Source organism: Ailuropoda melanoleuca, chromosome 19, assembly GCF_002007445.2.
Source record: "Ailuropoda melanoleuca isolate Jingjing chromosome 19, ASM200744v2, whole genome shotgun sequence".
NCBI lineage: Eukaryota > Metazoa > Chordata > Mammalia > Carnivora > Ursidae > Ailuropoda > Ailuropoda melanoleuca.
The window spans coordinates 22,710,361-22,854,539 of record NC_048236.1 but is presented as its reverse complement, the minus strand read 5'-3'; the positions used below and the strand labels follow the sequence as shown (position 1 = coordinate 22,854,539).

Here is a 144,179-nt window from a genome sequence, read left to right as displayed (position 1 = left end):
TGAGGTTTACACAGGGGAAGGGGTGCAGAGGCCAGTGAAGATAACATGGTTTGTGCATCTTCTTTCTGCCCAAATGCCATTGATTAAGTGCTGCCATGTTCTACTATTACTAATATTTTTTGCAATCTTGTAATTGTAGACCACTAGCTTTTTAGGACTGAGATGGAACTTAAAGAAGTCATCAAGTCTGTCCTCATTTTCTGGGCTCGGCAGCATTCCAGGAGGTAAGAACCATCTTTTCTTATTGGCAAACCTCAATTCATAGCTACATGAACTAGGGGAGGAATTGCCATAGCAAACCCTTTGCCAAAACCCACACCAGTAAATAATCCGACTTTCCCTATCATCTTGGTTTGTGTGCATATTTGCCTGATTTTTGGTTGTGATTACCCATTATTTTTCTAGTTTTGATGAATTTTCAGAAGTTTGCTGGAAATCCACATGGTAAGTAATGTTTTAATTTTTTCGGAAAGATCTATACAATTTGCCCTTGAGAGGCCTGGATCTTATACTCTAGTCATTTGAATGCCAGGGCCAGACCAACTAGCTAAACAATTTTTTAAAAGATTTTTTATTTATTTATTAGACAGAGCTAGAGACAGCCAGCGAGAGAGGGAACACAAGCAGGGGGAGTGGGAGAGGAAGAAGCAGGCTCATAGCGGAGGAGCCTGATGTGGGGCTTGATCCCATAACACCAGGATCACACCCTGAGCCAAAGGCAGATGTTTAACCACTGTGCCACCCAGGCGCCCCAAAACTATTAACTCTATCCTAGAAATCTGTATAAATAAGGATTGTGAAAAGAAAAAGAGTGAACAATATAGGAGTGTTAGGTCTTGTAATAGAAATGTAGAAATGTTAGGTCTTGTAATAAAAAACTATGACTTCAGATCAGGCTGTTTGAAAATGCTTAAGAGGATGATTTTCTTTTAGGAGTCAATAATGGGTAAAAGAGGAAGATACCTTGAATTATCTCTTTGACGATATCCATTATTAATAAGAAAGAAGTGGAGGGGTGCCTGGGTGTCCCCGTTGGTTAAGCGTCTACCTTCGGCTCAGGTCATGATCTCGAGGTCCTGGAATCAAGCCCCACATTGGGCTCCCTGCTCAGCAGGGAGCCTGTTTGTCCCTCTCCCTCTGCCTGCTGCTCCCCCTGCTTGTACTCTCTCACTCCTTCCCTCTCTCTATCTCTGTGTCAAATAAAGAAATAAAATCTTAAAAGAAAAATAAGAAAGAAGTGGAAATTTAGGAAAGGACCCACAAGTATCAACAGAGAAATTATGAAAGAATCCAGGAGAGGTAGTTGTCTCCGAAGCCAGAGTAAAAAGCAGGAAGTTCATAGAAACATTCTGAAGCTGGAAAGTAAAGAACAGAATAACCAGATGTGAGGGAGAAGATTCCTAGTGACCTTGGATTCTTATCCAAAGGATGGGGCCATTAGAGTCATTGTCACTTGGTGACAGAAGAGGGCAGCAGAGAGCTGCCAGTGTGGCCTGGTTCGCCCAACATCAATTTGGGAGATGAGAGTACAAGGGAAAAGCTAGGAGGATAAGAAAGCCCCTCAGTGAGTGTTACAGAAGTGCCAGGTAGGCTGATTAAGTGGTGAAAACCTGCAGAGGAAATCCCAGCATGATTCTCTAGCCCTGGAATGCTTTTCCTTAAAGGACCCTTCAAATACGCACTTTAGCGTGGCTGGGCAATGAATGGCTCAGCTCCTAGGAGAGACACCAAACTATAGTACTTTATTCAGAGCTTACTACTCACATTTAGCCACATTAAAGGTGCAATACTAGTAGTGATGTTAATAGTAATGAATGAGCCTCTGCTTCTCTATCAGTTGCTTTGTGAATGTCACCAAGTTTCCATATAGCCTCCTCTCATCACTTGATATTAGCTCTGGGTGTCACACTTGACATTGATTTATGCATGACTTCCATCTCCCTAACCTCAACATAATTTCAGAATCAAGTCAATTGAAGTACTTTAAAAAGAATCTCTCCATTGATTCTGGCCAATGCCTTTGTCACACTTGTTCCTGGGAAGTGTGGTGGGCAAGACGACCACTGGGAGCAAGGTCAAGTTCAAGGTAGTGAGCTGAGGTAGGGAAGAGCAGGTTAGTACTATTGTCCTAGAAAGACAGCGTTTCATCTCTTTATTTATTTATTTTTTATTAAGTGTACCACTTGTTAACTAGATAGATTAACTATTTCATTTTGTTTGCCACAAATGGGCAGGTCTGGCTGGAGGTCCTGTTGACTGTAACCAGAAGGCCGCTGGAGGTCCTATACATGGTGGTTGCTTGTTGATGGATTAGGTGTTTATTATTGTCTACTGTAGTGGTATGTTTGAGACAGCTTGTACTGACTCCTAAGAGTCAATTGTTAGCATCTCCATTACATCACATTTGTAGCTTAAAATTGCCATGAAGGAAATATTTACATCACTGAAACTGGAAAATCCTATAAATGAGTCTCCACCCTTCCTGCTCTGAATGCTGGCTGTTAAACATTTACCAGCACACCCCTGACTAGCCAGACACAATGCTAGGACCTAATTTTGGTATGCACAGAGATGGTAGGATTACCTGTCTTCACTACTTTCTTTATTGTTAGAATCTCCAAAGATATTCAGTATTATAGACTACTGAAGTAAAAGATTACCGTTTTTCCACCTACCCTCTGACTTTATAGTCATGAGTGGTTTTTCTTCTGAATTTCTAGTGCTGGTATGAGTCCAAATGGTTTGGATCAGGTTATAGAGCTGGCTGTGTGGCATACACCAAACAAACGTACACTAGCAGATGAGAAATGCAGTGTTGACTTTACCGTCAGTTAACTTGGGTGAGACAAATACCCTCCCCAAACCTGAGTTTCTTGGTTTGTAAAATAAAGGGGCTTGGTCTAGCAAACTCTGATTGCTCTAACATTCTGGATTACAAATCTAATTTTCTTTTGGAATGTCATGTATCTATATACAAAGGTAATTAGGCATCATCTCTAAATAAATTACCCCACACCTCTATTTGTACTAAACCACTTCTTGTTCCTTAAAACAAGCTGTGTCAAGTCTCTGGGCCTTTGCACTTAATGCTCCCTTTTATGTATTATCTTGCCTTCCCCTCTGTCCACCTGACAAAATCCTGCCCCTCTTTGAAGGGTCAGCTTATGTGTGACCACCACTATAAAGCCTCTAGGACTCTTTCAGCACCCTTTAGTGTCCTTCTCTCCCACTGGCACATCTGGAGGCTACATGGTAAGGAATCTGGCTATAAATATGGGCACTCCAGAGTCTCTTTTTTTTTTTTTTAAAGATTTTATTTATTTATTTGACACAGAGAGAGAGACAGCCAGCGAGAGAGGGAACACAAGCAGGGGGAGTGGGAGAGGAAGAAGCAGGCTCCCAGCGGAAGAGCCTGATGTGGGGCTCAATCCCAGAACACCGGGATCATGCCCTGAGCCGAAGGCAGACGCTTAACGACTGAGCCACTCAGGCGCCCCTCCAGAGTCTCTTTTTACTGGTTCCATCTTCTGTTTATCTTCTTGAATTCATTTGTTCCATACAGCTTGGCTGAGCTTTGCAATCTGCTACTGCTTGATTTTTACATCTTTGCCCACCATTCCCCTCTGAACTTGATGTGTTAGAGGATCTCTTTGAACATTACTTTCATTCTCCTCTTGTTCTTGATGCCTAAGGGCCATTTCTCTTACCCCACTCTCATACCTTGTTTCAGTTCCTGAAATACTAGGCCTGCTCAAGACCCAATTCCCCACCTGCATAAGAGGTGTGTTCTGATGAGAGCTTAGAAATACTTTAAGGATGATGGGGCGCCTGAGTGGCGCAGTCGTTAAGCGTCTGCCTTCGGCTCAGGGAGTGATCCCAGCGTTCTGGGATCGAGCCCCACATCAGGCTTCTCTGCTGGGAGCCTGCTTCTTCCTCTCCCACTGCCCCTGCTTGTGTTCCCTCTGTTGCTGGCTGTCTCTGTCAAATAAAGAAATAAAATCTTAAAAAAAAAAAGAAATACTTTAAGGATGAAACTGTTCTTTCACTTATGAGTCCTCTGTGTCCATATCATGTTTGGATCATAAAAGTGCTCAAGGAATGCTCATTGAGTGAATGAATAAATGAATGAATAGGATGAGGGGAACTAACCCAACAGAAGATCTGAGTTAGGGCCACTAGTGAAATGCAGGCTTGATCTCACTTCTTGTATGCTGGTCATTTGGTTTGGATTTTGCTCTATAGATTGGTGATTCTCAACCTATTTTTAGGGTTTCCCATAGGATATGAGAAAACTGGATATTTTTTACCAGCAAAATAATATATAGCATAAAAAATGTTTGCACAGAATTTCAATGCTCTCAAAAATCCCCTTGAAGTCCATCCCTGAATGCCAGGTAAATAATCTCTCTACTATACACCATACTGCAAGTTTCAATTCTGAGAATGACATGATAAAAATAGTGCTTTTAGAAGGCATCTAGGATAGACTGGAAGGCTGGGAAATCTGAAGACCTAGAGGATCTGGATATAAGGCGATGAAGGGCTGAAAGAGATTATGATACACTGTGGGCTGATACAAGAGATATTGGAAAGGAAGATAGAGGCTTTGATTACCAGTTGTATGAAGGAACCAACAGATAATTATTCTGTGCTTTTAAAATAGGATCCTTGAAGAAGTTAAAGACTGATCTCTTGAAGGCAAGACATGATAATCATCACTTTAGTTTAGAGAATGATACTGGCACATGTGAAATAAATTAATATTTCCAAATCTATTGACTCATTTCTTGGGAACAGTAAATTTGCATGTCCAATTATCTACTGATCTGGTCATTATTGGTTTAGGAATTTAGTGGGAGAGAGCACAAAGAGGAGGGAGGAGTATTTTACAACTTACCAAAAGTTTAGAACTGGCACCTTTCCCTCCCTTCCTCTACTCCGCCCTTCCAGTCTCTCTCTGTCTTTTTTTTTTTAAAGATTTTATTTATTTATTTGACAGAGAGAAAGACAGCCAGTGAGAGAGGGAACACAAGCAGGGGGAGTGGGAGAGGAAGAAGCAGGCTCCTAGGGGAGGAACCCAATGCGGGGCTCGATCCCAGGACTCCAGGATCACGCCCTGAGCCTAAGGCAGACATGTAATGACTGAGGCACCCAGGCGCCCCTTCCAGTCTCTTTCATATGAAGCATATCACACTTTTCTGTAAATTATGTTTTTCCAACTTTTTTTCAAGTGAAATATACCTTTTCCTTCTGTTTGGTACTCAATTCAAACAAAATACCTTCCTATAAAACCTGTTCTTAATTCTGTTGGGTTTCCAGTCAGTTCAGGTTGGTAAACTCATACCTCAGAAATTCCCAGTTCTAATTTAGGATATTGCTAGTGTGCAAGGAGCATGAGTAACTCTGCCCAGAAATGCATTAAAAGCACATAAGATTTAGAAGATATCAGGCTTAGTATACCTTAAGAATAGGTATTAAGTGTGGTCTGTGGGGATAAAGCTGAATAAATTTAAGTATGTGAGAGAAGTTAATACAAGCTCACGTCATTTGGAAATTCCCTTGATTATACCTCTTTCAGAAGATAGGCAAAAGTGGTCCGTTTTGCTCTTATTAGATTTTCTGCAACTTTTAATAATTTTTTCGTCTAATTTCTTTGTTTTCTCCTTTTCTCTTTTCTTTGAGCAAACACTCCTTTCCAGATTTATTTCTTCACTTGTGTTTTTAATCGTGGTCTTTCATTTCTCTTCATGAAAACTGGCCCATCTATGATATTCTCTCTTCTTTACATTGCCAATTTCTTACTTTATTGGCTCCTTCTCACCAGTGTACAAACAAGCTCAAGTAGGTTTGCTGTCATTTCATGCACTTATTCTCTCTTTCTCCTTCATTCTTTGGTCAGAGCCAGTGCAGCCTACTCTTTTTGCCTTACCTTCCAGTGTATCTTTGCATTAAATAGGCTGCATGATAGATTATGACGTGGTAAAAAAAAAAAAAAAATCCTGGACTCTCAGTGGCTTAGTAAAACAGAGATATATATCCCTTTACATCACAATCTGATGCAGGCTGGGCAGGCCACTTTTCCCTTCACTGCAACTCAGAGATCCAGGCAACATCTAGCTCAACAGTGCCATCCATGTTAGACTTGAATCCTTTGTTTTCAGCCACCCAGCCAAGAAGAGAATATACATATAGAAGATACCCTTGGGAGGTTAAGATGGCGGAGGAGTAGGGGACACCTTTTTCAGCCGGTCCCCTGAGTTGAGCTGGATAGGTACCAGACCCCAGCGCTGAGTATCTAGGTACGAAGCGGGGAGCCGTGAAACCGCGCACAGATATCCGAAGCTAAACAGAAGGGGGAGGGAGCCGCAGTGTCAGGGCGCCGGGAAGCGGTAGCCACCTGCAAGGGGGAGCGGACAGACCGCGGACCCGCACCCTTGAGACAGCAGGCTGAGAAGGGAGCTCCGGGAGCGCACGCGGGACGGCTGGCGGTTGGCGGGCCACCTGCACGGGGGAGCAGGCGGACTCGCGGACAGCACCCGCGAGACAACAGACTTAGAACGCGAGCTCCAGGAGCGCGCGCGCAGGGCGGCTGGCGGGCCACCTGCACCGGGGAGCGGGCGGACCGCGGACCCGCACTCTGGAAACGGCAGACTGAGTCCGTGAGCCGGGAGCGTGCACCACCAAGCATCTCACGGAGCTCCGGAGCTCCGGTGTGCTCACTGGATCGAGGCTGAGACCGGGAGCTCCGGGAGCGTCCGCGGGGCGGCTGGCGGCTGGAGGGCCACCTGCACGGGGGAGCAGGCGGACTCGCGGTCAGCACCCGTGAGACACCAGACTGAGACGGGGAGCTCCGGGAGCCCGCGCGGGGCGGCTGGCGGCTGGCGGGGTTGGAAACACAAAGGACAGAGACGTGCCGGCCCTGGAAGTGAGGGCTGGGACGCCGGGTGTGGGGCGCACAGCCCGGGATGCTGCAGGGTTGAGCAGCACCAACAGAAACAGAGTTAAAGTGGCCAGAACATCAGTGGAGAACGATCCGCGATCCCTCTGTTCTGAGACAGAGGCTGAATTTCAGCCGCTGCTGCTCTCTCAGAAGAGGCATAGCAAACCGCCAGGGAAAGCCGCCAGAGAACAAAAGCCCGGAAATACCGGCTCACAGGGTGCCCATCCCCATCCCCCCTCGCAAGGGACACAGAGACTCTACCCAAACAGGGTTTTCTGAGTACCGGCAGGCAGGCCCCTCCCCCAGAAGGCAGGCTGAAAAATCAAGAAGCCCACAACCCGGAGCGCCTGAGTGGCGCAGTCACCAAGCACCTGTCTTCGGATTAGGGTGTGTTTACAACGTTCCGGAAAGGAGTCCCTCATCGGGCTTCTCCACCGGGAACCTGCTTCTTCCTCTCCCACTCCTCTGCTTGGGTTCCCTTTCTTGCTGACTGTCTCTCTCTCTCTCAAATAAATAAATAAACTCTTTAAGGAAGAAGCCCACATCCCTAAGATCTCTATAAAACAAGGGCGCACGGCCTGGGTCCCAGTCAACACTTGGGCTCTGGACAACCCTGCAATCTCTCTTCATCAGAATGACGAGAAGGAGAAGTCCCCCCCAGCAAAGAAAAGATAATGAGTCTGTGGCCTCTGCCACAGAATTGGCCTCGGCCACAGAATTAATACATATGGATGTATCCCAATTATCAGAAATGGAATTCAGAGCAACAATGGTCAAGATGATGAGTAAACTTGAAAAAAGCATCAGAGAAAGCGTTGCTGAGAATATAGAATCCCTAAGGGCAGAAATGAGAGCGAATCTGACAGAAATTAAAAATTCTATGGGCCAAATACAGTCAAAACTAGAGGCTCTGACGGCCAGGGTCACCGAGGCAGAGGAACGCGTTAGCGAATTGGAGGATGGGTTAGTAGAAGAAAAAACGAAAATAGAAGCTGGTCTTAAAAAAATCCACGCCCACGAATGTAGATTACGGGAGATTACTGACTCTATGAAACGATCCAATGTCAGAATCATCGGCATCCCTGAAGGGGTGGAGAAAAACAGAGGTCTAGAAGAGATATTTGAACAAATTGTAGCTGAAAACTTCCCTAATCTAGCAAGGGAAACAAGCATTCGTGTCCAAGAGGCAGAGAGGACCCCATCCAAGCTCAACCAGGACAAACCTACGCCACGGCATGTCATAGTGCAATTCGCAAATATTAGATCCAAGGATACAGTATTGAAAGCGGCCAGGGCAAAGAAATTTCTCACGTACCAAGGCAAAGGTATCAGGATTACGTCAGACCTGTCTACAGAGACCTGGAATGAGAGAAAGGCTTGGGGGGGCATTTTTAAAGCTCTTTCAGAGAAAAACATGCAGCCAAGGATCCTTTATCCAGCAAAGCTGTCATTCAGAATTGATGGAGAAATAAAGACGTTCCAAAATCGCCAATCATTAACCAATTTCGTAACCACGAAACCAGCCCTACAGGAGATATTAAGGGGGGCTCTATAAAGGTAAAAAGGCCCCAAGAGTGATACAGAGCAGCAAGTCACAACCGATACAAAGACTTTAAAGAGAAATGGCATCATTAAAATCATATCTGTCAATAATCTCTATCAATCTAAATGGCTTAAACTCTCCCATAAAACGCCACAGGGTTGCAGATTGGATAAAAAGACATGACCCATCCATTTGCTGTCTACAAGAGACTCATTTTGAACCCAAAGATGCATTCAGACTTAGAGTAAGGGGATGGAGTACCATCTTCCACGCAAATGGACCTCAAAAGAAAGCTGGAGTAGCAATTCTCATATCAGATAGACTGGATTTTAAACTAGAGGCCATAGAGAGAGATACAGAAGGGCACTATATTATTCTTAAAGGAAGTATTCAACAAGTGGATATGACAATTATTAATATATATGCCCCCAACAGGGGAGCAGCAAGATACACAAGCCAACTCTTAACCAAAATAAAGAGACATATAGATAAGAACACAGTAATAGTAGGGGACCTCAACACCCCACTATCAGAAATAGACAGAACACCCTGGCAAAAACTAAGCAAAGAATCAAAGGCTTTGAATGCCATACTCGACGAGTTGGACCTCATAGATATATATAGAACACTACACCCCAGAACCAAAGAATACTCATTCTATTCAAATGCCCATGGAACATTCTCAAGAATAGATCATGCTCTGGGACACAAAACAGGTCTCAGCCAATACCAAAAGATTGAAATTATCCCCTGCATATTCTCAGACCACAACGCTCTGAAATTGGAACTCAACCACAAGGAAAAACCTGGAAGAAACTCAAACACTTGGAGGCTAAGAACCATCCTGCTCAAGAATGACTCGATAAACCAGGAAATCAAAAAACAAATTAAACAATTTATGGAGACCAACGAGAATGAATACACAACGGTCCAAAACCTATGGGATACTGCAAAGGCAGTCCTAAGGGGGAAATACATAGCCATCCAAGCCTCACTCAAAAGAATAGAAAAATCTAAAATGCAGTTTCTATATTCTCACCTCAAGAAACTGGAACAGCAACAGAGGGACAGGCCTAACCCACTGACAAGGAAGGAGTTGACCAAGATTAGAGCAGAAATCAATGAATTAGAGACCAGAACCACAGTAGAGCAGATCAACAGGACTAGAAGCTGGTTCTTTGAGAGAATCCATAAAATTGATAGACCACTGGCAAAACTTGTCCAAAAACAAAGAGAAAGGACTGAGATTATTAAAATTATGACTGAAAAGGGAGAGGTCACGACCAGCACCATTGAAATTGCAAGGATTATTAGAAACTTTTATCAACAGCTATATGCCAAAAAACTAAACAATCTGGAAGAGATGGAGGCCTTCCTGGAAACCTATAAACTACCAAGACTGAAACAGGAAGAAATAGATTTCTTAAATAGGCCAATTAACTATGAAGAAATTGAGTCAGTGATAAACAACCTTCCAAATAATAAAACTCCAGGCCCAGACGGTTTTCCTGGGGAATTCTACCAAACATTCAAAGAAGAAATAATACCTATTCTCCTAAAGCTATTTCAAAAAATAGAAACAGAAGGAAAGCTACCAAACTCATTCTATGAGGCTAATATTACCTTGATCCCCAAACCAGGCAAAGACCCCCTCAAAAAGGAGAATTACAGACCGATTTCTCTAATGAATATGGATGCCAAAATCCTCAACAAGATCCTTGCTAATAGAATCCAACAGTACATTAAAAGGATTATCCATCATGACCAAGTGGGATTCATACCTGGGATGCAAGCATGGTTCAACACTCGCAAATCAATCAATGTGATACATCATATCAACAAGAAAAGACTCAAGAACCATATGATCCTCTCAATTGATGCAGAAAAAGCATTTGACAAAATACAGCATCCTTTCCTGATTAAAACCCTTCAGAGTGTAGGAATAGAGGGTACATTTCTCAATCTCATAAAAGCCATCTATGAAAAGCCTACTGCAAGCATTATTCTCAATGGGGAAAAGCTGGAAGCCTTTCCCTTAAGATCAGGAACACGACAAGGATGCCCACTCTCGCCACTATTATTCAACATAGTACTAGAAGTCCTTGCAACAGCAATCAGAAGACAAAAAGGGATCAAAGGTATCCAAATCGGCAAAGAAGAAGTCAAACTGTCTCTCTTTGCAGATGACATGATACTCTATATGGAAAACCCAAAGGAATCCACTCCCAAACTATTAGAAGTTATAGAACAATTCAGTAAGGTGGCAGGATACAAAATCAATGCCCAGAAATCAGTTGCATTTCTATACACGAATAACGAGACTGAAGAAAGAGAAATTAGGGAATCCATCCCATTTACAATAACACCAAAAACCATGCGTTACCTTGGAATTAACTTAACCAGAGACGTAAAGGACCTATATGCTAGAAACTATAGATCACTTTTGAAAGATATTGAGGAAGACATAAAAAGATGGAAAAATATTCCATGCTCATGGATTGGAAGAATTAACATAGTTAAAATGTCCATACTACCCAGAGCAATCTACACTTTCAATGCTATCCCGATCAAAATACCGAGGACATTTTTCAAAGAACTGGAACAAATAGTCCTTAAATTTGTATGGAACCAGAAAAGGCCCCGAATCTCCAAGGAACTGTTGAAAAGGAAAAACAAAGCTGGGGGCATCACAATGCCGGATTTCGAGCTGTACTACAAAGCTGTGATCACAAAGACAGCATGGTACTGGCACAAAAACAGACACATCGACCAATGGAACAGAATAGAGAACCCAGAAATGGACCCTCGGCTCTTTGGGCAACTAATCTTTGATAAAGCAGGAAAAAACATCCGGTGGAAAAAAGACAGTCTCTTCAATAAATGGTGCTGGGAAAATTGGACAGCTACATGCAAAAGAATGAAACTTGACCACTCTCTCACACCATACACAAAAATAAACTCCAAATGGATGAAAGACCTCAATGTGAGACAGGAATCCATCAAAATTCTAGAGGAGAACATAGGCAACAACTTCTATGACATCGGCCAGAGCAACCTTTTTCACGACACATCTCCAAAGGCAAGAGAAATAAAAGATAAAATGAACTTATGGGACTTTATCAGGATAAAGAGCTTCTGCACAGCCAAGGAAACAGTCAAAAAAACTAAGAGACAGCCCACGGAATGGGAGAATATATTTGCAAAGGACACCACAGATAAAGGACTGGTATCCAAGATCTACAAAGAACTTCTCAAACTCAATACACGAGAAACAAATAAACAAATCATAAAATGGGCAGAAGATATGAACAGACACTTTTCCAATGAAGACATACAAATGGCTAACAGACACATGAAAAAATGTTCAAAATCATTAGCCATCAGGGAAATTCAAATCAAAACCACACTGAGATACCACCTTACGCCAGTTAGAATGGCAAAGATAGACAAGGCAAGAAACAACAATTGTTGGAGAGGATGTGGAGAAAGGGGATCCCTCCTACATTGTTGGTGGGAATGCAAGTTGGTACAGCCACTCTGGAAAACAGTGTGGAGGTCCCTTAAAAAGTTAAAAATTGAACTACCCTATGACCCAGCCATTGCACTACTGGGTGTTTACCCCAAAGATACAGACGTAGTAAAGAGAAGGGCCATATGCACCCCAATGTTCATAGCTGCATTGTCCACAATAGCCAAATCATGGAAGGAGCCGAGATGCCCTTCAACAGATGACTGGATTAAGAAGCTGTGGTCCATATATACAATGGAATATTACTCAGCTATCAGAAAGAACGAATTCTCAACATTTGCTGCAACATGGACGGCACTGGAGGAGATAATGCTAAGTGAAATAAGTCAAGCAGAGAAAGACAATTATCATATGATTTCTCTCATCTATGGAACATAAGAACTAGGAGGATCGGTAGGGGAAGAAAGGGATAAAGAAAAGGGGGGTAATCAGAAGGGGGAATGAAACATGAGAGACTATGGACTATGAGAAACAAACTGAAGACTTCAGAGGGGAGGGGGTGGGGGAATGGGATAGACTGGTGATGGGTAGTAAGGAGGGCACGTATTGCATGGTGCACTGGGTGTTATACGCAACTAATGAAGCATCAAACTTTACATCGGAATCTGGGGATGTACTGTATGGTGATTAACACAATATAATAAAATAAAATTAAAAAAAAAAAAGAAGATACCCTTGATTTTAACTGCCCAGACCAGAAGAGACACCTCATTCCCTTTATGTTCCACTTTGAGATGGGTCGTATTACCCCAACTTGATGCATGAAGGGCAGGAAATGTTGAGGAACACACAGATATTCAATGACCACTAATGGTCTTGGCCCCATCCCCATCTCCTCAGTATCATGTTTCTGTTCTCACCTCTCTGAAGGAGTGTAAGAGCAGATTTTGACCTTGACATACTGCATGTCCTTTAGGCTGTACTGGCCAGTGCTCTGGAAGGCAAGGTTATAAACACTAAATTGAATATAAAATTTGAAAATTTAAAGTAGCCTAGACTGGACTAGATTTTTTAAAGATTCAGAGCGATTTGGAAGCTATAGGGTCTGCCTGAGATTCTGTTAAGGGTCAGGTAAAGGAGATTTGACCAAGTATATTTGAAAGAAGTGATTGGGAAAAAATTAAATGTGTAATGTTTGCAACTTATTGGGTTCAAGACTGTTCAATATTAAATCTGTACTTAGGTGAGAAAATAATATCATTAGATGTAAAGAAAACTATGTGACAATTTGTTGTTAAATGTAAGCTACGTGAAGAAACCAAACGCCAATAATGCTATTCTTTTTCTTTGAATAAACTTAAACAATGCCTTTACCTCAGTTTAGATAACAGAAAAGGGAACTTAATCACATTTTAAATTAAATTTAAGGATAAATCTTCTAAAAATAATTGAATTTTGGTGAATGCCTTTCTTCTAAGAGTGCTGTGAAACTCTCGTAATTAGATTAATGTGTTTAATTCCTCTAGAGTATTGCAGTAAGTGTGAATCAGCCCTAATAATAAGTACATCACATCTAAAAAAAGAAAATGCCCTTTAATGTCCTTGCAGTGTCCTCTTGAGTGGAGTTTTCAAATTCTCATACACGTTTTTAACTTCTGGGGACTTTAGTGTGAATTATGATTCAAAGAAAGAATTTAATTAATAATGTATGTCCATGGATAGGTAAAAAGAATTCTTCCTTTATGGAAAAAAATACTTTAGGTATGAAGAACATGTCTCAGAATTGTTCAGAGGGTTGGAACATAGTTGATATGTCATCTCAACTTTTCTATTTCTTAAGCCATCCCACTGTAATTTGAAATCTGCTTTGTTTTTAAAGACCAGTAGGGAAAAAGATTCCAGCATTGCACAGTGTAAATCATCCTTCCAGTCACAACTGAATGTGTGTATTATTGATTTTACTGAACATTCTTTATTATATATTTCTTAAAGCCAAGCCTATTGCATTCTTACATTTTTTCTTCCTTATTACTTATTTGTATGAATTGTTTATACATCAATAATTTTAAGTCCATTTTCCCTGACAGGAGACACAGTCTTTATTTGTTATGAAATAGCAAATTGTTGGGATCCAAAATAATGTTGGGATTGAAAAGGTATTTATCATATGATTTTATTTTTTATTTTTTTAAGATTCAATTTATTTATTTGACAGAGAGAGAGAGAGCACAAGTAGGGGGAGCAGGAGAGGGAGAAGCTGGCTCCCCAATGATCAGGGAGCCCAATTTGGGGTTCAATTTGGGGCTCAATCCCAGGACCCGTGACCTGAGCTGAAGACAGATGCTTAACCAACTGAACCACCTAAGAGCCCCTATGATATGATTTTAAAATTGGAGGGCCTGACTGGGACATCTATGGTACCACTTAATTGTACAGAGTCCAAAGACCTCTGTAAATTCACTTGATTAGTGACAGAGCTGGACTGAACTGATTTTCAAGTTAGTGCTTTGTACTTTATGTAACAATTTCTTCATTGTGTATAACTCTTTACATAGAGTGGATGGAAAGATTGATTTAGGATCTCAGCAAGCAAGATTAATAGCAATAAGTAAAAAGCACTATGGACAAATTGCTTAGAGGAGATAGACAATATAAAATCCAAGTTTGAGCACCCAAATACACAAAACAATTAATAACAAACATAAAGGAACTAACTTATAATAACATAATAATAGTAGTCCACATCAATGGACATCTAAATAGAAAATAAACAAGGAAACAACAGCTTTGAATGACACACTGGGCCAGATGGACTTAACAAATATATTTGAAATATTCCATCCTAAAACAGAATACACATTATTTTCAAGTGTACATGGAACATTCTCCAGAATAGATCACATATTAGATCACAAAACAGACCTCAACAAAAACCTTCAACAAAAGATTGAAATCATACCATGCACCTTTTCTGACTGCTATGAAACTAGAAGTCAACCGCAAGAAAAAAATTGGAAAGACGACAAGTACTTTGAAGTTAAACAACATGCTACTAAACAATGAATGGCTCAACCAGGAAATCAAAGAAGAAACTAAAAAATACATGGAAATAAATGAAGATGAAAATACAATGGTCCAGAACCTTTGGGATGCAGCAAAAGGGGAAGTATATAGCAATACAGGTCTACCTCAAGAAGCAAGAAAAATCTCAAATAAACAACCTAAACTTATACCTAAACCTCTAGCCAGACTTATCAAAAAGAAAAGAGAAAGGACCCCCCCCCAAATGAAATAACAAATGAGGGAGGAGAAATAACAACCAGCACCAGAGAAATACAAACAATTATAAGAAATATTATGAAATACTATATGCCAACAAATTAGACAACCTGCAAGAAATGGAAACATTCCTAGAAACATAAACTATCAAAACTGAAACAGGAAGAGATAGAAAACTTGAACAGACTGATAATCTGCAAGGAAATTGATTTAGTAATCAAAAAACTCCCAACAAATAGAAATCCAAGGCCAGATGGCTTCATAGGCAAATTCTACCAAACATTTAGAGAAGAGTTAATACCTATTCTTCTCAAACTATTCCAAAAGATAGAAAAGGAAGAAAACTTCCAGATTCATTCTATGAGGCCAACATTACCCTGATACCAAAACTAGATAAAGACTCCACTAAAAAAAGAGAACTACAGGCCAATATTCCTGATGAACACGGATGCACAAATTCTCATTAAATACTAGCAAACCAAATCCAACAATACATTAAGGGAATCATTCACTATGATCAAGTGAGATTTATTCCTGGGTTGCCAGGATGGCTCAATATCTGCAAATCAATCAGCGTGATACCTCACATTATTAAAGGAAAGGATAAGAACCATATGATCATTTCAGTAGATGCAGAAAAATCACTGGACAAAGTACAACCTCCATTCATGATAAAAACCCTCAACAAAGTTGGTTTAGAGGGAACATTCCATAACATAATAAAGACCATATATGAAAAACCCACAGCTAATATCATCCTTATTGGGGAAAAACTGAAAGCTTTTCCTCTATGGTCAGGAATAAGACAGGGATGTCCACTCTCACCACTGTTATTTAACACAGTACTGGCAGTTCTAGTCTTAGCAATCAGAGAACACAAAGAAATAAAAGGCATCCAAATCAGCAAGAAAGAAGTCAAACTATCACCATTTGCAGATGACATGATACTCTATATAGAAAACCCAGAAAGCTCCACCAGAAAACAGCTAGAACTGATAAACTCAGCAAAGTCGCAGGATAACAAAGTCAATGTACAGAAATCTGCTGCATTTCTATACACCAATAATGAAGCAACAGAAAGAGACAGTAAGGAATCAATCTCATTTAAAATTGCACCAAAAATAATAAGATACCTAGGAATAAACCTAACCCAAGAAGCGAAAGACCTGTACTCCGAAAACTTAAAAAAAAAAAATTGAAAATGACACAAAGAAATGGAAGGACAGTTCATGCTCATGGATTGGAAGAACCAATATTGTTAAAATGTCTATATTACCCAAAGCAGTCTACACATTTTATGCCATCCTTACCAAAATACTAACAGCATTTTTCACAGAGCTAAAACAAACAATCCTAAAATTTGTATGGAACCACAAAAAAAATCCCAAATAGCCAAAGCAACCTTTAAAAAGAAAGGCAAATTTGGAAGCATCACAACTCCAGATGTCAAGTTATATTATAAAGTTGTAATGATCAAAACAGTGTAGTATTGGAACAAAAATAGACACAGAAATCAACGGGACAGAATAGAAAACTCAGAAATGAACCCACCATTATATGGTCAATTAATCTTTGACAAAGCAGGAAAAAGACCAAAGATGGTCTTTTCAACAAAGTCATCCTTTGAAGTAATTGCTGAATTTTATATATATTTCTAAATGTCATCAGAAGAGCCACATTTTAGTACCCATGAGTTTTTGATATTGTCTTAAAGGATCTTTTCACTGAAGTACTTGTTAATTGTATCACTTTAAAGTTGACAATTGATCAATGAGACATCTTACAAATTGAGAGTGGATATTGATTAATCTGTCCATTGATGTCTTTCACTGATTGCTCATTCAACCTACAGTTTGTTCAATTCTGAAGTTTAAGAGATATCTGAGGGTATCATTCAAAGGAATTATGGGCCTTTTTTCCTTGCTTTGGTTTTACTCATTTTAAATTATAAAATACTACATTAATGTATTATATAAAATTTCAATTAAATAGCAGTTATAGAACAAAAACTGAAATTCTTCCTTAATAATTGTGTCAGTCTGCTCAGGCTGCCATAACAAAATTCCACAGACTGGGTGGCTTCCACAAGGATAAATTTATTTTCTCACAGTTCTAGAAGCTGGAAATCTGAGATCAGGGCACTGGCATGGCCAGTTTAGATGACAACTATCTTCCTGGCTTGCAGATGGCAGCCTTTCACTGTGTGCTTACATGGTAGACAGAGAGAGCCAGTTTCCTGGTGTCTCTTCTTATGAAAGCACTAATCCCATCATGAGGTCACCACCATCGTGAACTCACCTAAATCTACCTCCAAATGCCCCATCTCCACATACTACCACACTGGGATTCAGGGCTTCAACATATGAATTTTGGGAGGACACAGTTCAGTCCACAGCAGTGATACTGATGAACGTCAGTGTAGTGCTTGCTAATTTAAATAATGCATATTATGTGCCAATGTGTCTCCCAAGCAATGCTTGCACGCATATTTACTTTTTACGCATAAGGAAACTGAAGTATCCAAGAAAACACACAGCTAATAAATGGCAGAGCCACGACCTGAATCAGGGAGTTTGAACACAAAGTCCATACCCGTAAATAATACTCTATAAAAGCTTCTCTAAACCCTCACTTTTTCCATTGAACCCCTCCTCAGAGATAACACTGCCAGCAAGTGGTGTGAATTCTTCTAAACCAATTTACAGGCCATTTGGGCTCTGTTTTTTTCCTTGAATTCATTAGGAGAGTGTTGTTATAGCATGTGGTATAAAGAATAGGATATGCTAAAGCTTTCGGACTGTTCGTCTCCCTGCACCCCCCCCTACCCCCACTTGCCCACCCACCCCCACTTGCCTACCAGTCCTTCAGATTTCATTGAAGTGCTCCCTAATCATGGAAGCCTCCCTGATTTCTTACCCCTTTTATTCTAACAAGGAAGAAAATGGACCCAAAGGGGTAAACTGATTCGTGAGAGGCTGCCTAGCTATTTGGTTTCAGACTAGGACTAGAATTCCTACTTCCCGATTTAGCTGATCCCTCTCTTTCAGCACACCACTTTAATTTTCTGGAACTCGAACTCACCATTTACAACTCAAGGGAGAAATTCACAGGAGTACTACAGTCTTGTGATTTGGCTAATTTTGGACAGGTACATTTTAGATCTTAAATCTGTAAACTGACTCTTCCAAAAAGCAGCACCAAAATAAAAGAGAGCATTCTAACTTTCATCACAAGGCACAAAACAAATTTTTGAAATTACTTCTGTGAAAGACAAGATTATTTAAGATAATCTTTTGATTATAAGTAACATGAGGGCATGGAGGCATTATTAGTATACTACTAGAAAAGCAGAGAGGATCAAATTCTTATAATAACCTAATCATGTAAGGGAATATATATTAGTTGCCTATGGTTACCAATAAACCATCACTCAACAGCTTAAAGTGGCATAAATGCATTATTTCTCAGTTAAGTTAGTCAGAAGTTCAGTAGGCTCAGCTGGTTTCTTTGCTATGGGTCCTGCAAGGCTGAAATCAAGGTGTTGGCCAACCTAGGATTTTTACCTGGAGGCTCTAAGGCAGAATCCACTTCCAGTCTCATTCAGGTTGTTGGCAAAATTCAGTTCCATGTGGTTACAGTACTGAGGTCTTATTTCCTTGCTGTTTGTTAACTAGGGTTGTTCTCTGCTTGTAGAGGCTGGCTGCATTCCCTGGCCTGTGGCCTCCTTTCTCCATCTTTAAAGCCAACAACAGTGGGTTCAGTCCTCTCATACTTGTCTCTCTGACTTCTCTTCTTGTCTCATCTTTCTTGCTTCTTTCCTCTTATATCTCTCTGATTAACTCTTCTGATTTCTTCTACTTTTAAGCGCTCAAGTAATTATATTAGGTCCACTTGAATAATCTAGGACAATATCATTATTTTAATATCCATAACCATTATCACATTGATGCAGTGATTATGCCTTCCTTTTTGCTATAAAGTAACACGGTTCTGGAAACTAGGGCATGAAAATCTTTGGGAGTTCATTATTCTGCTTACCATAGTCCACCTTTTGGCTCTCAAAGATTCCTGTCCATTTTACATAACAAAATACATTCAGCACATTCTAAGGTGACCAAAGATCTCATCCCACTACAGTATTAATTTAATTTCAAAATTTCATCAACTCTGAAATTCCAGATTTAATCACCCAATCCATCTAAATCAGATATGAGTGAAACCCTGGGTATAATTCTTCTTGGAGCACAATTCCTCTCCATCTTTGGCCTTGTGAAACTAAAGAAACAAGGGAGGGGCAGTGGGAGAGGGAGAAACAGACTCCCCACTGAGCAGGGAGCCCCACTCGGGGCTCAATCCTAGGACCCTGGGATCATGACCTTCATCAAAGGCAGTGCTTACCCAACTGAGCTACCCAGGCACCCCTATATAGGTCTTTCTAAGATAATCTCATCTCTAGGGCTTCTGATGATATGGCTGAAGGGATCTATCATACCTTTAGTCTCTTCAAATAGCACTGTCTGCAACTGAGTATTCTGACTTTTTGAACTTCCTAAGGTATTAGAAAAAGGTTTTACAGACACACCTGGCCTTTTCTCTATAACGTCTTCCAGCCAAGCAGATCTCTTCAAAGCCAACAATGTGGGTCAAAACCTTCTCAGGTGTTGAATCTCTCTGATCTTCCCTTCTGCTCCATCTCTCTTCTTTTGTCTTCTGCTGCATCTCTCTGACTGACTCCAGCTGGAGAAATTTCTCTACTTTTAATTGCTCCACTGATTGGACTGGGTGTACCTCCAAATTCAGGATAATCTCCCCATTTTTGAGATTCATAACCTGAATCACATTTTCAGTCTCTTTTGCCATGTAACATAACACATTCATAGGTTCTGGGGATCAGCATGTGAAAATCCTTGGAGAACCATTATTCTGCCTATCATAGAAAATAATCTCAAAAATCTATCAGTGCATGGGTAAGAACAAGAAAGGGGGTGTAAACTGAAGGGAAAATAGCTCCTGGGAGCTAAAGGAAATTGGAAAGCATTCTGTGGTTTATGGCCTTCAGGTTTCGGAATAACTACATAGCTGGTGACTGGGAGTACTGAGCAACTGCTCAGCAGCCTGACAGACCCAGAAGGACTTCTCTGGCTTGAGCCAGGGAGGTAAACTTAGGCAAGGAAGCTCAAGGAGGAAAAGAATTGCCTTGATCTTTAATGATCATGAACGAGTTTGACAGAGTTAGAGTAGAGAGATACAGTAGTTTCATAGACCAACACAGAACTATAGCTTGTGTTAAGTAAGTGTTTTAATTTAGTTCTGCAGTGGTAAGAGTCCTAGCATGCTTGCCTCATATTGCAGATATTATTATGAGTGTCAGAGTAAAGATCAAACATCAAATAATAATATCAAATCCCAGCAACTATTTAGTTGGAGAACTCCTGTTAGGGTGTCTGGTAGACCTTTACCCGGTTAGACCACAGAGCCATCATAATATATAACAGCATGGGAATACTATATTTATTTTTTTCTTTGGAATTATTAATTTGGATCACATTGAGTCACACTCCCTTTAACCTGACAGTTTGTTAAGAATAACAGATAACAACAAGTAAATTGCATTAAGATAGGCAATGGTACTTAAAAAGAGACTTCTGAATCCTGGAAGAGTGTGCAGGAATCTATTTAAGGACTCTGCCATTTCCATCTGCTGTAATTTAAATTACATCACCAACGTGATGTTTAAACTGTCTTGTACTAGAAAATTAATCAAAGAAACTCATTCATTTCAGTTTGCTTTTCTGCGGTGTTGGCTCACAAGTACAGAAATATGATGAGAAACCATATTTAGCTTAGCACTTTAATCAAGGTTACAAGGCTCTCTTAAGTATATGTAGTGACTTCACTGTGTTAACACACCTTTCCCTGCCCTAATGGCTTGCTTTCTAAATGGGATTCTTTCCAAATCCCCTCTATAGGGGGAAATAAAAGCAATTTAGAATTTGGAACAAGCCAGTATCAAGTAGTTCACATGGCATGTTTCATCAGAAAGCTAAATCTTAAATGAAAATTTTATTCCAATTATCAAGAATTTGGACTTAAGCCACAGTAATAACTAAAAGGTTTCTATTTTTTCTTTTCTTTTTCTTTTTTAAAGATTTTATTTATTTATTTGACAGAGAAAGAGACAGCCAGTGAGAGAGGGAACACAGCAGGGGGAGTGGGAGAGGAAGAAGCAGGCTCCCAGCAGAGAAGCCTGCTGTGGGGCTCGATCCCAGGACTCTGGGATCACGCCCTGAGCCGAAGGCATATTTTTTTCTTTTCTTCTTTGTTTTTGGTGGTGAAATAAAGACTGTGGTCTGGTAGTGAAGTACGCACCCCCACTCTGTGTATTGGCCATTTTTCTCATTTATGCGTTCCTTAAAGATGTAGTACTTGATGCTTGGATGTGCTGGTACTTCTTGGAGGATTTCATTTGAACTCCACCCAAGAGCACTACTTAGTCCTATGTTGAAGTGACTTTTCTTAATTATGCCATGATTACTTGGAGCAGTGTGGAATAAAGGGTTTGTCTTTTGGCTTACCTAGATTTATGGCTATTTAATTGTATTCCTTCTTATCATTCCCATAGGGCGGTGTACTTAGATTTCCTATTCTATGTCACAAATAGTCTGGGTTGCACATCCAGTTTTACTCCACAGTGAATGAAATTTAGGCTCAGGATTTACAGAGGTTTAAGAATCATGACCACTGTTTAGAATTTTGTTGGTGTCGAACAGTCTCACCTGGTGTCATCTGCCTGTAGCAGGCGCCTCTCCAGCTGTCCCTTAGTTACCTTAGGTTCACAGCTCACACTGTGTGATGGTAGGATCCAGAGACAACTTGAGAGAATGAGAAGGTGATGATAGATTTTTAAAGTTATTTGTGAAATGATGTGAGAAATGATCTTTTTTTCATACATGCCCCCAGTCCCCAGTCCCAACACCCAAATCTCCAATGATTCTACTAATCACATGAATGGTGGAAATCAATGAGTGGTTTGTATTTTCTGTCTAAATTGATGCCTAGTGAGTGCAAGAATCCAAGAGTAGAGGAGACTTCAAGAATGTAATCACCCTCAAATCAGCAAAGTCCTAGGAAGGGCTTTAGAACTGCACAGACCAGGGCAATTTTATCTAGAACTCAAGGAATAGGGAGACCCCCAGTTACTATCTATATTATGCATGTTAATTAACACAATAAGGTGTTTAAATATTATTTATTTATTTTATTTTTAAGAAATATTTATTTATTTATTTATTTACTTACAGGAGAAAGAGAGGCACCCCATGTGTTCAAATATTATTATCAAAACCTTTATCATGGATGTTGGTGTTAGTTGAAAGTTCAGATCAATAGAAGCATTCTTCCAAGTTTGATCTTTGCCCTCCTGATAGACAGGTCCAGATGCTATACATCCAGTATGGGGGACTTAGAAAAATTACATTTGGGTCATCTTCTCTAAATCTAATTCTGGCCATTTCTTTCTTTCCTACTCTTACTCCAATTTGTAGTTTGAAATTACACGAAGCCAAATGACCTTCTCTGACAGAGGTGGACTACTCATTAAGGGGAGGCTGCCGGTTGGACAGCCATGGTGGAGTACAAGTACATACAAGTACACGTTGCCATGTCTTTGAAATCATATGGGCAATTTCCCCAGCTGCGGTCAACATAGACCAAATATTTCAGGAAATCTGCAATCCCAACACTGAAGGTGTGTTGTCTCTTCAGAATCTGTAAGCACACATCTGGGAGCAAAGGGTCTGCTACATGTTTGTTTTTGGGCAACTGTGCAGTGAAAGTAGTTTTAAATATAAAAGGGGTTCTGAGTTTAATTTCTCACTGAAAGGAAAGCTTTTTGCTTCTTGTCCTGACCTACTTAAACTCCACCAAAGAGACATTGCTTTCCTTGTCTGCTGTTGAGATGCCAGAAAAATGATGAGATGAGCACACCAGGTCCATTTATAAAATAAAAGTGTTTTAAGCCACAACTAGCAGCATTCCAATTCAGATTTTTCCAGACTTCATGTCTTTCTGTAATATTTGAAGAAACATTTTTATAATGTGTTAAAAATTTCTCAAACTCTTAAGTTTTAGATGTTTTATCATTTGGTACTGTATTTAAGATATAAATAGAGAGGGAGTTAATACATATGTGGGAGTTATTGGCTTATTTGAATACCACTTTAAGAAATCTTTTGAGATGTGTAAAGTTGTGGCTATAAATATGTTGTTTTTAGAGCTTGGTATGTCATTGATGGGGTCTGCATATCTTGGAATAATTTGAAACAAGATTTCCTGCAGTGATATATTTATCCTACCTAACTTTCCTGTGCTACCAGGTACTGAAAATAAAGAAAGAGTAATACATACTAAGAAAGGCACGGTGAATACATATGAAAACGAAAAAAACTTTTTTTTTAATTAATGAGGCTACAACTGAGAGAAAGGAAAAGTTGACAGAATCTGTTGATGAACCTCACATATTTTTTGAATCTTTGTGGAATCACTGGATTTATAGTCTTAAATTTCGCTGGTGAACAAATTTGGATTGGCTCACCCAGTATAAATCATTATAACCTATTTCCCATGATTTACAAAAATTTCTCATGTTAAAATATTACTTCAATGATAATTTAACAAAGCATCTAATATGTATTGAGTGCTCCCACATGATAGGCGTGTGCTAAACCCTTTAATTTATCATTTTTTTGCCAGAGAGAGAGCATGTGTGAGCAGGGGCGGGAACGGGGAAGGGGAAGAGGGAGAGAGAGAATCTTAAATAGGTTCCATGGCCAGCATGGAGGCTGACCTGGGCTCATCAATCTCACAACCCTGAGATCATGACCTGAGCTGAAATCAAGAGTTGTACTTAATTGCCTGAGCCATGCAGGCGACCCATTACATCATTTCTTTTAATCCTCAAAACAATCCTATGCAGTAGTAGTATTAACCTTATTTGCAGAAGAAATTATACAGGTTCTGTGAGGTTAAGTAACTTGCCTATAAGGCTCATCAGTTATGGAAATGAGGTATAATAATAATTGCTAAAATTTATATAGCTAGTAGTATAACATATTTAATCTTATTTAATGAACCCAACAATGCAGAAGAGAAGAGTGACAGAGGAAAAAGTCGGGAAGCCAGAGTTTGAAACTTGACAGTTTGACTCCAACTCTGAGTATAACCATGAGTATAATTTACAAAGGTGTGCTGTCAGTAGCCACTAGCCACAATTAATTCAAATTTAAATTAAACTTTTTTTTTTAAAGTTTGGTTTTTTAGTCACATTAGCTACATTAAAGTGCTCACTAGCTAATGACTACCATATTGGACAGCACGGATTATAGTATACTTCCATCATTGCAGAAAGTTCTATTGAACAGTGCTACTGACAGACTCTGTCAGTACATAACATAACATAAACTCTGTTAATGTTTTCCTGGTGAAGTTTTAATAAAATAATACAGACTCCAGGAAGAGATCTGGGAAACACTTAAATTTTATTACCAGTGCTAAACTAATCATCATTTGGGGTGGACTAATTTTACTGATGGCTACTAATTAATTTTATTTTTATTCTTCTTGTCATAAATTCCATGGGGGAAAAATTTCTGATCTTGTCCCTAAAACTTGGAAATTTTGGATCCTTATTTTAGAAATGTGACTCCCCTTTCATGGATTGCATAACTCCTAATCATTTTCCATTTGGGAATATTAAGTTGGCAAAAATAATTTCAAGGAGATAAGAGGTGCAAGACAGTATTAAAAAAAATCCACTCTAAAAACTGATACTTCCAATAAATAAATTTACAGGTGTGGTTTTTTTTTTTGGCCAAGAGGAATAATTACTGTTTAAATGAACCATCACATTCTGTTTAGTCATTTGAAACATATCTTGCCTTTTCTGAATGGCATATGTTGCTCTAGTTTAATGCCATTTCAAGAATAAAATAATCAAGAAGAAATATTCTTATTTAGAATGACTATCTTTGGGGGTACCTGAGTTGCGCAGTCATTAGGCGTCTGCTTTCGGCTCAGGGCATGATCCTGGCGTTCCGGGATCGAGTCCCACATCAGGCTCCTCCGCTGGGAGCCTGCTTTTTCCTCTCCCACTTCCCCTGCTTGTGTTCCCTCTCTCGGCTGGCTGTCTATCTCTGTCAAATAAATAAATAAAAAATCTTAAAAAAAAAAAAAGAATGACTATCTTTGTATTTTTATATATATCTAAGATGGGTTCTTCTCTGCATTTCTTGTCTTTAAAATTATTAAAGAAAAGGAGAAATACAACTTACTGCCTACATACTGACATTCTGGGTACCTGTTGGATTCATTCCAATTTATGAAGGTTCTGAATAATAATTTCAGAATTGATTGGATGCATTTCAGATGGAGATCTGTTTCTATGGCAACATATTGGGTTTACAGACAGAAAGACTATTGTAAACAGCATTAACCACAATTGCATATGCACAGTATGACTCCACTCCTTCTCTAGAAAATTCATTAAAGGAAAAATAAAGGCTAGAGCAGGCAAACCTAATCCCAATTGCCTGTAATGATTATCTAGTCACCACCAGTCACCAGTCTTAGAAATAGTCAATTTCACAGCTAAAATGTGCTCTCTGAGGGGAGGGGGTTCCTTACTAGGCCAGTACCAGAGTGCCAGGAAAAGCTAGGTAAGGAAGTCTACTGGTAGGTTATCTGTGGGAGCATCTTGCCAGAAAGCATGAGCTAAACACATGTGTGAGAGGTGAACCTAAGATCTGGGGCTGGGAGTGAATAGCTCAGGCAGGGGAGCAAAAACAGACCGAGGAGGAGTAGACTCAATATGGAAAAACCACGGGAGCAAAAGAGAAAAAAATGGGACAATTTGGGACTGGGGTGATGCGTATAGAATTTCTGAGGAAGATGGTGCTGTGCTGTCCTAAGCTGCAATTGGAGATTTTAAAGAACGAACCATGAGCTAGGTCTCAGTATGGAATTTTCTGGCCTGGTCAGTGTTGAGAGATAATTCTCCATGGGTCTCTTAAGTTTCTGTACATCTTATAAGTGGAGGACACTGATTGACTTTATTCCAGATTACCTTTTCAAGGACGCTGGTATAGTGAACAGCCTTGGATGACTGAGATAATGTCTCTATCTGGAGCAAGGTCAAGTTTGTTTTTTCTTCAGTATAATAAATATGTCTCCCTCCAGGGTATAATCTGACTAGGCTTACTGCCCATTATAAAAGATTTGGGTTTCCAAAGCTTTCTGGCATCATGCCCCACTACCCAGCCTTCTTCACGTCACCCTGTAGTAACTGGGGCTCAGGGAACGAGCACAAATGTTGATACTGTCGGTATAGCTATGAATAGTAAACTATCCTTTGTTTCTGACCCAGGAGTTTTGTGTCTTTTGTCAGCATCTATGAATCTATGGTAGCCTATCCTGGTAGCTTGCAATTAGGGTAACATTTTAGACCTTCACAGGTCTCAACAGTTAGTATGGTTTGGAAATGATTTTCATCTCTCTTAGCTGAACCCTGAAGTAGTATGCAAGATACTATTGTCCCTAAAGTGCCAGCAAACAGGCTGCAGCTTCCCCATGTCCTCTTAACTGTGGGGAAAGTAGGGGGGTAAATAGAGCCGTTGAAAATTGTACTAGGTTTCTGGTATCTCTTGCTGCCTGTTTCCCAATGTCTTTGGCATAAAGGCTGGAGAGATATAATCTGTAATTATACATATGTGTTGGCTTGCACTGGGTTTAGAATTCAGCAATAGTGCCTAGGTTAAGATTTTTTAATCATGTTCGTATACTTATGCAGAAGCACTATATAATTACTTTGTCATTTTGTTAAGATGTATTAATTTTGATCATCATTGACCTCTATTATCTCACATGGCTACCAACACCTACTTTGAACTGGGTTTGGGTTTTTCCACTCTTCATTAGTTTTGGCTGCTGTGAACTGCTATTCAATATATATTATATGGTTTGCCTTAGTGTGACCTTGTGTTTGATGAGCTCCTCCCAGGAGGTTGTCATGACACAGCTAATATTCAGGATATGGATAAGATATTTGTGTGACCACTGATAAAGATTAGAATTTTAATTTTAAGGTCAAAACTCTCTAAGTGACAGGAAAGAAACATTATTAGATTCTACATTATTTCCTGTTTTGTACTTTTGCAGAGGATCAAAAATTAATGTGACTCACAGTTTGCTGCTAGCAGATACAAGATGCTTTTGAGAATCTTTCAGCCTTGGTTTTGACTTGTTTTGCCATTGGTAGGAATTCGGAAACACTTGATCCAGGATTCTTCTAGATCATCACCTTCTCTACCTCACTCCGTTATAGCTTCACACAATGTCTACATTTCTGGAAAAAAAAAAAACCCAACAAGATATGTGTAAAAGCTTCAACAAAATGGAAACTGTAAAAGCCAACTTCCCCACTCAACAGCTACCTTAAGTTTTATTTTCTGTTCTCTTCACATTCAGGCTCCTGTGTAACAATGTGACCTTTTTAAAAATACACGAATTAGTAGTTTTAATTTGCAATTTCATTCACACTACAGAAATATGGGAATTCTAAAGGCATTGGCAATTAACTTGTCCATTTGTGCTCAATTTTGGCTTGCTAATGTATAATGATTGGCGTAGAAAAGAGCATAGGTAAATAGGAAACATGACCTATAATTTATAATTACACATATATGTTGGCTTGTACTGAATTTGTATTTAGAAACAGTGTCTAGCTTTTAACCCTTTGAGTTGAATCTTTGTGCAAAAGAAGTATTTAATTATTTTAGAGGTTTTTCTCTTTTCATGGTCAATTTGTATCACATTTCAGAGAGTCCATCTGTTCTTCATAAGTTCTGGGAATATAGTGAAGCTTTCATGTTATTTTTTCCCCATTGGTAATGAAGCAGAATATAACCAAAGAAAGAAGACATCTACATATTTATTAGCCAAATAAAAAATACAATATAACCACTAAGATTTCAGCTCACAGGTATTACAATCATAAAATTTGGTTTGCTTTTATTTCAGGTTATTCTTCTCCACTTTTTCCTTCTGAAAGTACAGATTAAGCAGTTACAACAATTTCTAAAAGTCTGGCAACACTATGAGATTATACTAAATCCATATAGTTACCTAATTTAAAATAAAAGGAACTTTTGCTCTTGTTCTTGATTCTCTTATGTTTCTCATCAGCTGGTGGAAGAGTTCCAGCCCTGATTCTTCATGCCCTCAAATATGAGTTTAAGACGCCACAAGAGTGTGTCTTAGTCAGCTTGGACTGCTATAACAAATTACCACGGACTGGGTGCCTTATAAACAACAGAAATCTATTTCTCTGGGAAGTCCAAGATCAAGCAGTGGGTAGATTCAGTGTCTGGTGAGGAGTAGATTCCTGGTTCACAGAAGATCTTTTGTTTGCTGTGTCCTCACATGGTGGGCGAGACAAGATAGCTCCCAGGGTCCTTTTTTATAAGGATATTAATCCTAGCTATGGGCTCCATGTGGCCTCATGATTTAATCACCCCCGAAAGGACCAACCTCCTAATATCATCACACTGGGGATTAGGATTTCAACATATGAATTTTGGGAGGGACACAAACATTCAGTCCATAGCAGAGTCCAACTAATTTACACATAAAGTTCAAAGGAAGTCATTTTTGCTACCAGGGAATATTGTATATCTCTTAGAAAATATCTAATCCAGAGAGACTAAATGACACCCATTTTGCTTTATGATGGCCGGTAGGTAAAAGCTGCCAGAAATACTTGAGTCCATTTTTGATAGAATATAACATTTGGTGGTCTCTCATTTCCATGCCAACATAAGGACTATACAGGTTTTCCTCAGAAAAAGACCTTTACAGAAAGCCCTGAAATGTGCCATGACTAGATCTTCTCTGAGAAAAAGACATCTTTTTTTTCAAAGATTTTATTTATTTATTTATTTATTTATTTATTTATTTATTTATTTATTTTTCAGAGAGAGAGAGAGCACGCGTACAAGCAGGGGGAGCAGCAGGCAGAGCAGGCAGAGGGAGAAGCAGGCTCCCCACTGAGCAAGGAGCCCTATTTGGCACTCGATCCCAGGACACTGAGATCATGACCTGAGCCGAAGGAAGACATTTAACCAACTGAGCCACCCAGGCATTCCTGAGAAAAAATCTTAAACATGGTAGGAAATGATACCCTAAAGACATTTTAGTAAACTTTTCCAGAAGATTTCCATACTGTTTGGTAAGCCACAATATTAGAGACTTTGGATATAACTGAGATCCTGACAATTTTAGGATGGTTTTTGATTCTGCCACTTGTAAATCTGGTTGTTTTACCACATTTAAGAGTATTAAACATTTTTTTAAGTTATTGAACAACTTTAAGATGATGTGAAGTAAGAGCACACATTTAAAAAAATCAGTTAAAGGTCAACATCAAAAAGCTGCTTCTCTGCTATTCTGCTGAGAAATTCACATGGGGACCCTGCCATTAACTGTCACACATCGTCAAGACTCACTCTCATTAACACTGATAGACATCAACTCCTTTTCNCATCAAAAAGCTGCTTCTCTGCTATTCTGCTGAGAAATTCACATGGGGACCCTGCCATTAACTGTCACACATTGTCAAGACTCACTCTCATTAACACTGATAGACATCAACTCCTTTTCTTTTTTTTTTTTTTTAATTTAATTTTATTATATTGTGTTAATCACCATACAGTACATCCCCAGATTCCGATGCAAAGTTTGATGCTTCATTAGTTGCGTATAACACCCAGTGCACCATGCAATACGTGCCCTCCCTACTACCCATCACCAGGCTATCCCCTTCCCCCACCCCCTCCCCTCTGAAGTCCTCAGTTTGCCTCTCACAGTCCATAGTCTCTCATGTTTCATTCCCCCCTCTGATTACCCCCCTTTTCTTTATCCCTTTCTTCCCCTACCGATCCTCCTAGTTCTTATGTTCCATAGATGAGAGAAATCATATGATAATTGTCTTTCTCTGCTTGACTTATTTCACTTAGCATTATCTCCTCCAGTGCCGTCCATGTTGCAGCAAATGTTGAGAATTCGTTCTTTCTGATAGCTGAGTAATATTCCATTGTATATATGGACCACAGCTTCTTAATCCAGTCATCTACATCAACTCCTTTTCTTCTATGTGTAGGTACTAGAAGGAAATCTCCTTTGGTATGCACTTTTCCTAAGATCCAGTGTAAGGGGCAGATAACAGGACTGACACATAGGGAGAAATTACAAGTATACAAGAGTGTCAAGTAAAAAGCAGCAGACATGAATTTCTTGAAGAATATTCTTGCAATTATGTTCGTCCAAGAATATGTGCTGATTTAACTCAGATTTAAATATATGCTGAGAACAAATCTGCATAGTTAAGAATTGAATTATAAATCAACAATTTCTTGCCTGTTTTGGACAGTTCTTAAATAGTAATCATAATCTTATTTTTCTTTGTAAGCATATAGGATAAATCAAAATATAAAAATTTAAGCAACAAATCATATTTACACTACATATTATTTCTCTGAGGATAAATAATTAGGAACAAAATATTTCATACATATAAATAGAAAATTCTTTTTGCCTAAGGCAATAAGTATTTTATTTGAATACTTGGGAGGATATTATAAAGAATCTTATGAATTTGACTTCGGGCAATTTGTAATCCATCAATTAGCTTCTGGTTGTCTTATTTATGCTCTATATTTTATTGCATTCATATAGATTCTGATACTTTGTTATTTCCATTCTCCCTCTATATTTTATTACTTGGTTTTCCTTTAGCTCTTATAAAATCTCCTCTCTGTAGGTCTTCTTAAAATTTATTATGGGTGATGGATTTCAGAATGCAAGAAGCAGACAATGAAACAGACTGAGCATAAGCTTTGAAGTCAGACAGAAGTAGGCCTGAATCTCAGCTCTACCACTTACTGCCAGTGTGGGCTTGGGAAGGGCACTTAATTTATCAGAGCCTCAATCTTTATATTATGATATTAGGACAATGACAATTACCTTCCACAATTGTTGGGAGGATTCCAGATAACATGTGTAAAGCATGGTGGTAGCTCTTATGCGGTGGCTCATGGTATCACTCTGGTCCTCTTCGGCATGTGCTGATTAGCATTATCAGGAAAGACCTGGTTTGAAGGATGTGTCCAATAGCTCAAAGACTACCCCAGACTGGATTCTGATTTTGGTTGTTTTTAGAGTAACCATCCATCCCAGTTTGCTTGGTACTGGGGTAGGTGAGTGGTTCCCAGGACACCAGACTTTTAGTGCTAAAACTGGGAAAGTCCTGGGCAACTGGGAACTGTTGGTCACCCAACATAGATATTTGTTTAGGTATAAGTGAAGATGCCATGTGAATTCTTTGCAAAGACGACTTTGTGTGTATGTGTGTGTGACATGAACCTAAGCCTAGAGGCTTTATAAATAAGACAAAGAGCCACTCAAACTGAGTGTCATGAAAATTGTGTTTCGCTGCCCTCTGTCTATTGAAGGAAAGAAGTCCATGCACCTTGAGGAAAGGCTCTCCATCTAGCAGCCTAACCTTAGGACAAAACCAACTAGGAATGAAACGTAGCACACACAAGGCCAAGCAATTGAGTGACAACCACCGGTGCAGTTAGCTCATAATTTAAACTTTGAAGCACGAATTTATCTCAATGCCCTCTAACTTTGGGGTACAATTCTTCAGTTTTCACTAGTTACTGAAGAAGGAAATGCTTTGTTATTTTATTTTTTGACATATATTTTGACATATAATTTTTATTGAAGTATAATTAACATACGATATTATAACATATGATATTATATTAGTTTCAGGTGTACAGTATATCGATTCAACAATTCTACACATTATTCAGTGCTCACCATGATAAGTGTAGTCACCATACAACATTATTACAGTATAATTGACTATATTTGTCAGAATTATTCCACTGAGGTGGAGGCTACCGTCAACCACCTGGTCAGCATGCCAGCATACGTCCTACACCTACCTCTCTCTGGGCTTCTATTTCCACACCAACCCTGTGGCTCTGGAGGGTGTGGGCCATTTCTTCCTGGAGTGAGCGGAGAAGCGTGAGGGTCCTGAGTGTATCCTGAAGATGCAAAACCAGCCCAGTAACCACTCCCGCTTCCAGCCTGGGCAGAAGCCATGCCAAAATGGGTGGGGTAAAATCCTGGATGCTATAGCACTGCCATGGCTCTGGAGAATAACATGGAACCAGGCCCTTTTGGATCTGCATGCCCTGGGTTCTGCCCCCACAGAGACTATCTCTGTGGATTCCTGGAGAACCACTTCCTGGATGAGGAGGTGAAACTTATCAAGAAATGGTGACCACCTGACTCACCTTCACAGGCTGCCTGGCCCCCAGGCTGGGCTGGGCGTGTCTCTCTCTAAAAGGCTCACCCTCAAGCATGACTAGGAACCTCTGGAGCCCAGAGGCCTTTGAGGGACCCCTCTGGCATCCCCCTGGTGCCAGGGCTCCTGCCTGAACCTCCCCCCACATCCACTAGGCATCTTTTTAACCACCCTGGAGCCCTCTTCCAAGCTGTGGACCAAATAGAAACAATAAAGCTTTTTGCAAGAAAAAAATGGTTTTGTTATTTTAAGTATGAACATATGACACTTGGACACCTGAACGTTTATCTGTTACATAATTGGAAACTAAGAATTCAAGCAAAGAATGACTTTCTGTATCCCAAAGCTCCCCATTTATCTTGGTGTTCAAGGCCAGAATTATACAATCTCTCTGTGATTTTTTTTTTAAGTGCTATATCTTATCCTAGAGACTTTTGACAGAATATGCTTCTTTTGCTTTCTTGGCTCAGAGTCTTTTTAACACCTAAAGATAATTTTTCTTCCCAAACAACTTTTCTGTCTCATTAACAAGTTTAGCGATGTCACATGCAGCTGGTATAAAGATAACTAGGTCAGGTTTCTTGATTAGTCCTTTGAGCATCCCTTAAGTGCTATTTTGTTTAATATTTGTGTGCATTTTTGTAGGAAAAGAAGAGATAATTTGGTGAATAGCTTTAACTCTATTTTAACCTCAGACACAATCTTAATTTTAATTAAAAAGAAACTAGATCTAGACTGCTTTGCAAGATCCAATGAGGATATATATATGTTCAAATTTTAAATTTTGAGGTTTTGGACTGGCTCTCTACCAGTGATTCTCAACCTGGCTACACTTTAGAATCACTGGGGTTGGGGTAGAGGGTGGGTGGGGTGTAGGGAGGAATTTAAGAAATATCAATGCTTAGGTGGGCATCCATCCCAGATCAATTAAATCTAAATCTCTGTGGGTAGGTCCAAACATTTGAATTTTTATTTTTTAAATTATTTATTTATTATTTATTTATTTTTAAATATTTTATTTATTTGAGAGAGAGAGCATGAGAGAGAGCACAAGTGGGGAGGGGGGAGAGGGGCAGCGGGAGAGGGAGAAGCAGACTCTTGGCTAATCAGGGAGCCCGACACAGGGCTCGATTCAAGGACCCTGAGATCATGACCTGAGCCAAAGGCAGACGCTTAACCAACTGAGCCACCCAGGCGTCCCTAAACTTTTGAATTTTTAAAAAGATCCCCAAGCAATTCTAAATGCTGTAACAACTATAACGTCTCTTATGGAAAAAAAAAAACATTCAGGGGACAAATAGTTACAGAATATCAGGTGCTATATGACAGCTTTAACGTAATCATATTGAGAGTAGAAACTACATTCTATTTTAAGGGGTTCTCTTTTCACTCCCCTCCTGAGACTCCTCTCACCTGCACATCTAGGGAGAAGTGTAAAGTAGGTGCACACTTAGAATATCTACCTCTTTTGTGAGCATGCTAAGTGTAGGTCCACACAAGGGCCTATGTACAGAGACAAGAAAGATGCTTATCCTTCTTCCTCCCAAATCACTGTCTTCTTTCCCCTGGACAAAGCCCTGTTGGACCTGCATTGAAACTTGGGAAGGAGTGCTTCTCACGAATGGAAACTGAGAATTTAGGCTTCCATCCTTGAATTTTTATTGTAGTGAGGAAACTAACGCGAATGGTTCTTTGCAAGAATAAAGAGAAACATGAACTTCAGGGGCGGGTTTGCTAAGAGGAAAGGAGGGAGAAATGCATATCAAAATTTAGAAAAAACAGCCATTTGTGCTTTCTCCTCCCCTAAATAAACAACAGCGACAACAACTCTAAAAACCAATAATTTGAAGGAAAGCTACATTATTTTAAGTGGAAAAGACTGCACTTTAATTTATAAAAGTCATCTTATGAAAATAACAAGGAAAAAATGATTGTATGCTCAAATTATTACTTGGATATCCAGGTCTTACAATAGGGGAAGAGCTGTGAATTCCCAACACAGGACAACTGAGAGCCAACAACAGAATAAATTTGTCACCTGGTTGGCCCCAGAAGTTTCCCTGTTTTCTAAGGTCTGTAAATGGTGGTAGGAAGTGGAATAATGGAAGGGGACAGAAGGGAAGGAAAAAGAATTAAAGGCAGGTCCTAAAAGTACTTAAGGCAATAATAAAGGGTAGCTAGTATAGGCAAAGCTAAATTTGGGGGCAATATTAACAAGTGTCTGGGTTTGGCTGGGATAGGGAGAAAAGGAAAATAAGGCATCGTTCTTACTCTCAGGAAGCTAACTCTCTTATTGGAAAGTTTATTTTTACATAGAAGAAATAAAGAATAATTTAGACAAAATAAATCACCAAAGTGATTGCATATTTTTATATTGTTTAGTTTTCCGATTATAAAAGTGATAATGTCTATTGTAGAGAAGTTAGGAGTTAAAGAAAAGTGTAGAAAGGAAAATAATGATCACCCTAAGTTCTGAGCTCTTCCTGTTCTGAGTTTTGGTATCATCTTTTCTTCCTTCTTGTCTTCAGCTTCTCTCTCTCTCTGCACTGGCTCCTTTCTCTCAGCCCATCAATGTGGTCAGCTCTCCCCCATCTCAGCATCCTCATCACTACGGTGGGGATAATTGCACCTGCCACTGATGGTTGCCGTGTGATTAAATGAGGCAATCCAGGTAAATGCTTGGAACAGTACGCACCATGTAGTAAACACCATACAATTGTTATCTTTCAATTATATTAAAACAAACAAGAAAACTTTTTGCTAGACCCTGTTCTCCTCTCACCACTGTCTTAGCTTTTCCCATCCTTTGGCTCCCTGACCTCTGCTGACATTATTCTCTTCTCTCCTCACTATGATTAGGTTTCTGCCAAGGCCTCGCAGAAATGTTAACCTGCCCTCGGTTTCTTACCAGAGTGTTTTTCCAGCTCGGCTGAAATCTCTGTGGTCACCTCCACTTCTTCCCAGTGTCCATCTGCCTTATAGCGCTAGTCAATCTGATGCCAGATCTGATCCTTTTCACCTTTTCTGGAAATGAAAACCCAGTCTTTGAAAACAGATTTTAAGCTCTGACATCTATCAAACCTCATCCTTGAGCATCTAGCCCTAAGCCTTTCAGTCTATCTACCCACCCAGACCTAATTTATTCCCAGTAAGCATGTTTATCATCATCTGCCTTGTATTGATGTTGTTGCATGTCTGTCCTTCTGGCTGGACAGGTGACATTGACCACTGTGTTTACTTTTGTATCTCAACAGCCTGTTTCATGGACGTTTGCCAAATTGTGTTGAGGTCCTGGTGGGTACTTCCTAAGGCATTTACTATTTACTAACCTGTGTTTTAATTATTAAGGTGTATCTCTTCTTTGCTATATTTTAAAGTCCTTGTGAGGTGGGAATCTGGCTTCTTCAGTTGTATTTACTCTACAGTGTTCAAAATTGTGTCCTGCATATAAGAGGTACTCCCTAAATATTTCTGAAACAATAATTACCTTTGCAGAATACTTTACACTTTACAAAGCTCTTCCACATGGATCAGCTCATTGAGTACCCTGGTGAGCCTCCAAGGGAAGTCCCCATTTGGCAGAAGATGAATGAAAGGACACACATTGGTGGAACAAGCAAGGGCTCAAGTTAAAGTCTTCTGATTTTAGATGTTTCTGCTTTCTCTGCTATACTCTCCTGTCTGTGAAACTGAATGTAACAACATTTCATGCAAATAGCTTTTCCTGAGTGATCAGAATGGAGAACATCTGGCTGGAGATATAGGCGAGTTCTGTGGAAGAGGTGGGGCTTGCTTGAGAAGGGCTTGGAAGTGTGCCTTGGAAGAACATGCAGTATAATAGGCAGAGAGAAGGTGAATAATGTTTTGGAAGATACAGTACATGAAAAGTTTTGTATTAAAACTAGTTTCAATGTTTCATATTTGAAAAAAACTTAGGTTGCAGAAAGCATTTATTGTTAAAGGAAACACATGAATTGCAGCTAAAATTACAGTTGAATTTATAACTCTGGACCCAGCAATAGGAATGACTGTGGTGGGCTCTGTAGGCAGCACAGCAAAACCCTGAGGCTTTTTATAATCTTTCGATTTCTTAAAAAAGTCTTTTTATGGTTATTTACAGTCTAACGTAGGTCAACTAACTTGGTAGGGTTTTTTTCTTCTTAAATAACTGCTTACAGTAACACACCAAGGGTCTGTCATTTAGCCTTTGGATATAACATTGAAGTTATTTATTTCTTTCCTTCTGTGTTTATAGTGTGTATTTATGAACAACTTTATTATGGTACAAATCTGTAGCCAAATGACATTTCCCAATATTGCACCGAGAGGCAGATATCTACTGGTTACTCTGGTGATTCTAGTAATAACATTTTACACGTTCTTCTGGCTTTCAAGAGTGTCCTGTCAGATAACAAAGCTTAAAAGAACATCTACAGTGATGAAAGCCTTGTGGGGTTGCAATTTTTCTACGTCCGGTTCCGAAACCAACCCTATGTAGCAAGTTATGCTTGGTGAGGCCAATAATTCTAGGTCATTTATTCTTTTATTGCTTCTTTACTATTTTGTTCTACTTGACTGAATAGGTTTTAGGAAATACACCGCGGGCATGCTGATTTCCATTCGAGTTGCTCCAGCTACACTCCACATTTTTCCTTCTCTCCCTTTTGAGCTCCACTTGAGAGCTCATTTCACCATTCAGAACAACTTCAATTTCAAATCTTTTCCCTGCACACAACACATCTCCCGTTCTTGGCTCTGTGCCTTCATTCTTGCAGCCTGAAGTCGTCACTTAGTATGTACCCAGGATTCTTTTGGACCTTTGTTTTTTAAAAGTAATATACATTTTATTTACTGATCAGGTTTCCCCCAAGGAAAGGAAAGTACTGCTAACTGCTTATGGCATTGACCCTTCCTAGCACCCGACTTTATTTTTATTTTTTTTAAAGATTTTATTTATTTGACAGAGAGAGACAGCGACAGAGGGAACACAAGCAAAGGGAGTGTGAGAGGGAGAAGCAGGTTTCCCGCCAAGCAGGGAGCCTGATGTGGGGCTCAGTCTCAGAATCCTGGGATCATGACCTGAGCTGAGAGCAGACACTTAACTACTGAATCACCCAGGTGACCCTAGCACCCGACTTCAAGCGTTTAGTAGCCTGTTGCTAGTATTAATGGAAAAAAAAAGAATTGTAATTTTTGTGGTAGAAAATAACCTGTGTTTTAGTATAGACATCTTGCCTCTTTTACTCTTGCAGCTCGCATCAGGGTACCTGGTGTTCCTTATGTTTTGACAGTAACCCTAAACTGAGAATCCTTTGCAGACAACAAAAAGGTTCTCCTAGAACTGTGCCACTCTCCAATTGAAACTCTTATTTCTATGTTTCCCATAAAAATGGATTGCTGATTTGTTTTTCAGTGGAAGAAGGAATACCTCTGGAAATGGAAACTTTATTATGTGATAGGCAGCTTAATAGAAGACAGTTATTAACATTGTTAGACTCATTTCTTTATTTACCAAAGGCAGTTTAATGATACTAATTTTTTCAACCTCTGGGTTAACAATGGCACACAAATAATATTTCCAAAAAGTTAAGTTGCGCCTTTAACATAATTAAATACACTCCATGCATTATCATGCCTCTGAGGTTTTGCTCTCATTATTCCAACTGCCTTGTAACCTGTTCTGCATTTCTCTTCCTGTAAAATATGATTCATTTCTCAAGGTCAAGGTAAAATGTCACTTCCTCTGTGAAATGCTTTTGAATCCTTCTGAACAGAATCAGTTATTTTTGCCTTTCTGTCTCCAAAACACTTATGATTCTACTTATTTTCTTTTGGGGGTCCTTTTAGGTCAAAGTGCTTCACAGTTTTGGGGTGTGTGTGTGTGAGTCCTTCTTCCTTAGAGGCAGATGGGTGTTATTTGGCTCTGAGAGTTTCCTTAGTATCCAGCATCGCGCTTTTATGTTTTTTTAAGATTTTATTTATTTGACACAGAGAAAGAGACAGCGAGAGAGGGAACACAAGCAGGGGCAGAGGGAGAGGGAGAAGCAGGCTTCCCGCTGAGCAGGAAGCTGATATAGGGCTTCATGACCTGAGCCAAAGGCAGACACTTAATGACTGAGCCACCCAGGTGCCCCAGCATTGTGCTTTTATATGGTGTTGGTTGAAGTTTTGACTGCTAAGGACTATACAAAATGATGACTAGTGGTAATAAAGGAAGTGTGGGTGAGATTATAAATAGTTAAGGTCCCTAACCTGGGAGAATTGAAAATTTTGGACAAGTTTTGGTATGTATAGAACCACAGAAAAATATAGAAGAGACCTTTACTACTACTTTTTGTAACTTTTAGCAAAGCACCGGTAAGGAAAACATTTGCATGCAGCTCAGTCAATTAGGGCACTAAGTTGGTGACCAGCACAATGGGCAAATTTTTATCAATTTTTGAAGAAGTACTTCACCTTGGAAGTTTATGAAGAAAAGAAAATAATTGTAAAGGACTAGATGCACAGTGAAATGGAAAATGAACTTAAGCACATTGTGTCGTGTGTGTGCATGTGTGTGTACTGGGAAACAAATTATAGGAAGAACATTGGCTTTGGTGGCAGATAAACCCAAGGTTAGTTTTGGCCTGCCATCTGGAGCTTCCCTTAGCAAGTTACCTAACATTTTTGAGCCTCACTTATCTTACCTGTAAAAGGGCAATTATAATGAGTTGTGTAGATTAAATGGGATAACTTCTTTTTTAAGTATGAAGCACAGTTCCTGGCATAGTAGAGGTATTCCTTCTCCTGTTTTCTTCTACATTGTAGTTCTAGAAAAATATTGGAAGCCCTGGGGAAACCCTTGGCCAAGACAGACTGGGATAACATCAGCAGTTCTAATCCTGAGCCTCTGTCACCATCTGATACCGCCTGCCCACTTCTTCATCCCTGCTGGTCCACCCTGTACTGACCACTGCCTAGAAACTGATTGTGCTAATGCTAGGGCCCTTTCAGCTTGTAAGGGCTCTAAGTTCAGTCCTCAAGAACAAAGCCTCTTTATCACCTGTCCCCATGTCAGTGGCTATTGCTATTCCGGGCATTAATCATGGTTTCAGGGATATTTGAAATGCAGGAAAGGCAGGAGGCAGGACTTCTCTGTGGTTGCCCTTTGGTGCCTCTGGAATGTCTGTGCATGCCTGTGCTGCTTTGTGGTTAGTCAGTTGGTTGTGAGTTTACAGTTCCAAGTGGCTTTGGGTGAGAAAAAGAATGTCTTTCAAAAACCATGAGCTGCTAGAAGAATCTCTCCCAGTTACTCAGATGTTTCTTTCTCCATAGTTGTTTTCTCTTTCGAGGTTACAGCAGTTAGAATTAAAAGTTGTAATACTGGCTTCAAGCCAAAGTTCTTACACCTGGGCTTTGCTATTTATTTTGTATATATTATATGATTCCATTAAATTTTGTGAAAGAAAATGTGTAAGTACTTCAAGTGATGTGCATTTATGAAAGTTGTAAATCTGTGTATGACCACAACTTGTGCATAGGAAAGAAACATCTTAATGAATCGTTGAACATTATATCAAAAACTAATGGTGTACTATATGTTGGTTAATTGAATTTAAATAAAAAAAGAAGAGAAAAGAAACATCCTAAAATGTTAATAGTAGATTGTCTCATTGAGTGTTTTTTCTTCTTTTTTCTATTTACATGCTTTCTGCTTCTCTATAATGTTTACATATTACTTCTAAAGCAAAAAAAAAAAAAAACCAAATATATATTATAGAATGTTACATATAATTGTTTTTTCATTTTAGAAGTCATATATATATGTAGTGCTCAGTTATATATAATGAGAGAGAAGGCATTATTGATACTGAGGTGAGCTTAAAGGGCTTATTAAGGGAAGCTCTGTAAGAAGAAGAATCATAAAAGTGTAGCAGAGAACAAAAGATGTGAGTATGGAAGGGAGGAGAGGGCTTTTGACTGATTTACTTTGATATCTATAGGTAGGTTTTTCCAGTAGTTAAATATTATCTAGGAGTTTTTAACCTCAATATAGTCACATCCTTCTCTCCTAAGGAGATCTAAATAAGCCACCATTAACTGTAGCAGAGTGGAGTTGAGGGGGAAAATTAAGTAGAGGAGAGTAAGTTATAATAACAATTGCAGCTAAAACTTATTGAGTTACAGGCACTATTCTAAGCTCTAGTTTAGTCCTTATAAAATATACCAAAAAGTGGGTATTTTAATTATTCATATTTACAGATGACCAAACCAAGTCACAGGGAGATTAGTTACTTCTCCGGGGTCTCCTAGCTAGAAAGTGGTGGTGCTGATTTGAACCTAAGTAGTCACACTCGTAACCTTGGAGATGGCCCTGTTTAGTTATAACAGTTATAACAACAAACAGCCTGCAAAGATATAGCATAGAAGCAGCAGTTTCAAAAACTCCCGAGCTATACAGGAGAATTATTTACTAATCTCAGAGCATGTCTTAAAGGGGAAGGCTTCAGAGAGGAACTTCTCCAGCAACAAAGTAGCTGGCAGGCACCATTTCTCTCCCTGGCCCCCAGCATAAACACATGGCCACCTGCAAGAACCAGGGAGGTGCCAACATTCATTACCTAACTTGCTTACAGCAAACCCCGCCTCCTGTGCTTTGGTAGATTGGCCCTTCCCAGTCATGTCTGCCTCAGTCCCAGTGCTGCAGGTCTCCCTCCCAGAAAACTGGGGCAAACCTTGCCAACGCTGTGTCTCCCAACCTGTGTGTTTTGTGGGGTCTCGGTCCCAGTGGTGGTGGTGATAGTGGCAGTGGCGGGCCATGCAGAAGCCTGAGGCACATCTTGTTAAAATCACATGGCCTGTACATGCACACTTTGTGGATCTGCCCAGACCATCCCTGGTCCTGGAAGTGGTGGCGGCAGGTCTCATTTCATAAGCAGACTGGTATGCGTCTTTTTAAAACCACATGCCCCATCAGGCTGGGGACCAAACAATGCCCACAATAGACAAAGAGAGCCTCTGCAGATGACTGGACTGAAGAAAAAAGCAGCCAGGACAAAATAGCAGGGCACACACAACACACATAGGAGACACTCCCTGAAACATCAAGTTCTGATGAACAAGGAACACTGTTCTGCAGGGCACTACAGGTCCTCTTCTTCATAAGGCTATTACTTTCAAGAGCAGGAGACATAGCTAACTTACCTAACACACAGAAACAGACACAGAGAATTAGACAAAATTAAGAGACAGAGGAATTTGTCCCACATGCAAGAACAGGACAAAACCACAGCAAGAGACCCAAGCAAAATGGATATAAGTAATAAACCTCACAGCGAATTTAAAGTAATGATCATAAAAATACTAACTGGCCTTGATAAAAGAGTGGAGGACATCAGTGAGACCCTTAACAAAGCTATAAAGAAGACCCAATTGGAGATGAAGAACACAATAAGTGAAATTTAAAATACACTAGATGGAATAAATAGCAGGCTAGAGGAAGTGGAGGAATGGATTAGCCACCTGGAAGACAGTAATGTAAAGTAATCAAGCTGCGCAGCTAAGAGAAAAAAATATATGCAAAATGAGAATATTCTTAGGGAACTCAGCAACTCCATCAAGCACAATTACATTCACATTATAGGGCCCTAGAAGAAGAAGAGAGAGAAAGGGGGGCACAAAATTTATTTGAAGAAATAATAGCTGTAAACTTCCCTAATCTGGGGAAGGAAAAAGAAATCCAGATCCAGGAGGCACAGAGATCCCCTAACAAAATCAACCCAAGGAGGTCCACACCAAGGCACGTAGTAATTAAAATGGCAAATAGTAGTGAAAAAGAGAGAATTTTAAAAGCAGCAAGAGAAAAGACAGTTATATACAAAGGAAACCCCATAAAGCTATCAGTTGCAGCAGAAACTTTGCAGGCCAGAAGGATGGGGCATGATATACTCAAAGTGCTGAATGGAAAAAATCTGCAGCCAAGAATACTTTACCCTGCAAGGCGATCATTTCAGAATAAAAGAATGATAAAGAGTTTCTCAGACAAACAAAAGTTAAAGAAGTTCCTGACCAATAAATCAGCCCTAAAATAAATGTTAAAGGGAAGACTTCATAAGGGTAGGGAAAGTAGGAAACACAAAAGCAGTAAAAAAAAAATAGGTATACTGTAAAAATCAGTTAAGGGATTCACAAAATTAAAGGATGTAAAATATGACATCTTATACTTAGAACATGGTGGGGGGGTTGAGTAAAGAATGGGTTCAAACTCAAGTGACCATCAACTTACTATAGACTGTTATATGCAGAAGGAGTTGTATACAAATCTAATAGTAACCATAAATCAAAAACAACTAATAGATATGCAAAAAATAAATATAAAGGAATCCAAGTATATCACCAAAGAAGGCCAGCAAACTATGAAAGAGAGCAGGAAAGAAAGGATCAGAGAAGAACTACAAAACAACTACAAAACAAATAACAATATGGCAAAAAATACATACCTATTAATAATTACTTTGAACGCAAATCAACTAAATGTTCAATCAAAAAATACAAAATGACAGAATGGATAAAGAAACAAAACCCATCTATACGCTGCCTGTAAGATTCTCATTTCAAACAAAGACACATGCAGATTAAAAGTGAGGGGTTGGAGAAACATTTATCATGCAAAGGGATGTCAAAACTAAGCCGAGGTAGCAATATTTATATCAGATGATAAAGACCCTAAAACAGAGACATAAAGGACACTATATAATAATAAAGGGGACAATCCAACAAGAAGATATAACAACTATAAATATTTATGCAACCAACATGGGAGCACCCAACATAAAACAGTTAATGACAAACATAAAGGAACTAATCAATAGTAACGCAGTAATAATAGGGGACTTTAACAGCTCACTTATATCAATGGACAGATCATCCAAACAGAAAATCAACAAGCAAACAGTGGCTTTGAATGACATGCTGGACCAAATGGATTTAACAGATATATTTAGAACATGCTTTCCATCCTAAAACAGCAGAATACTCATTCTTTTCAAGTGTACATAGAGCATTCTCCTGAATCGATCACACATTAAGCTATAAAACTAGTCTCAACAAATTCAAGAAGATTGAAGTCATACCATGCATCTTTTCTGACCACAATGCTATGAAACTAGAGATCAACCACAAGAAAAAATCTGGAAGGAGCACAAATACATGGAGGTTAAATAACATGCTACTAACAATGAATGGGTCAACCAGGAAATCAAAGAAGAAATCAAAAATTACATGGAGAGAAATGAAAATGAAAACACAATGGTCCAAAATCCCTGGTATGCAGCAAAAGTGGTTCTAAGAGGAAAGTGTGTAGCCATACAGGCCTACCTCAAGAAGCAAGAAAAATCTCAAACAACATAAACTTACACACCTAAAGGAGCTAGAAAAAGAACAAATAAAATCCCAAACCAGCAAAAGGAAGGAAATAATAAAGATCAGAACAGAAATAAATGATATGAAAACCAAAAGAGTAGAATAGATCAATGAATCCAGGAGCTGGTTCCTTGAAAAGATCAACAAAATTGATAAACCTCTAGCCAGACTCATTTGAGAAAAAAAGAAGAGAACTCAAACAAAATCACAAATGAAAAAGAAGTAACAACTGACACCACAGAATTACAAATGATTGTTAAGAAACTATTATGAAAAGTTATTGGCCAACAAATTGGACAACCTAGAAGAAACAGATAAATTCTTAAAAACATATAGCCTCCCAAGGCTGAAGCAGGAAGAAATAGAAAATTTAAACAGGCCAATTACTAGCAATAAAATTGAATCAGTAATCAAAATACTCCTGACAAACAAAAGTCCAGGGCCAGAGAGCTTGCCAGGTGAATTCTACTGAGCATTTAAAGAAGAGTTAACACTTAATCTTCTCAAACTTTTCCAAAAATTAGAAGAGGAAGGAAAACTTCCAAATTCATTCTTTAAGGCAAGCATTACCCTCATACCAAAGCCATATAGACACCACAAAAAAAGAGAACTATAGGCCAATATCCCTGACGAATACAGATGCAAAAATCCTCAACAAAAATTAGCAAACTAAATCTAACAATATATTAAAAAATAATTAAAACAACATATGATTTCTCTCATATGTGGAATTTAAGAAACAACACAGATGAACAAAGGAAAAAAAAAGAGACAAGCCAAAAAACAGACTCTTATCTATAGAGAACAAACAGATGGTTACAGAGGAGAGGTGGGTAGGGGGATGGGTGAAATAGATGAAGGGAATTAAAGTTATCTTGGGGCGCCTGGGTGGCGCAGTCCTTAAGCATCTGCCTTTGGCTCAGGGCGTGATCCCAGCGTTCTGGGATCCAGTCCCACATCAGGCTCCTCCACTAGGAGCCTGCTTCTTCCTCTCCCACTCCCCCTGCTTGTGTTCCCTCTCTCACTGGCTGTCTCTCTCTGTCAAATAAATAAATAAAACCTTAAAAAAAAATAGCTTTAAAAAAAAGTATAGTTATCTAACGAGCATTGGGTAATATATAGAACTGTCGAATCACTATATTGTACACCTGAAATTAATATAACACTGTATGTTAACCACACTGGAATTAAAATTTTTTAAAAAAATTAAGTGTTCATTTAGTGTCTTTCTCCCTCAATAGGCTTTCTGAACAATCAGATTGCATTTTATTTGCACATTTATTCTGAGAATAGCCCTAAAATGGAATCAATTATAATACTTCAATATATACATATGGAAATCAACCAAGAATGGAAGATTTGCATAAAATCAAAGTTATCTACTTAAAGACTAGAAATCAAATTCTAGCCTGACGCGGTAGCCCAGGTTTCAAATTGCAGGATTACACTGCCACCTAGTGTAGACAAACATTTTCCCAGAGTGTGAAAGCTAGTGAATGCATATAAAATTTCATAGGATGCAACATAAAACAATGTTCACTTAAGGGTTCTTTGGTAAAAGAGAAAGAGTGATTTCAGAATTAAGGATTTTTATATATTTTATTGATAAAAGGTAACATGTATTCAGGAACACATTTTATATATTTTGCTTGATAAATGAGAGTAGTGCAGAAGGGAAGCCTTGGATTCTGTACATCATTCTGCCAAGTAAATTTCCTTAATACATGTAATGTAAAGAAATTAGTACAATTTGTTTTCATAAGTGTGAAAGTTCCCATTATATCTTTCTTATGGGTGCAACTGATATTTATTTTAAAAAGTTATTCTGCAAGTAACTATTCAAAAAATTCAGTCTGCAAGTCCATATCAGTTATAAAAAGGACGGGGTGGCTCAATGGAGTTGAAAACATTACTTTTATGAGCAGCATTTCTCACTGGACCAGTAGCACCAGCATCAACCTGGGAGCTTGTTAGAAATATAAATTCTCAGACCCACCTTAAATCTCCTGAATCAGAAACTCTGGGGGTGAAGCCCAGAGATACGTTTTTATCCTCGGGTGATTTTGATGTATCTTTGGAAACCACTGTTAGAAAAGGAGGGTTTACAGCATGTAGAAAAATATGTTGAATGATCAGTATGTGAGGTTTGAAGATGCAAAAGAGGCTTAGGACATGAATCAGCCGCTACAAATTGAAGATCCACAAGGCAGCAAATGTAGCAACACGTGTTGGAAGCACATGTGTGGTGGAGGGGATTTGATTTCTCCCTTCCTTGGGGTAATGCAAATGCTCATATTTTAGAGCAAGCAAAAGTAATACACCAGAAAGCTTGGAGGAGGTGGTGGTGTTTATGTTAAATAACACATTCTTGTATTAATGGTCCATGGCAAGAACACATTCATTTGTGAGAGATTCAGAGAGAAATGGCTATCATCATGAGGCCCTATTTGCTTGCTACATATGATTAGGCTACAATTACAAGTATAGAACCAAAATAAGCAGATTAAAATAGAGCTTTGATTGTGGTGAGATTTCTTTACAGTAAAACTTAACTCAATGCAAAACTGTGGGAGTCCTAGTTTTAGCAACTCTCTGATTATTAATCAGCCTCTCAGCGAGATTTCTTTGATAAATTTCAAGCTCTAGCTGTGGCTAATTTGCAGCATCCTCGCACAACTGCTATGTGTCACTAGACATTTGAGTCTTTTATTTTTAAAGACAAGATATACAGAAGAGAGCTTACAACGAGATACTATTAGGAAGCTAATTTTAAAAGGGCGTCTTCTTAGTTTTAATCTATAAAGTAAATGTGGGACACACGACATCTTTAAAAAAATTGTGTTTATGGTAACTTCACTTCAAAAGAATACTTAAAAAAATATCATTGTGTTAAAACTAAGGAGCCTTCTCTACTATTCTATGAACTTTATGGGATGTCCCAACTATTGTGCCCTATGCCAGGAAATAAGGGGAAAAATATATCTTGACACACCTTGTGCCTACTGTATTCTAACACAATGTTTTTAAAACCATGGGTTGCAACCCATTAGCTGATCCTGAAATCAATTTATTGAGTTGGTCACCATCACTAAAAAATGAAATAGAATAAAACAGAAAATAGACTGCACTACATTTACATGGATAAATACTGTCTTCTGAAACTTGTTTCAGTTGTGAATATGCACGTATACTTATCAAATCCATTCAGTCCATCCTTCAGCAATGCCAGAACCATTTTTCTGAAGACATATCTAAAAAGTCATTTTTGGCTTCAAACTCTTCATCCAGCTTCCTTAATAGCCAGAATAAAGTCGAAACTCTTTCAAAGGCTTTCAATATCCCCTTACTCAAAGTCCCCCCCATGGTCCTTCTACTTGTCATTTCAAAAAAAACCCATCACCATATACTCAGTTACTCAAGCTTAAAAACCAAGTAGTTCCACCTGCCCTCCTCTCCTTTTCCAGTCCACCCTATCAGTTTTGTCTCTGGATTCTCATAAAGTCTGAGTCAAAATTTATCATCTCAGAGGAGCCTTCCCTTACCCCTCAATCATGATCAGCCTCTAAACCTACCCCTGCCTTTCTCTAAAACACATTGCCCACTTTTGTATGTATTTTTAAAGATTTCATTTATTTGACAGAGAGAGAGAGCAAAAGCAGGGGTTGCGGCAGGCAGAGGGAGAGGGAAAAGTGAGCTCCCCGAGGAGCAGAGAGCCTGATGTGGGGCTCAATCGCAGGACCCTGGGATCATGACCTGAGCTGAAGGCAGTTGCTTAACCAATTGAGCCACCCAGGTGCCCCTGTATATATATATATTTATAACAGTTCCAATTCAAATTATCATGTCTATTCTTGTAAATGTATTTAGTATCTGTCTGCCTACAAGCTGTAAGGTCCATGGGGGCAGGGACCTGGTCTTTCTCTGCTGTACCTCTGTGCTGAGACCAGCTCAAGGCTCATGGTAGGAGACTCACCAATAAATATTTACCAAATGAAAGAGCTCTTGAATTAACCTTGGGGTTCCTAAAATACTCTCTTCTACCTTTTTGTCGTGGTACCTGCTATTTCTTCTGCCCAGAATGTACTATTCCCACTTGTTCTCTTGGTAGGCTTCTATTCACCCTTTAAGATTTCACTTCCTTTATGAAAAGCTTCCTGATGCTTCTGGACTGAGTTCATACTTGTTCTCAGTGATGCTGCAACCTTATTCCCTCACTATTTTGCAGTCATTTTCATATTGGACTTCCCAACGGGGCTGTGAGCTTCCTCAGGGCAAGGTGGTTATATTTTTGGTACATATAGTCATTCAATAAGTGTTTGCTGAATGATTGGGTACACAAATGAAAAAGAGTAGATGATCAAGAAAGATGATTTGTGATGATGTTCCTTGTTATAAACTGTAAGTAAGTAAAATTCTGGATTTCCAGAAAGGGAAAGATGTGTGTGTGTGTGTGTGTGTGTGTGTGTGTGTGTGTGTGTGTGTTGGAGGAGGGAGGGAGTAAAGAGGGGTGAAAGCATATTCTGTATAAAATACTTCTATTTACAAAATGGATAATTTTCAAATATCACACTATCTTAGTGCATTTATAATCTTATATAATTGATCAGATTTCATTTCCACATAGTTTTTCAGGAACAAAACTGTTAGGTAAAGTGAGGGAGCAGTGTTAGTGATAAAAAAGCTTATGTGTCTAATTTTAGGGTGCAATCTGACCCAGACCAGAGAGTGTGGGGTTTGCACTGCTCCCTGTGAGACTGTCATGTCAAGTTATGAAATATGGTTAAAAGAAAACGGGGATGGTGGACACTGGGGAAGGTATGTGCTATGGTGGGCGCTGTGAGTTGTGTAAGACTGATGAATCACAGACCTGTACCCCTGAAACAGATAATACATTATATGTTAATAAAAATAAATAAATTAGGGGCTCCTGGGTGGCACAGCGGTTAAGCGTCTGCCTTCCGCTCAGGGCGTGATCCCAGCGTTATGGGATCGAGCCCCACATCAGGCTCCTCCGCTATGAGCCTGCTTCTTCCTCTCCCACTCCCCCTGCTTGTGTTCCCTCTCTCGCTGGCTGTCTCTATCTCTGTCAAATAAATAAATAAAATCTTTTAAAAAACAAATAAATTAATTAATTAAAAAAAATAAGATGGGGTGGAAAAAGGAGAAAAAAGTGCCCTTAAATGAGTGTGTGTTAAAGAGAGAGAGAGAGAGAGAGAGAGATCTTGTTTTTTCTGGACTTATATTCTTTCTTAATAGAGCTGTTGCTTGCTCTTCATCATTTTACATAAAACTGCCAAGCTGGAATAAAGCCAAACCACTTATAAGAAAACCTATTTTCTTCTCATTTAAAAAATCTTTTATAAAAGTCCCCCTTCATTTGCCTTCTTGTTCTAGCTGTAGAGGATTCTACAAAGTGGGAGGAGGAGGGGACAAAAGCAGAAGTGAGATATTTAAAACACTTAACAAAAGGATTTCTCAAACACTTAATTATACAGGAAAATCTGCCTCTCTTGTTTCCCACAGTAAATAGTATTAGAGGATCTGTACTACAAATAAAGAACTTAAGTGGAGAGGGTCGCTTTGGAAAATGTCCCTTCCCCTGTGGATCTAGGGCTGGCTTACCTTGTGTGATTCCAGGGAGGTCGCCAGCCGCACAGTTCCTCTTCTGAAGTCCTACATTAGAAGTTCAGGGTTTTTTTCGGGTTAGCAAACTGCTCCATTTACATAAGCCCTGGTCAACTTTCAAGAAAAAGCTAGGCTAGGACCATTTATAATTCTGTGACTCAGCCAAAATGGCTACCCTTGAGAATCATAATTTTGATAGATGGAAGGAGAATGACAGGGCACTGTGGAGAGCCCCAAACAACGTGAGGAAATGGATGTCCTGATGCCAGTGGGGAGACAGGTAGGTCATGAGTAGAAAAGGAAAGGGGAACAAATGGTGTGATGTTCAGGTTTACTTGGTTCTCAGCTCATCAGGGGAAACAAATTTTTCATCGAGCTGAGGAAAGCAGAAGAGGAAAGGATTTTTTTTTTTAGAAGAAACAAACAAAAAATAAGAAATAATACCATTTATTTTACAATTGAAAAATTAAATTGATTTAAAAATTAAAGAAATTTCAAGAAAACAAAACTACTTCACGCTAGACTCCAAAACTTAATAAGATCATCGGATCATCTGAGCCTGAAGGTCTTTGATTTTGGAGTGGATACTGATGTCCCCCAAGATGGGACAAGAAGCAGACCATCCCAAGTGTATGGGGTGGAGACTCTCTCTTGAAATACTCAGGTTCTAGAGAGAGGATGGGTTTGTGTGACGTGGTGCTGATAAAAACCTTTCTCTTCAGGTCTGTGCTCATTGTAATATGCTCTCAACTTGTTCATAGAGGAAAATATGTTGCTTATTTCCCAGGATATTCTGCTTAGCTCTGGTAATTATAGAGTTTAAGAAGAAATAAAAACTAGGGGGCTTGATGTTACATTTTACCAAGATTTCTACCCATGAAGTACAGAGACCTAGCATGTATTGAGTAATTAATTAGCTGTGCAACCTTGAGCAAGTTACAAATTACTTAATTTTCTGTGCCTCAGTTGTCTCACCTGTAGAATAGGAATAATTTTAGTTTTCCTTAATACTGTTTTGAGAATCAAGCGTTATCAGGCTTCAAGCATTTCAACAGAGGGTGGCAAAGAGTGAGGCTATACTAGCTATGATGATGATGATGATGGTGGTGGTGGTGGAGAATAATGACTGTTCCCCTGAGCCAGGCATTAGACTCTGCTATTTTGTTTAATTCTCAAAACAGTTGTTTTAGGTAACTATTTTCAACCCACTTTTCACTTAAGGCAACTGAGTTACAGACAGATTAACTAACTTGCCCCAAAACATAAAACTAGTAAGCTTCAGAACAAATGGAGATTCAAATCTAGGTTGGCTGTGCACCAAGGCGCCCATGAGTTCCCACATCTCTGCTTTCCAGTGAGCCCCTCTTTACCTCAGTCCTCTAAAAGCATTCACTGTATTCCTATAGCAGCTCTAAAAGCTTCCACTGTATTCCTATAGCAGCTTGCTTGAGTTTTTCTGGTGAATTTCTCCACATCCTGACTTTTTTTCTTTTCAGCAAACTTTCCCTTGCTAATTCCCCCTTCAGTGTAACCTTGTTAGCTTTGAGGACACACCCCTGGCTAGGCCTGGACTCACAGGGCCGCCTCTCCCCACCCCTTCCCTCTGCTGTGGTTTAAAGTGTCACCAGATGCCCCAGGTTCACTCCCTTTGCTTTAAGCCCTTACAAGGGCAGGAGGAACCAAGGCTGGGCCCAGAACCCATTAGTGCTGGGGTGACAGTGAAGGGGTCTTGGGGGGAGCACTGACCCCCTCCCCACAACCCCTTCATCTCTGGGATTGTTGGGACCAAAGAAAACCGGTTGGGAAAATGAAGAACTTTTGGTAAGACCTTGACATTGGAAAGACGGGTGGGGAGACTGGGGCTGGGGGTCCTCAGAACCAAGGGTCTGTGTTCCTGCAGTGGTGGTAGGATGAGAGAAGGTGAGGGAAGATGGGAGAAGGGAGAGGAGAAAGAGAGAGAGACCCAGACAGAGAAATAGAGAAAGAAAGGGAGACAGATAAGAGTGAGACACGAGAACAAGCATAAGAGACAGGAGAGAGACAGAGAAAGGAGAGAGAGCTATTAAAGTGAAGAAGGAGAAATACTAAGGTGAAAGAAAACATAGACAAGGAAATAGATGTAGAAATGGTGAAATAGGTAGATATGGAGAAAGTGAGATAAAGCAAACAGCAGTCTCATGACTGTTTTAGTGTAGGAGCTGGAAATGTGAAAATTCATTAAATCTCTCAAGATTTCAAAGTCAAATGGAAAAAATATACTGAGATTTGATCACCTACATTAACTGTGTTTACCATATTTCAAAACACTTAAGTAGTCCCCACCTGGAGGGATTCCTATTTGAGTCATTTTCTTTTCTCCTCTTCAGGAAAATTCCAGTTTTCTTCTTTGTGTGCAGTTTCCTGGGATCTTGGGCATCTGCAGCTGTCAAGCGTCGCCCAAGTAAGGGCCACAGTTTCTGGATTTTGAAATATCACTTGTTCCCAGAAAGGATCAAGCAGGGCTGTGGCTGAGTGAGGACTGACTGAAGCATCCACGGTCCTCCACAGCCTCACTCTTCAATCCTGCTTTAGTCATGGGTTTACTCCATGGCTAGTTTTATGTGGTCAGTGTTGGGTATAGAAAAGTCCTGGCTGTGATCACAATTGGCAGGAAAGACAAGCTGTGTACTCCGGTGCCTTGCACAGTGCCTGCTTGGTTCATATGGTGATTGGTAATGTTGGGTGGGTGGACCGTTGGATGGATGAATGGATGGATGAATGACCTGGGGTCAGTGGAGGTGTAAAAGGTATTTTGATATACTGGGATGGCTGAGCCAAAACTTGTAGCTGGAAATGTTTTTTTTCTGAAGTCTAGGAAGTCTCTGTTGTCAGGTGAGTCTCAGCAGTGTGCTGGGGTTGGACAGTTACAAGAAGTCTTCTTAAAAAGCTTTCTCCCTGCAACTTTCCACCTGTGTAAGGAGCAGCCAATTTAATTCTAGGATTTCTCATTGAATTACATGTTTAATCATCTTCATGATTCTTTTCTTTTTCTCATTACTTTTCCCCATTCTAGGATGCTAGCAATAGTCTAGTTGGGACCCTTTTTTGATCTCTTGGAATGAATTTGTAAAATTAAAAGCACCCTATATATTTTATTTTGGATTAACGAATCCCAAGTCTCCCCCCAAACTCCTCTATTTAACAAAGATTCCTAAGAACTCCACTCTCCAGAAGTCCCATTAACTGGCTCAAGGCTGGCTCTGGATTCTCTTAGGAATTCTAAAATTTGTGGTGTTTAAGGAATATTTTCTAGTCCAAGCCACCAGATGTTTTCCAAATGGCGTCTGACGCTGTGTCATTCAGAACATTGTACAGCTCTGGTTCCAAAAGGAACAAATTCCTAACTTCTCCCAAAGGAATATTTTCCCAGTATAAATTATTAAAACTTTGCACCTTGTTTCTCTTCCAGGATGAGTTGAAAATGAATTAATTATAATCACAGAGTCATAGAGTTAAAGCCAAATACACTAAGCAAGTTATTTGGCATATTATTCTCCTTTAAATAGTTGTTCAGCTCTTATTGTTATTGATATATCTTTACGGTCCTTGTAGGGGTTGGGGTAGGATGACATGCTATCTCTTTTGCAGGGTTCCCTGTTAATTCAAATTCTAATGGTGAAAATGAGCTCTGTCCAAAGGTCAGGATTGGCCAAGATGATTTACCAGGCAAGTAGCCTTGTATCATATTGAAAATGCATACTTTCTATAAACCTACCTGATATATTATTTTATTTGGGAAGGTTGTGGAAAGGAATATAACCAATCTCATTTTAGACTTCTTATTTTGTGTTCCCTTTCTGTAGGCTTTGACTTGATTTCTCAGTTCCAGGTAGATAAAGCAGCATCTAGAAGAGCTATTCAGAGGGTAGTGGGATCAACTGCATTACAAGTGGCTTACAAATTGGGAAATAATGTAGACTTCAGGATTCCAACAAGGTATATAAAAATATTTTATCTAATTATCTGCCTCAAATGCTTTTTTAAAAAATGAAAAGCTACGCAATGTTAGAAAATCTTCTCATGCTCATTGCTTCTTAGATCATGATTTGATTTGAAGATGAAGAAATATATTTACCTATCTATCTTCAGTGTTCAGTGTCTAAATATGTGAATACTCTTTATGTTTTCAGTATGTAACTTACTTTTCATTCCAGGGAGGAAAAAAAATCACTGAAACCATTATACATTGATTCAGGACATGTTCTTATTACTTTGCTCTCTGTTTTTGTATAATTTGTCTGGTTTTAGCTGAAAGGACCCTCTGTGAAAAGTGCCAGAGGTTAAGCATAAATTTAACTAGGAACCGCGGAGTGGTTAGAAGACTCACAATGGTGCTGTTCAAGCGTCCTGGTGCTGAAATTGAACCACACATTTACTGCTTGGCTTCTGGCAGGAATCAAACAAAAGCAAAACTAGAATAATGATAACCAAAGCAACGGTAGTGATGATAATTTAAAAATCCTCCACTTGATTTACCTCCTTCTTTAGAACTATGTTTTTTATCCTTTAAATTATTTATAACTGTGGTGCTTTAGTGTATGTAAGTGTTGCATCATGCCATTGTTATGAAGGAGCTTCAGGATTTTGCTTTATATCACTTAAATACCTTATATGTAAATACCATAATTATTGTATGTTTTAGTGTACTGCAAAATAATTGAATTAAGATTCCTTTGATAGATGAACAAGAAAATTAGGGCTTTGATAAAAAATTAAGGAGTAAAAGTCAATAATGATTACTTATAACAGTAAAAGTGTATTATAAAAGCTCTAAATGTTTATAATAATGAAAATTTTGGTCAAATTAGAATATTCTGATGTAGTTCCAGATTGCAGATAGAAATTCATATTTTGAACATATGAACTACACTTTTTCTAAATATGAACTATATTTTATAAAATGACAATAGAGCACTGCATAAGCTTTTTAAAATAAATTTACTAATTAAAATTAAATCTCATCCTCATCATAGCCCTGTGGTAGAGACATTACTATCCACATTTTATGAAAGAGGAAACTGAGGCCAGAAAATTTAAGTTACTTACATGAGGTCCCAGGGTTGGGAGGTGCTAGAAGGATTGAAATTCAGGCAGAATGGTGCTCCAACCACTATTCAATACTGACCCTGGAAAATTATTCACATTTGGAAAGATTATAGGCATGATAACAGCTACAGACTTTTTTTTTTGCTTATATTTTCTTTTCATGCACAGAACTGCTAGTTGTATTCTTTTTTTTTTTTAAATAGGCTCCATGCCTACCCCTAGTTNAAGTTACTTACATGAGGTCCCAGGGTTGGGAGGTGCTAGAAGGATTGAAATTCAGGCAGAATGGTGCTCCAACCACTATTCAANAAATGTTTATAATAATGAAAATTTTGGTCAAATTAGAATATTCTGATGTAGTTCCAGATTGCAGATAGAAATTCATATTTTGAACATATGAACTACACTTTTTCTAAATATGAACTATATTTTATAAAATGACAATAGAGCACTGCATAAGCTTTTTAAAATAAATTTACTAATTAAAATTAAATCTCATCCTCATCATAGCCCTGTGGTAGAGACATTACTATCCACATTTTATGAAAGAGGAAACTGAGGCCAGAAAATTTAAGTTACTTACATGAGGTCCCAGGGTTGGGAGGTGCTAGAAGGATTGAAATTCAGGCAGAATGGTGCTCCAACCACTATTCAATACCGACCCTGGAAAATTATTCACATTTGGAAAGATTATAGGCATGATAACAGCTACAGACTTTTTTTTTTTGCTTATATTTTCTTTTCATGCACAGAACTGCTAGTTGTATTCTTTTTTTTTTAAATAGGCTCCATGCCTACCCCTAGTTGTGTTCTTAAATAAGCTTTTAAAAACATTTTTTTCTTTCTTTAATAAAATAAACATGATGCAAGACCCCCCAATGCTGACCTAATTCCCTCTTCTATNGAGTGGGAGAGGAAGAAGCAGGCTCATAGCAGAGGAGCCTGATGTGGGGCTCGATCCCATAGCACCGAGATCACGCCCTGAGCCGAAGGCAGACGCTTAACCGCTGTGCCACCCAGGCGCCCCCCTAGTTGTGTTCTTAAATAAGCTTTTAAAAACCTTTTTTTTCTTTCTTTAATAAAATAAACATGACGCAAGACCCCCCAATGCTGACCTAATTCCCTCTTCTATAATTTGAGGTACAATCTGGACTGTCATTAACTAACTCTAAGTTCAGATATTGACCAACTTGAGGCCACATAAACCCATACCTCCTGATTATCTTTGCTGTTGCTCTTCTCTAAGTGCCAGAGCTGTCACTAAATATTTTTCACAGTATATGACCAATGTCCATTCTCTATCTCCTTGACTCTCTGTCCCCCAAAGACTAAAAACTGTTTTACTGGCAAAGCTTATTAAAAGATGAAAAAATAATTAGGTAGGAAGTAGAAAAAAGTAGGAGAAAGAAATAAAAAGAGGAGGGGAGAGCCAGAGTGTTGAAATAAATGGAGTCTCAAATAGGTAATAAGCGTACTTTTGGGCAAGTACTTACACTATCTTTGTTTCAGTCCCTTCGGCATAAATTAGGAATGATAATAACTGTGTCATAGATTTGCCACAAGGAGCAAACATTAATAAGTTGGAGAGGGTTTGGATAGAGCCTGGCACACAGTGGTATTAGTTAAGTATTCATTCAAGTAGTGGAGAGCACTACAAGGAGAGAGTGTGTGCAGATGGGAACCTTTTCTCCTTAGTGGATTCTTTCTTTTCAAGCTGTCCTCCCAGTCCTACTCATTCAAAAACCAGGTGGCAAGAAAAGTAGGGACTGGAGTTGCTCTCAGACCATGCAGGGAATAGTCTTGGTTTAAAGGAAATTTCTATGCTGAAGAATATAGGTTCTGAGGAAATGAAAACAAAACAAAACCTTAACAGGATTTTTGTGGGAAGAAAATGAGAGAATGATATATAAAGCTGATGTGATAGAATCACAATTTACTTTCATATTTTCAATTTTTTGGAAAGATTATGAGACATAATTTTTTGCTGCTTTTTATTCTTTATTTAGACATATTAGTATCATATTCTCAACTCAAATTTATAAACATTTTATGTTTGTTTACCTTAACAAATACAATTCTTAGCTCTTTTTTGGGTTAAGGTCATAAACAAACGTTTCAAGGTCTAAAGTCTTATCTTTTATTCAAACCCTTATATTTCTTCTTTTAAGGTACTCTGTGCAGATTGTAACATAATGAAATAAATCATTTATAGATCCAGCTTCTTTTATATTATGTATGCTGTCAAGTTTACTTATCGATGTGCATAGCATATTTGCAACAGAATCTCAGGTGTTCAAAAAAGACAATGCTGCTGACTGGTATATAAATTAGACTTGTGAGGACTTCTATAAGGTTTTAAGTATATATAAATACATATGTATATTTTATTAATTTGAACACTGAAAGGAATTTTCTTCTCTTTTATAGACAAATTGTATTACCTAGCTTAAAAGATTAATAACATGATAATCTTGATTATACTTGTATATATACACAAACATACACATATATATTATTTTCATGTATATGAAGAAAGAGAGCAGATGGATACCTTTGATTTAACAATATGTCTATAAATGAACTGTTCTTCTAGCAACCTCAGTCACCAACTCATTTTTTAAAAAAGTTTTTGGCATTACAAAACCAAGTCAGAGGTAAATGGGGACGTTATGTTCTATCCTACCTTCAGCATAATCTCTTTGCTCATTTAGCAGGAAAGATGAGATGAAGTATAAATTGGGAGAAATCCTCAGTCAACCTCATGATCTCTTTGCAAAAGAGTTACTTAGACAAGTTACTGTGACTTGTGGAATCGAAGCAAAATAGATTTGTTTTATTTAGGGACTGATAAAATTCTACAGCCTTGCTCAGTGCATCTGTAAACAAATACATTGGTAACATAGGTTTACAAAAACCTAGAAAAAGAGGGGCACCAGGGTGGCTCAGATGGTCTAGTATCTGTCTTCGGCTCTGGTCATGATCTCAGGGTCCTGGGATCGAGCTCCATATTGGGCTCCTGGCTCATGAGGCGCCTGCTTCTGCCTCTCCCCCTATTTGTGTTCTGTTTCTCAAATGAATAAATAAAATCTTAAAAAAAAAACAACAAAACCTAGAAAAATAATGCTTTAAGGAAGAGAACAAAACATTAAGATTTATCTTTCTTCTGTGAAAGGCTCATGCCTCAACAATAACTATATTTAGACAAAAAAGAAAAATTCTTTAAGCATCTGGTTAAATCCAGATCATTAAGTGAGAATATTAAAATAACATATTCATAATTTAAATGGATACTTGTCAAATTTCACCATTGAATAAAACTTTTAAAACTTATCTCCCAGCTCCAAGCTAACTGAGGTCAGTTAAATGAAATGTATAAACTTCTACAAGGTTATATAATTATAGAGTAGGCAATATATTACACTGTCTTCAGTGAATCTTAGCTTCTTCTCTAGAGGTTATTCTGGAATATGCATCTCCTGAAAAGTTAAAAGTCAAAGGAAATATGTCAAACAAAATCTATATTAAAAGTAAATATCAAAATAGATGTAGACATCTTTATTCTGGGGAAATAGTTCTTGCACACATTTTTTTCTTCTTTAGCTCCAAACTGAATCTTTTTAAATGTACATGTTAAAACCTCCTGTATACTTTTTTTTAAAAAATAGATTTTATTTATTTGAGAGACAGAGAGAGCAAGCATGAGGGGGGAGGGGCAGAGGGAGAGGGAGAAGCAGCCCCTACTGAGCAAGGGACCCAATGTGGGGCTTGATCCCAGGACCCTGAGATCACAACCGGAGCCAAAGGCAGATGCTTAACCTACTGAGCCACCCAGGTGCCCCAAAACCTCTGTATACTTGGCAAATACTTAATGAATTGAAAGCTTTGCCATAAGTATAATACACATCACCAGTGATCATTTAAGAATGTGTATTAACAAAGGAATTCACCCAGTATTATAAATAAAAACAAAGTTGTTTGAGAACAAAGGTTAAAAAAGTACTTGGATGATAAAAGAGTGTTCAGATGAAAAGCTTCATATTTTTGTTATTTTTATAAAATCAGCAAAGCAATGAAATTTGTTGACATAATTGACCCATTTTATTGAAGGTGTACAAAAGTATTTGCAATAAAGTAAGTTATATTAAACATATAACCGTGCTATTGTGAGGGATGATAAAGTTTTATAGTTAAAGATAGAAAATCTTAGTAAGTTGAGTAATTTCACTTATTGCTAAACATTCTTGGAACTGAATAATTTTTTGGTTTAGAAATTCTTGAGCCCCAAAATATATTTTAATGCAACTGGCAGTAACACATGCCAATACGATAAATTTATATGTTATTCATTTTATAACAAATCAAATCAGCATCCACTCAGATATTTCTTCTTGCCTTTCTCTTTTTTTACTTTCACAAGAGGGGGCTATTTAACAGGAGTCTGACCTGAAGGAAGGCTATTCGGGGCTTTGAGTCCTGGTCTGTAACTATTTTCAGAAATGTCAAATATGATTATCTACCAAACAAAATTAATGACATCTAACATGCTCAGTGTGAAGGAGCTTCTCAAGTCTATACAGTTACTGATACTGATATGTGGGTCTAGGATATAATTGTGGAGGGAACAACCCAAGCAATTATGGAAATAACAAGTACTCCTAACAATGTACTATATTAAAATAAAAAAATGAAAAGCTGCTTTAATTAAATGGCTTTATTAACTAGTAGAGCTGATCTGGATTCCAAATGATCTCTTCTTTAATTTGTGGAAGAAATACTGCCAAGAACCTTGCAAGAATGTGTTTCTTGGCTCAGATGGAATTGCTGAACAGGAGCTCTTTAGGTAGCATAAATAGTAATATTGTTGGGGTTATGTGGCATTGGGAACCCTCTTTAGCTATGAGGAAGGGTTTTTTTTATGTGTATTTTAGGATGGAGCATTAACATACATGAATGATTGAACTTCTCTGAAGGTTTTTACGGACAGTCATGAAAGAACAAACAGGGCACAGTTTTTCACACTGTAGCCTTTCTGTAGGTCTAGAATCTAAGAAAGCATAATAAGGGAATATGGTAATATGCATGGGTACAGAAAACAAGACTTTTATTTACCATTTTCAAATTTTACTCAGGAATTTATATCCCAGTGGTCTGCCTGAAGAATACTCCTTTTTAACTACTTTTCGGATGACTGGAGGCACACTTGAAAAGAACTGGAGCATTTGGCAGATTCAGGATTCCTCAGGGAAGGAGCAAGTTGGCGTGAAGATTAATGGCCAAACAAAATCTGTTGCATTTTCATACAAGGGAATGGATGGAAATCTCCAAACTGCAACCTTTCCAAATCTGCCTTCCTTATTTGATTCCCAGTGGCATAAGATCATGATTGGTGTGGAAAGGAGTAGTGCTACTCTTTTCATTGACTGCAACAGGATTCAATCCTTACCTATAAAGCCAAGAGGCCAAATCGATGTTGATGGCTTTGCTGTGCTGGGAAAACTTGCAGATAATCCTCAAGTTTCTGTTCCGGTAAGTATAAAACCATACACTATGGTTGATTAAAACAAAACCGGATTGCTTAAAAACTAATACTTCAGGTATCTTAGATAATCATCTGAACATCTTAACCAATGAACAGTTATTCATTTTCAAAATTCATTCAAGCACTTACTCAAAAAGCATTCAGTGCCCGTTTTGAGCATAGCAAGTATCAAATGGAATGGGTAATCAGAGAAAGTCAAATAAATGGCTCCTGATCTTGAGGAATTTCAAGTCTACTTGGAAGATGCTACATGCTGACCTGGAGCTCCCAGAATCCTTCAGAGGCAATGTAAAAGAAGTCAATACTGATGTGGTACGCATTGTGCATAAATAGCTAATAAGAATATTCAAAGTAAGGTTAAGATGAATGGTGGATTCGGTAAGTCCAGAATTCTGTGCTTATTGAAGGCAATGAACCTTGAAATAGAAAGATCTGAACTAGCTGAGGGAAAGAGCATTAAATAAAAAGGAAGCAGAGAATAAGCGGGCCCAGTCAAAGGTCTGGAGACCAGCTGGTTTGGATGAAATGTATATGTGAAAATGTGTGTGTGTGTATGAGATGAGGGGAAGAAGGGTAGGTGATACTAACTGCAGGGTATGAGAGAGAAGGTTAAGAAGCCATATGGTATCTGATTAACAAGAATGAAGGTATATAGATGGTATAATATGTATTTAGAAGTAGGTCTTGCATGACATATAAAAGTAAAAAGTAAGGGATTTTAGAACTCTGTTCAGAATTTTGCTGTAGAGTTCCATGGATATAAATGTTAGGAATTATATAATAACAGAATAATTGTGCCAACTAGTACCACACAGTTCTATCATTTTGAGTTGTTAAACTTTCATTGAACAATCCTTTAAAAGGATATTTTATAATGTTATTACAGGAATTTAAAAAATATATCGTATAGGATAAATGTTCTTTGGAGGAAATGAAAGAATTTAGAGCTCAATAAACTATTGATGCCAACATATTCTCTTTCTCTCTCTCTCATACAGAACTGTTAAATTCTAGTCACAAAACTCATACCATGGCATGTAGCAGGGGTGATACAATGATTTTGAATTGTTTCTGTGTACTTCTCCAAAGGAAAAAGGTTATCAGGCTCTCAGTAATGGAATTGTTCAAATAACGTATTTTCAAGGGAAGAATTGTGATTAGTGTGAAGGGTAGTGTGAAATTTCTATATTCTGTGAAGGACAGGAAGCAATTTGTAACTGCCACATTACTGCTCTGGCTTGTAGACACTTGAGAAAGTATTTCTTCAACTAATGAGTTATCACACCTCAAGTGGCTGGGTTAAAAAGCCAATGGGACCACTATTGTGCCATCTTGAAATTTTGTGCAGCAAGATTGTTGCAATGGCATGGGATTGGTTTGCAGACAACACCAAACTTCTGCAGTATTTGTGTCATTTCTGGACCATGTGGTAATGGCAGGGAGACCTTAAGGCACCTCTTTAATATAATGAACATCAATCAAGTACTTGCAAATTGATTTATTGATTCACTGGCCTTGAAAAACATTTTAATTTTTTTTGTAGTTTCAAGTTTTTATTTAAATTCCAGTTAATATACAGCATAATATTAGTTTCAGGTGTAGAATTTAGTGATTCATCCCTTACATACAACACCTGGTGCTTATCTCAACCAGCGCCCTCCTTAATACCCATCACTCATTTAACCCATCCCTTGTAAAACATTTCAAATCATTATAATTCTGGATGCGAGGACATTATTAAACTCTTTGATTGCCAGAATGGTAAAGTCTCAATATTACTCCAATATATTATAGTCTAGTTAATAATGTTATAGCTGATTGTAGGTTTTCTGCCAAGTCTAGTCTCATATCAGAGTGGAGGCCAGTTACGACCAGTTATCCTCTATTTTATTCTGTCATGTGTAGGCATGCAACAAAGAACCTGGCAGCTGATACAATATTTTGCCTCTGGTCCACCAAGGAGCTTTTCAAAGTCAGTACACAATAGCCAATGTTAGAAGTAATTGAAACAGGCATGAACAATTTTTTTTCCTTTATACTGAATTTTCACTCTCCCACAAGGAAAGACAAAAGGGACTTGAACCTAAAGCTTCATTAAAATTTCATATTTGATGACATAGTGGTGGTGGTAGTAATAATAACTAAAACAGGTCAAAGTTATAGGCCAAAAAAATCCTATTTACATCCAAGGACTGACAGTGACAATGTCAAATTCAAACTTGACACCAAAATGTATTCCTCAATTTTTACCCTATATCAGACAAAGAAATTGAAAATTCTATGTAAGGAAAACCCATTTATGCTTTTTAAGCATTTTAATACCCTTAATATGCCATTTTTAGTTTCAAAAATGCTTTCATTCCCATTAATTTATTTTATCCTTGCAACAATTTTATAAGATAGCAAGCACAGATAGGATTATCTCCATTTCTCAGTTGAAGATGTGACTTCAAGAGGGCTTCTTGGCTTGTAAGAAGCCGTGTTAGGCATAAAATTTCTAATTTACCTATTTTCTGCTGTACCAACTAACTTTCCTTTGAGGAAAGTAAAAATCTGTATAACCATATATCATTTCTTTTAAAGCACTTCCTCTCTTTCATTTTGGAAGGCGTTTGTATGTAGAATTTTCAGAATTTATTTTGCAGGACAAGCAAAATAAATGCTTTCTTTTTTAAAGAAGGAGGATTGCACAGTATAAAACATGTTCTCAGACAATAATCCTACTTGTTTATTAACTTAGCAAATTTGCATCATGTGCCTATATACTCGGTATACAAAGTTAAATAAATCACAGATCTTGTCTTCTTCAGTTCAGTCCCTTGAGGGTGAGGGGTTGAGATAAGTAAACAATGACAATACAACATGATAAGGATCATGATAGTGACTGGAAGCACGTGGAAGAAGCTCCCCACTCAGATCAGGCCAGGGAGGCATGAGAGTGGAGGTCAATCATGTCTACCGTAGAATCAGTTACAATCATGTCTACTGATGTTTAGAGAACCCTGGGGGCTAAATGAGCATTATCCAGGAGAAGACAGGGTCCAGTGTTCTAGGAAGAGGGGCTCTCATTAGGGAATTCCTACATATATCAGTTCTTTCCTTTCCAAGTTTTATTAGTCTTCCCACACTGCTCCTTACTTTTCTAGACCAAGAATAGTTAAATACTCATACAAGTTCCCAAAGTCCAAGTTCAAGTGCCCATGAGTTGATCCTAAGCCCTTGTTTTTACTCTTGTCTTATGTTTTGGTTTCTCACCAATTTGGCTTAAATCTGAAGTTGCTGGTTATTACTGAAGCTCAACATTGACCATATATCCCTTAGAAGACTTAGAGAGGGATGAGTAATAATGTCCTTACATTCTGGTAGGTAGAAGTGTACTACTGATAGGGCACACTTCTCTCCACCTGGAGGGAGCAAATTGTCAATATGAATGTGGGAGAAATTTTAAATTAGAGTGAAATGTGCCAATAACAAAAAAAAAACAATAAAGAAGAGTATATTTTTCAATTTTTCTTCATGAAATTGGATTCATTCTAATCTTTGACATTCCAGATTAATTGAATACTTCTCTCAGGATCAACACTGGCTTCTCTTTAGTAAATAAATCAAAAGCAAACATCCCTCCTAAAGGTATTAACAAATGTCAAAAGGTAGCCCTAGGAACTGGCATAATAAAAAATGCAATTGAAAACAACATTTGATGGAGAACTAATGCTAAAAGACTCATTCATACTGTACTTGTTTGTGATTTTCCCCATATCTATCCTATCTTGTGTCTCTTTCCCTTTTCTAAATTGGAAAAGGAAACCAATTTCAAGAGGTTTTTCATAAAGCTTGCAGTACAGCTGCTCACGTGATCTACAACTCAAACACCTTCTCATCATTCATGGTTATTTAGTGGGCTCAGAGCATTTTATGTTTTTTTCCCAATGTACTGCTGTAATACATTGTTAGTTTGATTTTATAGCAATAAATCCCATATTTCCTATTCTCCTTTGTGCCCATATTTTAGGATGGTGCCATTTATCCCACTGCAAAGCTCAGTTTTCTGGCAGCATCCCATAAAAACGTGTTATTTTATGACAGCTTCTTTATTGTTTGTTGTCAGCATGATTGCCTAGGAGAGTTATTTGGTACAGCTCTATTAGAAAACAAAGTTAGCCTTTCTCCTTTTTCAGGGGTGTACACTAGGGGTTTGGGCTCAAAGAAGGATACAAGTTTATGTGGTTTTACAAATACATGATTCAAAACCTTTTTCTTTTTACCTATGCTTACTCAAAATAAACCAATGTGGAAAATAATCAGAAGATATAGTGCCTTTAAAAGTATATTTCAAGAGTCCTACTCTATGCTATTTTTGTTAAATTCAGAGAAAATGTGAGAGCAAATAGAAAGAACTGTCAAAACTAGTGATAGAAAAGCTATCAGTCCTTTCTTCTACTCCATAGAATTAAATCATACTAACCTCCACATACAGAAACACTGAAAGTTTCATAAATGATAACATGGCAAAATCAACTATGAGGTTGTGGTTAATATTCTTTTTGGTATTTAAGAAATATTGTACGAAAGTTATTTTTCAGTGATTTAAGAAATGCATACTCTCTACTATGCATAATATCTAAACTATTAGGTTTGCTTATTAAGTTGTTTTTTGACAAATACTCCTTTTACAAATATTCTTTCACTTGTAAGTATGAAATAAATACAAAAGAAATAGTTATGTTATGTATACATAACCACAGGAAATTCTCTTTACAACACTTTGGTGTGATTTGATGGAATATTTTTGAATACTGACTGTGAAGACAGTTTTTGGGAGATAAAATCTAGCTTGCTGCATTGTAAACCATATTAACAATATCAGCTGGATTTTCAACAAGTTAGCAATGAAATGACAAGCACACAGAAAAAAATCTGCTAACATAGGAGGGGCCATAATCAAAGGAAGGGACTATGATAACTATAATATAAACTAAATAAGGGTCAAACTTGCTTTTAAGGGAAAATTGAAAACACTAAAATTTTTTATTGGCCTTAGCTGTGCCCATACTGTTGAAATAAAAAAAAAAAAAGTCAGTGCTATTAGTTTTCCTATTTCTACTAAAATATATGGGCTAAGGTCATAAAGAAATCTTTGTTATGTAGACTGGGTGGTTGTAAGTCAAGAGATTAATTCAATGTTTTTTCCCCCCTCTTTGTGTTAATCTCTGTGTGTTTGGTTTCTTTGGTTACAATGTGGTGTCAATAGAATCGTGAACTCTTAAAGCTGGAGGAAACTTTGATTGTATCTACTCCAAACCTCTAAGTTTACATGTGAAGAAACTGAAAGCCAGACACAGGAAGGGGTTTGCCCCAAGTGATAATCAAACCAGAAGATAAATCCTGTCAATTCCTAGTTCACGATATTTCATCTTTATATATTCATTAATTAACATTTGATAACTATTTATTAAACATCTATTAAGTTATAGACAGAAATTAAAGCTCCAATGGTGTTTACATTCATTCTGGGGAGAGGATATGGACACAAATTGATAAATGAGTAAACATATAGAATGCCTGGTGCTCATGAATACTATGGAGAAAAATGAAGCAGGAAACTGGATGCCTGGAGAGAAGGCCTCATTGAGAAAAGAACATTTTAACCTGAAGGGGTTGGGGATATTAGCATGTGGCTCTCTGAGGGAGGAGTGTTCTAAAAAGAGAGAATATAGAGTGAAAAGGGACTTATGTTGGTGTTATCTGCTATGTTTGAGGAGGGCATGGAGACCAGTGTGGCTGGAGTGAGACTGAGAGAAGTAGCCAATGAACCTGGAGAGGTAACATGATGGAGTGAGGGTGGGGAAATTGTGTTAGCATTTTGGCTTTCATGCTGTGTGGGATGGGAAGCTATCCAATGGTTCTAGAAAGATAAAGTAATATGCTCTCATTTTTTGAAAGTATCTCCTTGGCTGCTGTTTTCACAATAAAATGTAGGGGAAGAGAAGGACAGAACACTTAGGGATACAATAAAAGGAGACCTTTAGAGACTACTGCAATAACTCAGGCAGGGCTGGTCTTGGTTTGGAACAGGGCAGTAGAGGTGGAAGTGGTACAAGGTGGTCAGATCCTGACCCATTTTGAGGATAAAGTAAATGGATTTGAAGTGTAAGAGAAAACAAAATCAAGAGTGACACCAGTATTTTTGGAGTGATTAATCAGGATTATATAGTTGCCATTTATGGAGATGGGAAAGACTATGGGAAGAGCAGGTATCAGGGAGAATATCAAGAGTTGGTTTGGAACCTCTAAGTTTGATCAGGATTTTGATCACTATTAGACATCTAAGAGAAGATGCTGGGCAGACAGTTAGGTATGTTTTCTGGTGTTCCACAGGCAGGCCCAGCAGGGGATAGAACTCTAGGAGTTGTCAGCATATATATGGTGTTTAAAGCCATGCAGTGAGATGAATCACTGAGAGACGAATGCAGTAGAGAAGTTCCAAAACTGAACTTGAAACAACCAACATTTAAAGGTTGCTGAGATGAGGGAGATTCAGCCAAAGAGTCCAGAAAGGGCAGCCTGTGATATCAGAGGGAATCAGGAGATTGTGGTACTGACTTAGAGGGGAAATAGAATTTTAAGGAGGATAAAATGGTCAACTCACTCAAATGCTGTAGACAGATAAAATTAGATGAGGACTGAGATTTGATATTGGATTCAGAAACCCATGAGAGTGACTTTGAGAAAAGACCTATTGGAGTATTGGGAGTGAAAGCCCAGTTGGAAAGGCTTCAAGAGAGAATAGAAGGGATAAGAACTGCAGGCAACAAATACAGACAACTCTTCTGGGTTTTAAATGGAGAAGAGCAGAAAACAGGATGGCAGGTGAAGGGGGATGTGGCATGAGGGGATGATTTTTTTTTTTTTTTAAACGGGCAGATAACTGAGGATGCCTCACCATAGCTCAGGGTGTAACATTCCTTTATGCTCTACTAAAGTCACCTCTTTCTGACTCCAAGGATTGAGCATTTATTACCACATGAATCCCCTTGAAGTGCCCTTTTAAATTAGGCCACCTTTCCCCATCCATATCCCTGGTACAGAAAAATCTTTGATGATGGTCCATAATTAGCTATCCAATACTACTCAAATTCCTTAGCTTAGAATTCAACAGAGAAAAAAAAATCTAATGTCTACTGTTTGCCACAGTGAATCTAATCCCTTTGTATACATCACTTCTCCCCTTGTGCTGTGTTACTGTGACCTCTTGTCTTTAGAACTCTAGTCTTTACCCTCCCCATCTCTGCCTATGAGAATCTCAATTGCTCTTCAGGGCCTCACTCGCATGTTACAGGTTATATGATCTCTTGCTGATGACCTTAGCCATGTTGTACATCAACTGCAATACTATATATAGCATCAAAAGCAGTTTTTGGCCTAGATGCTGCCCTATGTACTAAACATTTTTGTATCTTCCATAGCTTCTATCTCAAAATGCATAAGAGTGTTATATAAAGATATGCTGGATAAAAAGATGAATAAAGTACTACATGCCAGGTCTGCTAACTCTAAGTCTACTGTTCTTACCTTTAACTGTTCTGCCTCTGCCCTTGGTATGATTCGGTTGACTGTCACCTACTCATATTTAATGACCATTCTTAGCACTACGTCTAGAACTGCAGGGCCTAGTCTACAGAGAGTTGGGGAAATTCCTGATTTCAGGATGGTTTAGAGCCTTCTGCTTAACAACTAGGAAGCTTCACTTGAAGGAGTTCCCTCATGATGGTAGAGACCAACACTTTGTCATAAAGTGAAAAGAAAAATGTGATCTCAGAGTTCAAGTATTTCTTTAAATCTTTGTTGCCATTGAGTAGACAAAAGCTTAATGAAACATTTCTCCTGTTAGAAGAATTTATATTTGAAGAGCTAGTTTTTAGGTATTCTATACTAGTAAAATTTAATCATAATTCAGTATGCAAAAAAATCAAGCCTTGTTCTATTCTCATTAATACTGAACCAAGTTCTATAGTTTGCCATTAGAATTCTCTCTGGAGGAAAAGATAGATGTCTGCTATTAGTTTTTCCTTAATTTTTATGAAAAGCTTAAATATCTTACTAATTTTCCTCAACAACCTAGTGAAATAAGTAGAAATCACTAGCACTGTTACAAGAGTAGAGAGTTGGTGCCAAAATTCCTTGTTTCAATGTGTTGTCTGCTGGACACTACTCTGGATTAGGGGATGGAATTATACTTTAATGTTCTATAGAAAAGAATTGGATAATGCCAAATCTGGGTGATGTAAGGCACCTTACAATCACACAACTCAGTTCTCCCTGAGACAATGATGAAGTATTTCATGTTGAGAAGGATGAATTGTGCTAGGGCATTCTGTTTAACTGATTTAAAAAAAAAGCTTCTTATTTCTCTACTTGTATTTTTCTCAAGTCTTACAAACTGTAAACTCATTATGGGGAGGAGAATATCTTCAGTTTCCCTAGAATATTTCCCTATGCTATATTGCATGGCATATATTAGGACTTCAAAAATGTTGACTGAAGGACTAAATTAAAATATTCGTCACATATATTTTGTCAGTGGGTATTCAAAGAGAACAGTGATTCCAGGTATGAAAATGAGAAACGTGTGGAAATCAGCATTTTTGATGTGTAATGAAAGTGACTTTTAGTAAGGAACTCTGCCAATCTTCTTTCAAAATAATTAACATGCAAATTGGAATTCATATTGCATGCCAAAAATGGCTGTTGTATAGATGATTATTAGTGCGTAGGTGGTGTTTATGTGGATGCACAGATGTGTGCAGAAACCTTTGATCTATGTGGCACTCCAAACAACCCAGCCTGTATTCACAGATGAATTACATTTCGTTCCCGCATTATCCTGTGCCACAATTGCATCTTGCATATTTAAGCAGGTGTACCAATTTATCCAGAGAGAATTACATTTTTCAGAAAACAGCTTAATAAATTACTTTGCATTTACACTAAGTAACTTTAATGAAGTATCTAAACAAAGGATATAGGTTTCCTGGTTAACCATATAACTAAAGTTTCTCAAGGTGATTAGGCTATGAATTTGAGAATCAAAATATCAAACATATACAATGCATGCCTAGTGTGAGTTACCAGTTCACAAAGGACTTAGTTAATAAAATATATGAATGATCTTTCTTATTTTGAGAGTTAGGGAGGGGGGAGACACCTTTACTTATTCCGGTAATATTTTTATCTAATCATTGAAGCAAAAGAATTATAACCCTCTTTCCTGTATGATATTTTATTATACACATGAATATGTAACTGCATATAGAAATAGTTGTCAGTTTTTGGAGAAGCATTAGAAATTTGCTTCTGGATGTATTTGCGTAACAATCATGCAAACAGGGAGAGGTCTGACTTCTTAGGGATGCTCCTTAGTCTTGTTCTGAAGTTTTCTAGCAGATGTTGGATGTAAGCTTGCAAAGTTTTAATTTCTAGAGCACTCTTCTTTTCTATTCATCTTTAATGTGAAAGTTCAATCACCAAATTCCTTGGTTACTGGCTTAGAAAATGATGGCCGTTTCTGGAGATGGGATGTATTCTTGGGGGAGGCTAGTAGAGGAGTAGAGAAGGCCCTTAGTTTACAATCAGGCACATTTGGAATGCTAGCTCTGTCTTTTACTAGCTGTGTGACTGTGGCAAATGATTTAGCCTCTCTGCCCCACTTTACTCATGTGTGAACGGCTTTAAAGAGTTGTTTGAGCCACAGCTAGGTATTTAGTAGTCATTAAGAGAAGGTTGTTTCTCTTTTCTTTTATCTTCCTATTAAAATTTCCACTGCAGTTTAGAACAAAATCAAAATAAAATCCTTCCCAAGCAAATGAGACTACTCTAATAAAGATAAAGTATCTGACAAAGTGATGTGCTTAACTGTAAGATAATTGTGTGGCTTGAAAAGCGGTTCTTTTGTAGGATGTCAGTATACTATTGTTAAATAATTCATACCATGAATACACAATTTTCATAAAATTTATAGAGAACTTTCCATCTTAAAATATATCTTGGTTTAGCTGTTCACTTTCTTTTCATCCTACTTACTTCATTTTTCCAGATATCCATATTTTCTGGAGAAGAGCCATGGGAGGGTTGAGAGCAACCAGGACAGTTAGAATCATCTAAGAAGAGGTGCAAATGCAGGAATCTGAAAGCTTAATGTCTTATTTTCACCCCTTTATAGAAGGGAAAACTTCCTTTTGTTTAACTTCCCTTCATAATGAGTAGAAGGGAAGGACTTCATCCTTCATCCTCTCCAAGTCTGATCTTTCATTCAGTAACCTCAACTCCCGGATGTTTCCATAATAATGGAAAAAATGTATCTAACTTAATGCTAGATCCAGGAGATCTAGAGACATTTTGGCAGGTGGGATGGAATGTAAATCACTATTGGATGAAAGAAAAGACATAATGTTTTAGATTTGGGACCTTGATAGTTAATTAGACATTTGCATAATGCCAGAAGAATCAACTGATCAAGAAATATGGATCTGAAATGAGATGACTAGCAAAGAACTTCCTCAATTTAAGAAGATAGGCCAGAATGGAAGTGCTGGATGGTGCACTTTTTTTTTTTTTTTTTTTTTTTTACCTTGTCATCTGAGGCCTTCTGCTTCAAAACTGGTCACTCTTTCATTGTAGCGTTTCTCTCCTGTTTCCTTCTTTCTCTCTTAACACCTGCTAAAATGTAAGAACTTGTCAGGGCATATTTGAATTTCAAGTGTCTGAAAATTTTGTATCTCTTCAACCAATGAATGAGATAACACCAAATTTAAATGTTTTCTATTCTCTTGTTTGTTTTTCCCTGAGTTCCAGATTTCCCTCTCATTCCCTTCATTTCCAGTCCTTCCTATTTCCATTTTAAGCTGTGGATACTCCATGGAGAATGTCGTCTCTAGCACACAAATTTCTAGGACTGGATTTTTTTTCCTCTCCTTTCCTCCTAGATGCTACCACTTTGGCTGTCTCTGTCTGTAATCTTCTCCCATGTGAACTCTTGGCTCATGTGTTCTCCTTGAAGTTCAGCAGCCCTGGGTTCCAATCCAGACCCTCACACTGGCTTGTGACATGGACAGTTCCTTGCTTTCTCAGGGCCTCATTTTAACAGAATCTGCATCTTGAGGGTGTGGAAGGACAGAAATGGAAAGTCAGTGCCTGTGGTCTGTTCCTGCCTAGGGCTACACTGGAATACTGCAGAGCTACAGACATCTACATTCAATCATCAGAGAAACTTGGGAAAGGCTTCCAGCCCATTTCCATTGGAAGATCTGTATTCAAGGAACAAGAGTATTGGTCCACTGAGGTCAACCAGTTCAAATTGGTTTCCAGTCACTTAACAATTGGGCCACACTTACAAACTTATCTCTCTCTTAAATGACCTGCTTCTGTCCTCCAGAAGAATCTGAATTGACTGTCCACTGTCTTTCTCCAGTTTGAACTTCAGTGGATGCTGATCCATTGTGACCCACTACGCCCCAGGAGAGAAACTTGCCATGAGCTGCCAGTCCGAATAACTGTGAGTCCACTGACCACCTGCAAAGGACACTTCCACCTAGCCTACCTCCCACCACCTCCTTAAACTCCCCACCTCCTCACTCTTTTTCTAAAGAGTTCAGGCTTTACGGTATTATCTGAAAGATATTAAGGAAACACAGGTCCCACCCACAGCCTGGCCGGTAGAAACCACCTTGGGGTGTCTGGGTCTACCTTTGGTGGCTTATGACCCTCAGTCCTCCTCCTCCAAACATCTATCCGAGAACACTGGCTGTCCATTCGCCTCTCCCCGCCTCCCCGCAGTGGACAGCGAGAGACTACACTCGGGTGGATGGGAAGAGGCAGAAGCAGAGGCAAAGTGCGCTTTCGGGCCTTGCCTGTGTGGCGGCGGGGAAAGGGTTAAGGGGGACTGTTGTCATTCTATCCGTCCTCCAGCCCGCAAGCTCTCCTCCAATCCCCAGGACCCTCTCCAGGGCCATTCATAAACAGGAGGCACGTACGCCTCCCCTGGCTGGGCACCTTTGCAAAGACTACTCCCGGGGGCGTTTTTTGCGGGAGAGAAGTGCCACTTGATGCGTGTGACGGGTCCGGAAGGCTAGCGGGCGGCAGGAGGCAGAGTCCGTCCAGGGGATTAGCAGAGGGTGGCGGGGGCATGGCCTGGACGGCGCGGGATCGAGGGGCCCTAGGGCTGCGACTGCTGCTGTCTGGGCTCTGCTTGTGCATGGCTCAAGTAAGTTGTGCGCGAGTGTGGGAGGTGGGGTGGGGAGAGCTTTCTCACTTTCTCCCCGTCTTTTCTTCTCCAGCCCAGTGAGACCACCGACCAGGTAAGCTGAGGGCGAGAAGTGCTTGCATTTTTCAAGTGCACGCAGGGAAAAGTGGAGGAGCGGCCATCCCGGGGGCTGTGGGGAAGGCGCAGTGCTTTCCCTGGGCTCTGCAGCCGCGTTCTTCCTCCAGCCTTGGGCACCTGCAGCGAGTACCGTCGGAGTGGAGGACCCTAGATGACCCTTAGGTCGAGAAAGGCGTCTCCTCCCCCAGCTGGGCCCCAACGCTGCAGGCAGAGGCTCTGAAGGCCATTAGTGACTCGGGACCCGTCACTAAACTTGGGCGTTTTACCGGGTTGCTTCTTAACTCCCCCACCCCGCCCCTCCTGGTTGCATTCAAGAGCAGGCCTTTCTGGAGAAGGCGGGAATTCAGACTAGAGGCGCTAAAGCTCCCTCTCAGCTCCACCAGCCCGCGGTGGCAGCATTAAACCTCGAGCCCTGCTAGCGGTGCCCGCCGCTCTAGAATTGGAACCCGGCGGCCTTGGCTGGCATCAGTCAAAATTTCAGCAATTTCCCGAAGGCTCCGGCGTCTCCTCCCTCCCGCGCGGGAGAGGACCCGGCGGGGGCGGGTGAGCCCAGCCGTGGTTTGAGGTTTCACTTACAAAGACCCCATTGTAACCAGTCTGGTCACTGGAGTTTAGAAAAACAAAGTTTCCTTGATGAAAGAAGCTTTTTCACCCTCTTTCTTTTTCTTTTTTTAAATTAGTAGAGAAAAAGAAATCCCACATTCCCTAAGCAACATGCTCACACTATTTTCAGACGCCAGTATTCCCTCTAGCACCATCAAAGCTTAGCTGTTTGCAAGCGATAAAAGCGGTAATACCCTAGGGTCAGTCTGAAATTTTAAAGCGAGGTGCAAAGACCTTATGCAAGAGAGTGTCAATGCAGGTAAATTCGAAATGAGGCCAGGCCCTCTCTGGGTTTCAAGGCTCTTTTGCCCCAATCCTCCCCAGTTTTCTTCTAGTATTTTCCCCCGATTTCCACTGGACGTACAAAGATTTACAAAACGATCTGAGGTGGAGGGCCTCCATTCTGAGCAGTTCATTTTAGCCAAAACACTGACTCTCAATTACTAATCGAATGGAGGTAGTGAATGACCACCATTTTCATTACTGAGTCCCTTTAAAAAAAGACGCATCAGGCTCTCCCTTCTTCAAGAACCCCCTTTGGTTTAATGGTCTCTGTAGGAGTGAGGCCATGTGACCCCAGTGCCCACCTTGGGGCCTAGATTCTGCTCTAACCACACTATTAAGCCTCATTCAGAATATGGCGGAACCAAAGAAACCTGGGGTCCCTTGGGAGTTTCATACTCATTTACCGGGTTTCAAGGCTCAGTCCTCCAAAGGGAAGTGTCCTTACCGGGTGGAGGTGGGGGCCTCAGGACACTGCGCCAGTTTCTCTTTGTCGCCCAACCTGCTCCATTAACCCGTGTGTGCTGTTTTTGTCAGAGAGGTCCTCCGGGCGAGCAGGGTCCCCCGGGCCCCCCGGGCCCCCCTGGAGTTCCAGGCATCGATGGCATCGACGTAAGTGTCTACTCCAGTTCTCTGTTCCTCCAGTTCCTACCCTTTCTCCAGCGGGATGGGTTTTTTGACTGGGCCAGATGCCCGCCGCCCAAAGAGGGGCTAGGGCATGGATGAGGGCTGGGTTGGAACTTCTATAGAAGCCTGGGGATTTTCGGAGAGATGAGGTAGACATGTTCAGTTGCTTCCCTTGGTCAAGAATCTCCACCATGTAGCTTTATCCTGTCCCCGTCCCCGAGCTGTGTGGTGAACACGCGTGGGAGTCCTCCAGCTGGGTCCTCAGCGCCTCCCACTCATGGACTGTTCTTGCCTTTTCTACTACCTCTCCAGGGTGACCGAGGTCCAAAGGGTCCCCCGGGCCCTCCGGTAAGTTGATCAGTGCATTCGCCCTTCACTTCTTTCCTTTAGACGTGGTTTGCAGCCACGTGAGTCCCAAGAGTCTCAACTTTGCATCTTTCTCTCTCCCGGCCTCGCCCCCTCCCTGCTCAGGGTCCTGCCGGAGAACCGGGCAAGCCAGGAGCTCCGGGCAAGCCGGGCACGCCGGGCGCCGACGTGAGTAGGCGCACACGCACGCGCACGCACGGGGCTACGAGGTGGGGTGGGCGAGGAGAGGGAGAGACGTGGCGATGTGCTGGTTGGTGGGGATGCAGGCTGCGGGAATCCACGTTCAGACAGGGCTGTGGCCCCGAACGGGGCCTTGTAGTCCCTGCGTGGTGTGGAGGCGGCCGTTTCTGCAAAGGGTCCTGCGAGGGTGGAGAGAGCTCGCGGCCCCCTGGGGAGAGCGCACTGTGCTCAGAAAACCCCCACGGGTTCCCAGTGCCTGCCCCTAACCCTCCACTCCTTGCTCACCGCCTGAACTCTCAGCCCCACTTCCGGTACAGGGGTGCTGGAGGAAGACGAACCTTACTCGGCCCTGTCCTGGGGCTCTGGTGAGGCTACGCAGCGAGTAGCCTTTAGTCCTGCCCTTTCACAGGCACTTCCTAGTGTAATTTAGAAAAGGACCTGCAGGCAGGCGCAGAGTACTCCTAAATCATGAAGAAGAGAAGTAAGAAAGATACTATTGAGGGGAGGGCCCGAAGTGAGTGGGGGATGTGTGGGGGTGGGGCAGGGAAATGGTCAGCACGCAAAGAATGGGAAATTCAAAACTAGTTTTCCTCTTCCCATGTTTTCTTGACGGGCATCACTGACAGAAATAAGCTGAGTAGGGTGGCTTGAAAATTGGGAATCGGCATCCTTTCTCCAGTTTATCCACCTCTACACCTCTCCCTTCCCTCGACTGAAGAAAGCTCATGCTAAATTGTAGGAAAAACCAGCAGTAAATAATATTTCCTCAGAGCATAATGACTTCAGGACTCTCTGCTTCTCTGGTCCATGTGCTGGACTAGTAGATACTGAAGTCCTACTATAGGCCAGCCCTTGACTTTAAAACTGGGATACAAAGTGAAGTAAAATAAAGTTATCTGTTCTCAGAAAACATGCAGTGGTGCATTCATCAAGTTATCTGTCAAGTTACTACTTTATGTGGTTTCCAAAACCTAAAGACTTTTCTAAGTCAAAGAAAGCACCTGAAAACCTACGATTGTAATTCCCAAGAATTTTTGACTAGTCTTTATACATATTGAAGAAAAAACTGCTAGATTTTAATGTTTATTAAGATATGCTTTCTTTATAAAGATTACCATTACGGGGGGATTTGTCTATGCTATTTAGTACTTTAGGAAAGATTTTGTTTTACGGAACTTTCTCTGTGATGCAAAGTGAGTGTGGAAGAATCCCCCAAGAACTAATATTTGGATAATACAAACTGAATATCAAACTAATATTTGTATAATATGAACTGAAATTATATAACTTGTTGGTTTTCAAGTTCTTTCTGCAACACTGAATTACTTGAAACTGTCACATCATAATAAAAAAGTCTGATACTCTATAAAACAGTAGCCAATATGGGTTGGATTTATTTCTGCATTCCTATGAAACTTGAACCTGCCTTTTGTGTGAAAAAAATTATGATTACGTTATTATTATTATTAATTTTGTGGTGGTTGAAGCATAAACTAATCACCTGAAGTCTTCCCTTGGTATTGAGTTGAAATACTTCCAGACAGAGGGCTAGAGTTATCTGTGCAGTCAGTTCAATGGTGCTTTTGTAGCATGCTCGACATGCTACACACTCTTCTTTACCTTTTACCATAAGGTCATAAAGACAATGCCTGGTTTTGTTGTATAATCTAATCCCCCCATTTAAATAGAAACTTTGTATAAACAAATGAAAGTGCTTAAAAATCTTTAGAAGTACAATATAGTTAACAATGTCATAACCAGGAGTTTTTGTCTTGGTCTCTAGTTGCAGTTCCCTAGTAAGACATCCGTGTATGTGCCAGTCTTTTAGGCATTTCCTAGAACAGAAAGTTAACCATACTAAGCAAAAAGTTAACTGTACTAATATGCATTTGTGTAGAAATTTTTTCCTCAAGTGCAGTCACAGACATTATTTCTTTTAACCTTACAATAACCTGGAAGGCAAGTTTGGCTAATATTATTCTCCACAGATAAGAACACAGAATAATTTCGAGGAAAGGTAGTTTCCTCAGGGACCCAGAATTATTTAGCAGCTAAGATAGTGAAAGAAACTACATTTCTTCATTTTTAGACTCACTCTCTTTCCTGATAGTTTTGCCTCATGTGTATACAAGTATCTTAAATAGATGAATAATCAGAGAAAATAGAAAAAGAGTGACAGTGAATTTTTAGTTATCTAAATTCCCAGCCAATAAAAATGATATGGGTAATTAAATGGATCATAAAAATAATTTATAATTGATATTTTCTAATTATTTGTAAATATTGGTATGGTTCCACCAGATTTTGAAATGGAGCCACATGGGGCTTACAAGATTCTGACTTACTGTACCCTTTGGCTCATTTGACGTTCTAAACAAATCTTTTACCTTAAATTGTGGCTAGACATTGAGAATAATGAATAATGAGTAACTGGATCAGAATTTGCTGTTTGTCCCTGGCCATAGGCGACCTAAGTAAGCAGGAGAGCTGCAATGATCTTTTCTTATTAGGTGAGCCTGAGTGTACTGGTGGGACCTTAAGCCTCCAATCTCTTTGCCTTCTGATCTTTGGTTCATTGCAAAGCCATACTTTTTGGTAATGTTAACAAATGGTTAATCAGATGATGTTTGGAATAATATGGAAGGAATATGATTTAAAGGGTAATTATCCTAAGTGAAGTAGATATTTTGACAGAAAATGTAAAAGCTTCATGGCAGCTATGCTTGTAGAATTATGACTTGAGTCTCACGAGCTGAGTAGTTGGAATGCTAGAAGGAAATTACTATTGAGGCCTGGTGTTCACTGCCAAGCAGCAGCATGAAAGTTCAAAGCACAGCTTCAATATCATCCCATACAGAACTTTATCTTCATAAACATTCATATGAAAGCAATTCTTTCTGCCACTGGTAATATTTTTCTCTGTCAGTTCTTTGACAAATAAGAATTATTGCAAAATGGAATTTGTGTGTGTGTGTGTGTGTAAGTGTGGAAGATTACATATATGTGTGTGTGTGTGTGTGTGTGTGTGTGTGTGTGTGTGTGTGTATGTAAAATTAGAGATGTCAGAGAGCTTGGTTATAACTTTGCACCCAAAGGACAACTGCGTTATTATCAATAATCTATAGATATTCTTACCGGCACTATTTGCTGTGAAGAAGAATTAGAATGAAATATAGGCATTACAGTTAAACCATACCACGTGTTACAGGAAAGCAGTTAGAACATCCTCAGGATATGTACAACTACTGTCCCTGGCAGATGTTTATATGATTAGAATAGTGAGTTATTAAGAAATTATTCTGAAAGGTCAGTGTAAGTGGAAATAGTCAGACATCAAAGAAATGTGAGGAGGCCATGAAATACCTATGTATTAATATCTAGATTTTTGTTTGTTTGTTCATTTGTTTGTTTGCAGAACCCCTTCTGAATGAGGTTTTAAGCTCCGAGAGAGCAGGAAACATGTCTTATGTTTCAGGTGAACTCTTCACAACATCTATAGCAGCGCTGACCATATAATAATGATGATAATAAGAATAGCTAACATGTGTCAGGGCCCACTCTGCCAAGCACTGTTGTAAGCATTTTGTGTGTAATATCCCATTTAATTTTCAAAATTACCATATCAGTTAGATATTAATATTACACCTATTTTACAGATTAGGAAATGAAGGCACTATACAGTTAAGCAGCTTGTTATGGTTGCACAGCTAGTAAGTGGCAAAGTTGGGATTTGAACCCCAAATAAAGATGATATACAGGGATAAGTGTAATATCCTTCCACCTAACAGACTAACCTAAATTAAATATTCAGTACTCATGTATTGAGTATGTGTTAGATACCAGGGGCAACGTGTTAGGATTATAATGGACATGCTGTCCTTGTCCTTATGAAGCTTATGCTTTCCTGTATAGCTATTTCCTAACAGAGTTCACTGTAACATCTGACACCAAAATGTATTATCAATTTAATTCGAAGAACTTCCTAGTGATAGACATAATTTATCACATGTTATAGAAGGTACTTTAAATAAGACGTGACCTTTAAATAAGAAGTGAGCCTCCGTGTTGTCCAACCATTTACTTGGTTCTGCTTTATTATTATTATGTGGCTGAAATTCTACCATATATAGTAGCTATTGCTCACCAATCTCGTCAGTTATTCCAGTCACAGACTGAAGATTGTTGTTGGTTGCCTGTGTGGCAATTGACCAGGATTGATTTTGGAGGGTGTATACATGAAGTGGGAGTTAGGGGTTCCATTAGTCAAATGTGTTCTCAGGTTTGTAAAATCTCTGTGTTGTATGTGCCTTCAGAGAATGCTCCGGATGTACGGTTTGTTGACCCAAATCAAAAGCCAACGTTTCATTACTGTAGGTGCTCAGCACCTCAGATGCTGGGGCTTGTTCCCAAATTACAATGTTCTATTTAGACTAGGGTGATTGAAAATCAAAGACAGTCTGTGAATAATTGTTTTATGTGTGTTTAATAATTTTCTTTGGTAAATTTCCAGTAATTAGCATTTTCAACTTATTTTTTTCTACTTTCTTTGCTTCACCCTTTGGAATCATAAGGGATTGATGTAGAAAAATGTAAAAATGGTAGCCAGTGAACTGGTTTTCTCTATAAATTACATGGAAGCATTTTAGTGATATGTAGACTATGAAGGATTAAATATGGATTTTGATGATCCATTTTTAAGTAGAGTTTTCATATTTGCAAGGAATCCCTTGATTAATACCATTTGAGTGTTTTTCAAAGTCTTGATAATAAATAGTTTTATAAGATGTTTATGTATGCATGCACATATATATATATACACACACACAGAAACACACATATTTATCTTTGGGAAGGTATAATTTCAAGATTACATTATAAATGATATCTAAAAATGTCAAAGAGTAAAGAAAAATTAAAAAATAAAAGTGCATCTTCATCAAATATGAAAATTCAGGTGTACAATGTAGTGTTATTAGTGCTTTAAAATCTATTTTATATTGAGGATGATGGTAAAAAGTACTGGTAGGGAAAATGAGAATGTTTAGAGGATATGCTTTAAATAACATATTTAGTATTAAATATGATAGTTATAAAATGTGTTTATAGTAATTGGCTTTAATTCTGCATACTAAGTGACACAAATGAAAATATATATTAATTATAGCTATTTTTATCAAGGCAGATAGTGTAGAAACATGCATGCTCTCAAACATTTCATTTTAAAAGTTAATGTTCTTCAAGAAGCGATCATTATTGCTGGAAGATGCTAGAGGGCTTTAGATGGCTATAGGGCTGTAATGAGATTGAGTATTTTTAATTCCTATTGAAGAAACATTTTATTAACTCTCGAACACTATTAGAGAGATATAGAGACATATGGTATTTTTTTTTTTATAAATGAAGTAAAGGAGGTCCATAAACATGGGTAATTGACAGAGCCAAGGTCTGTTGTCCCATTAGACACAGCTATTAGAACGCTACAATTGTTATATGTATTTTTCCAAAGCGAGACAAAAAATACTAAAATTATTAGACCCTGTTAGCAGGAAATTAGGAATATGATAAAATTTATCAACAGAAAGTAACAGGCAGATTTCATGTTAAACATTACCTTTGAGTAAGAATATAGGAAGGTATTTCTTTGTAAATATTTACATCATACAAAGATAACCATCCATACATAATTAATAAATAAAATGCAATTATTCACTTAGGGGTTTGCTTAAGGGTGCTATAATAGTTCTAACATCATCTTGCTTTGTTAGGGATTAACAGGACCTGATGGATCCCCTGGTTCTGTTGGACCAAGAGGACAAAAAGTAAGTTAGCTACCTGGTATTAATTGCTGGTATTAGTTAGATGCTGAAGTATTATTTTATTATAGTGTTTGCAAGTCAACTGAAAAATTAGTTATGAAACAGAGAAAATGCACTCGTTCAACTAAAATCGTGTTTTAGTTGAATTAAATTGAAAAACATCAAGATGGAGTGTTTTAATGATTTCAAAATTTATGCAATTTACATATTTACATATTCATGCTACAAAAAGCCAAGTACAATGAAGCTATTTTTATTTTTAGGGAGAACCCGGTGTTCCTGGATCTCGTGGATTTCCAGTAAGTAATTGTAAAGTGACAGAATTGAAAATCTCCTATCATTTCCTGTCATTGTGAAATGTTTAAATGCAGCTTTTGACATAATATGCATCACAAAGGAGTTCATGACTTATCTGCTATGGTAAGCGTTCTGAGTATGAATAGAGAACTTTTAGAGAAATTTGAATGCACAGTATAAAATATATATGTCTGCTTACAGATAGTATCTCCCAATAGACAACCCTTCCTTCACTCCCCTTGATGGAAAACATTTCTTGCATAATAACAGCAAATCTAAATATTCGATGTTTAGACCATAATATCACACCACTTTCTTCACAACTGGTTTTATCTCTAATGGAATGTCAACCATCAGATATAATTACCAGCCTGATTCCCCAGTTAGTCCTTTCCTGCAATTGCCCAATCTGGCTGATTTGTGTTACTTCTATTTATAAGAGGGCTAGGTTCTCAGACTGCTTTTCCTTTCCATTTCGCTCTTTATTCCTCTTTTGTTCTTGTCATTAATCTGTATTTTTTTGTCTTTGTTTTCTATTTGCACTGTTTTCATGGCCATATTTCACTGTCTGTCAACTTTTCCATTATAAGGCTATTTTCAGAAGTGAATAGCTTGCTGGCCTTTCTCCCATATTTTTCCACTCAGAGCTCAACATCTTATAGAGATGGCTTTTTTAAAAAACCAAGTGAAATTTGAAATTCGTCAAACATCTAGAGCTATGGTAATGAAATAACTTATTGATTACTTTGGTATTTTCAAGCATAACACTTATTTCCCAAATTGATTTACATATTAAAATGATCAAATAGGAGTAGTTTTTCAAATGCCTTGAAATGCCTTGAAAAAGCCCCACTTATTATTAAAACATACTGCTCATGTGAAATTTGTGTTTGTTTTGGCTGCCTAAATAATTAGAAATAAGAATATCATATCACAGGGTGTACATTGATTCCACTAAGTGCTTCATAAATGGATATTTAAGAAAAGGAAGTCTGGAATGAAAAGCTCACATGAATATCAGAGATAGTTGTGAATAAAAGTTATCCAAGCCAATGTAGGAGAGAAAGGAATAATGAGGATTCCCAATGGGGGAGTATTGAATCTGGAAAGCAAAGATAGATAAAATGGGATTCTAGGCAGCTGATGTTCAGTTATATGAAGTTCAACAAGCATATCGTTAGGGTTTAGCATATACTAGGTCCTGTGGTAGGAATTGAGGCTAGGAGGATAAGTAAGATGTGGTGTCAATCCTTGATTATATGCAGTTCAGTGTTGCTAAAGAGATATAAAGTATAGAGGAGAGGGAAATGAAATAACTAGCTTTAAGATCAAATTCAGGATATTAAATTAGGATCCCATAGTAAGTCATTTCTGGAGTGACACCATTTTATTTTCACCTAATGGATTTGGTGTCTGGAAACATAGTCCCACCTGCCAAAAGGGGGTGGCTTCTGGTCTTTTTTTCCCCCCTGCCTTTCTGTGCTGAATGTTTGTTTGGGGGAATTTCCAAACATCGCATTATAAATTATAAAGCAGTATACTGCATTGCGTTTAATGTAGATTTCTTATAAAACATGGCAAAAAAAAATCTTTAAACTGTCAGCTTGTGATGTGCTTCTCTGTGAGTGATGCTAAGTTCTGATGGCAAGCATGAACGACTTCTTTACTTTGATTTTCTTAAAAATAAGTTTGGAAAAAGTATTATGGGTCAGCTTGGATATCCATCACTATATTTGAGGAAGGAACAAGCTTTTTCCTTTAGAAGCAGAGCCATGTTTGCTTTTCTTTATCCAGGCCTTTCTTTAGAATGAGCATCATATATTTATTTAGTGACAAAGTTTGTACTTTTTTTTTTTTTGAACTGAGTTATGTCTGTCTGTATTTATACTAAGTTTAAATCACATACCATAACAATTTTTATTTTAATCTTTTAGGGCCGTGGTATTCCTGGGCCCCCTGTAAGTATCATCTCTTGGTTTATTTCTACCTAGTCTATAACAAGGGCCTATTTCTCAGCTCCCAAGCTTACTCTCTAACGGACACTACCCAGTGGTGTTTATAGTGTCCTATATACATGACATTAGGTGGCTACTATGACACACCTCTGTTCTGCTAAACAAAAAATTTTATTAATTTTAGAAATTTCTATTCCATTTTAAGTAATTAAAATTCGGTTGAATGAGTTGTTGTGTCATTGGAAACCAAAGCTAGCACAGCTAGATAATTGTAAATCAGTTACTTATCATATTTGATATCATTTATGATAGATTGTGAAAACATCTATAAGTCACCATGTCCCTTTATTTATTTAGAATTCCATGTCTTTTTAAAATGGAAGTATAATTAGCATACAGTGTTATATTAATTTCAGATGTCATATAGTGATTCAACAATTCTATACATTACTCAGTACTCACCACAATAAGTGTGGTCATCATTTGTCACCAAACAGTGTTATTATCATCTTATTGACTATGTTCTCTATGGTATACTTTTCATCTCTGTGATTTACTTATTTTATCACTAGAAGTTTGTACCTTTTACCCCCACCCATCCCCCCTGACAACCACCAGTTTGTTCTCTGTATTTAAGAATTTGTTTTTTTGTTGTTGTTTGCTTGCTTGCTTTGTTTTTTAGATTCCACAAATAAATGAAATCATATGGTATTTGTTTTTTTCTGTCTGGCTTATTTCACTTAGCATAATACCCTCTAGGCCCATCTGTGTTGTTGCAAATGGCAAGATCCCATTCTTTTTTATGGCTGAGTAATACTCCATTGCATATATACATACAGGGTCCCCCTGGGGCAGCAGGACTCCCTGGAGAGCTTGGCCGTGTTGGACCAATTGTGAGTACTGCAGTGCGTTTTGATAGACATTTGCTGATTTAGTAGAAGACATTACTCAGGAAGACAAATTGCCTTAATGTATGCTTTCCCCTGCAAATCCAAAAAATGGCAGATGAATTTCATTCCAGTTCATAACATTGATGGGAACCAGGGATAATAATGCTACCTCATTTTTGTAGAGTGATTTTAATGTTTTTCCCAAAGTTATCAGCTAAACTTTTCTTCCCAACTTCCATAATTAGTGATCAGTCAAAAGGGCGTCACCTCCATCTAACAGACTCTCAGCCAGAATTAAGGTCCAATGTCTTTTTGTATTAGGCACACTGCATGAAATGAAAAGTGAATAGCCGAGAATTATTGCCAAGTATATTTATGTTAGGATCATTAAATTATAATTGAACCAACAGAACTTAACATTAGGCAATAAAGAGCTGAACTCCATAGGAGAAATTGCTGGTAATAAGTTCTTGATGTTACTATCCAATAAATATTTCAAAAAGGTTGAAAAGTAGTGACATTATGTGGAGGATAGATAATTGTAAACACATTGAGAATAGAAGCCATGTGTTATACACTTATTCTTGCTTCTCTATATGTCTTACTATTGGATTATTCACTGGAGAGATGAATAAATATGAAATGGTTGTGAGGTTAAATTAATTGTAAGATGCTTTTGACTTCTTAGGGTAGAATATTAAGAAGGAAAAGGTACGCAAGGAGTGAACTCTGGATGTTAAGACAAATTGAAACCCATTTTCATTTGAATTTAGCCATCTTTGATCTTCTGTCTCATTTGCAAGGGAGTACGGTGACAGGCCAAGTAATAGCTTGTGGGTAAACAGGACCAGGGAGAGTCTGGCATTGCAGAGATTAACCTTCAATTCCATAGCTGCAGCCAGGTGCAAGCTGTCTTTGGCTACCAGTATCTGGATGGCACTAGCAGTATTGGTTGTTCTAGTTCCTGTGTAAATCAACTAAAAAAATATGTAGTGTTTCCAGAAAAAAGTGATCATTCTATAGAGAAGCACTGGCTTTGTTTTTCCCCCCACATCTCCTTCTGCCTTGTTTTATTACTTTGGTGAGACCGGAGCTCCTTTATTCTTCTAGTTTTGTGGAGCTAATTGGATTATGGGCCACCCATCGATTTTCGTGGCAGGTCTATGCATGGCTGAGCTCTGTGGGGGTTTCTAGTAATATTCTCTCATGCCTCACCAGTTTTATGCACTGTGTTTTGACATGTGTATAACCACTGCATCACAATTTTCAAATAACTTAGGGTGACCCTGGGAGAAGAGGACCACCTGGCCCCCCTGGCCCTCCGGGACCCAGTGTAAGTTATTTGCGCTTCAGTTTTTCTGTATCTGAGAAACAGATTCTTTAGGATTAAAGAAACCTAAAAACCAAAAATGGAAGTACTTGTTAATCTAGTCATCATTCTAAAATTCCAAAACGGCTATCAATTTTTTTCACTCATTCAGAGCATGGGTCTTTTTAGGCCAGAAAAATAGAAGAATAACAATAATTTAAAAGGTGGTTTTCTCAGGGAATGGCTTACTCTTACATTTGAATTCCTTTGACATTTGCGATTTCTCAAATGCTTAAAACTTGGATGTATAAAACGGACATTTTCAAATGAACTAATTTTTACAAAGGATTTACATAGTAAGCAATTTAAAAAATAGGAGTTTAAGTAGGAGAGAGTTCATATTTTATTTCTTTTCAGTTTTTTAAACGATGTATTTATTTGAGAGAGAGAGAGAGAGAGAAAGAGAAAGCATGTGAGTTGGGGGAGGGGGAGAGGGAGAGGGAGAGGAATCCTCAAGTATACTAGTTGCTGAGCAGGGCCCAAGGTGGGGCTCATCTTATGATCCTGAGATCCCAACCTAAGCTGAAATCAAGAGTCAGATGCTCAACTGATTGAGCCACCCAGGCGCCCTGATAATTCATATTTTAAATGTATGATCCAGAGTTCCCCACATTATCTATTCTGTCTCTCATTTCAGTTCCCTGAAAGAGGGGTCTCCTGAAGGAATATGCCCATGAGTCAAAGTTTTTAGAATATTAGCATATTATGGGTGGCTATTTCTTCCTTATATTCTATTGAACAAATATACTTATTATATTCTTATCCAATGGACTTCCTATTATTAGTAGGTTTGAATAGGGTATTTAACTATATTCTTAACTTTAATATTTTGTTTACTTTAGGGAACAATTGGCTTTCATGAAGGCGATCCATTGGTAAGGTGTTTACCTTTGAATGAAATACAGTTTAAGTCAAAGACCATGTAATCTTCAGATGAGGTCTCTTTAAAATATCTTGCTGGACTATGTTGTATTTCTGTGTTTTACTTTACATGGATAGCAGAGCAATCCATAGCGCTAGTTTGTATACACTCAGACTGTAAGTGGTTTTCATTATGGAAATGTTTTTGTTTTTCCATAGCCTTGTTACTTTATGAGTAAGGCATCATTTTCACCAGAGCACCCCCATTTCAGAAGCTAGAAGTCAAACAACTCCCTCTGAGACTTGTTTTACTTACAGACTAATATTCAAACGATGTTCGTAAACTGTACTAAATGCAATTTTGGCCAATTTGACAAGGGTTTGTGGACCTCAGGATAGAGCTTTTCTGGTGGAGGAGGAAGGGAAAAGGATCAGGTCGTAGTATGCTAGGTGGGAAGCATTTGGTATACTAGGTCTGGAAACATTTTATTTCTTTAATAAATCTGAAATAAATATGGAAAATATTAACATTTATTAAATCTGGATGGTGAACACGTGGGGGAAGCTTGTTCTATTCTCTGTACTTTCCTGTAAGCTAGGAATATTTCTGAGTTTAAAAATGAAATATTGAAAAAAAGGGGTATTCAGACTTATTTAATGAATATAATTATACTGGGATTCTGAAGCTTCAATCCCTAAAATATACCATTTTGTCATAAAGGGAGGCTCTAATTTATGCTCTCTCTACCTCTCTCTCTCTCTCTCTGTCTCTGGCAGTGTCCCAATTCCTGTCCGCCAGGCCGCTCAGGATATCCAGGCTTACCAGGCATGAGGGTAAGAGAATAATTTGGGGATTTTATATTCAGGAGTATTATCCTTCGGAAAAAAAAAAAATAGATCCTTTCCTGTAAGCATTGGCCTTTCTGGTGTGCAAGACCCCATTTTGACGGATTAGGCAAGTCTGTGTTTGCTTATTCTTTGGCTTAGTCTGTGGTCCTTCTTCAGTCCTAGAAACAACAGCTGCTTCCCCTGGCAGGTACATGGAGACATGGATGTTTGATTACACAGTGCTTCCATTGTTCAGGGAGGAAATACCAGTAAAATGTACTGGCTTGAGAGATGCTATAACACCAAATTAAGGTTCGGAAGTTTGTTTCCTATGGAGGAAGACTGGGGAGTAATTGCACACATAATGTATCTGAAACTATTTTAGTTAAGAAATTGGGAAAACAGTGCAAAATAGGCAGGAAAAGAGACTTCCCCAAAATGTTTTTCTCTCACTCTGTATCATAATTACTTTAAAATTTCCCATAAAAAAATACCAATCGTTGGGGTTAAGTGGCTTTTTCTCTCTAGTCTATGAGTCTGGAGTGATTTTGAAAATTCCAGACCAGAGGAGTTATGCTATGATCTGAAAGGCCCCAGGGCACTGGTTTTCCAATGATGGTTTTCTCTAAGGTTAGTTTTGGTGGATTCCCACAACTGCAGAAGATCTGGTCCTGGACTGGTGCCTTATTTTTCACCAAGACTTAGACTCAGAACAAGAAAGTCTCCGAGGGTGAAAGCTCTGATAGACTTAATTTTGGAATGTTCATTTCCCATTTGCCTCATGTTACACCCAAAGCACACATATGCTTAGGACAGGTGGCCTGACAAGAAGAGATAGGGATTTTCTTCTCATGCTGTGCAGCTTTCCCGGACTGCCCTTTATGGCTTTCCCTTTGCATTTACAATTGTGTACAAGAAGAGGTGGGAGTTGTGCATCTTGGGAGCTCCCCTTCTTATATCAGCACTTCTTCCACCTTTAGGAAGGAGGTAGGTATAGAGGAGGCAGAAGGGTTTTCAGAGCAGCGTCGAGAGAGCAGGGGATAGCCAGCTGAGCTCAGTCGGGACTGTCACCTTTGAGAAAAAGTTACTGATGCTGGAGAAGACTTACTGCTCTTAACCCAACTGTGAGAGGGAGTTTGGGATAGAGGGATCTAGGGATCAGCTGGTGATAAACCATGTTGCTGAACCAGGTAATCACCCTTTGTTATTCTAGAACAGTGCTTTTCTATTACCTAGAGCTAATATTTATCATATACACTAGTCATGTAATACATATGGTGGTATTAAGATCGTTGAAGGCAGTCATTTTCCTTGTGACATAACCTTTTCCTGTGTAGCACACTGACAGATTTAGGGAAGCAAGATCACTTTATGAACCTTCTGACCACTTTCTGGGACAAACCAAATAGAATTACTTTTTAATTTGTTTATTTATGTATTTGTTAATTATACATTTTGCATTTTTAGGGTCATAAAGGGGCTAAAGGAGAAATTGGTGAACCCGGAAGACAAGGTCACAAGGTAAGGAAAATGAGTATAGAGTGGGTAAATTGTGATTAGGAGGTAGTGATTACTTTTATTACAAGGAATTATAAGGAATAAGAAAGCATGATATTTTATCCTTCCTTTTCAAATGGTGATTGACAGGTTTTCAGTAGATGCATCAATATTCTGACTACGCATAATATTCTTATGTTGTTCAATTACAAAAAACAATAATACACCATACATTTCATTCTTTCCTGTGTTGCTACCCCTTGCTTTTCTTTTGAAATCAATCACACTCAGCTTTTTTTTTCTTGATGCTTTTGATAGTCAAACACTATTCAGCTAGTTTTTCCACTCTGCTAAACAAAATTTTATGACACATGTAAAATTTTATGACAAGTGTTGCTGACACTAGCAAACAGGAGGTTGATAGCTGATAGCTTTTCATCTTAAATTCTGAAATAATTTGTCTGTTTCTGACTCCGTTTCAATAGAATTTAGATTTTGAGTAATCTGGAAGTCAGTGATAGACTTATGTTATTGTCTAGATAGAAACGTGAAATCCACAGCACAACTTGCATTGGGACTGGCATGCCTTGCAGAAAAACCAAGGCAGAAATTTAAAGTAAGATGACTTATTTGCTTTTTTTTTTTAAATCCACTGGTGTAAATTGCCTTTAAGTGTCTAAGAATTTTACTTCCTGCATAACAGAAGTTTTGTCCCCGTGAATTCTGTGATATTTTACAAAGTCAAACTATTCTTATTAATGTAGTTTTCCTAGACGTCGTTGACTATGTCTTTCTATACTGTTACTGGGTGGAGGCAGAAAATTAGAGTTTTTCTTTGGAAGTTAAAAACTGGTGAGAGGCAATTTATTGTATTGTCAGGCATTAATATTCTTGGACTCTAGCTAAAATCAGTCTGTTGAACAACCTCAGATAATCAGGGTAAGTAAGCCAATTTTCTCTACCCTATTACAGTTTGGACATTTATTTCTAGTCTTTTATTACTTGGGCCCTGAGTAATTAAGTCATTTTATTTATCTGGAATATAACAGTGGGGTTCTTAATGTCAACTTGGAGAAAGTAGAAAAAAGTTGAGTACTTCAGAAATTTTTCTGCATGCTCATTCCTCCATTAAATCTTGAAATTCACAACTGAAAAAAATTCAACAAATATTTATTGAGTACCTGCGGTGTGCCAGTGTTTCTTCTAAGAGCAAGGGGCACAGAAGTGAAAAAAAATATGTCCAACCACAGGAGACTGGCTAAATTAAGTATGACATAGCCATATAATAGAATATTATCTAACCACAGGAAAAGATGTGTGAGAATATTATATTACACCAAAAGATATTCATGAGGTAACGCATGTAGTCAAGTAGATATGGTAGACTTCTGTTATTTTTGAGGCCATGCTCCCTTCCTCCTTCTTTTAGTGAACTTTTCTTTGGGGGAACTTTTACAAGCCCATTTGGGGATGGAACTATCAATTAGAGTATTTACCCCTCTCCCCAAGAAATCAGTACTCTTGATACCTATACATACGTTAGTTATCCAGACTCTCAAATTTGGTTTCATTTTCAGTGAAGAACCTGAAAATTGTTTTGGTGTGTGAGATAATTGACCAAAATTTTCTTGGCCATGGTTGAAAACTCTTTTAATTTATTTCACATGTTGTGTCACTTACACCTTTCAGTGGTGTCTTTGAAAATTTATGTGGGAAGGTAAGATGACAATAGCTCATTGAAGAATGAACTTTAAAAGGCTAATAGATGCACTGAACTGTAACCTGAAAGTGGATTCATAATTCTGCCTTGAATTTACTCTACAAATTAGTTAATGAAAATTTTAAAATTTGTTGATGGATATAAGAATGAATAGTCAAAAATCTTTCAGTAAAATGATAATAAATTGCTGTTCCTAAATTTGTCATTATGTTGTAGTTATTGATTTGTTGTGTGCTATTCATCTGCTGGTGAAATATCTGAATCAACTATATTACTCTAAGGTTTATCCTAGACTCTGTAGGAAAATACCCCAAACCTTGCTAATGAAAACTTACTGTGCACGTATCAATCACTGTTGTTTTGATATTTAGGCAGGGACATACAGGTAGCATTTAATTACACACATATTTTGATTATCCATTCCTTGAAATAATAGCTAATTCACTGGCTTTCCAGTTGGGACTGCCTTTCCTCACTGTCAATCATGTATTCTTATGGAATATAATCTGAAAAAATATGAGACTGAAACCACTATGTAATACTCTCACAATTGATTCAAAAATCAAGTATAAATGATTTAGGCAAAACCTAGTTCTTTACATATATGCCCAAAGGTTCTATATTAATATTGCTATTCAATTTTCTGTATTTCTGTCTGTGTGTGTGTTTGTGTGTGTGTGTGTGTGTGTTTGAGTGTGCATGTGAGTGTCTGTGAGACAGTATCTATACATTATAGTCTGTAGAGCAAGAACATGGGTGAATTGAAATATGTAATAAAGAAACAACAGAAATAGATTTTTATCTAATATGCACATAATATTAAAAATGAAGAATTTTTCTCATGATTAATTTTACAATTTAAGATATCCATTACCACAGGAAATGTAGGGCACTATATTTTTATATATATATAAAAAACCTCATCGGAGGGAATAATAACTTTTTTTTGGAGTCAGTCAAGTAATCTTTCTGTAAGAAACAGCAGTTGGATTTCTTTTCAGAACATACTAACACTTTAAAGTATATCGGAGGTTATAAAATTAATATCAAAAAGTCAAATAATAATTAGTTAGAAAACAAAATGGAAGAAGATTCTATTGGCAATCTCTACCAAATAGTCAAGATACTTCAGAACAAGCTTAAATATTCAAGACTAATATGAGGAAAAGAACAAAGCTTTATTGAAGGAAAGAAAAAGATTTGATTAAATAGGGAGATACGCTGAGTTCCAAGATAGACTCAGTATTGTAAAGATTCTAATTCTCTCCATATTAACATTTTAATTTAGTACAGTCCTAATATAAAGCAAGTAGTATTTTTATGAAGATCTTCCAAATAATTCTGAAGTTCATCTGGAAGAGTAAAGATTTAGGAAAAACTGAAAGATGAGTAACCATAAATGAAAAACAAAGGTAAAGGAATTCTCTCTGAGATTAAAATGTATTATAACATTTCAATAATAAAAATGTGGTATTGGCAAATTCATACAACAGATGAGAAGAGCAGAGTCAGAAATCTAGAAACAAGTATACTTCACAATTTACTATATGTTAAAGAAGAATTTTCCAGCCTGTGTGGAGAGAATCTAGTATTCAACAAATGATATTAGAGAAGGTGACCAATTACCAGGAAAAAAGAAATGATAGATTTCTTTTCTTTTAATTTAAATTCAATTAGCCAACAGATAGTACATCATTTGTTTCAGATGTAGAGTTTAATAATTCATCAGTTGCATGTAACACCCAGTGCCCTTCACATCACATGCCCTCCTTTATGCCCATCATCTGGTTACCCCATCCCCCCAACCACATCCAAAAACGATATTTTTACTTTATATCTTACATTAAAATCAATGAAAGATTTCTATGTAAAAAATTAAACTATAAAATTATAGAAGAAAAATACAGATGAAGATTTATATATTTTGGGGGTGGAGGAAGCTTTTCTGTGGGCGACGTCAAAGGAATAAGCCACAAAAAGAAAGACTGATTTAAATACTTTTTAAAAATTGTATATGGTGGAAAAATTATAATAAGAAAAGTTAAAAGTGAAAATCACAAATAAATAATATTGTAGTGGATGGAAAAGTTTGCATAGCATGATCATAGTTTCCTAATAATACCCCCCAACACACACACACACACACACACACACACACACACACACACACTGGGAATGTGAATGTATATATGTTCTCTCTTTGTCCTTTCCTCCCCCATGACCCCTCTATAGAGAAGCATCTAAGATGTTACTGATATTTATAGTTGAAAGGTGGGCTTTGGGTGACTTTATTTGCATATTTCTCTGTATTTTCTGAATGTCCTACAACTAATATGTATTACTCATATAAACTAATTTAAGAAAGTATAGTAACACAACTCAGGGGATGCCAAGTGAATTTCAAATGTGCTGAGTTATCTATCTATGCTCATTTGCTGGGATAACATTTGGTGTGCTTTTCTGTTGTTTATTAGGGTGAAGAAGGTGACCAGGGGGAACTGGGAGAAGTCGGAGCTCAAGGACCTCCGGTAAGGTATTTAAAAAAAAATTTTAACTAGGATATGCAAATATTCTTTTTTTCATGACTTTTGGAATATTTCCTGTTTAGCATTTGGATTAATAGTATTACATTAACATATTTTCCCACCAAGCCAGCATTGGGAGATTACCATTTTTTCAAAATAGGAAGGGATCCCCATTGTATATTCAAGCACCATTTTAACAGAAAAATTTTTACCTATAATTACATACATTCATTTACTAGATTTCAGGGCTAGGCAATCTGAAAGCAAATACTGAACACAAGAGGTTGATACATATCTTTTATATTCTATGGTACTTTCACATGACATAGAAAATTTCCTGTACCCTGAACATGCAATAGGTACATCAGCCACTGGATTTAATACACCTTATGCCAGCATGTAATCATTATAATTAGACCATTCTTAATTGCTTGTAATCATGCCTTTTAATAAAAAGTTTGTCCCTTGTGCTTTGGCAGATTGCGGCAATTATATGCACAATGAGGTAATTTGGGGCATTGGCATACTTCAATTTAAAGTGTTTACTACATCAAAATTTATATTACTTTTGTGTATGAAAGTAGAATTGTCACACTTTTTTTCTTATCAAGATGAGTAGTTAACAATTATGGAAATAATAATTTCTGAATATTCACTGAACATTGCAGCTAGCCAAGGTCTTTACCATGTAAGGGACACGTTCAGGTCCTATTCTCAGGAACTAAAGGGTTAGGGAGGACAAACATGAGGCCACCCTTCCTTGCCCTGCTCTGCTCTTTCCCAAACAACTGGCCTTTTATGAAAGAGTTCAGGGAGCTGCGTAGATTAGTACTTACCCCAGAGCTTAAGGAAATTCCAGCTAAAGGAAATGAGTCTGAGCATTTGTCAGAAATGGCCTCTGCTTTTAAGCCACATGAGAATTTAAAAGAAATTTCAGAAGGCTGTCTTCCCTGAGCCCTTAAAAGAAGACAATAAGGAGATGGACTCTATTTCATAGGAGGGAGATAAAAATAGCGTAAGAGACATATGGATGGTTTCTTTCTTTCTTTCTTTTTTTTTTTTGACCTGATGAAAATTTAGTGGGGATTTAAAGTTATTTTTAAAGCCACCCCCCCACATCCTCAGAACAGGATTTTGCAAGCAGCATTTAAAAATGTTTTCATGGATTAAGGATATCTGTTGGGTTCTGCAGAGCTCAAGTGGTCCATTGGGGGCTGTTGTTAGTGCTTGCTGACCTTCTGGTATTTGGCTGTAGGCTTGCCAAAATGTTTCTATAAACTTCACAAATGTTCACTTTTTAAACGTGCATCTATAAAGTAATGCACAGATTTTTTAAAAAAAAATACGCTTTTGGGAACATTTATACACAAGCTCTGTCCTTCAAAGTAGGCACCTTAAGAGATAATACATGGCATTCTCACGTCACTGCCATTGGCTCAAATATTTTTGGAATTCCTTTTGTAGAATTATCTTCAGAAAGAGCAGTTTCAATCTGATATGGCCACATCTCATTTTATATCCCAAGTAGTTAACCTAAGCTGGATCATCTTACACATTTATGTCATTCCTAACTGATCTACTCAGAATTTGTGACTTATCTGGAGGCAGGCAGGGTTGGCCAGAGAACTGCCCTATTTTCTCCAAGCGAGAACACAATAGAATGTCTGGCCTAGAGCTACTTTATCCTAAGCCAGTCACAGTGGACAGTTAGCAAATTGCTCAGAAGCGGCTGTTCCACCTTCCTGAAGGAGCATCCCCCTGCCGCTGCTGCCATGAAAGCACCCAGGCTCACCCTTTACAGGATCCACCCCTGGAGCCCTGCTGCTGTGGGGCCAGAGAATTGAGAATGGTGACATTTCAGTACTGAAGAAGAGTCTAGAAATCACACTCACATCCTTATTTTTAGGCTTACCCACTCTGATGCCTGAGGTGGGGTGCGATGGATTCCTGCTGCCCCAGGAGGGAATTCAGAATGCCTCTGTCACAGATGGTGTAATGAATAGTGACTCCTGGTGGTTAGTAGAGACTTCAGCTCCATTTACATAAGCTTTTGTGGACTAGCCTGGAAACCAAATGGCCTCTGAAGGCATACATTGGTGGGGAAAACTCATTCCAAAGTTTAAAATCCCAACCATCTAGGGGGTGCCTGGGTGGCACAGCGGTTAAGCATCTGCCTTCGGCTCAGGGCGTGATCCCGGCGTTATGGGATCGAGCCCCACATCAGGCTCTTCTGCTATGAGCCTGCTTCTTCCTCTCCCACTCCCCCTGCTTATGTTCCCTCTCTTGCTGGCTGTCTCTATCTCTGTCGAATAAATAAATAAAATCTTTAAAAAAAATAAAATAAAATAAAATCCCAACCATCTTACACGTAACCAAGTTACAAATCATGAAGGAAGTAGAAATGGCAGTGTATTCTGTACCCTAGTAAAAAGTATGTCAAAATACATGATTGTAGTTCTCTTATGCTAATGATGTTTACTTTTTTGTCATCAGTAATTGCTCCAGCTCCAGGTTTATGTACATCTTCAGAGTTTTAGAAGAATGTTTACCATCAGAAGAATTCTCCTTGGATTTTTCTTTCTAAACTAGAATCATTTGTTTACATAATATCACTATTTCTTAATGTTACCTTTCGTTATGTTAACATCTTTCTGGAGCAACTTTTGTGATGAGATAAACAAGTGTGTGCTTCAACGAAAACAATTCACTGTTCTTTTTTATATTTCCAGGGAGCTCAAGGATTACGAGGCATCACTGGCGTAGTTGGGGCCAAAGGGGAAAAAGTAAGATGATGATGACGATATGATATCAAAATGTATAAATATTTAAAATTTTGGCCATTTAAAAGTATCTTGTTATTTTCAGCAACATCATTTTTTAAAATTTATTTGCTTTGTAGATGTTTGGCAAGGTTTTTACATTTCTGTTATAAACATAGATGACAGAAATGAGTAGTATGTATGATACTTGTGTATTATATATTTTAAATTATCTTAGGTGGATAGAAATAAGCAGGGATGTTACATTTTTATCTCTTTATCATTATCAGCAGTTAATACTGATAGCACTGACACAATACCTGGAAATCAAAGCAAAGACAGGGGAGAATGGAAAGAGAGAAGTAAGAGAAGGCAGGATATCCCCAAGGACACTAGGCCCATGCGTGGCTCTCCCTCCAGGCTGATCCCTGAGCTCTGTCGTCAACAAGGATCATACACTTGTGGCCAGGGTTTACCAACCTGTCCTTAGCCCAGTCTCAAAAACCAGATTCTCCTACCATTTCCATCGCAAGGCACTGTGAGATGATGGGGAGATTCAAAGAGGAATAAGGACTTCAAATTTGTTATTTATTGGGAGAAACAAATGAGTAGATAGCTAACTACAAGGTAAATGAGAGACACATAAATTTGAGGGCAAGTGGCGTAAGGGAGTGAAGACGAAGGCGAAGGAGTGGCTACTCTTGATCAGGGAACTGGGAGGTCTCATGGAGGAGGTGGCATTAGAAGGATGCCAGGCCTAGAAGGATGCCGTGTTCCCACTGGTGGAGGGTGGAGGATGGGGAATGCTTGGCTGAGTGAATATCATAAACAAAAATAGTAGAAACCTGAACATTCCTGATGTGCTCCGAAATGTTTTTCTCACTGTGTGTGTGTGTGTGTGTGTATGTGTGTGTTTGTGCATAGGGTTGTGTTTAGCTTCTCTATCAGGTTTTAAGAAAATGATTACCACTTAGTATATTAGGAAAGCCAATTTGTAGGTTCCAGGAAAAACAAAAAAACCACTTTGCCTACCACCACTTCTGACCCTCGCCTCTTTCTCTTTAGAACCTCTATGGCTAATTTGTGTCATTTCACAAAGAAGCACAGAGACTTTTCTTAACAGCTAAGCGAGAATAACTTGCACATTGTAGGTGCTCAAATAAAATAAAATTTTTCTAAAAGAAAAGCACATTTTTGGAAGTTGAAGGAATTATTTTGTGACTAATTCCTTCATTTTTTTCAGCCTCTTTGTCCCTCATTCTGCCTGTTGTACTCTTCCATTTCCTCTAGAATATTTCTTTTCTAAAAACACTGTATTTGAAAAGAAACATATTTCATATTTATATATTCATGTTACCTTAAGTAACATTCTGTGTGTATCTCTTCTGTTATTAAATAATAAATCCCATTTATTTTGAAGTTGCTGATACCTGGGCCTTTGCTTTTTCTGGGTTTAAATTATCTAAAATATGTGACCCCACACTTTGAAACCAATTACTGTTTTTGATATGCTCTTTATTTGAGGTATTTTTTTTACTTGGCATTTTTCAAAATTTCTCATTTCTTTTGAGTTCTGTCAAATTGCTTTCAATAACAAAAAAAAAAAGAAAGAAAAAAAAAAAGCAAGCTCTTCTCATGAACTCAGACCCCTGGAGTGGTTGCCTAGTAACAGCATTTTGGGTCTGAGCTCTTGCTGAACTGCAGTAAGAGAGAGAGGGAGTGCATCACAGCCATTTCTATAATGCAAGCGCCAGGCTCCGCACTCACAATGCAGGGTGAATGATGAAGTCAAGGTCCTTTTCGGGTCTTCCAAACCTCTTCTTCCCTGGTGCATGTAAAATGCTTTCTGGTCTGTTCTAGTTTTTAGGGATCAAAGAATTTCAAGGCTCCGTGGTGCCTCGGCTTCAGTTGTGTTCTTTCTTTGATTCTACCTTTTCTGAACCTTCTATTAAAGGTTTTCTAATTCTTAATTCTTACTACAGATGCTGTCCATCTGGATTTCTTGGCCTGACATCCATCCAGCACTCTTTCGACTGTTTTCCATTTATTTTATCATCTCCTTATCTCAACCCTATTCATTAGGAGATGGCCTGTTGACTTCAGTTGCCCTTCTGCCTTCTCATCCACTTAGCAGATGAGAAAAAGACTTAAAGAAGAGGGTTGTATTTTATCATGCAGCGTACATAGAAAGCACTAAGAAAAACCCCCATATTTTGTTTTAAAATCACATTTTGATTCTTATCATTAAATAAGGAGGTGATATGTACCATATAACCAAGTCACAATTGATTTCAAGATAATTGGATTTATAAAGCTCTGTAGTTTCCATCCCTTGGTAGGATAACTCTGTTGTTAAGAAGATAGATGGATTATTTTATATAAACCTAACCGAACGTCTATGTAGGATGGAACGGAGGATACTCAAATCCTTATTGCAACTCATTCTTCTAAATCACATGACTGGACTTCTGATTCTGGATCTTGGTGGAAATCCAGTGTCACAGATTCCCAGCCACAGCTGTGGCAACAGCAGGGTCCAGGGAAAGTATCCTATTCTTTGGGTGGCTCCTTGGTCTTCACCATTAATGAATAGCCAGGAATCCTGAGAGCCCTGGGAGGTGACTACCAAACCTCTTCCGATAGGTTTGCCAACTTCTCCAAATAGGTACCAGTGTTTTTAGTTCATGTCATCAATCAAGAATGGCTGCTGTGTTAACTTAAAATATCCAGGGTGGTATCAAAGATTGGCTGTCAGTACTCTTGGTGGGACGAGGAGATGTAAACTAGTGTTTTCATATCTGAGGTGTCCAATGGTTCACTGATGAATACAGTATATACTACAGACACAAAACCTTCTTTTTATCTGGCTATTAACGTTCTATGGGAAGACCGATGTGCCCTTTAATGACGGATCTCAATTTCATTTCTTTGTCTTGTTTTTTTGCAGGGTGCTCGGGGCTTAGATGGAGAACCTGGGCCTCAGGGTCTTCCTGGTGCACCTGTAAGTAGTTTTCCTTTTACAAGACCCAGCGATAGATTATTTAGCAATGATCAGGGATAGATTATTTGCTGTGCACACGCATGTGTGTGTGTGCAAGTGTCTCTTACATGTAAATAATGCAAGTGGTAAAATGGGCAGTAGTTTTTATATTTATTTAAACAAATTTTAATGAAGATAAGCATCACTTCCTTGAATAAAGAGAAGAGTTCTTTTGACTCAATATGGGTTTTTTGTTAGGTGAAGGTGAAGTCAAATTGTTAAGTTTTTATGTTCACTGTGTTTCCCTTTTGTTTTGGCTGCCAGGATGCTTAGAGCCACAGTAACTGTCTCATGTCAGGTTCTTGGGCAATTCTATCCTTTTCCTTTTCTATGATTTCTGATCTCATTATTCTATGTTTTGACTGCTATATGTACATGTGTCATTATTATAGGCTGCCTCACACCTTTTCTAGAAATAAATTAAAAAGTCACCCATTAATAACCATCTTTATCACAGAAAAAGAAAAGGTATGAGGAAAATAGAATTTTCATGGCCCAGTGGGAAAGACAGAGTGTAACCACATTATGCATTACAAGATCCAGCATGGGAGTATGTGGTAGAGGTAATGCATGTAAGAAGAGGATCCTAGAGGCAGGTTGATCTGGAAAGCCATTCTGGGTGGGAAAGGCAGCGGAGCACAGGTGAGAAGGAGCACTGGTGGTGGTGATGGAGTGTGTTGTCTCATAGGGATTGTTACTGCTTGGCTTGGAAAGTTTCTGTTGAGAAGATGAAATTGAGTGGATAAAGTCGGATCACATTGTGGAGGGTATTTAATGCCAATGTGAGCAATTTGAACTGATCTAGTAGCAATAGGAAACCATTTGAGGTTTTAGAGTACTTATGCAACTCAACAAAGGCTATATTTTAGGAAGACACATCCTCTCATCTATTACTATCTGTACTATAAGTCAACATTAGCCAGATAATTTCGACGGAAACCATTATTATTGCCTGGAGAAAAAATAATATGGAGAAAAGATTGGCAACTGACCCAAACCTCAATCCACCATGATAGTCAATGAGTTCAGCTGATATGTAGACCTAGTTACTGATGTCAAGGTTACCTGCAGTATGGATCTTAACTTTATTATACTTATACATCCAAAGAGCACAGAAGCTTTACACATTTAAAATGGAATCAAAATATTCCAAGCAAGTCTCTATGATCCCTAGGGCAATATAAATTTTAAGACAATGTAATTTTTATAAAAAGATTTCTTGAGCTAAGCATCCATGACAGAGCAAAGCATGAGGTGAAAGAGCAGTAATAAAGTAATATGGATGGTGTTTTATAGTTTCAAAAGTCTATCAAGAAGTAACTTTTGCTTATATTAACAACATTCTATTTTCATACAGGGTGATCAAGGACAGAGAGGACCTCCAGGAGAAATAGGTCCCAAGGGAGATAGAGTGAGTTCAAATTAGTGTTAATCACTGCAAACATTTTGCTTTTTTTGGTGTCCTCTGCTGATTATGCTTATCTCTTTGATGTGTTCAGAGTGTCATGATAAATGAGCATGTCTTGTCTATCCCTTCCCTTCTGCCCTGCAAGGGTCCTCAAGGTTCTAGAGGAATTCCTGGCCTCCCTGGGACCAAAGGAGACATGGTATGTCCTGAGCCATAGTCATCCACCACGTTTTCCCAAATGATTATTAACTTGTAATAGAACTTTAGAAAATAATGAAGGGAAGAACAATGTGACGGCTTCTAAGACACAGTGTGTTTCTTTGTGCATCTTTAGGGCTTGCCAGGTGTGGATGGCCGTGACGGGATACCTGGAATGCCGGGAACAAAGGTAGCTGTGTAGCCCTGGCCAACGAAGCCCAGCATTTCCATTACTACACTACCGGGAGATTTACTCAGCTGGTTTTGGCTTTTTTCCTCCGTTTAGTTTTTTAATCAAGTGTCAACTCAAAAATACTATTAGAATACTATGTTTGTTTACCTGGTTTTAGGAACTCAGTAGAATTGCTGTGTCAATGAAAGCAGCTGAAAGAGATTGTGTATTTTGATTAAATTTATGTCCTAAGTCCATCCTCCCCTCCCCCCCTCCCTGAACTGGATCATATTATAAAAGTGCATGTAAGGTCAACTGTAGGGAGACTCCTTCTACGCAGACGCCCTGTGTCCTTTCTTTTCTTGAAAGACATACAGCAGTTAACACAGGTTCAATGATGCAATTAAAACTTCTTTTCTCAGGGTGAACCGGGGAAGCCTGGGCCTCCTGGTGATGCAGGATTGCAGGGCTTACCTGTGAGTATTTGTTTACTGGTTTAGCTACATATTTGGAAAATATGAATTTTAGGGAGAAACAAATAATTTGATAAGTTCTGGGGAAGATATATGATGCTTTAATTTTACATATTTACAGTTTTATGTTTTAAATTTTTTTCCTGAGGAAGGAACTATTTCTCTAATAACTATAAAAGCTTTAATTTGTATTTTGCATTCTTCTTCTCTCTTTAGTTCACTCAATCTGTCTTCTCTTTTTTACTAACTCTGAGCTGTGGGCCTGGAGCTCATACTCCCTCCTCCTTTTCACCAGTTCTGAAGTTCTTGTTAGCAGAAGTGAGTCATAAGAGGCTTGAGAGTATGCTCACGGAATGATGTGAGGTATCAGATACCATTTTTTTGATTGTGTGCTATTTTGAATTAGTCAAATTGGTGTTTCCCTGCATTGATGTGGCTAGAGATTAATGTGGGTTATACAGATGTATTCTTGGAGACAAATATTTCAAGGTAATAAAGGGATACTTGGTAATTTGAGGACTGGCCTCAATTTATTATGATATCTGACATTTTAAAGTAATCAGAGAACATTAGGACTCCCAATAGTACCAAATTTTAGTTCGAGCCAGCATTCTCCTGCCATTCCGTTTTTCTACTTAAGGGTTAGCGTTTCAATAGGTCTTTGTTTTTATATTCTATACATGGAGTCATGTTGGTAGGAGCTCCCCTTGACTGGGCTATAATTTGGAAATTCATGCTTGAAAAATAACTGTAGTTTAGAGGTAGGATTTGCCTAAGGGTGTGCAGACTTAACAAGCCAGATAGAGTAAAGTAATTCCTTCTAAACTGTGAGTAGTTCTGGAGTTGTTCAGAACTTGGGAACTAGGAAGACGCTCCCTCACACTAAAGCGTTGGTGTTGTCATGATCCCCTGAGCCCCTCGGCACCTCACAGATTCTCCGTTGAGGTGATTCAACTGATGTTCTGTGTGCCCTCTTCTAGGGTGTACCTGGGATTCCTGGTGCAAAGGGTGTTGCTGGTGAAAAGGTAAAAGATGAAAACTTTTTAATTGGTACTTTTCCCTATTTCTTTATTTTTTCATTAACATGTGTTATTTATCATTTTTAGTATTTCCAACCTGCCTTTTATTTTATATTTGACCCTAAGGACAAATTTTTAAAAAGGCTTTTTTGAAGCCTCAAATGCTAATCTCTTTCTTAGCTACAGAAAGAATACTTTGACAGAGTGTTGCTGATTAGACTTTCTTCCTAGAAGTGTCATCCTTTGCCAGTATAAAACAGAGAATGTGTTATTGCTTTTTACCCCTGAAAATAAGGAAATTATGATTAAGCTATAGAAATTATGTCAGTGAATATTACTAACATGATATCGTTTAAACTAAAAAGATATTAGACATTTTGTTCTTAGACTGATCAACCAGGGCTTACATTACAGCAATTAAAAGCAATAGGTGAAGGAAAACTTAAAGGGATAAGATATAGCTTTACTTTAAATAAAATAGATAAAATGTGGGGCGCCTGGGTGGCACAGCGGTTAAGCGTCTGCCTTTGGCTCAGGGCGTGATCCCAGCATTGTGGGATCGAGCCCCACATCAGGCTCCTCTGCTGGCAGCCTGCTTCTTCCTCTCCCACTCCCCCTGCTTGTGTTCCCTCTCTCGCTGCCTGTCTCTATCTCTGTCAAATAAATAAATAAAATCTTTTAAAAAAATAGATAAAATGTGAGTAACGTAGAATTTGATCACTACTAGGTTGTATGGCTACAGCTCTCCAGTTACTGGGGGCCATGGCATCTTCAGAGATGCTCGCTTCCTGTGCTGACCGAGAGATTGATGGTGGCGATGGATCCCCAGACGTGTGTGTTCCCTGGACCTTGCTGCCAGGGTCCTCTCAACAGCACATCCTCCTATTCCTCATGTTCACAGGATTCTTTTTAATTTTAATAGTGTCAGTGTCAGGTAAAAGGGCTCCAAGAAGTTAACGGGAGATAGAAATGGTAAAGGAAAGACACATATAATTAATATTGTGAAGAAAGAAAAGTCTTCTATCCTGTCTGGGTAAAGACCTTCATTTTTCAACATTTTTTGATACCCTTACTATACTTCTGGGAATAACAGAATAGTATCCTGAATCGAAAGAACTTTAATGTATCCGCCAAGAAAGAGATCCTATATCCTCCCAAATTCTCCATGTGAAATTGGGAAGTTAATGCTATTCAGGTGTAAGAAAGGCCCAGCCAGGGTAGGACAGGTTGATGATCTTGCTTACGTGCTGTCTGAATTACTTAGAATGTCGCCTTTTACCTTTAGGGTAACACAGGTGCTCCAGGGAAGCCTGGTCAGCTGGGGAATTCAGGCAAACCGGTAAGACGACATGAGTTACCTTTCCTTATGTTATTACCAGTTGCAATCACTCAGCAAAGAGTTAGGGAGTGTTAACTTTTTCTTTCCCTGCCTTCCTCATCACAGGGCCAACAAGGGCCACCAGGAGAGGTGGGACCCCGAGGACCCCGGGGGCTTCCTGTGAGTACTCCTTTTCTGTAGAACATTCTGAAGTATCTTCTCAGGGTTTGTGCTGGGTGACCTTCCAGTCATTTATTCATTTATCCGTGAATGCCTTCTCCAGTGTGAGTGTGTGCTAGTCGAGAAAGACTGTGAAACGGGAATGCTATTCATGTATACAATCTGCTTGTTTAAATTCAGAAAGTGGAAATAAAACTCAAAAAAATTTTAAAGTATTTTTAAAAAGCACGAGGACCCTTTTTTACTCTCATCTCATGTTGAAGGAAATATTTTAGTGTGGCTAAAAAAACAACTTTACTGAGATATAATTCATATACTATATAATTCAACCATTTAAACATATGATTCATTGATTTTTAGCATATTTATAGATTTGTGCAACCATTGCCATAGTTAATTTTTAAACCTTTTAATCACCCAGCAAAGAAACCCTGTGTCCACTTGCAGTCACTCAGCATTGCCCCCCCAATCCTCTCTGCCCTAGGCAACCACTAATCCACTTTCAGGTAGATCTACCTGTTCTGAGAATTTCATATAAATGGAACATACAAATTGGTTTTTTTTCAGTGAATGGCTCCCTTCAGCATGTTTCAAGGCTTACCTATGCTGTAGTATCTATTTCTTCTTTATTGCTGACTAATGTTCAGTAATATGAACATTATTATATGGGTATACCACCTTCCCTTCATTCTTTCATCCACTAATGGACATTTGGGTTGTTTCCAGTTTTTGGCCATTATGAATAATGCTGCTGTGAACATTTTTTCTACAAGTTTTCGTGTGGACACACGTTTTTATTTCTTTTGAGTAGAACACCTAGGAGTGGAATTTCTGGGTCATGTGGTAACTCTATTTAATCTTTTGAGAAATTGCTAGACATCTTTTAGGGTGAGTTTATAAATGTGTCTATTTTGCAGCCAATACAGCAACGTGTATTGTTTCACTAGATACACTTTAACCCTTAGAGAGAAACTGATTAGGAAATTAAACATTATACACTTAATGTTAACTCTAAAAAATTTTCTCTGGCCTTCAGTTTAAGTTCTTGTTTTAAAACTCTGCTGGGTAACAAAAAGAACTCCAAGTGAGAACCCAGAAACATTTCCAAATATTGTTGTTATTTTTTTTAAAGCATTTTCATGAGCATGTTGAATGACGATTTTCATGTTTCAAGGAAGTGAAATATTCCAGCTGTCTTGACAAGAGAGGGGAGTTTTCCCACTTCTCACAGGCGTTTGTCAGCTGACCTCTATCAGGTGATTTCCAGAAGTTTCTCTGCAGCCAGAGAAACTAGCTACTGCTCCTTATCATGGTCCTTGCTCACTCACTGCTCAGTTATCTATTTCTTTTCTCTTGCTTGAAGCCTGTGAACTTCTAAAATATTTAGAAATTGACTGCCAAAGCAATGAGTTTATAGCTAGATCATATTCCTCAAACAATGAAGATGCTACATGACTGGTCCAGAAAGATTTAACAGTGTGGGAGAGGGCACTGGAACTTTGGGAACGTTGGCTATTAAGTCTAATATTCACTTTATAGAGCAGAGAACAGTAAAGTTGAAGGGGCACCTGCTGTATGTCAGGTCCATGCACTGAAGTGACACAGTAGAGAGGGCTCGGCCCATCATAGATTAAGTGCCATGGGATGTATGGAGAACTAGAGGCAAGAACTGCAGAAGGAGATGGGGTGGGGGGTGTTCAGTTCTCTCATGTGAGGGGAGGCAGATCTGTTACGCCTATGCAAACTTTGAGCCTGATTTAGGTTTTGATTTACGAGTTTCTGTAAATGTCCAGATTCTCATTGCTCCGATCACTGCAGCTCAAAGCCTTGGTGTTCTTCTTCCATCATGTTTCCTATCTCCAAGAGGACCTGTTGATCTACCACCTCCTTTTTTTTTTTTTTTAAAGATTTTATTTATTTATTTGAGGCGGGGGAGAGCACAAGCAGGGGGAAGGGCAGAGGGAGAAGCAAACTCTCACTGAGCAGGAGCCTGACTTGGGACTCAATTCTGGGAGTCCGGGATCATGAATCGAGCTGAAAGCAGACACCCAACTGACTGAGCCACCCAAGGGCTTTCTACCTCCTCCTTTTTAAGGTCTCTTGTATTTGACTCTTCTTTTCTAAGCCCACCTCCACCAACCCAGCTCAGATCATTAGCTGCTGCTTGGATTATCAGGTGTCTCCTGATTTGCCTTTCCAGCGTGTCTTTCCTTCCCTCAACTGGTGTTCCCCAACAAGGTACTCCTGGTATGTTGGCTGGGATAGTTCTTCGTTCCCCGGGATTCCACCCTAGAACTCCAGTAGGGTTCCGTCAATCATGGTGACAAATAAGAGTGTCAGACACAATGTCAAAGGCCTGGGGAATGGCAGTGATCCCAGTCTGCGCACACTGCCATATTGGTCTTTTCGAAGTACAGCTTCCATCATCACTTCTTCTCCGTTTAAAGATCTTCAATGGATTTCAACAGGCAAGAAAAGGAAGTACCAAATCTTAAACTGTTTATCCTGTAGTTTTATGTCTCACTTCTGCCTTGCTCAGAGCCTGTGTTCAAGTCAAGCTGGACTCCATGCTCATTTCCAAATAGTCTCTGCACTTCTCAGCCTGCCTGTGTTCTTTTGTTACACTCTGCCCTTAGATGGCTTTCTTCTCTGTTTCTCTGATTCAACATCCCCTGTACCTTCTTAGATGGAATTGAAATGTTAATTCAACAGTGAAACCGTCTCTGATCATGCTCTATCCCCCAGATAGAAGTGCTGTCTCCTTATTCTGGACCCTGTAACCCGGGGCCCCTCCGCCACATGCTGTGAAAACTGCAGGGAAGCAGGGGCACCTCTGACCCACCTTTGCATTCCTTACATCCCTTCCCTCAGGGCCTGTCGCAGGGTGGTGCTCAATAAATATTTCTAAAAATGAATTGAATTGGAGGTATAATAAATCTTGCTATGCTGCTTATGTTAGTAATAATTACTTTTCACCTACTATAAATTTTATAGGAAAGTGTCGTGAGAGGTTGGAGGTATTATAGTTCTGGAGCAGAGTTTTAACACCAAATCTACTTACTGAAAGATACATTTGTTCTTTCATCTTACATCATTACCTTTAGTTTCATAGATAAGTTAACACATTTTCAACGATTCCTCACAAGTTCTATCAGTTTTTCTTGCAAATGTCAAGTCGAAAAGCTGAGTAGAAGGAATGAAAACCAATTCTAATGTGTTCTACTAATGGACCAGGGCTAATTGGAGCACGTCTTTGAAATTAAGTGGTATTCTCCTTTCAAACCATTGTTATAACAGTTTTAGCTGGTGCCACAGCAAAATATATTGGAGTTTTTTTGTCACCTCCAGTGGTTACATATGAGCATGTATCTTTACCACTTGGATCGTGCTTCTGGCTTTCTTGCTCACACTCTACTGGTTTATACCTGGATCTGGGTGACTCCTGGTTTCCAGCAGGAGAATGGTGGGGGCCTTGGATGCCATGGCTCCTGGTCCATTTCCCTCTTTCAGGCTTCCCAGAATTTGCCAGGGCGTTTGCTGAGTGACTTGTGTTTGCTCTACTCTTGTGATTCTGACTGGGATGAGTGCCATGCTGATTTACTTCCAGTTTTCTGAAGATTATATGCTCCTGGAGCACAGAAGCCTCTCTCATTTTCTCTTGAAGTCCCCCCCTCACCCTATCACCAACAGCTCTGAGCACAGAGGTCCCCATATGGTGCGTTGTTGAATGATCGAAACTGCACCCCTGTGCCACCCAAGCCACGGGATGTTATCCCTGTCAATAATTTGTGAAGCAGCTCTGACGGTTATAGATTTTGGTCTGCCTCTGTGTGTGAGGGAATATTTAAGCCTACACCAGAGAAAAATACAATGCTGTAAAATTGAATAGATTTTTAAAATATCTGTGGCAAACCTAAAAATTATCATTGTAGTAGGACTAATATGATCTTCCAATGTTAATATGAAGATGGGTTTGTAAAAGCAACAATCTGTAAAAATCATAATTGATCTTCTGGGTTAATCAGCATCCTTCATCCCAGAGAGAGGCACTTAAGTATATAATTCAGACTAAGTATAATGATTTATAATTTCTTATTTCTAAAATTAGCATGGTACTAAGAATAATGTTCATTCTTCAGCTAGTTAGCATTTTCGGTAATCAGGCAAATACAACCACTATCACAATCTAGAGCACAATGGGATAAAATCTAATTTTTTTTTTTTTTGCAAAATACTTAAGACAACACAAGTATAATGAAATAGATTTTTTTTCTGTGATATTTTAAAAGTCTGGTAGTTCCATTTTAAAAAGGAAGACCTCCAGGTGGAATTATTTGTATTTATTGAAATGAGTTTTACAAAACAGCTCTCAGTACTTGTTTATAAAGAAGGTACCTTTTGGGGAGCCTGGGTGGCTCAGTCGGTTAAGGGTCTGACTCTTGATTTAGGGTCAAGTCGTGATCTCAGGGCTGTGAGACTGAGCCCCACATCAGGCTCTGCACTGGGTGTGGAACCTGCTTGTGAATCTTTCTCTCCTTCTCCCCCTGCTGCTCCACCCTCCCTCTCTAAAAAAAAAAAAAAAAAAAAAAAAAAAAAGATTTCTTCTTGGTGATCAGTGGTCTTGACAGAAACTGGAGAAATGATGACTAGAGACTTGTTTTATTTTTCAAGAGCAACTTGTATTTTTAAAGAAACTTGGGAGATTTGAAAGGCAAAGAACATTTAATTAAATAGATTAAAATACTTAATTTTGACTGATTTCTATAGTTCTTGGGTAAAACCTTGGATAAAAATAACTAAGGCTTTCATAGTGCTTACTGTGAGCCAGGTACTGTTCTAAGTGCTTTATGTATCTATTCAATCCTTTCAAAAACCCTATGAGATCAGTACTGTTTTCATCCCCACTCTCCAGGTGAGGAAACAGGCACAGAGAGGTGAAGTTGTGGGGCTGGAGTTGGTGGAGCCTGGCTTCAGACCTGGCAGTGGGGCTCAGTGCCCGCAGCCTCCTCTCCACCCTCCAGTGCCTCGACGGCTCGAGTCAAGGCTCTGCAGGACGGTTTTTATTTGAAGTTAGTTTACCCAATTCTAATGGTACAAGACATATTGAGCAAATTTTAAATTTTGGTGTGTATGGAATTTTCGTAGTGAGCATTTAACAAAGCTCTAAAGTAAAGCTGGTGAAGACAAACAGACACAACATAAACCCAAATAGATTCCTGGGTCTGACCTCAAAATCACAGAGGAAGAATCTAGGGGAGATGGGAGAAGACAGGAGGAAGAACAGGGAGATGGAGTGGTGGAAGACACCTCGTGAAATATATTTCTAAAGCACTCTTTCGGGGATTCTGACGCACAGCCAGAGTTGGGAATCACTGGTAGAGGGTCTGCAACTTTTTTTAAAGTCTCAATTGACTTCCTAAGTACGGAGCGGTTGGCAGATGTCTCTGAACATGTTGGAGATGTATATGGCGGCAAAAAGCATCCAAGAGGGGAAAAAAAGCCTTTTATTATGGTCCTCATGTTTTTAATGGTAGGATTTTGCCTTTTTTTCTGGTTTCTTACAATTCTTTTGTTACAAATCCTAACTCTTATTGTCACGGGGCTCGTAAATATTAGCTAGTGGGCACAAAAGCCATAGCCCTATCAGTCTCCCTTGCCCACATCTGAGAAGATGGTTAACATCACAGCTGTTAAAACATAGGAGATTTGCCATTTCTAAGTTTAGCACACCTGTGGTTACAAGGTCATGGTTAATTGCTCCCTACAACATGTGTTTAGTTTATCCTGTGTTTTTAGAGGTTGCTATTTATATCTTGATTATTCACGTTCATCTTACATGTTTTTAGAATACATAGAAATCATAGGAATGGCCATCAGAAAATCTTGTCCTAACACTTTATTCATAACTGCTTGGTCATTGTTTTGAAAATAAACACTACCTTTTTCAACCTTGAGATGATTTCTATAGAAATACCTACGTTTAAAATGGCCAAGAATTTAAAGGATGGAAGAAGAAAAAAATGAGAAGCACATGCTGTCTGTTTGTACAGTAACAGAGAAGCAAATGCTTGTAATTTTACTCACCCTCTAGTCCTGTGCATGCTGGGCTCTCATGGGTACAGAAGGTCAGCAGAACAGGCTGTCTATGCTGGGGTTCTGAGCCATTCATATGTGTTACCAAGGGCCTGCCAGTGGTTGGAAAACACTTATGAATTGACTAATAGGAGCTCATGAAAGTCAGAGAAAATAAGATACCCCAAAGAAAATCTTTGTCTTTGGTTGACAAAATAATCCCACCAAAAAGAAATGAAATGTTAGAAAATCCTTTGTTTTAACTTAGCCCTTTGGTTTGTGAAAGAGAAAAAAAGTACATCAATCATCTTAATTTGGCATAATGGTTCATTTATTTAGAAGTGAATACTTGAGATTGTGTCAAGAACTGCTTTCCCCTTCTGAAACCATTAATTAGTTTGCCCACCAATGACTATTAATTATTCTGTGAATTAAAGTCATGTTAGCCCAATGACATTTAGGATCTTAATCATGATGCAGTTCAGAAATTATTTGAAAATGCCAAGAGAGCAGATATACTGAAGAAAATCTGTGTTGAACTTTGAAGTGCTGGGCTAAATTAATGGGGCAGAACCCAATCTTTGTATTTATAGATGGATAGAAGAATCTATCACAGTGGCTGGTTTTCATCTAGTCTTACATCTTTCCAGTGCCCATCCTCATAAGACTGCCGCAGGCTTCTAAGCTGCTCACAAGGGTTAAGGGCCAATGTATCACCCAAACTTATATACTAGACAGGTTGCCTATATAAAATTTTTTGAAAAGTATTTAAGAGCATTTCATTTAAATCACCAATAAGTCACTTGAGACAACTGCCACTTAAGTATAGCTCAGAAGGATTATGGACCTTGACACTTGGTTCAACTTAGAGATAAATGAATAGCATATGGGCCAGATCAGCATAATCTTAGCAGGAGCATTTATAAATCTCAAGAATTAAGATGAAGTTGTCATGTCATTTTAAAATAAAATGAACTCAAAAGACTACTTTCATTTTTATATACACCGTCCAGGAAATGTGATTATTTATCCAATAATCTCATGTTCAGTTTAGTTGAATATGTGTTAGAAATAAAACAAGCTTTCATCAGACTGTATAAGACTGTATGAGGTTCTTGGGGAAAGAAATTGAAGAATTCATGTATCTCTTTTTCTCAAAGGGCTTAGAGTTTCAAATAAAGAATTGAAATTGGCTCACAAAATGAAACGTTGCTTTTGGTCTATTTTCATTATAAATTGTACTTTCCAAAGTTTGTTTAATCTTTTAAGACATGTTTAGAACAAGAATGAAGAACAAAGAATTTTGTATGTCAAAAACTTTGTAAATTTCTATTATCTCTGTCTTTTTGAAGTTGCATTAGTAATTTAAAGGCAAACATCCCTGTCCTGTTTCTCTTCTTTTCATTCTTTTTGCAGTTCAAGATCATTTGCCAGATGCTGCTTTAAAATGTACTGTAGACCTGAAATTTCCTGTGTTTTAGGCGTTAGGTGGAATTCAACATTGATAAACCTATACCTCAAGAACATATCATCTAAATGAGAGGATAAGACATATACACAGATAACCATAATATAAGTTATATTGTAATTCAGATGCTGAAAAATTACTAATAGTCATTTCACATAGATGCAGCAGACATCGTTTTTATCTACTGGGCCGTAATGACAAGGAGGAGCATGAACACATTCACTGAAGGTTAAACACTGGGGAGGCTGTAGGCATTTTCTGTAAAGGTCTCTGCCTTCAGTCGAAGATGGGGAGAGGACTTTGATGACTTTTATATTTAAACAAAAACCTAAGTAGAGTGATATTTTACTGACATAGTAAGTAAGGCTTTGAGTTTTGGAAAACCAGCCAGTTGACAGTCATGTTCGTGTTTTTCCAGGGCAGTAGAGGAGAAATAGGACCAGTGGGACCTCCAGGACCACCAGGTAAACTGGTAAGTAAAATTTCAGTCTCTAGAAGTTTTTTTGCTTTCTACAAAACACAATACATTTTTAAAAATAAACAAAAAGAGAAAAACAATGTACGAAGGGTGATTTAATCATCTTGTTACGTGAATGCGTGAAAATGTAAATGCAAAATTTCAAATTATATCTAGGATACCCACCGAGGGTATTTTAATCAGTGTGGTTTGTAGCATACATTTTGAAACCAGGAGAGACGTGAAGTGCTACACTTGGCCCGTGGTTGTTCTTGGAATCTAGGAGAGGTGGGCGTGAATGCTGCCTTTTACTTCTTGAGCAGTGCTTGTTTACCCAGCGAGAGGCAGCCCCGTTGCAGGGACTCCACTGAAAGAGCCCACTGTGGGGAAGGGTGCAAACCCAGGAACTGAGGACCGCCGAGGTGGGACCGAGGTGGTGGAGGGACTGGCCTATTTTTTCCGGAGAGTGTGGGAGAGAGGCAGAATTGAGGAACAGTGTTAAGCCAACCACAGCGCATTTATTTTAGACAGGAGTCCACACACCCAAGGCTGTGTCTGCCTCGTGTGATTACAGTGTCGTACTAACTGATTCTGGAGACACTGTGTTTGTTTTTCAGGGTTCTCCTGGTAGTCCTGGCCTCCCTGGCTTGCCTGGCCCCCCTGGCCTGCCTGGAATGAAAGGTGACAGGGTAAGCTATCTAGCCCCCACCCCCGCCCCCTGAAATTTCCTTATTTGGAAGGATGAGTTTTACTATATTGAGAAACCAAGCTTGCTTTTGGCACAGTGGAGATTTCAGACAGCTATCAAGAAAGGTATCCTAAATTACTGAGAGTTAAGATTAAGAAGCAAAAAGTATCAATATAATAATTTATCAGAAGGAATATATAAAAGTTGAGAAAAGGAAAAATTCCAGTTGTAATCATATTTCCTGTTTAGTTTTAAATTTATATTCCTACCAGTTAAATTTTATGTGGATGTGATCAGAGAGCACCCCGAGCGGCCAGCGTTTGGATAACTGTTTCTCCAGGCCTTACCTGGCTGTTGTTAGGTTGTCATCCGATTTATTTATTTATTTTTTTAAGTAGGCTCCACGCCCAGCCTGGAGCTCTGTTGTTAGGTTGTGGGGAGAGGAGCAAGTCCTCATCTGTCACATTATTCATACTTGCCCTCATCTACCAACCTGAGAAGGGAAGTTGGTTCATTTGAAATTATAGCGTGGAACATCTCAAAATACTGAAAAAAGTATTATATTTTATTCATTACAGGGAGTAGTCGGTGAACCTGGGCCAAAGGGTGAACAGGTAGGTCCTGTCCGGAGTCTGCAGTGCAGTCAGTGATGTGCATGGAGGTGCCTCACCAGCAGGGGGCACTAGATGGGTTATGGGTGTGAGTAAAAGGATGGAGGAGCTAGTGTTTCTCAATGTGCTTCATAGTGAGTGAAAGCTAGAGCTTAGTTTGGTCTATAACCTTATCTACCACTTTAACAAGCTGGAGCTGCTGATGGCTCTGCTTCCAAGACTACACATTGAAAAGAGCGTCCCTCTCTCCCAGTCCCCGGATTGGTTTACTTGTGACCGATGGAGCTTTCTATAGCCACATCATCATATTTTGAGTTTTTCTGTATCAAGGCCTTAACAAATAAAGTGTGAACATGAATTAGAGTTGGTCCTTTTTCTGGGTTCCTTTTTGTACGGTGAAAGCCTTTTTTCAAGGATTACCTAATTATAAAATTGCTGGATACACTCATTAACCCTTACCTTTAGAAGAAACTCAACCTCACCTGCTATCTTTTCTCTAGGCGCTTCTCTGATTTGGAGTAGCTAGACACTGACAGCTAGATTGAAAAGCCGTCAAGAGCATTTTGTACTTCGGCACGATCCGGGGGGCACTGGCCACTGAGGAATGCTTATCAATGTTGACTGCTTACAACTGAGGCAAGGGACTAAGAATTCAAAACTGTGACTTTTAATCTTAATTTTTAGGGTTCCTCTGGCGAAGAAGGTGAAGCAGGAGAAAGGGGCGAACTTGTAAGACATTTTGTTTTGGTTAATGTTTGGTTAATTTGGTTAACTGTACTAGAAACATAGTTTCTCTTCTCTCTGATACTGCTATCCTTGCTGACTACTTCAGCAGCTACAGTGGGTTGTTTTTGTTTTTTTTTTTTAACTAATGAAAGACTCCCCGAGACTGCAGCCAAGTTCAAGTAAAGCAGAGGGTAAACATCCCAAAACTGATAGGCCTGGCTTAAGCCTTTGGAGAACAAATTTTTCTCTTATAGGTGGTGACTTTCTTGTGGGTTTACACCTAAACATTCGAAGTGATTCTTAGATGACTATAGAAAGTCTATGAATAGTGCCTATTGTGGAAACAAAATTTTATTACAGCTAGAAAGCTGTGGCTCACAAGTTTGCCCATGGGTATTTTCCGTAGTCTAAAACCTTCCAAAGAAGTGACCTCCACCTCCAGAGGGCGCTGCAGGTAAATCTCCAGGAAGAGAGCAAGAATGAGAAAAAGTTATCTTTACTGCCAGAACTCCTACATCTGCTGGCTCCTCTGTATGGTTTTGACACAATCTAACACGACCTAATGTGGAAACTTATGTTTGGTCCTTTGGAGTGGGGACAGATTTCTCACAAAATAGTGCCAGAGACCACTTAGTGCAGGAAAAAAAATCTCGTAATGTTGTTTTATTCAGATTTTCAGGATTTAGAGCTAATATAAATGTACCATCTGAACTAGGCAAAGCTCTCTATTAAGTAAATTTGAAAAAGGATTTTTTTAATTTTATTTTCGGCTAAAATTTTATGGGCTAAATTCATCTGTGGTACAGATGAACTGATGTGCTTGAACTCGAACAGAATTCATATCTACAATTAGGGGTGGGAGATTTCCAGGTTTTCTTTTTTAAGCATAAAATCAGGCATATTTGGTTTGATAGACTTTTGCAGATGAGTTTCACAATGCTGTTCGAGTTTCAAAAATGAAACCGTCAGGTTTAAATGTCTACTGTGTTTTAAAACAGCATGCTAGTTTAATGTCTTTTGACTTACACATTCTAAGTCTCAACACCTAGCATCTTAGACCTGGTTGGAGTCTTGTAAAGCCCCTATTCAACCCTGTGATTTAACAGATAAGTTAGTCAACGGCTAGGAGGTAACAAAGCTCACAAAGCTAAGTAGCAGAACTGGGACTAGAATCCAAATTTTGAATCTCATGATTTTCTGCAGTGCCAGAGTTTATCTCTTCATGGTTTTTTATAGATTTCAGCAGCGCAATAACCTTTTAAATGTTTTTAGTAAACTATCAAACGTGAATGCATTGTTCTAATATAATTTTGTTTTATTGATTTAGGGAGAAATAGGATTACCTGGGCCAAAGGGATCTGTAAGTACAATGAACAATAATAGTATAAAAAAGTAAAAATATCAATAAAGCTATAGAAAATGCAATGCTCTGCTTTATGAAATCACTATAAAATTCAATTCTTAAAGGACCTTCAAGGAAATTAATGTCTAAATTTATTCTTTAAGTAATGGATTCATCCAAGGCGTGGGGGAGGGGGGACCACCTCACAACATTGTAAATGGATCTGCCTTTTGAACTAATCCACTTTAAAGGAAGTTTTTTCATAAGTAGATCAGTGAGTATACATGGTAATTTCTTTCACAAATGGGTCATTTTAAAAGAACTGACTTGTCCTTTGTGGTGACCAGTATAAATGAATTTCATAGGCACTCATGCCATTGCAAATATTTCAGTAATTTTATTAATCTCCTGTTTGTTCTAGTTGGGGAAGTAACGTAAAGTCGTAAGGCATAAGAAAATTTAATAGACAATTATTAAAGCTAGAAAGTGATATCATTCCATTCATCATTTTACAGAAACTAAACTGAAGTCCTTAGAGATTAGATGTATTCAGAATTATAGAACCAATAATAGAACCAATTATTAGAATAAAATTAATAGAGTCAAGTATAGAACCAATTAGAGAACCAGCAAACCTGGGATGATTCACTAATTTGAAAGGAATGCACATTCAATACAGTAAGAAATTTAAGAGAGTATAAGGGAAAAGATGAAGCATACCTTAACCTCAAATGCCACCACCACTAGCTTCCAGTTAATCTTTTATTCCTTCCTATTTCTGGAATCTTCTCCACTCTTCTCAGTCCCTCTACAACACATTATCCTCATAGAAGCCAGTGTCATCTAGAGAGAAATATAAAGCCCACTATTTATCCCTCCTTTCCATAAACCCTTCAGGAATAACATTTGATAGAATAAAATCAGACTCTTAGCTAAATATACAAAGTCTTTGATGAAGTGGTCTCTGCCTTGCCAACCTCCTCTCTATCTATCTGGAACTTCATCTGTTTGCAATTGTTTTTACTTGGCATGCTATTGAACGCCTTGTGCTGTTCTCCTAGTCTGGAACACTCTTCCTCTTTCCTTAGTATAGCTACCTCCCACCTAGGCATTGTAGCCCAATCCTCAGCTCAACTTTCCCCTGGAGGACCACCTGCCCCCAGACTTGGTTGCAGTGCCAGCCCTGGGCTCTTTACATACCCCTGATATGGAAACTATTATGTTGTTTTAACTCACCTGTTTACACACCACCTCTAAACACCATTGACAGTCTCAGGCTTCAAGCAACATCTTTACACCTAAGAATCCTCGACAGAAATGATTTAGGATTGAGAAAAAATGTGAAGAGTAAACCTTGATAGGATTTGATAATAGAAATCCTACTTCAACTATCTAGAAATAATCGGTAATGTTCAATGGTAAGAATTTGTTATAAAAGGAAAAAGTGAACGAACAATGCAGTGGTCAAAAGGAGTTAGTTTCATTTAAATTTGGATATATTACTAGAACTTAACTCTTGATTTACCACCTCTCTTCCTACCCCTTTCTTCTCTGACGCTACCCACGTAATTCTGATGCAGCTGAAGTGTGTTGTCCCAGAGTCAGGGACACACACCTCCACTTTGCTCAGTGATCTCAGCAGAGACAAACCTGATAAGTGGGTGAAGTCTGTACCCCAGTTTCTACTTCAGTATACCACTTAATTGAGGAATTCTTTCCAAAGACCCCGGGGCTCTTGATCTCTTCATTGGAAAAGACTTTCCCCTTGTTGTAGCAGTATTTCAGACAGTGTCAACAAGATGACAGACTCTGATTCGGCCTCCTCTGTTTTCTCCCAGTTCTTTAGTGCTCTTCCAAATTCATTTTGGCTTCTCCTCAGGGCTGTTGTAGAAGTTGTTACAGTTTTATACTGTAGTCAGCTGTCAGCCCGGAACCCCCCACAGCACATCCTTAGGTCTCTCTGTTGACAGTCTTTCGGGAAGTCTTTTAGGCCATAATTTCTTTATAGAAGCAATTCTGACAAGTTGACTTAGCTTTCAATTTTTTTGCATAAAGAAAGATTGGAAAAGCATTTGTGCTGAGCTTTATTCAGATGTATCTAGTGGAAGCCCTGCCTCATCACCTCCCTTCAGCTGAAAACATCTGACAGAGTTAACTCTTTCTAGATAAATGTTGCATACGAAAAAGCAGGATTAAGCTGCTTTATGAACTTTATCTTGAGCCCTAGCACTCCCCTAATGCCTCCTGTCCTTTTATCTTCTCATTCTTATTCTATAAACAATGGCACATTGTAACTACTAATGCCATCAGTTCTAACAGAGGTAGTTTAACAGAAAGTGAATTAATTTAGTCTCATTTTAAAGCAGTTATTGTAGATGGGGACTTTTGAAAATGCTTTTAGTGGTCTGCTTTCAGGAAAGAAATCTACCTGGTATACGCTTTTGTGCTAAGGAAACAGTTGGTTTATTTTTTAACTTCTTTACTGTTTAGATTTTTAACTTCCTCAAGACTTAAATTATGGACTCATTCTTTTTGTTCCAGTATTTTATTTTATTTTATTTTATTTTATTTTAAAGATTTTATTTATTTATTCGACAGAGATAGAGACAGCCAGCAAGAGAGGGAACACAAGCAGGGGGAGTGGGAGAGGAAGAAGCAGGCTCATATTGGAGGAGCCTGATGTGGGGCTCGATCCCACAACACTAGGATCACGCCCTGAGCCGAAGGCAGATGCTTAACCGCTGTGCCACCCAGGCGCCCCTGTTCCAGTATTTTAAATGTATTCATTCTAAGTGTAATATTTTAAATGTGGCATTTTAAATGTATTTAGTTAATGTTAGTATTTTATAATTCCTGGGTACACCTGCTTCTTCAAATTCTCCAGAGTGTTATAAAGCTAAATAACTTATGCCCTTGGAAATATCTTTATTTTGTGCTTTCTATATTGGTGATATACAAAGTAACAAGTCTTGTATGAACTCAGTGGCCTTTTTGTGGCCAGAATAAGTTCACAACTCTTATTAAAAACTAACTTGTTCTTAGGAAGTGGCTCAAAGTATAAAGAATGTAGTTTCAAATGCATTATTTCAATTAACATTTTGAAATACTAACTATACCAAAAAGAAAGATTTTGAAAAACTTTACTGGAACTGGAGTTCCCAGACACTGTGGCATTCTGTGTCTTTACCTTGAGAACTTGTAACCTCCGAACAAACATATCTTGGGAGACAAGAACGTAAGCAAACCCAAAATTTCATGTAAGTCTTGTATTAATATTAAGCAGACATATTACTTGTGGAGAGCCCTGGTTTTGTAATGTGCCATCTTGTCCTAGGTGGGAAACCCTGGGGAGCCTGGCTTGAGGGGGCCTGAAGGAAGTCGGGGGCTTCCTGGAGTGGAAGGACCAAGAGGACCGCCTGGACCACGAGGCGTGCAGGGAGAGCAGGGCGCCACAGGCCTGCCTGGCATCCAGGGCCCTCCAGTGAGTGGTGGGCCGTCCCCGGGGTTTCCCTTTGGAGACTCCATCTCATAGCACCAGAAGTGGGTGGGGAGCCAGGCTAGCCCAGACATCAGCTCCTCAGCAGTGTGGGCGAGTTCTCTTGTAAATCCAGCCACCTGGCCACTTGCTGAGTCTGTCAGGTTACCATTTAACAATGTCTTCTTTATGGTTCTGTGTATAAACCATCTAACCATCTTTTTTTTTTTTAATTTTCCTGTCTCAGGGTAGAGCACCGACAGATCAGCACATTAAGCAGGTTTGCATGAGAGTCATGCAAGGTAAATAAATCATAATGTCTTGAATTTTGGTGTGCTTTAAAGGTGGGAGATTTTGAATATATTAATTGTTTTATCTAATTTGTTGCCACAGAATAGCTTATAGCCTCAAAGAAAAATTTTATCTTTCTAGGTTACCCCATTTTTTAAAAAAATATTTATTTGAGAGAGAGAGAAAGAGTGAGCACACAAGTGGGGGAAGGAGCAGGGGGAAAGAGAGAGAAAGTCTTAAACAGACTCCCCATTGAGCATGGAGCCCAACACAGGGCTCGCAGGGCTCGATCTCACCACCCTGACATCATGACCCTGAGATCACGACCTGAGCTGAAACCAAGAGTCAGACGCTTAATCAACTGAGCCACCCAGGCACCCCTGGGTTAGCCTATTTTTGCTCTTGTTTTTTGCCAAGGGGGTTAATTTGCAAGAAAGCATGCGCACACGCGGGCACGCACACACGTGCTGGTGCTGACCCCTGGCTCTCTCTGTAGCTTATATGTGAAGTAACTGACAGTCTTCATGTCCATAAGAAGCATAAGAACATTATCTCTACTCATGTATCATGTATGTAGAAAGTGAATAGTATTTTACCAAAACGGTGATATGTTTTTACATTTGTCAACCTTTATCTAAATTCATCTATAGCTATAGCAATTGCTATTTGTCATAGCTGTTTTAGAATTGGTCTAGTTCTAAAATCACATAGAAAAGGAAGAAATTGGGGAGACAGGAACTGGGAAGATCCTGAAACACTGGGGCCTTCTAACAAATAATTACCTTATTCTAGTTGGAACCAATTCTGTCATGATAAATACTCTTCTCTTGCAAGCTCATGAGATAGTCTAATTTGTCTTATAGAGTTTTCCAGAATGAAATAGTCACTTCTATATTTGAAAACCAATATAAGTCTCTTCATGGCAGACATTTAATCTTAAAAGGATATTTCAATTTTAAACATTACATCCCTAGGAAATTATAATTTTATGCTAACTCTTACTTACATAAGGCAAACTAGAATGCTCACATTTGAACAATTTTAAAATGTTCGTTAGAAATTTGTTTCCAATTCATAATCTCCTTCACACCTTTAGAAAATATTACACTGGCATATTTCCCTGAGAGTATTTTCATAGGAAAGCTTTCTTGGTCTTCTTGGTTTCAGTGGATGATTCTTAATCTATTTAATGGTTCTTGAAAAAGCCCACACAGTTATTAATTTTTAAGACAGACTGTGAACATTCTCAAGAAGCAGGCTATTTTTAATGTCTGTTGTCTATTCCAAGCCTGAAAAAACTTTTGAGAGGGGAATTTATAAGCAGTCGTGAACGCTCAGGATATTTTAGGTCATGCAGTATCTTCAAACTGAAAATGTGGGGCCAGGTCTTAAATGCCCTCTCAATACTAATTCTGGACAATGTCCTGGACTTTTAAAAAGCTTCTAGACATCCACTTCTCCCTCTGTGAAGAAACTCATTTTCTTGCCATCCTGGGTTTTCCCATAACCAGCTGGGACTCAGGTGACAGACTCATCCTTTTAGGACACTACTCACCTGAAAGCCTTACTGTGTATTTTTTGTTTTGTTTTTTAATCCCCCTCCCCTTGTCTCAGAACAGCAGGCCCAAATGTATCCAAAACGAGCTGAATCAAACAGCACCAGTGAAGCTTCTTGGCAGAAAATCCATGGAAAAATGATCCAACTTTATTCACTTCCCACCACCAATTTTGAAGCTCTGGTGACACATCTAGAAAAAAAAGACACTTGAAATACCCCTTTTTTTTCATTTGAATCACTTTCATGTTTCTGACTCTTCTGGGCTGTTTTGTTTATTCTCTTCTAGAGCATCTTGCTGAGATGGCTGCTAGTCTCAAGCGACCGGACTCAGGAGCCTCTGGCCTCCCTGGGAGGCCTGGCCCCCCTGGCCCCCCAGGACCACCTGGAGAGAACGGTTTCCCAGGCCAGATGGGACTCCGTGGCCTCCCGGGCATTAAAGGCCCCCCTGGTGCTCTTGGTTTAAGGGGGCCTAAAGGTAAGCCATTTTGCCCTGGGGGGAACAAAAGAACACACACTGTCCTTTTTCAGATATTTCACACACCCTTCCAAGCTCCAGATATCCTGTGAGACAAGGAGACGTATTGTTCTCTTGCCCAGTGGTGATAGTAAAGATCAGAAAGCCATTATCTGACACCCTCTTGACCCTGCAGTATGACAGCAGGAGACTGAACCTACAGTTAAGGTCCCTTGATTCTGAGTACTGGTCTTTTGCAGTTACCCTCTGCCTCAATCATGGTTCAAAATAAACTTTATAGGATCTTGTAAAGGATCATTCAGACTTTTTTTTTTCTTTTTTGAGACTCAAAAATCATTGTAGAGCTCTTCTAAGATGGCAGCAACCAACCTTAGAATGTATCCGTTACTTAAACGAACAACATTTGTTAGCAGGTCCTAAGACATAAATTTCATCATGAATTGAGGCTGCCTCCTTCTTTTAAAAAGTGACATTGGGGATATTTAGTTTTGATGGATTTTTTCGGCTCAGAAGTACAATTGAACTTTTTTTGTTCTTTAACATATGAGGGAATGTGAGAACATTTGCTTCTTCCCCTTTTATTGAAGTTAAGCCCTTAAAATCAGTGTTTTGCAAAAAATAAAAATAAAAATAAAAAAATAGTATTGTGAGTGTGTTAGGTATTCAGCAGGACCTGCAGAAGGACTGGTTGCCTCAGATGGTGTTTACTAGTTGAGGTGAGTACGTTAGCGTGGGGTGTGTGTGTGTGTGTGTGCCCTGGATAATTTACAGAGAGGGCTAAATAAAATGAAGAATTTCTATATCTTGGGGAGTGACTGACAGTTCTCTAGGGAGCTTCAGAAAGATGTGGCATCAGAAACAGACGGGCTTTTTTTTTTTTTTTTAAATGGCGGTGCTCCAATTAGGGATAAATATTATGGTGTGAAGGGTCAGAGGGCAAGCAAGCTGCCTCTTTGGATCTATAAATGAATTGCTGAGGTATTTGGCTAACTACACTTTCAGCTGGAACAATTTTGTTAATTATATTTGATTTTTTTTTTTTTTTTTTTTTTTGCATGTGCATTGCCGTATGTGAAAAAATGAGCCCTAATTGGAGCCCCTTGTAAGGCTGGCACCATTTCCAAGCTTTCAGAGGCTGGACAAAATCAAACATGGAGAGAGCTCAGAGCTCATCTTCAAGAGAACCGAGTATTTTCTTTGAAAGAATCACATCGCCACTCACCTTCGTCCTGCTTGTAGCTACTGGTTCAGGAGCTCACGAGTAGCTCCTCTCTCTGTGGTTAGTCCCCGTTCATTCTGTTCACAATTTCCAAGAAACTCTGCTGCTTCGAGTGGATTGCTGGCTTGGCTGGTTCTGTAGAACCACAGCCCGCTGTGACGCCTCAGCCTTTCTCCTAAGTCCCCTTTAGAGCAGCGGTTCTGCGAGGGGGCTCCCTGCAGCGTCTGCACCACCAGGGACCCCGTTTGGGGCACAGATTCTCCAGCCCACCGCTCCCACTGACCAGAGACTCTGCCTGGCGAGCTGGGGCCGCAGTGTGTGTCCCAGCAAGCCCGCAGGTGGATGCTGAACGCATCGGCATTAGAATAGTTACCCATCTTCCATCTTCCGACTGAAGAGAAACACCGTGTAGGGCCTAGAGAAATCCCAGCCCTATTTCCTGTGGCCTAAAGGAAGTCTCCGTACGTGCGGTAGGACGTTACTTTGAGTTAGGGAGAGAACTCGCCTCAAGTCGCATTTTACTTCCTAAGAAGTAAGGTCTGTGTCTACTTGCTATGCTAGCAGAGCCTGCCTAAAGCTGCGTTTCTCAGCCTGGGGTGCACCGTGGGGTCATCTGGGGTGCTTTAAAAACTGTCCACGGCTGGGTCCCATTCCCAGAGATTCCGACTTAATAGGCCTGAGCAGCAGGATTTAAAAACACTCCCCATCTGGTTTTAATATACAACCAGGATTGGGAACCACAGGAAACAAAGGTCAAATGTTCAGTAAGCTTCCTGGGAAGCTCCTGGCAGCACTGAATTGTGGCTGGGTTGGGCTGACCTGGCTCTAGCAGTTGAACCTTATTTTGAAGGGAAGAAAAATCTATTTCTATTTTGGAACCTGGAAAGTGCCCCTGGCACAGAGTTTATTCATCAAGCATAGTTTGATTGTGTAAGGGACTTCCCCCTAATGTTTCTTCAGTATTTATGACATAGTCTATAGTCTAGAAGAGATATAGCCTTTTTGTTTTTTCTAAAGAACTTTTTCTCCCCACCCTCCTCCATCACTTTATTATCACTGGGTTCCTTTAAAGCAGCATCTTCTCTGTTTTACTTCTTGAAATTTGGGGTGTGGGAAGAAAAGAGTACTATCCTTGGGATTTTATCAATCAGTGCTGTCACAAATTTGGAAATGTATGATTCCAGGTAACCCGACTTGGCCTTTCTTGTCCTACCACATACATTATAACACTAATATTTGATTGAAAACATAATGTCCCACTAGCCAAAGGTTATAGATCAATTTTTCCTGGAGAACAAATACTCCAGCATTTGAAACTTAAATGTTCAGCCAATTAGCAAAGGGATGTATTTCAGTGTCACCTGCAGCCTTTCTCCCATGCCTAACAAAGGCATAGTCTGAATCTTGCTCTCCATATTACTTTGAGAGTCTTTTTCCAAGAAAATTACTACATAAATAATGAACAAATAAAATTTACTAAGGCTTTTAGCAGTTCAAACTATGTCTTTAGTGAAATCATTTTTTCCTAAAAAATTAGTCTGCAAAACACAGTGCAACGTTTTCAGTAGGAACTAGCAGAAATATGCCAGAAATCATACCCAAATCTTAAATCATATTTATAATTTTTTTTTGTTTTTCATTGACATGTTCTGTGCAATGTTACACAAACAGGGCCAAGACCCATGCCGCATGTGCGTTTTTTATGTGCACTCAAACAGGAACATGAGAGGTACCTAATTGGCTTTATGTTCACTTTGTTTAGTATTAGTCTTCTGTGTCATAAATACTATTTTTTTAAAGATTTTATTTATTTATTTGACAGAGATAGAGACAGCCAGCGAGAGAGGGAACACAAGCAGAGGGAGTGGGAGAGGAAGAAGCAGGCTCATAGCGGAGGAGCCTGATGTGGGGCTCCATCCCATAATACCGGGATCACGCCCTGAGCCGAAGGCAGACGCTTAACCGCTGTGCCACCCAGGCGCCCCCATAAATACTATTTTTAAATGTTCATGGTTTGGATTAATTTTAAGCCCCTTTGAGTAAGGCTATATATATATTTTTAGATACTTTAGTGTGAGTCAAACAGATGTGTCGATATGTAAATGACAGCTTGAGAAAATACACATGTCATTATTAACACTTTTTTTCGGTATTAATCTGCTTGCATGGGTCGGAGTATCAGTTATAGCTTTCAAATAAATGAAATAAACAGCAACTATGGAGCAATGAGAATTTCTTTCATTTTAGCCTCTCTGTTCAGATGGAGCTGTTTTGCTACTTACACTGCACATTTCCCTTTTTACCTTATCTAAAGCTCATTTTACAAGCTCGCTCGCTCTATTTTTCCACACAGTAGGCTAGCTAATAAAGGTGGACTTTTAGTTCCCTGAGCCATTTTTCAGACATGTCAAAAGAAGACATGATCAGGGTTTGAAGAAGCGGATTAACCCCGGGGATCACAGAGCAGCTCCGTCTGCTGTGAAGGGGCAGCAGCTTGCCCTGTGGCTCTGTCCTGGAGCCCATCTAAAAATCACGTTTCTACGACTGATAACCACACAGCAGCATCACCACAAAGACGGTAGTCTTCTTCCTTGCAAGTGACATTTTGCAGGGGATGTGGCTTCATGCTAGAACGTTTAACTTTCACTGTCTGCATGGAAGTTACATTTTAATTTATAATCTTCATCTCCTAGCTTTGGAAAATGTGGCACATTTATTGGTTCTCTTCTCCTTGCTAGCCTCCAGAATTACAGTGATATGACATTTAAATTGCTAAGTTAACAAGAGCGCTTAAGTTGTTAGTTTTTAAAATGCTAATTACCATATCTTCCTAATATAGTAAGGCCATACTGATGATGAATGTAAAAAAACAGCTTATGTGAATATGAGTTCAACTTGAGCTCTGTATCCTTACACAGTATTTATATACATTTAAAAATTTTTTTAAATATAGTTGATTCTTGATAAAAATATTCATACAAGGACATTCACAGCTAAAATCAAAGTATGGTGACTAAACATTCACTTCATAATTAGAGTTTTTTTTTTTTTTACTATTTTGGCATGCATGCTTTTGTTTTTTAAATTATAAAAAACGACTCAATATTGAATAAAGTTGGGCTGATAAAAATGTTTGGAAAAAATGACTATGTATGGAATCTGTTGCAAAATGCCACTGCATCTTCTAAAAGAGTAGTAGGATAATATAATACCATACCAGTGGGATAGAAGAATGTCTTCTACTAGGAGCTGTAAACGTCATTTAGGGCCAGTTGACTAGGTATTAGGGCATTTTGTTAATGAGGCCAAGTTTCTGGGTTTCTCTGCAGGGGCCCGGATAATTAATGGAACTTGGTTCTGTGGCTGCTGGATCCCTAAATTCAATCAGCTGTCTTGCAAATACACATGGTTGGTTGTAATCCAAAACACATTCTCTATAAATAATGACTCATAAGTGAAATGTAGGCACTCGTGACAGCACGTTTTAAATTTTGAAAATTCATTAATTTATTTTCAGTGACACTAAATTTACAGTGTTTGAGAATTTAAAAATGTACGAAAAGATATTTAGCGAAGAGTTTTTTTCCCACCCCAGTCTCCCATCTGCCTAGATTCCTTTATCCTTCCCATTAGGTAATCCCTTTTATTAGTTTCCTACGTATCCTTACCAGTGATGATGTACAATATATGATTACATACATTCCCTGCAGCCTTTTAGAAGCAAGTCATATTGCCCTTTAGTAGCGATCTGGACCTTGAGTTTTTTTACTGATCAGGACTTGAGATCATTCAAAGAGCTTCCTGTTTTTCCTTCATTGCTGCATAGTATGCCATTCTGCAGAAGTAGCATAGTGCGTTTCATCCTCTCACGGACACTTAGACCATTCTCCTGCCACTACGGCAAAGCTGCCGTAGACAACGCTATTTCATTTTTGGGTAAATATCAACATAACCTCTACGTTTCCACGATAAATTCCTAGAAGTGGAATTGCCAGGTAAAATGGTACTACCATTTGTAATTTTGATAGATAACTGTTAAATTATCCTCCAGGAGACTGTCCCAATTTGCAGTCTTATTTGCAATATGTAATGATGTGTTTTTCCACAGACTTGCTAGCGTATGTTTAATTCAACTTCGGAATTTTTGCCAACTGTATAGTTCAAAGTAGCTTTCGTGTTATTTTTAATTTCCATTTTTTTTGATGTGAGAGTGAAGTCAAGGAATTTTCCGTATATTTCAGAGCTATTTTTGTTTCCTTTTAGTGACTTCCTTGCTTATATATTCTCTCTTTTTTTATTGTTGTTGACCTTTTTGTATTGATTTTAGGAACGCTTCATATTTGAATCATAACAGAAAGGCCAACTCAAATCTGAAGTTATAAAATAATTCTCCCTTGTTTTCTTCTGGTTCTTAAATTACATTTAAATATTTCATCCACTTGTAATTTATCCTAGATTATGTTGTGAGGAACAGATTCAACTTTATTTTTTCTTTCCAGCTGGCTACCCACTTTTCCCAATACCATTTATTGACTTGTTCGACTGTTTCCCACTTTAAGATGGCACATTTATTACAAAACAAAATCCTGTACATATTGGAGCCTGTTTCTTGGGCTGGTTCAGTGGTCAGTCTATTCGCATACCAGTACCACACCATTTTAATTGGTTTAATATGTGGTATGATTAATTCCCTTATGTAGCTTTTCTTTTTGGAGTTTTTGTGGCTACTCTGGCTTATGTGTTTTTCTGTACAAACTTCAGAATCCCCTTTTTCGGTCAAAAAAATATTTTTATTGGGATCATGATGAAACTTCAGCTTAGGGAGAACTCACACCTTTTTGTGATGATATCATTTCACCTAAGAACAGTTGTGAAGTCCTTTTGCATCCTTTAGAAATGTTAATTTTTTAATGTTAGATTTGCATATTTCTAATTAAACTTATTCCTTGTTATTAATTTAATTGCTATTATAAATGGGATATTTTTTCACTACATCTTAGTTCTGGTGGTTGTTTGTATATATGAAAATTATTGATTTTCATATACTAATTTTGTATCTTGCTCCTTTACTGAATTCTCTCATTGCTTGTAGGTTTTGAGTTGATTTTCAAGGATTTAAGATAGATACTGATACCACTTGAAAACAGGGATGTTTCTGACTCTCAAACCAAATGACAAATACTAGTGATAAACTGGGCATCTCCGTAATGTTGTGTGTAGTGGACTTGCTTCTCCTGTTTCTCATGAAGCATTATGCTAACTAACTCTGAGTTGAGGTAGATCTATTTTCTCATGTGAAGGAGTTAACACTTGATTGTTATTTTACTGAATGTTGATCATTTGATATTTGATTTAGTTTATCATTTGATGAATAGGGTTATTTGATTTTTTCCTCCTTAGATCTCTTCATATAATTGACTTAACCTTTGCCTTGCTTCATATTTACTACAACCTAGTTTGTGGCAACTTCATGACCTTTGGCTTTCTCAATGCTGGGTGTGCTTAAAGTTTAAAAACATGACATTTTCTTTTTATAAACATATAGAAAAATAACATTTCTCTAATGAAATGCAGGTGACTTGGGAGAAAGGGGGGAACAAGGCCCTCCAGGAAGAGGTCCTAAGGGCTTGCCCGGAGCTACAGGTCTCCCAGGTAAGTGTGTTATATGGCCACACGGGGTTGAGAAATTGGTAGTGAGTAGGCAGTCTGAATTGGATACCATTTTAAAGAATTGCTCGTTGATTACTTAAGCCTGTCATGTGATTCTCAATAATGGCTGGCACAGATTTTTCAAGACCAACTTTAATGACGAGTTAAATGACTTGAAAATCATGCTTGTGTTCCTTGTGAGAAAACAAGTGTCAGGGCTTAAAATATTAATTTCTTGAATAGATGACTTTTAAAAAGTCAAGGTCCAGCCACAATGCACTTGTTAGAGAATTCTGAATGAATGAGGTCCTATCCATTTTCAGCCTAGTTGATAGTTCTCTGTTTATTTTTTAACCAAAAAGTCAGAGCAACAAGAAAAATCAAGTTTTTAAACTACTCATGTTGCATAGGGAGTAACTGAAATCTTATTTTAAAAGCTCCTGTTTCAAATACCCAGACCCTCCAGAAACCCACATCCCAAAAATAAAAATAATAAAATAAATAGACCTGAACATTCCTATTCATATAACCACAAAGAGCCGTGCACAAGCCACGTATCGCAGCTGCGTTGGTTGAGGCGACAAAGTTGCTTCTGTGTGAAGAGCCTGGGTTCACTCACTGGGCGTCTGTTCACTCTTTACACACTGGCTACTCTGTCTCCACAGTCCAGGCTGCCGCACACTCCTCCGCTGGGAAATGACCTAGCAGCCCAACCACAGACGCAGCACTGCGGGGTGGAAAGTCAGTTCGGTTTGAGGGCATGAAGGACATGCAGCCTCCCAGCGAACTCTCACAGCTGCTGAGGCAGAGGCTAAGCAAGGCTCCCAAACCCTGGAGAGGAGAGTCAGGGTGAGACGTTCTGCAGAAAAAAGGTGGTCCACGCTTCTACAGTGGATTTGGAAAACTTGGTGTAGGGAAATTTAGAAAAAAAAAATGCTCATTTTCTAATTCTGACAGAGGCTTACCTATTCAATCATGACTCTAATTTGCAGCCAAAAACATCCCTGCTTTCTCATTAGCCATTTCATTGCTCCTGGGAATTGCTTTCTCATTAAAAAATTTTTAAAAAAATATGAATACATTTTGGAGATGGCTCAAACACTGCTTTGCTAAAACTGTGATTTATGGGTCTGTCAAGATGCTTTCACAAATTGATAAATTTTCGTGATTGGGAAAGGAAGTTTTTATGATTGGAAAAGGGAAGAAAATCTGGTTGAAGCAACATGAGACCAAGAGAAGATTTCAGTGTACGATAAAGTCTGTATTCACTGATGGACGTTTAGAAGAGGAAAGGGAAATAGAATTTACTGAGTGCTTTTCTCCTTTATCAGTGGTAGCAATAGGTGGTTTAAAGCTGATAAGACCATTACAGTTTACTTAATTATCTATGTATTACAAGATTGCCTTACAATTTCTCCTTCTCCCATTTTGTTGACAAATGATGTAACAGTTCTCAGACCAGCAACTTGCATTCTTGGCAAGATTTTCCTTTATCAAAAATATATTATTATTTCTGGTGACTCTTAGTTTCAAAAACTCTGTTGATAAACCATGTTTTAAGTTTCAAATGGGAACACTGAGGCTGACCCAGCTCTACACAGTGTCCCAGGCTGTTGCAAGGGGCACATTATTCCCCACGTGCAGTAACCCACTCAGAGTTGCTGAATCTGACTGGGAGGGGTTTACCTGTGCTCTTGGGCCACTGCTCTCCCAGGAAGGGGCTTCCCTGATTTGCTTTTGAATACATCAGACATTCCTGTGTGGGCACAACAGTTAAGGCCTGACGAGCTCATCACTGGCAGCTCTGCCTGGTCCTCATCTTGTCCACCTTATGAAAAAATTAATTTGTTATAGCTGGCCTTGGATTTAATACTTAAATATGACTTGTTAAAAAACTTTTATGGTCTATTTCAGGACTGCTGCACCTGCCCTTTGCCTTTTCCTTTCTGCCTTTTGCCAGTCCTTGCACCTTGCTTCCTGGCACCACTCTGAAATCTGGTCTTTCTTTGACTATGCTTTTGTTGTATTTCCCTTGAAAGGATGTTGACATTATTTGGTGGGAAATCTGAGTTTTAGATTATGTTTTAAAAGTTTCGGCTACCTTGCAAAAGCATGCAGTTTTGCAAGTGCTGTAGCGCACAGGCACAAAGCGTTCATGTTTCCCCCAACGCTGGAAGTGCCAGCTGGTGCTCTGGTTTTTAGGTCAGCTCACATTCTACACTATGAATATGCTCAGCTAACAATTTCTCGAATCCATCAGTCCCCGAGCAAGAGCTTTGTGGGTCAGTCCTCCCCTTAAGCTGGTACTGTGAAAGTGGGCTATTGGAAGCACCACAGTTCAGACATCCTGGGTTCAGATCTTGCCTGTGTCACTTACTAGCTCTATGACATCAAGTGACTTCTGGCTCCAAATCATAAATGCAAAGTACTGGTTCACAGTAAATTACTGAACCAAGTTCACTGTCCACTGAGAGGCTGGGCCTTTTAATGTCCCTGGCAGAGCTTGGGATGTGATTAGGACTGTGGTTTCTGGTCTCTCACAAACGTAATAGGAATAGGACGTTAGGGCCTGGAGGATCTTCCAACAGCACTCCGTGCAGGAACTTGTCTGGTACCTAAAAGAAACAGCCTGCAGAACAGGATATCCCGCAACCTTCCTTGTTGTCCCTACTGGGACTTGGATTCGGGACTTAAATCCTCCTGGATGAAAAAAGTTCATTTGATCATTCTTCCTGATGCAAACATACCTGACGTATTTGAAAAAATGTAACTAATACATTATCTATCAGTTATCAGAATTCCTTTGCTCTTTGTGGATGGTTTTAGTTCTCTGTCTCCTCTCTATCTTGTATCTCTCTGTTCAGTGCTAAGTATTATGTGGCCCTGTGGGGCTGTAATGGGACATTGCTTCGTTATAACCGCCATGCTGGCATCACTTTGGCTGTGGTGCTCTGTTGTCTAAAAAGTACCCATGAATCCTCCAGTCTGTTTCCCACAGCCGGAGGGAGGCGGACTGGGTATTTAGGAAGGATGGGCTCTGGAGCCAGGCTTCCAGGGTGAGCACAAAGCTCTGTCACTTTCTTGCAGCTACTCTACGTCTTAGCGCTTCGATTTCTCCTCCGTATCACAAGGTTAAAAACCACATCTACCCTCTTGAGTTATCTGGGAGGATCTATGTACATGTTAATACATGTGAAACACTTAGAACAGTGCCTGGCATATGGCCAGCATGTTGCAAACTTAGCTGTTATTATTTTGTATTCCTCTGTTTGAGTAAATACAGACTTACAGAGGTCACCTGCTCTGACAAAGGTCTCTCAGGTAATAAGTGACAGATGCAGATATTCCTGCTTTCTAGGTCCAGGTTCATACAGTAGACAAAATGTTGAGTTGGCTGCCTAGTCATGTGATCAGTTTGTCTTTGCCACTCTAACCATATGACTTCGGCATGTCCCCTAACCACTTAGTTAGTGTCTTGATTCCTTTTTGCCTCTCTCACAGAGCAGAGTGGATCACATTAGCGATCCCTGGGACTTTAGACATCCTCAACCCCCCATCCCCACCTTCAGTTTCTTACCACAGGCCTCTGGTGGTATCTCTTGATTGGGTTGTCTCATTAAGAGTAACTCTCTATGCCTGCTGCCACTAAGCTTGCCTACTTGGGACCAATTCCTTGACGCTCTGAGGATTTTAAAGAAACATATTTAATAATAGGTCCTGATCTCCACTGTGCATTCAAATTCATGAGGGGAAGAAGCCAGTTAAATAAGGACTCATATGTATGTGACCACCAGAAATGTGGCTTGTGAGCCGACATGCTTTCCCTTCTTGGACGAGGAGAGAAGGGTAGAGCTGGCTTTGTGTGGGGTCACACTAGGCAACTGAGCTATTTAGGTTTCTTACGCAAATTTTGCGAGGAGGTGAGCTTTGCTTGTGAATATTGACTGGGAAAAAAAAACTCCAACAAGCCCCAAACCAAGGGCACACTCCGTTTAGGCTGGTTTAGCGGTAGCCATTTATCCTATTTCCATCACTGCAGCTATTTTATTTGGCTATGGGGATCTTATATAAACAAACGGCTTTACGCCAATTCCTTAAACATAAATGCTTTGTCAAACACCACAAAAGTAAGCTCAGGATAAGGAAGTCCCTGCCACATAAAACATTTTACATAACCCGTGGATAAATCACCAAATTAATGCTGAAAATTACTTTCAGGTTTTTTTTTTTGAAGGCCTTTATACACAGTCCCTTTCACTCTGCAGCGCGTGTTAGATCCTTCAGCACATTCCGGCCGCGGGGACCGGTCTCCATCAATGTAACATGACTACCCTCTAGTGTCCGCACAGAGAATGACAGACATTTCTTTTTTTAAAATAATGAAATGTTTGGCCATAACGTTTTAATAGGTCCTTCAAATTTCAGAAAGCTGTGCAATGATGAGCTAGTTAGTGCAGCTAACACACCCTTTGTCTGCAGACAAAGCAGAATGAGGACACTTCAAAGCTGTTTTCTCCTGAGGAGTTGGAGGGTAGTTTATAGATACTCGCTAATGCAGCTGCTGGACTTCTTCAATGATTTGGACTGTGACACAGTGTCACCCCAAAATTACACTCCTAAACAGCAGAACATTTGAGAATAAATGCCCAGGGTCCGGACTCACCAGAAACTGATGATCTGTTATGTGACAGCCGGTTTTTTCCCTCTGGTCATTTCTACGGGACAAAACATCAGAAAAAAATATCTTTCGTGTCTTCTGATAGTTAGAGCTGCAGAAGAATCAGGACTGCTCCTGGTTACTGTGCCTCTTTTTACTTCCTAGTCAATCCAGGTGCAAAGAATTAAACAGAAAAACACCCTCCCACCCACGCACGTGGGACAGGCGCACGCACGCGCACACCTCGGTGGAATTAGCTCCTCAGTCGGTGTGGGGATCCGGTGGGGTTAGAGTAGCGTGGAAGGGGCCTTGTTTCTCGCTGCAACACCCTCTAGCTGTGTGACGATGGACGATTATTTAGCCTTCTTAGCGCTCAGTTCACACAGGAGGAAACTAGGCTCAATAATGAGCACAGTTCACTGCCACGGTAAAGTGGAAATATTTTGTAAGTGTTGAGGGTGACGACGATGACATTATCCAAAGCTCCAGGGGGTCAGTCGCTGTATTTGCCCAAGGGAGAATTGGACTAGATGTGCTTTACATAAAATAAACTGATGGTACACAGGATGGTTTCATCAACTCTTTCCTCAAAGTACGAGCAGGAATCTGGAATAAATGCACAAGTGAAAAACCTCTCCTGGAATGTGTAGTGATGGAGAACTAAATATGAAAACCTAAAGAGCTTTCCTTCTGCTTTCTAATATTGTGTAGTAGAGAATGAGTGTAAGGTTTGAGGCAGAAAGCTGGCTCTACAAATGCCCAGTAAAAATTTGAATTCTAACATTTAGGAGCTGAGAGGCCTATTCAAGAACGCAGCTTCTAGCTTTCCGTGACAGTTATCAGAGGTTCTGCAGGCACTGGCCGTCTTCCCTGGTGGCCGCTGGTGGCTGGAGTAGAGCTGCCACAGGCCTCCGTCCTTCCTGCTGCCTCCCCACCACTGACTTCTCATTATATCAGTTTTCTTTGTACCTGTGTTACCAGTTATCTTCTTGTAAAGACAGCAGGACATTTCTTAATCCAGGGCTATTTCTTTACTACCTGAAGGGTCAGCCAACTTTTTCTGTGAAGGACTGGAGTTTTTGGATCTGTGGGCCCTGCGGTCTCTGTGGCAGTTACATAGCTCTGCCCTTGTAGTGAAAAAGCAGCCACAGGCAATACATACACAAATGGCCATGGCTCTGTTCTAAAACTATTTGCAAAAACAGGTGTTGGCTCATGGGCTCCCCCATGTTCACCCACCCTGGCCTGCCTTACCCGCTTTGCCTCTGTGGTCATTTGGTCTGTGACCTCTCCTTTGGGCATTTTTCTCCTCTTAATCTTGATTTGATTTTGTTAAGGCAGACCTGGTATGTCTCCATGGGAACATTGCTGCTCCTAAGGCGTCTGAAAGTTACCCTTTATATGCACCTTTATCTGGCCTATCTTTTAAACCTTAAAAGAGCAACTTTGAACAACCACTTGTGTCAAGAGACCTGAGGAGGCTCTGCTAGAGGCTTATTTATAGGTGCTCTCGGTTAGGGAAAAACTTTCTCAGGGGCCTTGTCTTTAGAGGAAAACACAATCATCTGCTTCACTACAACTTAATACAGCTAAACGGAAGCTTATGGGATAAATTAGGGGGAATTACTTACACCTCTGCTTATCTACAGCCTTGAGATGGATAGAATCAAAGATAATTATTCCCTTAAAACTTAATGTGTTGTTCTATATTCTTGCTTTGTGTGGATCTAATTGTAAGCATAACAGGAAGAATGAGATCTTATATATAAAATAAGACCTCTAATCTAGCTTCCTTCTAAAGTATGTGAGAGGGCGCCTGGGTGGCTCAGTCTGTTAAGTGTCTGCGTTTGGCTGAGGTCATGATCCCAGGGTCCTAGGATCAGCCCCGTCTCGGGCTCCCTGCTCAGTGGGGAGCCTGCTTCTTCCTCTTCCTGCTGCTTTGCCTACTTGTGCTCTCTCTCTCTGTCAAATAAATGAATAAAATCTAAAATAAATAAATAAATGAAAGTATGTGAGATATATGTAGTAAGACCACTTAATAAGACCAGACCACTATAATAAGACCAATAAAGGACCACAAAAATAGAAAAAGAAAACTAAAACCACCGAGAAAGAGAGTAACTAAACCTAAGCAAGTATATAATTGAACATGTTCACTGTTTTGGCTGAATGGCCGAGGTAGGATGGCTGAGATGGAATCATCATGGCATATACAGTTTGTCTTACAGTTTCTCCCTGCCATCTTTACGTTGATAGTATGAAAACACTGCTGGTATGATGGGGTGGGTAAACACTCAGCAGAAACTCCTCTCTGTTATGGGGTGCCCTGCACAGAGAATGTGCCCCACTGGGTGACCAAATAACCTTGGAACCTGACAAAGGGAAAAAAGCTCCCAAGGAANTCTCCCAAGGAACTCAGGCCATGACAAAGTTCACACAGGGGTGAGCCCTTGATGGGAAAACATCCGGGAAGTTTGTAGGTGCATTGCACAGGCTTCTNAGCTCCCAAGGAACTCAGGCCATGATAAAGTTCACACAGGGGTGAGCCCTTGATGGGAAAACATCCGGGAAGTTTGTAGGTGCATTGCACAGGCTTCTAGGACATCCATTGGTGATATCCTCGTAATCATAATAGCCCCTGTTTATTAGATGCTTTCGGGCATGGAGTTTAGTTTTAAGGAAAGTATCATTCCATCTTGGAGATGAAAAAACTGAAAGGTTAGTGACTTGCTAATGTCACCCTATTCACAAATGGCAGAGTAAGAACTTAGAGCTATTTGTCTCTAAGTCCTGTGCTCCTAACTGCTGAGCTATACTTATACTCCCTGTCTGGAGATTGGTCACCTGTTAGCGATGATGCCACTGGAGAAATACAATGTGAGCCACAAGGAGAGTTGTGTGCATGATTTTAAATCTGCTAGTAGCCACATTATCAACGTCAAAAGAATCAGGTGAAATTAATTTTAATAATATAGTTTGTTTAACCCATTGTGTCCAAAGTATTCTAATTTTATCATGTAATAATAACAAAAATTATTAATGAAACATATTTTTAAAATTTTACACTAAGTTTTCAAAGTCCAGGTGTGTTTTACACTCTTACAGTTCATCCCAATTTGACTTAGCCACATTTCAGTGCTCAATAGACATATGTGGCGGAGGCTACCATACGGGAGATGCCGAGGCCCCCTTCCATTTTTAATTCCTAAGAAACCCGATTCCAGTGAAGAAATTTTATCATCATCATCATCATCGGTCCTCATCCATCCTTTCCAAAAGCAGTTACCAAGGCCCTGTGTGCACCCCCCGCTGGGCTGGGGGAGGGAGTTTGCAGCCATGGGGGGGGGTGTTCTCCTGTTCACATGTGCAATTGTTTGTTTCAGGTGAACCAGGTCCTGCCAGCTACGGGAGGAATGGTCGGGATGGCGAGCGAGGCCCCCCAGGGGTGGCAGGAATTCCCGGGGTACCTGGCCCCCCGGGCCCTCCTGGCCCTCCTGGGTTTTGCGAGCCAGCCTCCTGCACCCTGCAGGCTGGGCAACGGGCCTTTAGCAAAGGGCCCGATCAGTGAAAAGCTTAGCGCCACGTGGCTGTCTGCATAAACCGTGCCTGGCAAAGGAGCGTGGAAGAGAAACACCACCGAAGCTGAGGCAAGAGACGACATTACCTTCAATATTATTACATAAGTCTTATTTGACAGATTTAAAACAATGGTGCTATTCAATAAATCCTCTTTCTTTTCCCTTGGAGGGGAGACAGGAGAGTCATCAGATGAAAAACAAAACCCAAAAACAAAAATCCCAAACCCTCCCTTTAAATAAATTTATAATCCTACCCCCAGGATGTTGAACTTGAGCGCGCCGTGCAAATGCGACGCATCGGGGGGCGCCATGCCAATAAGGGGCAGGAGTTCTTTCCCTTTTTTATGTAGATGTTGTTCTCAGATTACTGCCTCCGGTACACGGTACACAGAGGATTATCAGGCTAGTTAGGAAGAAAGCTCACTGCAGCCACTAGAACCCACGCTCAAAATGCCCTGCAGCGTGTCCTCTCGGGAGCTGCCCGCAGGGATCTCCTTATGGCCGGTGTTTTGTAGTCAGCCCGGATGTCGGGTGAACTGTACCGTATCCCAAACCCATCCATGTTCTGAACTCTTCTGTGTGAAGCAAAGAAGGAACTTTAATATCCTGCCATTCATCAGTTTTAACGAGGTTATTTATTTTCAAGGTTTGAGGTAACATCCCTGGTTGTACCAAAGAAGAAATAAATATGGTTTCTTAATCTCGTGCATGTTTTCTTATAATCATGTTCAATGAAGTGACTGAACTTATTTAGATACATGGAAAAATTTGTAGTTGCTGGTATTTCTATAGGCATTTTTATAATATTAGCGCTTTTTCTCTATGGAGAAATTAAAAAGCCCTTCCTGTTCCCTAGGGGGTGTTACCCTGGGGATAGAAGTTCTTTGTGTGTTTGTGTGCAGCGTGGGGGACAGCTTCAAGGACCTTTTGGAAATTTATTGAAAGTTATAGGGTCATCATCCCAGAAAAACACACGAGTGCATATGTACAAACATGTTTGCAGACTATTTCGACTTCATAGACCACTTCCGTGCTTGGTTTCAAGGTTTGGAACCACTGCTTTTGTTTCAATGGTTTGTTAGCTCCTTCCTATTCAGAACTTCACTGCTGCAAAAATAAATTATGTCTCACCATTTTTCTTAGACATTTTGTAATGACAGCTCAGCTAAAGCACTGTATTCTTATCAATAAGATAGATAACGCCTGACCACTTAAGAACTTTATTACTATTTACATAGTCACATTGAGTGGCTGTTTTATCGACATTTCTATAAACTATTGATCAGACTTATATTAATTTTATGTCACAGTAACTTCTCCCAGGGGCATAGCACAGTGCTCAAAACAGTCAATATCTCCAGTTGGTTTATGGAATTCAGTTATCTCAAGTCAAGGGGAAATGAGCCCTAATAGGATCTTTGATACCAATTTTTTTCTTCTGTACACTTGCTATACATTTAAAAATTTTAGCCCCATTCTTTTGGCCAAATCAATCATTATTTAATTTGTATTTGGATTTCTTTAATTTCTAAAAAAGATTTATTTATTTATTTAAGTAATCTCCACACCCAACATGGGGCTTGAACTTATGACCCCGAGATCAAGAGTTGCATACTCTACCGAATGAGCCATCCAGATACTCCTTCTACCCCCCCATTTGGATTTCTTTAAAACTGCTTATAACATCTAGTTCTGTGATTTGAGCATGGATTGTGCTTAAGGAGAATGATTCCAACTTGGCTGCATAATGAGTGTCATTTACACACACTGAGAAGGATGTTTTTCCTTCATGTGGAATAGGTAATTTTTGGAAATAGAGATATCTGTTATAACTACTTAAAATGATCTTTATATAAATGGCAAACCTTTTGAGGTACTGCATCATCTAACCAAATAAATGCAAAGAAATTGCCTTGTCTTCCCACAAAGATGGTTTTATTTTAACAGGAGTGACAAAATCAAATACAACAAAAGAAAAATTAGATAACCAAATAAATAAGTTTCCCAGTTCTAGAATATTGTATTCATAAGAAAATTTTTAAAAAATAAAATTTCAAAGAAGAGTTCATTCAACTGTTTTACAAACTTGATATATAAAAGGCTGTACACAAGCTCACGGATACCATAAGCAATCTCGGAAACAACCACTTACAAATAGATTATGCAAAACTAGCACATTCCAAATGGTGGGAACAATCCATTGTAAATTCAGTTAAGTGAAATAGTTTACAGAAGCAGTAAATACTTGACTGAGAAATTGCAAAGAAAAGCATCCAGCAAATCCTCTCCAATGAAAAAGAGTTGATAAATATTTAATTAAGCCAAATCTCTCTCTCTCTAGCAAAACAGAAAGTTCCAAACCTCTTTGAGATATTTTTGAAAGTTGGGTGAAGTGTCACCTAGAGAGAAGAGTGTGTGAATAATTAAGGTTGGTTAGAAACTGGCAAATTACTCAAGGGCAAATGATTACTGACTTATTTTTAGGCAGTGCTTCTAACGCATTACAATATGATTTTCATACCAAATATCTGACAGGTTGGCTGAGAACTATGGAAATCACTTCCCAGGTTGACTGAGCACATAAATTCACTGGCATGGTTTGGGATAATCGACTTCTGTCTAGCAGAAGAGTATGAACTAGTAGTCATATCAGTTATGTGATTGATTTGATTACAGACACTTTATATGTCAAGCTGTCTAAACAAATATTGCTATTCTTAAACATCATTAGTAAAATCTGATTTGCCACCTGAAATAACCTAAGGTGAATCCTTGCTTTAGAAGATCACCTCTGACTATTATTTGATTTTTTGGCTACGACAGTGTTTCTGACATAAAATATCCATGCATTTAAAAACAACCCAATATACGGAGAAGATCACTAAAAATACATGAAATCATACCAAATATCAAGAAATTTGCTTTTTTCTGTTTGCCCTGGTAAAAGGAGAAAGTACGAATGAGAATAAAAAAATACTGGCAAACTAGTGATTCTGCCATTTACAAATTTTGCAATGGACATAAATCGTTTTAAATATCTTTAATAAAGAATATTTGTGCTCAATAAATATAGGTCAAGTCCTTTTCTTCATTGAGTAAAGCAAATCCTTTTCAATTGTGTATTTAACCCTTTTCGGTGAGCTTGTGATCTGGGATGGTGATATTAAGTGGATATGGGCTCAGTAAATATTAAATCACAATTTGTTAACCATTACAATGTAGGACTATAAATACACATGCTCAAATGCTCTTTAAATGATTAATTAGGGAAAGTATAATCTATTTGTTAGAGGACGCTGATATTATTTTTAGTGTTCATAAATGGGAATCCATGCTGACTTTCTCCTTAACATGCTTCCACATCTTACTCTTGACTCCAACAAGTTTTCTAAGACCAACTAGAGAGAGAACAAATGAGGGAAACTGGCTCCAAGAAACTACCTTTCTTTTAAGATTTATTTGAATTTGTCTTTGGCCTCCATGTTGAAGGTCTGTGTGTGAAAAGACTTAAGAATATTCTTCAGAGAGCACCTGGTTAATTTATTATATCGTAAGAAGACGTGACGATGAGAATAGTTAATACCCATTTAAATCATTCCCCAGTCTAAACAGACATATAAATCCACTGGCATGTTTTGATGTGATNTCCACTGGCATGTTTTGATGTGATTAATTTCTGTTAAGGAAACATGTTATGTATTTAACTTCTTATTGCCTATTGCCTTCGCATTAATGATGTAAGAGCTTACATTTATGAGAAAAGTTAACTGTGACATTTCTTGTCTTTCTCAGGCCCCTCTATACCAATGAGTGAGGAGATCACTTTTGTGGGACAAAAGGGGCGAAGGACGGATTGCTCTCTGGCTTTTTTTTCTGCTTGTAATTCTTATCCGCAGTCATTAGACCAGGCTTTTTATGAGCTGCCAGGGAGTTGGGTAATAAACTTAATTATTATAAGCTAAGCACTGATTCCTGTCATAAGCAAAAACATAATCTCCAGCATGGTATAGACACAAACCCTACAACAGTCCAAGTTACAGGTTTCCTGGACATCTGTGTGGCTCATGCTTGGTATGTGAGTGCTTTGGGGACATCTTTGTGGTTGAGACCTACCAGAATGGAGCTGAAGTGTGGAGCTTCAGCCATGAGAAATGGTGAAGTGGTGAAGAGTAGAAACTGCACCTTAGAATTCCCTGATTTAGGCTCAAATCCGTTATTGCTAAGATAAGCGAAAAGCTCATTATGTGTCATGGACAGATAGGAATCAAGGCCTCAAAGCATTATATCCAATTGGGATTTGGAATAAAACTAGTGCCATTCCACTTAACTTGAGTATGTAGAATGAAATCTTAAATAGTTGGATGAGGTAAGATAGAGAACAAACAAAATGGGGAAAAAATACACCCTAAATGTTATTTTAAAAAATAAATAGTTATAAAATATGCCATATAACAATCTGAATTTAAATACATCAATACGTTGAAAAATATTTATCCCTAAAATATACTTTAAATAATACAGCAAAATAAAAACTGTAAATTAATTAGCATCTTTACACCCATAAGCTTATTATGGTCAAGTGACACACACCGTTCTAATAAACTTAATTTTTATTGAACTACCCCATAAGTTTAATGAAACCTCCTACTTTATTAGTATTCACTTTTGACAAATTCATGAAGCAAGTAGCTAACTCCTTGAGTTGTACCATGTATCACTTATTACTGTATTGTCTGAACATGAAATGTTTTCTATTTAGATTTTCTTAGACTTAGCTTTGGTTTTATAAACCTGCCTTATCTTTGAGGTAAGTTTTGCTCTTCTGGGTTTGCTTCTGAGTGAGTTTTCTCTGTGCTCAACTGGTTCTTCATTCAGTTTAAACTACCAGTTAGTCTGGCACGATTTTGTTGAGGAAAGTGTTTGGATTATAGTTCCAGCTACCCAACACAGTAAAACCAAAGACATCCATTTGTCTGATTTCCTGAGTCTCCTCGTAATTAAAAAAATTAATAGAAATAATGCTACCACTGCCAGCCAACTAGTAAATGAATTCAATGAGCAAGTCACTTAGAAGTACTGAGGCATGAAAGATAGAAATTCAGTTCTTTCTTCATTTCCTCCTTTTAGAAGCCTGTGTAGTCTCTGTGAGAAGAAAGAGAGTGGGGGGAGAAGGTATGCCCCTCAACACTCAAGTTCTAAGAAAGAACATTGGAAAGAAAGAACAATAAACACTTATGTGTCTTAAGAAAGTGAACACAGGCAAATGTGGAAAAAAAAAATGAACAAAAACAATGAACCAATCTGCAAAATGATACTGAGAATTCACTGAAAAAACTGAAGAATATAATTTAACCTAGGAATTCTCAATCTCAGGGTATTATTACTTCTGTTAGGAAAATTAAAATGGTAATTTGAAAAATAGTGCTCCTTATCTTACTTTTGTAAATAATGATATATTTCTAGAAAAATAGAAACATTATACAAATCTAATTTTTAAATTTAAAAATTTTAAGTACCTTGAACATTATGGAGATTTAGACATTGTGTAACTTAATAAATGGTCTACTTCTTGAGATAAGCTAATTGCTTTTTACTTGTCCATCAAAAGAGAGTATCCTGTCTAAAAAGTAGGATGAATACTTAGGTGTTTTCATGTTAATCACCAAAATATGAGGGTAGTATACAAACTAAAGTTACCAATAGTAAAGTTGCAAGTTAACTAGTTATATAAATCCACTTAAGAAATAAAATGGAAACAGCCAAGGAATCACAGGTTATTGTGCCTTCTTCATAAAGATATTTCAAATGAGGAAGAACATAAATTAACAAAACAAATTAACAAAACACAAATTAATAAGAAATTATTTACAAAAGTAAAAAAAATAAAATAAGTGCAAAGGCAAGGGTCTGATTTAGTTGTCCACTAAACTGCTTCTAGCCTTGTATTTCTGCAAGTCTGTTCAGTTCTTCTCATTCAAATTGCTTTAAACACCATCTTGTGGACAAAAGGAGGTATATCACAGGTTCTCAATAGATGAGAAAGACTGCAGAAAAGCTAAGTCTTATTTAACTCCTAAAACATATTCATAAAAAAAATATTTTATAATCCAAACATCAAATGACATTTTTACAACATATCTTAAGGTAATTACTTAAGCTCCGTAAGTGACAAAATTTGCAGTTTCAACAATGTCATGAAATACAGAAATAGAGTATGGGATTACTTTAAAGTCATTAACTAAATTACTGTGATCACATAGTGAAAAATTTCAAAGGTTAAGACTGGTTGTGTTTCTCTTATGGTTAGGAAGAAGTGGTTAATGTCTTCAACAGGAAAGAACAATGAACAAACTCATGAATTATTCTTCCTTCTTTAGATTCCAAAGGCTATGAATATTAATTGAAGTCTATCTTGTTCTTTGCATAGAAAGACTTCTATCTGAAAGTGTTAGCTGATCTTGGTACAAAATGTTAGACTGGAATCCAAGCATACCTACATAGGACAAACCCAGTTTTAATTACTAATTTTCATCATGGCCTATAATTATTCTGGAGTTCAAATAAGAGATAATTTAGGAAATTTGGTAATTCTTCCCTGCTGTGGATACTACTGACATCTATCTGAAAGTAAACAAATGCTTTGGAATGGCATAAAATGATACAACAGAGTTTGCAACCACCAAATTAGGGGTCTTAATTATCCACTTTCTTAATATTAAGGGCATTAGGCAACTGCCAAATGTCCGCTTTATTTGGTGTTGTGTTAGCTGGGCCCAGGTTTTGTCCTCGCTCTTGGTTGCCGATCATGTGAGACAAGAACAAGTGTTGGAAGGTAAATGTTCAATAGGGTGAGAGGAGCTCGTTCCATGTGGACAGAGTCCCATTTTTCTACTTATGCCAAAGGTAGATTAAGTCATATGTGTCAGTTATAACAAATGAGCTTGAATCAATGAGCTCTATTTTGTTGAATGCATCATAGAACATGACATTCCCCATCCCCCTTAATCCACCTGAATAAATCCAAATTCTTGGAACAGGAATAAACCAGCCCAGCAATTAATGGAATTTAGAAAAAGAAAGGTTCCTAAATATACAATTTGTAAGAAAGGATGCATGACACATTCTGTGGAATTAAAATTAACAGAAGTTATAAAACAAGAAAATGAATGGAGTCTTTTTCTGGATATCTAAGACTCAAAGAAAACAAGGAAAAATACACTGATCACCAGCAGCAAAAAAGTTCATGAGAGCATGAACATGCTAATATAAGTACTTCTGGATCAGCAAAGAGGCAAAAGGATAAACAACCTACTAATTAATATGAAAAAATAATCTCTGAAAACATATAAAATGTGTAGCTTCATGACAAGTTCAAGTAAATAAAGGAGTGGCAGATGAGTTGTAAGCTTTCAGAAAATTCAAAAAATTAAAGTTCAACAAATTAAAAGCTCAAGATATACACATAGCACCAGATTTTGGATCTCTGTACATTTTTGGGAGGGATAATTTATCATTTTACTAAGAAAGTGCATATGTATATTCCAATTGTGTAATCTAAAACACAGCACCATTGTAGGTATTGCACAGGAAAGAAAATGAAGAAGAAAATCCATTTAAAGTTGAAAACACTGGAAATAAATAAAATAACCTTAGCGAATAAAATAAACAAACCTGGAATTGAAATATACAACATAATTCAATACGAAATAACGAAACGGTTGTGTGTGCACACAGCCATGTAGACAGTACCTGACCTGCAGTTCGTTCGTCTATAATGAAAACCAGTTCAAATCATGGGTGTATTTGAACAAAAGCCTCCCTACACAACTCGGTTCATAGCTTGTTCCAATCTCAGTGGGCTTGTCTTTCTAAATTCATTTTCCAATTAACAAATAAAAGCAACCATTCCGGCCTGTTGTAGCCAAACTGGAATCTGCGCTGCTCTTTGAAGAGGCAGGGCCTCCTAATTTCCTCGACAGGAGGGCTCTGTGCGGCACACTCACCGCATCTGTGGGACCCACTGTTTAGACTTCAGCAACATCCTCATGCCCAAGGTTCTAGAAAATCAGTTTTCAACCTCTCAAAATAATGTATAGTTAGGCAATAAAAATACTTCAGTAAGCAACTGGGTTGGGGGTCACTGTACTTTGGTTCCCTGTCAGAGGCCGCAGTCTTCACAGTGCCTGTTGTTTCCCCGAGGTTAGTGCTAACTCTTTGGTCTGAGCGCTGCTTGCATATCCGGTCCCATGGCTTTCCTTGGCTGCCCTGTTTCTCCAGAATACTGTTTCTCCGTAAGAGCTTTTGGGCTTCACCTCCTCAATACACATCTGCAGACACCACACATTCATCTTCTAGATCAAGGGGATTCTTTCCCAGTTGCTACGAATCCCATCCTTTACTCTGATGGCCAGTTCTTGTCTTAAAATCGGAGAGTGATCCAGCCAGAAGGATAATGGATACCAGGACCCCAAGACTTTGCTAGGCCATTTAAGCTTCAAAGGTACCAAAGACAGCTTGATGACTCCACCATCAAACACCTCTTAGGGAAAACTGCCTTCTGTCTCTCAAATGAGACACTCAGTGAAGAGACTGCAGTGTTGGGCTTTTCTTATGGAACTCTTGTACAATTGGACTCTGTTCCCCTCTTTTCATGCAGCACAGATTCATGCCAGTGGTGATTGCTTTGAACTGAGCTCATTTTACAGAATTAACAAAATCATTTCAGTCATTGGCTATGGTGGGTTTGGGGCTCCCTGATAAAATAGCCTCCTGGGTTTGGTTTTGTTTTTTTCCAAAATGAGTTATGAAGTGAAGCTCTTATTGCCTATCTATTTCTCTGTGTAAGCAGG

General features: G+C 38.7%; 1 protein-coding gene across 2 annotated transcripts; it reads left to right on the top strand.

Moving 5' to 3' along the window:
* The first annotated feature begins 43,931 nt into the window (after positions 1–43,931).
* On the top strand, positions 43,932–136,023 carry COL9A1 (collagen type IX alpha 1 chain). Of its 2 annotated transcripts, none has more exons than XM_034648242.1 (38): positions 43,932–43,945; positions 52,048–52,121; positions 53,309–53,386; positions 53,524–53,656; positions 59,896–60,292; positions 71,773–71,856; positions 72,638–72,658; positions 74,104–74,178; positions 74,506–74,541; positions 74,665–74,727; positions 80,505–80,558; positions 80,819–80,854; positions 82,787–82,810; positions 83,647–83,700; positions 84,977–85,030; positions 85,909–85,941; positions 86,705–86,761; positions 88,223–88,276; positions 92,447–92,500; positions 95,227–95,280; positions 98,204–98,257; positions 99,654–99,707; positions 99,850–99,903; positions 100,039–100,092; positions 100,497–100,550; positions 101,528–101,572; positions 102,852–102,905; positions 103,011–103,064; positions 111,023–111,076; positions 111,679–111,750; positions 112,328–112,363; positions 113,045–113,089; positions 114,414–114,446; positions 117,763–117,909; positions 118,151–118,205; positions 120,039–120,227; positions 127,021–127,098; positions 135,136–136,023. In XM_034648242.1, exons 1-38 carry the CDS (start codon positions 43,932–43,934, stop codon positions 135,318–135,320), a joined length of 2,766 nt encoding a protein of 921 aa, XP_034504133.1. In that variant the 3' UTR covers positions 135,321–136,023. The 2 variants fall into 2 exon arrangements, with proteins under 2 accessions (XP_034504133.1, XP_011231447.2); XM_011233145.3 differs by lacking the exon at positions 43,932–43,945 and adding an exon at positions 51,477–51,502.
* The last annotated feature ends 8,156 nt before the right edge of the window (positions 136,024–144,179 follow it).

Excerpts from the sequence above, each read along its gene's own strand:
- COL9A1 (XM_034648242.1), top strand. Across the intron at positions 82,811-83,646 it reads GTGGTATTCCTGGGCCCCCT|GGTCCCCCTGGGGCAGCAGG; the intron begins GTAAGTATCATC and ends ATATACATACAG. Across the intron at positions 113,090-114,413 it reads CAGGAGAAAGGGGCGAACTT|GGAGAAATAGGATTACCTGG; the intron begins GTAAGACATTTT and ends TTATTGATTTAG.